This window comes from Colossoma macropomum, unplaced genomic scaffold, assembly GCF_904425465.1.
Source record: "Colossoma macropomum unplaced genomic scaffold, Colossoma_macropomum, whole genome shotgun sequence".
NCBI lineage: Eukaryota > Metazoa > Chordata > Actinopteri > Characiformes > Serrasalmidae > Colossoma > Colossoma macropomum.
In genome coordinates this window covers 37,155,143-37,280,505 of record NW_023494790.1, presented here as the reverse complement: position 1 = coordinate 37,280,505, position 125,363 = coordinate 37,155,143, and the positions used below count along the sequence as shown (strand labels likewise).

Below are 125,363 nucleotides of genomic sequence, written 5' to 3'. Positions count from 1 at the left end.
TTAGAATAAAATTAATATCTACAATAACATTCTAAAAGTTAATAACCTGAATTAGTAATAATAATTTAAATTATTAAAAAAAAAAATCAGTCTATAATATCTGCAAACCTGGACTTCTTGAATGGGTAAAAACAGTATAAACCAGTTTCAATTAATTAGTAAACAAAGTAAAATAGTGTGGGGAAAAACGAATAAAGTTATAAAGCAGTTAATATCCAAAATTTGATTACAATGATATTGCATGCAGAAAGAAAATATATTAAGGTGAATGGCTAAAATAAACTTATAATGAATGTAATATCCAGAAGGAATTTAAAATAAAATTAATAACCAGAAAGAAATAATAATAAAATTAATATTGTCGCAATAAAATGTATTTACAGAATGATGCTATAATAAAATTAATAGCAAATTAATATCTGGAATGAATTTATAATAAAATTCATTTCCAGAATAAGGGGAAAATAAAACTAATATCCTGAATTAGATTAAAATTAACATATTTTTTGGGATGAATTTATAATAAAATTCTTGTCCAGAAAAAAGTTAAATTAAAATTCATCTGCAGAAATAAGTTAAAATACATTTCATTTCCAGAATGAGTTTATAATGAAATTAATATCCTTAACAAAATTATACTAATGTTAGGAAAAAAGCTAAAATACATAAATATTCAAAATGAATTTATAATAAAACTAATATTCAGAAAGACTTCATAATACAACTAATGTTTAGAAAAACAATAAAGTTAATATCCAGAATAAATCCAGAATAAATGTATAATAAAATTAACTTCCAGAATGAAGTTAAACAATAAATGTTTAGAATGAATTTATAATAAATTTAATATCCAGAATGAATTTATAAGAAAAGTAATATCTGGAATAAATGTTTAATAAAGCTCATATCCAGAATGAATTCAGTATGAAATTGATATCTGCGATGAATTAATAATAAAATTAATATCTCAAATAATGTCATAACAATTTAATTGAATAGAATTACTATTAAATAAAATAATAATAATTCTGTCCATTATTATTACAAACCTGGGCTGATTGAATATTTGATACCAGCAGAGTCTTAAAATCTGGACAGAAGTAAACAGCAGAACTCAAACATGACGCTATAGTATTTGATTGGATCTCATTTCAAAGATCGATTGCTCTAGTCTTCAGTTCAGCTCCACACTTAGATTAGCCTGTATCATCTCCAGATTGATTAGTATGGCTGAGCTGTTCACCAGAAGAGTAGAAGATTGCTGTGGTTCACGTTCCGTGTCGGTCTTTGAGCTGTGCTGTACCTGAATGGAGGTAACTGGACCATGATTTAAACTTCTGTCTAGATGTTTGGAGCCTAATTTAGGGCTCATTGGTTTCATGTTAACAGCCTGAACTTCTGGAGTCCATAAACATCTTACCTTCATGCCTGGATTAGTCCTGGATTAGTCCTGGATTAGTCACACAGCAAAACTGTACAGCTAATACGGAAACACTGTCCACTTTATTAGAAACTACTCCTGTAGCTCAGTTAGACAGTTAGACACTGTAGCCCATCTGTCGATGCACATTTTGTGTTAGCCACCCTCCAGCCCTTCATCAGTGGTCAGTTTCTGACCACAGAGCCGCTCTTGGCTGGATATTTTTGAGTGGTGGCATTCTCTCAATTTAGCATGATGCTAACGTTAACCAACGCTGCCGTGTCTGATACACTCATACCAGCACCACACACACCACCATGTCAGAGTCACTGCTGTGAATGGTCCACAACCCAAAGAATGTCTGGGCAACATCAGCCCTGTGGTCAGAAACTGACCCGTGATGAGTGGGATATTATGTAGCATAAGATGGACTACAGTCTTTAGCTGGACGTATGTAGTAGACCTATTTTTCAGTTTGTGACATTATTTGAAAGTGTCTGTTGTCCTTTACATTGTGTGTAAATTTGGATGACAAGTCAGGAACACAGCCTCTGATTGGTTGACAAGTCAGGAAAACAGCCTCTGATTGGTCGACAAGTCAGGAAAACAGCCTCTGTTTGGCTGACAAGCTAGGAATACAGCCTCTGATTGGACAACAAGTCGGAAAAACACAGCCTCTGAAGGGTCGACAAGACAGGAGCAAAGCCTCTGATTGGTTGACAAGTCAGGAACACAGCCTCTGAAGAGTCGACAAGACAGGAGCGTAGCCTCTGTTTGGACTACAAGTCAGGAACACAGCCTCTGATTGGTTGACAAGTCAGGAACACAGCCACTGACTAGATGACAAGTCAGGAACACAGCTTCTGATTGGACGACAAGTCAGGAACACAGCTTCTGATTGGACGAACAGCCCCTGGTTAGTCTACAGACCCAACCGATGGTGTCAGTGGACAGCTAACAGCTGTGCTAACTAGAAAGAGAAATGGATGAATAATCACAGAAGACAATTTAGTTTTAGATTAATCATCATGGATGTCTCCAAAAAGACAGTGCAGTTAAAGGCCGATGAAAAGGGATACAATCGCACCAGAACCCTCCCTGGAACGGCACATCACTACCCTTCTGGGAAAAAAGTAAGTTTCTAGTACGCAGCGTTGCCGAGATTTATTCTTTTATGCATGGTGTCTCCTTTGATTTTGTACATGACAATGTTGACCTGTGGGGGTTAATGGAGCTAAAAACGGCAACATTAACCAGGTTTCTAGCCATTCATGGTAGAATGCTGGAATTTACTTTAATATTGGAAAAGAGAAGAATATATTCCATTAAAAATAAAAGACAACTTACTGGTATCTTTCTGTTTTTCTGCAGCACACCGGTTTTGGGCTGTAGGACACCAGCATTCCTGCATCTGAAAGCTCACTGGTTGGAGAGCTGAGCAGCTCACTGGTTTGCACTCACTGACCTCATGAACATACATGATGCACTCTTAGAAAGTCTTATAATTACAGGGCTGTCACAACTAATCATACAGTCACAGTCTGATTTCTGCCAGAAAATAAAATCTTAAATTGGTTATTATCAATTAGTAGGAAAATATCCAAAATTCCATAAAATGCACAATATTTAGCAAAATTTAAAATTGTCTGGCTTTTCCAGTGCAAAATTCTAAAAAAGTCTGGTGTATTGTTTTTAATGTTTATATTTCAATATCATGTGAAACGTCCCTCAAATTACTTTTGAGTCTGAAAATTCTGAATTGTACAAAATTCACTGTATCGAATTGAGTTGTGGTGCAATTTGACATTTTATGCAGAATAAAATCATTTTCAAAAGATTCAGAATATAAAAGAGATGACATAAATAGATCAATAATAATTAAGTTTGCACCCATATGCAATGGAAATATTTCCAAACATTTTTCAAAATATGTGTCAAGTTTGTAATATAGTTCCATTTATATGTTTGACAAATGTAAATGTGAAAAATGGACACTGACTACATAAATTTCATCTACATATGTGCATGAATTTTAATATATTGACGTGTGCATGTATTGGCATATGTAAAAATGGCACAATTACATATCGCTGTTGTCGGAAGAAAACCTTGTATTTCCATTTTTGATGTCTGTTTTTGACATAATTTGAAAATTACTCTGTGTGTAAACTTCCTGATTAATGGACTAAAAGAAATGGGCCAAAATGACTTGGAAAAAATTCTGGTTCCATTGATTTACATTAACAGTAAAGTCGATTTTTAATACGAGCAAATATGTGTCTATATAGTTTTCTTCCAAATGGTATGAATTGATTGATTCATTGATTGGCTGGTTTCCAGGCGTGTGGTGTTATTGCTCACCATAGATCACTACAAATCACTGTTCATAAATGTAGCTAAAGATCTAATAACTGCTAAAATGCTAGCAACCTTAAATGCACTGCTGGTCATAAATGGTCATCTATTGGTTACATAGATCTCATTGTTGGGATTTGTTCCCTCTTCAACAACCCCCCCACCACCACCACACCCACCACCCTACCGTTCGGCAATTAGACAGCTTCACCACAACAACCAGCGTTAGCGGTGAGCGTGCCACTGAACAGATGCTGTGGAATTTAAGATGCAGTCGCTCCTCCCCCCTCCCCCGCTCTACCCACCTCCATCACCCATCACATCTACCCCCCCCCCTCACAAAAAAAAAAACCCTCAATCCCCCTCAAACCCCCCAGCTGGCCTGGGCACGGGTGTGCCATGTGGCGGCTCGTTCCCCCCTGGCACTGTCGTGCCGCCCGTGCCAACCCTCCTCTGCCAGCCGACTGGAAACTATGGAAACGCGCCGTGCGCTAAATCATTGTTATCAAAGAAAGAAAAGAAGATAAAACCGAGAGAACTGCGCTAGAACACGCGGCCTTCGCTGACGAGCACGGTGGCTATTTTGCTAATGCAGTCTGAATGCAGCGTGACTGTAAGCCCTCCTGAGTGGAAATCAGCAGCGCCTACAGCGCTCGCGGACGAGATGAAGGCATAGCCGAAGCGTTTGTGGTGGGCTCTGCTCGTCTCGTGCCAAGGAACGGATGCAAAATTTAAAACCAGCACACTGAGCGCCGCAGTTTATTAGCATGGAATTGAAACAGTAAGCTAGCGATTAGCAGGCACAGCGAGCTGGAAAGAAAGCAGCAGTGTTTCCTACTGTTAGCTCCACCTTACCATGCTACAGCACACGGCCCGGTTATGTCATTATGTTTATGAATCCACTACAAAGAAAGGAATAATTATCACAATTATATGTCTTAATGCGGTGCTAATCCTCCAACACTGTGACCCACAATCATGACATTGGATTTCCAACTTTACAAGCCGTAATCACATAATTATGGAGCCGTTCAGCTAATGAAGGGTTCTGTAATGGGTTGAATTGAGTCCAAGGAAGATCTGTGCAAGACAGAAGCTGTGCTATGACAACCTATGTGGTGTTTTTATTAGTATTAATACCATTATTTATCATTTAATAGAGAACAACAGGGTCACTTCCATGGTTTTATACTTCAGTACAATTTTTTAGGGGTTTGTAATTTAAATGATTGAATGATTATGAACTGCATCATAATGTGAAGAAATGCATTTAGCACATTTATTTTCTAAAGTTGAGACACTTCAAAGCGACATTGGTAAACTTTCTGCAGGGTTTGTAGAGTCCTTACAGGGGGAGTTTTTTTTATTCAGAACTGTTGCGTAATTAAATGGTTCAGATGTGAAGTTATTCTGAGTTGTTTGCTGCTTTCCAGAGAGTCAGAGTTGTTCACAGTGGTGGTGATAGGAACCAGACATCCAAGTCAAGTCAAGTCAAGTCATGTCCAAGTCGTATAATTCCTCTAAAACTGCATTACGCAGAGTGTCGTGGTTATGAAAGCCCTGCCTGAGGCGTTGTTTTTTTTTTAGGTGATTTTGAACTGAAGCTGTCATATGCAAAAGTTTTGGCGCCCCTGGTCAAATGATATCTTTTGTTGATTTTCTAACTGAAAATAAGTTCACACTAATGCACACTGTAATAGACAATTACTGTTAATTTGCTGAATTTAACATACTGGACAAATACATGAAATGTGGCCTGATGAAAAGTTATGACACATTTTATATTTTGTTTTATTTTGTTTTATTTTATCTAGCAAATAAATAGAAATTGTGTGGAAAATTGTCAAAACTAAGGCTGACCCCTGAAAAGGTTCAACTGAAGAAGATGATTATGGAATCATCTACCGTTTAGTTCATCAAAGAAAGGTCTTAATTTGACAGCATCCTACAAATTGAAACCTATAGAATTTTGGCATCATATTAGAATAATTTTATATATATTTTAAATTTATCCACATGAGAATTGATTGAATATAGCAGTGATTCCAAACTTTTTACTGATAATGTGTAAAATCTGTACATGACGGTTTGTTTCGGAAAGTAAATGAAATGGCTACATCTGTGTTTGCGACCCCTGGTTCCATTCACCACCATTATAAGGAAATCTGAGTTGGTACGTTTCTCTACAATGAAGCGTTCCACATCAAATCGCTCTGAATGAGTGAATTACATCTCGACCACTGAACTTTGGAGAAATTATGAAGAGTCAGTGGATTTCCCCTTTAAGTGTATATTTTCTACATATACATTAACATTATTTTACAACGTCACAGCCCCAAAAGGGATGTCAGTGGAGTTAATTTATGTGTACAGTGATGTCGACCCTGCACAGTCTGTCACCATCAATAAGACAAATCTACCATTCATGAGCCGCCTTCACTGAGGTTTGAAAAACAGTGAAACTCATAAACTGCCTCAAAATGCACTCAATTTATCACATCAAAAACCTCCACAATGAGCTCAATGAAGATGAATCACTTAAACAAACATAACTCTGTCAAGTCTTCACCAACACTACTTTACTGTGCTTTTCACTTTAAGCTTGCTGCCAAGTACAGGAAGTACTGTCTTTCTAAAATTCAACTACATGTAAATGTATGTTCGTAAGTTGTGGTTAATTTTTAAAGGGACTATATTGTGCAAAATCAAACTTTACTAACTTTTTTGGGACACAAAATATTATAAACAGTGTCAAAGTTAGCACCGTGTTTTGAATTCAGCAGACATGGTTACATACGCTATGACTAACAGTATGTAGACACCTGACTATCACACCTATATGAGCCTGTTGGACATCCCATTCCAAATCCATGCACATTAATGTGGAGTTGCCTTCCTATGCGGCTATAAGAGCCTCCACTCTTCTGGGAAGCTTTCCACAAAATTTTGGAGGGTGTCTGTTGTGCCCATTCAGTCTAAAGAGGATTTATGAGGTCAAGATGAGAGGGCCTGGCTTCCCAGTAGATGTTTCAATTCATCCTAAAGACGTTCAGCGGGGTTGAGGTCAGGGTTCTGTGCAGGCCACTGGAGTTCCTCCACACCAAACTCATCAAACCATGTCTTTATGGAGCTCACTTTGTGCACAGGGGCTCAGTCATGCTGGAACAGAAAAGGCTCTTCCCCAAACTGCTGATATAATTGTGTAAAATGTCTCTGTGTGCTGTAACATTAACATCACCCTTCACTGGAACTAAGGGGCCCAAACCCTGAAAAACAGCCCCAGCCCATCATCCCTCCTCCACCAAACTCTACTGTTGGCACTGTGCATTCCGGTAGGTAATGTTCTCCTGGCATCCACCAAACCCAGATTCATCCATCAGACTGACAGATAGAGAAGCTGATTCATCACGCCAGAGAACACGTTTCTACTGCTCCAGAGTTCAGTGGCGGCGCTTTACACCACTCCAGCCGACGCTTGGCATTGCACAAAGTGATCTTAGGCTTGTGTGCAGCCGCTCAGCCATGGAAACCCAATTCATAAAGATCCCAATGCACAGTTCTCATGTTGATGTTGCTTCCAGAGGCAGTTTAGAACCCTGTAGTGAGTGACGTAACAGAAAATATGTGAATTTCATGCGCTCAGCAGCCTCGGGTGGTGAGTTTGCGCAGTCTATCGCTTCGTGGCTGAGCTGTTGTTGCTCCTAGATGATTCCATTTCACAGTGATAGCACTTACAGTTGGCCAGGGCAGATCTAGCAGGGTAGAAATTTCACAGACTGACATGTGGCAAATTTGTCTATGGAGATTGCAAGGCTATGTGCTTGACTCTATACTCCTGTTCACCAAAGGTGTGACTGAAACAGTTTAGCTCCTCCCATTCACACTTAAGTTATGAGGATATGACATACAGTGATACATAAGAAGGGACTGTAACGAGTGAGACCATAAACATCACTCTAGGCCTTTTTGGTTCTAGAACAATTAAAAAATGTCCATGTGCAGTAACGTTAGCTTAGTGCTATTAGAAATCCCATATTAAAGGTTAGCAGAAATTAACATAGATGCGAGATTTTGTTTCAACAGCAGTGATTTTATATATATATATATATATATATATATATATATGTATGTGAAATTATAAAAACTAATGCATTGGGTTGTTCATGTGAGGCCTTTTTTAAGTTTAAACTTTTTTGGCTAGTTAAAAAGTTTTATGATATGATGACATGTTACGCATTTTTTCTTTCTATTTTCCAACTGACCTTGCATTGACCTTTCATTAGTACAATGCCTGTCCAGTCCGGAGGACCTGCTACAGTACACGCTCATGTTTTTAGTACTCAAATATAACAGTTTCCAACTCATAAAGGCCTTGAAATGTGACTGATGACTTCGTGAGCACAGCAACTGCTAAACGTTTACAAAAAAAACACCTTTCCAGTTTATCACATCTGAAACTTTTGACTTAGCTGAATGGAAACCTCGCTTTGGGCTCTTTTAAGTAATTAATCTTCATTCTGTTCACTTAAAAGTTTCAGAAGTGATAAATTGAAGGCGTTATTTTGACACATTTTACAGGTTTTTTTTCAAAAGTACAGAGACGATGGCTTGATAATTAGCTGATGAGCTGAATTTTAGCACACGTTAGTGCGCAGTGAACACTCAGTACTGCAGAGACGTGGACGTCAGGCCTGGAGTTCACAACTGTAACTTTATGTCAAAGCTTCTACAATAAATGGCCACATCATTCATTCATTATAACTTCATTATTTTTCCATTTTTCTTTTTTTCCAGACCCCCAAAAAGTGCCAAGGGACCCCAAAAGGAGAGGCAAACCTGAACATACGAGGTCTGTGCTATTTTTTATAGTAAAATTAAGGAAGGCATAATAAACAGCATATGGAAACTATAAGCAGCATTTTTTAAAGATGTGATAAATACAATTTTTGAAAGTGGAATAAATCTTTTTTTGGGAAGCTGTAAAAGTGATGCTTTTCTTGAGAAGCTGAGATAAATAACATTCTAAAAATTGTGATACATTACAGTATTGAAAATGCAATGTGTCATTTTTTTAAAGGTACAATAAACAACATTCTAAGTTGTGTGATATGTATGACGTTTTTGGGAAGCTGTGTTAAGTAACATTTTTACGTTGCTTAGATTTACAGAATGCATAATTGGACAAGGGATGTCCATATGTTGCCAAAGAACTGTAAAAGGTTCAAGTAAATAGGGAGTGCCCCCCAAAGAGTGACAGGACCCCCCAGATAAAGAGAGACCAAATTGAACTTAGGGGTCCTGTGGTCATTTTTTGAGTAACATTTTTAAATGTAAATTTGTGGCATTTTTTAAAAGATGCAATAAATAATATTTTAAAAGATGGAAATAGTCACTTTTTTTATGTTAAGAAGCAATAAGTAACATTTTTGGAAAGCTATGATAAATAACATTTTAAAAGTTGTGATAGGTAGCATTTTTAAAGGTGCAATAAGTATTTTTTTTTGGGAAGCTCTGATGAATAACATTTTAAAAGTAGTGGTAGGTAACATTTTAAACGGTGCCATAAAAACACTTTTAAAGGTGCAATAAGTAACATTTTTTTTGGAAAACTGCAATAGGCAACATCTTTACAGGGGCACTAAGTGACATTTTTAAAGGTGAAATGAGTAGCTTTTTTAAAGGTGACATAAGGGAGGTGGGGGTGGGTCCGTATCCCCCCATAAGAGCGAAGGGACCCCCTAAAAGAGAGACAGAATTGCACTTGGGGGTCCTGTGCTATTTTCTTGAGGAAAGGAAGGTTCACCTTAATCTCTCTCATAAGGGTCCCTTTGTGGGGAGCCTGAGACCCCCTCAGTTTGAACCCTGCATTGATGTCGATTGATGTAGTGGCTCGTAATGCGATCAAGTAAAAGTATGAAATTATGATATGTGTAGTTACTTGAGGGAAAATGATTCATTTCCTTCTTCTAACAGTTGCTTGTCGTAAATGCTGCACATCTACATCACCAGCATGAGGTTTATGACTTTTATTGTGTTGCTTCAGCGTATAGGAACTACAGATGCATCATTATTTCAGCATCTGTCATCAATGTAGGCTATGTGTGTGTGTGTGTGTGTGTGTGTGTGTGTGTGTGCATGTGTGTGTGTGTGTTTGAGACGCCAGGGAACAGCAGTGCGATTCCTGTTGCCATGGTGATGTCCAGAACACATCGGCGATGAAATCTGCACATAAGAGAGATTTATTTACTGCGTCCTCCTGCTTATTTTTGGAATGCAGCTCGTTTGACTGGCTATTGCTTTGCCTTCTTTCTTTTCTGATATGGACCAGCGGTGGGTCAGTGCTGAAGACAGGAGACCCCTGACAACAACAACAACAACAAAAAGATTTTAGACGTTCTTCAGGTCACTGTATGGACTTTGTCCAATTCGAGCTGCGTCAATGTTTTATTCGATCACAAGCTCATTTATTAAGTTAATAATAAAGATTTCATTATGGAGAATTTTTTTTTTTTGTATGGCTTATTCAGTTTTTCACACTCACTCACACACACACGCACACTTACACACACACACACACACACTCACTCAGAGATGAGATTTCACAGGCTTAAAAGCTGTGACACGGTTTTCCTAGCCGGGGAGGTGAGATGTGTGTACAGCCAGTTTGAACATTTCACAGTCCACATGGCGCAAAACAAGTTTACAAGTTCAGCTCTGAATGACTGAACTTTCTCAATCACAACTGATGCAGACGAACCACCGCACATACAGACGGGACGTACAGATACGAAGAAAAAGCGCCACATGCGATAGTTGGTGTGTGAACGTGCTGGGCTACAGGTGTAATAAGTGACATATTTAATATTGCAATAAGCACATTTTAAAGAGGTGCCATAAATAACACTTTTAAAGGTGCAATAAATGACACTTTTAATAAAAGTGCAATAAGCAGCATTTTTGAAAGATGCCATAACATTTTTTGAGAAGCTGCATTAAGTTTTAAAGGTGCAATAAGTAACATTTTTAAAGGTGCAATAAGCAACATTTTTGGGAAGCTGTGATAAAGCTGTGAGAAGTAGCATTTTTTAAAAATTTAACAAAAGAACATTTGTGAAGTTGAAAGATTTTTTTTGGAAAGTGCAAGAAGTGTCATTTTAAAAAGTGCAATAAATAACAAATAACACAAGCACAAATTTTTTTTTGGGAACATGCATAAAGTAACATTTTAAAGGTGCAATAAGCAACATTTTTAAAGGTGCAATGAGCAACATTTTTGGGAAGTTGTAAGAAGTGGCATTTTTAAAAAGTTCAATAAAGAACATTTTCTGGGAAAGTGCAGTTAGTGTCATTCTAAAAAAGTGCAAAAAAACACTTTTAAGGTTTAACAAGTTAGTTGTTTGGAGGCTGCAATAAATAACTTAAAAATAACTTTTTAAAAGTTGTGATAAGAGGCATTTTGAAAGATGCAATAACATTTTTAAAATGCAATAATTTACATTAGAGGCTGCAAAAAATAACATTAGAAAAGTTGTGATAAGTGACAACATTTTTGAAATTGTGATAAGGTCCTATAAATAACATTTTTAAAGATGCAATAAGTAAAATTTTTGAAGCTGCAAGAAATAAATGTTTTAAAGATGCAGTATGTAACTTTTTTATTGGAAGATGCAAAAAATACTGTTTAAAGTTGTGACAAGTGGCATTTTTTAAAGGTGTGACAAACAACATTTTTAAAGGTGCAGTCAGTCACATTTTTAGAAGCTGCAATAAATAACATCTTTAAAGTCACAATAAGTGTCATTTTTAAAGGTGCAATAAAAGACATTTTAAAAGATGCAATAAGTCACTTTTTTGGAAGCTGCAATAAATAACAAGTGGTATTTCTTAAAAAAGTGTAATAAATAACATTTTAAAGGTGCAATAAGTAACCTTTTTAAAGGTGCAATGAGTAACATCTTTTGGAAAGTGGAATAAGTGGCACTTTTTAAAAGTGCAATGAATAACATTGTTAAGGTGCAACAAAACACATTTTTGGAAGTCGCAATAAGTAATATTTAAAAAAATAACATTTTTAAAGTTGTGATAAAAGGCATGTTTAAAAGACGTGATAACTGCAATAAGTTAAATTGCTTGGAAGTTTCAAAATTGTGATGAGATGCTATTTTAGAAACATTTTTAGAAGCTGCAGTCAATATTTTTTTTAAAGATGCAATAAGTAACTTTTTTGGAAGCTGCAATAAATAACATGTTTTGGGACAAGTGGCATGTTTAAAGGTATAATAACATTTTAAAGGTGCAAAAAGTCACATTTTGAAAGTTGTGATAAATGACTTTTAAAAAGTGCAATAAATAACTTTTTTTTTTTTAGTTTTTTAGTATCTACCTTAAATGGTAAATTTAAGGTAGACATTATGGATTCAATATTTTTATAACAAAAGTATGTGGACACTTCTGCTTCTTATTAGTGGGATTTGCTACTTTTGACACACTCACTGCTAACATGCATGAAGTATACAGCCACACAATCTCTATAGACAAGCAATGGCAGCAGAATGGGTCGTACTGAAGGGCTCAGTGATGTATAACATGGCACTGTTGTAGGATGTAACCTTTCTAACAGGTCAGTTTGGCAGATGTTTGCCCTGCTAGAAATGCCCCAGTCAACTGTAAGTGCTGTTATTGTGAAGTAGAAATGTCAACAGCTCAGTCGCGAAGCGTTAAGCCACATAAGCTCACTGAGAGCTGAATTTCATGGTTTATAAAAACTGCCTGTCTTCAGTTTCAAAATGAGCTTCATGGATTAGATTTAAATGGCTGAGCAGCCGCATACAAGCCTAAGATCACCATGCGCAGTGCTAAGAGTCTGCTGGAGGGGTGTCACTTCAACTGCATGTTTGCCCCCCTAAAAACTTTGCTTGCAGGTTTACCACGTTTTGTTGACTGGGGCAGATTTAGCAGGGCAGAAATTTCACACACTGACAAAGGTGGTGTCCCACAGTGCCATGTTTAAAATCACTGAGCTCTTCTTCAACATGATCCATTGTCCTGCTGCTGTTTTTCTATGGAGACTGCAGGGCTGTGTGCTTGATTTTATACACCTGTTAGCAAAGAGTGTGGCTGAAACACTCAGTAATTAGAAGGGTTGTCCACATACATTTGACCATATATATATGGAGGATGTAATGTAAGTCATGGAGGATATATATATATAGGCAGGCAGTGAAGAGGCACTGAAGTATTTTCTCTCTGCCTGCTGGACTGTCTACCAGCGCTGAATGGATCATGGAGGATTTGGTCAGATTCTCAGACTGAGCAGTGGAGCCGAGTGTGATTTTAACCTCCACCTGCTCCAGCCCACCTGCACACACACATACACACACACACACACATAGACACACGCGTGCATGCACACACATAGGCATGCATGAGTGAACGCACAGACACACGCCCACACACCTGTGAGTGGTGTCCCCTTAGAGTCAAACACACACATACACACATCGGAGCCCCACGAAAACATAAACACACACACACTGATGTGGCTTAAGCATTCAGTAGTAAAATGGCAGAGATTCAGATTCACACACACACACACACACACACACACACACACACACACACACATATATATATATATATATATGTATATACCAGTCAGCCACTTCATTAAAACCACCTCCTTGTATCCACACACATTGTCCATTTTATCAGCTCCACTTACTATATAGGAGCACTTTGTAGTTCTACAGTTAAAGACTGTAGTCCATCTGTTTCTCTGCACACTTTGTTACCCTGTTTTTCAATGGTCAGGACCCCCACAGGACCCCCACAGAGCAGGTATTATTTGGGTGGTGGGTCATTCTCAGCACTGCAACCATTTTTACAGTCTGTCTCTTTTTCTCATTAATGGCTTCTTGACAGCTACACATCCTTTCAGACCCACAGCGCTGATTTGTCTTCTCACAGTGGAAGGATGGACAGAAACACCTGTGGATGTTTTCAGATCTGAAGCAGCTTGATTTTCTCCTCTCTCTCAGAGATGAAAGCTTTAAGTGCTGTTTATCTGATGGGGGCAGTTTTGGTGGGTTTTGGCAGGAGGTGTTTGGTGTCTTCCAGGTGGTTGTTAGGAGCTCCATTGTGCTTTCTTGCTTATCTGAGGCTGGTGAAGGGAGCTGTAGTTTTCCACTGTGCTGCTGCTTTTGTTAGCCGGCTGCTCATTGATTTATCCACAGGGCTCCTGCGAGCTCTGTCCAGCGTGGTCACTTTAAACTCCATTTTAAAGTTGTATTTGATTGTAACGTCTTCAGTCTGGGATTCTACCATAGCAACATCCATCACACGAGCAGCTGGGCTTCAGCCTGGCCTGGCGGTTAAAAAAATGAGTGGCGTTAATAATTTACCCCTTTAACATGTTATTAACATGCTAACTTTGACAGCACTAAATATACTTGTTGTATTTTCATCATCAACACATGTGAACACGTATTAGTCACTTAACAATTTCAAATGTGCTTAATAATCGCGTTAAAGATACTATTAGCATCCCATTAAATATTGTATTAGCAAGTTTTTCATGCCAAATTAGATGTAAATAACCACGTTAAACCGGAGCACCAAAAGGTTCTGGGTGAAAGCCAAGACAGGCAGTGATGATACTATAATCTGAACATATCAAGTTGTCACGTATCACATTGAGATTTGAAAGAAAACGAGAGCGAGCGTGAGCACCATGAGGATTCACAAATATAGACGTTTGTAAACACCCCCACGTCGCTATGTTGGGTGATTGCGGCTCATTTTTGTGAGATGGGCTTTCTGTTGGACATATTGAGAGCCAGGAGCAAGATTTTTTCACCTTGAGTGAAATTCCAGAACAATCTCTCAGGGCAGTGAGCTCAAATATACGAATTACTGACGCACAGATGGTCAGCAGAGCGCTAATGATCGTTAGATGCGCGATTCGCACTCTTATTTGTACAGAAGTCATGTTTTGATGACATATCTGAGGGAAAGTTGTGTGTAAACTTGTCAAATTTGAAATCACTTTTGTCTGGTTCTATATTACAATTACACTGTTACAAATGCTTTATAAGTGTATACTGTAAACAATACTTATAAATGAGGTGAAAAGCAATTGAACTGGCTTAGTTCAACTCACATAAGTACTTGAATAACTAATGTGTCTGAACATCAGTACATAATTGGAGGTATGTTTTGTGAAAGTTGCTAATAATAGAGTTATTAACTGTAATAATGGACAATAAACACATTATAGTTATAAAAATGACTGAGAATGAATTAATCTATTTAAACCTACATTCACATTTTATAACCATATGATTTGCAACATTTATTCATGTTAGTTCTAGGTAGCGTCTATTAGGCTAAAAATACCTTAACTATAAATGTTTAAATGTTATTTGAATTTAAAAACTTGCCTTCAAAATTTAAGTAAAAAAATGTTCATTTATTTTTAATAAGACAGCATAAAAATCTTTCCTATTAACTTTTTCAAATTTAATGAACTAAAAATTGTAACTTTTTAATTTTTTTAAAGAAACAAATGTTTAATTATTACCAGACATAAATAAACACTTGTTTATTGTATCAAATATCAAATTTCACATTCATATCATGTCCACAGAAGCTCTTGGTTTGCAAAAGTGACCCACAGAAGAATTACTGTAAAGTTACCGTTAATTACTGACTACCACAGTTGCATTATTTTTAGCATAATTTACTGAATTATATATGTAAATAGCCAGTAATTGTATGAATAAATATATAAACAGCTAGTAATTCAATGTAAATGTAAATATAAAAAAGACTTTTAATTTATAAAATAAATTAAAATAAAAAACAATATCAAATACAGATATTTGTCATCATGTTTTGCACTGTATATGCTAATAAATAGGTAGCATCTATTGGGCTAAAAAATGCTGAAAGAACTTTTTCAAAGTTTAATGAACTAAAAATGGTAATTTTTTAATATGAACATTTTTTTTTAAATAATAACAAATGTTTAGTTATTACCAGACATAAATACACACTTGTTTATTGTATAACTGAAATACTACTTGAATATCAATATTCCCAGTCACATAATGTCCACAGGAGTTCTTGGTTTGCAAAAGTGACCCAAAGAAAAAATACTGTATTACTGGCTACTATAGTTACAATACTTTCATCATAAATTAATTAATTCTATATGTAAATAGCCAGTAATTATATAAAGAAATATATAAATAGCCAGTAATTCACTGTAAATGTAAATAGAAAAATTACTTTTAATTCTAGTAGACCTATTAAAATATGCTTTAGTAGAAAAAGTAATAAAAGATAAATTAAAATAAAAAACAATATCAAATAAAAATATTTATTCATAATGTTTTGGACTGTATATGCACTGAATATCTCAATATGCATTTTAGATGCAAATACACATTTTGCAGTTTAACTTTGCTTACAATTTTGCACTAATATGACCAAAAACTCTAACATGTTTATTAAAACTGTTTCATCTTTTTAACCCTCAGTTGCTGTCATGTCCCATAATGCTGTGCAGTACGGCTCAATGTCAACCTCATAGTAACATACAGTGTTATCACATACATACATACACAGATATCACAGATATAATAAAATAAGGTGATTTCACAATAAAATGACAAATATGGTATTTTACTGTAAAAATTAGGGTCAAATATTGTGAATTCCTGGCAGTAATTAGGAGTCAAAAATGTCAGATAATCATTTGAATGAATTGATTTTTAAGGCATATTGAGAATAGAATGTTGTATTTTTTACCATCTTCACATTAATATTTTTTTTTGAAGAAGAAGAAGTGATGATTCCATGATATTCCGAGCAGTGTTTTTCCTAATGGAATGCCGCCTGCACTGTGTCCGGCAGCAGCACTGCGGCTGTGCAGTAACTGGCAGGATGAATTAAGTCGAATGCCGCTGGTCTCCGCTGATGAACATCTGTTCATGAATTAACACACACACACACACACACACACACACACAGACACACACATTTAGCCTGGTTTACAAGCACCACACACACACACACACACACACACACATATGCATATAGAAATGTATCCACCACCTCATGCATTGGCATGAACACCTGCAATTAACAGACCCCCTTCAGCCTCACGCACCCACATATGTATATCCACACTCATCTACTCTCACTCTCTCTCCCTCTGTCTCTCTGTATGTCTCTCGTCCTCTCTGATGAGCTCTATGGACTCTTTATCTCTCTCCGAGTCCAGGCGCTCTGATTTATTTATTCTCCCTCTCAGGCTGAGCTGTAATGCGGATACAGCGGAGGAGGAGGAGCCGGGCTGATTTTCCTGGTGTGTTTTTGGCTGGGCAGACCGAAATTTGGCAGAGAGTCTTCTGTACTGTTTGAGAGAGAGAGAGAGAGGGGGAGAGAGGGATGATATAGATGGGTTGGGAAAAAGCTTTGCGAAGATCCGTTATCCAATAACGAGACGTTTAAAGGCCAAGGACATGAACGTCCACTACACAGCCTGTATTTGTGGCCTTGAATTTGCCAGAGTGGACAGTGACATAATGAATTGGAGGTGTATTCTACACACAGTGGGGTCCGGAAGTCTGAGAGCACTAGAGAAAATGCTTCTTGCATTCCGTTCTAGAATTGATCTAAATTAATAGAAAGGTTCTCATCACAAAGTCTTATCAGCGTAGCAGTGTGAGTGGAGTTTTCGCTCTTCATTGTCCTTGTCTTAACTTTTCTTTGTTTTAAAATTGCCACAATTTATAAGTTTAGTTGAAAAAAATTCCAAGTTTTCAGGATGGTCTCATGCTTTCGGATCCTACCCATATGGAGAAAAATAAACCCCAAATGTGTTTATCAAATATATGTTTGCAATGTGTGAAAATGGCCAAAAATGTGTTTCTTAAATATATATTTTAAAATGCATTTATTAGTATTTATTATTATATGTGTCCAGTTGTGTGTAATAAAGGCTACAGATGTAACTAAACGTACTGACTTCTGTGATCTGCACTGTGCTTTACATTAACCATGTATGTCTGCAGTCAGACTCTCACACACAATGTATTTCACATAAACAAGATATCAGATCATAACTGCGTTTTCACAGAGTATCAATACCCACAACACTCGCTTCTGTCCTGTCCTGGATCATTTGATCAGATTTAAAATGAAGATACTGGAAATTCATTTTAAAAGGTATCATGTTTTCACACATTTTCAAATGTGTTTGATAAATACATTTACATATATTTATTTTTGTATGGTACATTTCTATGTATAATATTTCCCCACACATTTTAAAATAAATGCATATTTAAATACAGTGTCACAGACATAATCTAGAACTGCAGTGGAGAGTGAGACGGTCTCATGTTGTTATGTGTGTGTGTGTGTGTGTGTGTGTGTGTGGGTGTCCTTCAGTTCAGTGTGTGGGAGTTTAATCCAATACTATGAATACGTTTCTGCATTTTTCTGCATTTATTAAAGTTGACTTTTGACCGTTTTCCTGAACTAAATTACAATTAAATATTTTGTCTCCTTTTCTTTTTCTTCTTCTATTACTTACTAGCTGATGATATCCTGCCTCAACTTCCTGTGCTTGGTCCAAAAGTCCAAACCATCCAAAAAAAAGTGTTTTTACACTGCAAACAAACCGAATTATGGTTCAGTTTGATCCACACCGAGACCACTGCTTTTGGTCACACCAAATTTTGGTCCCTTGGTCCAGACCACGGTCCGAGGCATCTTTTACACCTGCTGTTTTGGTTCGGACCAAACTGAAAAGTCTCACGGTCTGGTGAGGTAGGTGTGAAAGCACCCTTCACTGCGGCTGGACTAACCATAATAGCTGAAATTAGAAAGGATATTTCTCTGTTCCCAGTGTTAGCTTGACAAACCGTCATCCACTGAGAAGAAGATCTGATAACCGCAGAAAATCTGATTCTGTCAGAAAATTTGTCAGTTAAATGAGATAATGGGGAAACCTCCTGGTCCACACAAGAGAGATTTCTGCTTTGCGAGTAGCCAATAAACTCACAGAATAAGACGTGAGGTAAACAGAACGGAAAACTCAAACTTCATGCTGCAGCTTTAGTTTAAACACTGTGTCACTTTGCCTGAAAACATGAACATATATCATCTAGAAGATTAAGAATATTTAAGTTCTTTATTTCGTCAAGCATGTTTTTTTTTCAGCGTCGCTCCAAAAGTGTTTTGTTGCATCTCACAGGTTGTCACACATGCGCAGACTGAGGGACATGAAAGAAATCAGAGTAAGAGTTCACATGCACTGAAAAGCCCATTACTGAGCTCAAATCCAGCCTCTTTATCCAATTTCTTAATTGGATTTCTAGACCTTAATCCGATCTTAGAAATCAGATTGTGCTGTATGCACAGCCACTTTAATTATCAGATAACTGCTGAAATCTGATAATGATTGGATTATTAAGTGCGTGTAAATGTAAATGCACTGCCCACAGTGGCTAAAAGGTTTCCCTTTGCTTTTAAATGACTCAGACAAAATATATATATATATATATATATATATATATGCTCCTCTGTTTACTTCCTTTGCGATATTATACAGCCCTGCTGGACACATGACTGACAAAGTAATATTACAGCAGTTCTCAGACTAAAATGATTCTCATTGGTCGCCATTCAGAATGTAAGCAGTAAGAGTTCATCGAGTCGCCTGTTTTGTTCCATGTCTAGATTAAATTTCTTCCCATTGGATAACATCTTCATCTCCAGCCACAGTAGATTTAGCCACACTGCTAAAAAGACTGTCAGCTTTTAATGCAAGATTAAGTTGTACACACACAAAACCATCAGTGAACCTAAAAGTGTCTTCTGAGTTTATACATGTGACACTGATGATGGTAAAAAAAAGTGGTAAATCTGAAAAATAAGTTTTCTTTGGGGACTATTTCGCCTCACAACACCCTGCATGTATCCCTCCACCATGAATGGAGTAAAATAAATGTATTAATAAGACATTTTAGGCCAAATTTTTATCACAAAACTATCATAAATCAGTGTCTCAGTCATCAGGCAGTGAATCGGTAAGTTTCTCTAGAACAGAGCGTTTCACACCAAACCACTCTGAACGACTCTGTTCACATCTTAACCACTTAATTATGTTTTGAAAAAAAAATTTACTAAATGGAAAACATTCAGGACCTTATTTGAAGTGAATCACATCTCCAATGTAATGTTAATGAGATGTAGCTAGATATGTTTCAGTTATGTTGCTATGTCAGCCAAAAAAATCAAGCTAATTAGCAAGCTGGTGGCTAACTAGCCAAATTAGACACTTTAGAGTGGCACAGACTGGCCAATCAGACAATCAAATGATTAATCAGACTTTATTTGAAGTGAATCACACCTTGAATGCGATGTTACATACAGGCATTTATGAAGCTGTGCTTGAGTTGTGGCACTATGTGCTAGGTAGGCTAGTCTTGCTAGCAGCTAATCACAGTATAAGCACTATTGCAGCCAAGACTACAGCACTGAGGTTCGCACTGTCCCAGGCTGATTCATTTCACTGTGGTAGTGAGATGGGTAGATGGAGAGAGAGAGAAAAGAGAGAGAGAGAGAGAGAGAGAGAGAGAGAGGGAGAGAGAGAGAGAGGGAGAGAGAGAGAGAGAGACTGTTTACACATTGTCGTGTTGGACTTTTCTACATCAGCTTCAGCAGTAATGAGATGTGTCTGCACCACAGCTGGCGGAGTGAAGGAACGGGGGATGAAAGAGAGAGAGAGAGAGAGAGAGAGAGAGAGAGAGAGAGAGAGAGAGAGAGAGAGAGAGAGAGAGAAAGAGAGGGAAAGAGAAAGAGTGAGAGAGAGAGAGTGAGAAAAAGAAAGAGCGAGCAAGAGAGAAAGATGGAGGGTAGAGGGCAGTGATCTGGACGCGATGCCGTCTGACAGGTCCAGCTGGGATTCCGGCCGCCCCAAAAGCCCCAAAAACCGGGCAATATGGCGCCCAATTACTGATGCCCATGTGACCAGCGCATGGCATCAGCCCCCCTCGCCCCCCCAAACACACACACCATCTGTGCCGACCAGCAACAACCCCGCTGCACTCGCATGCACTCGCTGCGTAAACACACTCTGCCGCTACCGCACTGTGTAGTTGTTGAGGAAACACACACACACGTTTAACCCCTTAAACTCGGGGGGCTGATTACTTTCGGAACTGTGTCTCATCATGGAAAAACCTCATAACTCCACGGCTTCACTGTCCTTTACATCATGTGGACATTTTACGATGAATTGACCAACAGAAATGGACCAAAATTACTTCAAATAAAATCTTGTTATGGCCAAGAAGTACAGATGATTCATTTTCAGTGTCAGGAAAAAGCAGAATATTACCCAGAAGCCTTAACTACGAAATATAATTTCATTTTGTTAATGTTGTGTGTGTCCACTCTGTGTGTGTCCACTCTGTGTGTCCACTCTTTATCTTTATTACAGCTTCCATTCTTTTCAGTGTGGAACTTCAAGAATTGTCACTTCTGAAACACATATTCGCTGCTGTAAAGTAAATGTATTTTTGTGTTTTAATGAAAAATATAATGATTTTATGTGTGTATAGCTGTGTTTGCTAGTCATGTACTTTAAATTCTGCTCAAAATTTGCTAAAATTGTCACTACCGAAACAGTCACCACTGAAACATTCGGTAAAGTTACGTTTTGTTTTGGTGGTGACAAAATGGAATGTTCAATAAAACAGAAAACATAACAGAAAATTACCCAGAAGCCTAAACTAATACATATAATTTAATTTTGTTAGTGTTTATTGTGACCCCTCTTTACGTTTATTACAGCTTCCATTCTTTTCAGAGTGGAACATTCAAAATTGTCACTACCGAAACACATATTTGCTGCAGTCTTTTTTATAATATTTTAATGAGAAATATGATGATTTTATGTGTGTGCAGCTGTTTAAAGCTGTGTTTGCCAGTCAGGTACTTTGAGTTCTGCTTAAATTGTCACTACCGAAACAGTCACTACTGAAACATTTGGTAAAGTTGTGTTTTGGTTTGGTAGTGACAAAATGGAATGTTCAATAAAAGTTATTCCTTTTTAGTGTCATAAAAAGCAGAAATCATAACAGAGAATTACATGGAAGCCTCAAAAATAAATATAATATATAATTTTCTCAGTATTTAATGTGTCCACTCTTTATCTTTATTACAGCTTCCGTTCTTTTTAGTGTGGAACATTCAAAATTGTCACTACCGAAACAGATTCACTGAAGTTAAGTACATTTTTTGTGTTTTAATGAAAAATATGATGATTTTATGTGTGTACAGCTGTTCAAAGCTGTGCTTGCTAGTCATGTACTTTGAGTTCTGCTCAAAATGAGCTAAAATTGTCACCACCGAAACAGTCACTACTGAAACATTTGGTAAAGTTTTGCTTTGTTTTGGTGGTGACCCATAGCACTGAGTTGTCCTCTCACAGTGGAAGGATGGACTGTCCAAGATCCATGTTTGTTATATGTTATATCTAACATCCTCTTGATAATCTTAATTTATTTAATACCTAATAACTGGAATTATTTAATAACTGTAAATGAAATGAGTGAAAGGTGGTCTCTGAATTTTGCACGTTGCTGCATATTAAAGTAAAATCTTTTTTGCAAGTTTGGATAATTTACATCTTACTTCCAAACTGAATAATATGGTTAATAACTGAATAATAAGCCTGCTGTTTGGGGGGTTAAGGAACGGTCTTCAGTATTGCGGCTTCGTGGGTCACCGCAACATTGGAATAGCAAACGGTCAGCACGTTCGGCCTGACCACTGGGTGACCGTGAGCCATCTGCATGTAATATAAAATTGGTGCACACACACTTATGCATATTTTAAGGAATGCTAATCAGTATTGTGAGTTTATGTTATCGACTACAACTGCGGTCGGCACCATTCGGCCTGGGCGCTGGACATCACAAGCCTTTGCACTATTCAATTAGTTTAGCACATTTCTACTATAATCCCTCAAAATCCAGTTATTCTAATCTTATATACTTTAAGATTTACTCTTCACTAACCTGTAAACAGTATAAACCCTACAGTCTAAGGGCTTCAGCATGTTTTCCTCAAACGGGTAGAAGCGGCGCTTTTCTTTCTGCTGCAGCAAACAGATGCTGTGGAATTTTGATGGGTTTTGCCAGCCCTGTGCCAACCTACATGACTGGCACTGCCAGGGTGTGGCTGGCATGCAGACCGGGGGATGGTGGCGCATGAATAAAGCGGGGCCCTGCTGTACGTGCGCATATTCGTGTGCACGTAATCTGCAGCCAAGATTCCTATAATCCCTCAAACAGCAGGATTATAATTCAGTTATGAATCGTAAGACATGTTATCCGCTGACTAATATGAGTTGATTTAGTATAAAACACTGTTAGTAATAAAGGTACATTTTTTGTTCATCAAGGTACAAACAATGTAATGATCCCTCAAAGGTACATCAGTGGTTTTAGGGTCCAATTGTACACCTTAAATAAGTTTATCCCAGGGGAAAGGTGTGTTTTTGTACCTTTTCATAACTGAATGTTTTAAAACAGAACAGTAAAATAAAAGCCTGGAGGCGAGACGGGGTGTGTGGAGTCAGTACAGCTTAGAACATATCATTTCAGTGGATTATGGTTCAGCTATGTTCCCTGACTAAAGGTACTGAGATGGACCCTTGAGGGAACCACCCCAGTGACAAGAGTGACAGTTAAGTACCTTTATTTCTTAATATGTAAGCTATGTAGTCACTTATTGCAGAGAATGAACTGAATTGTGTTTCAAAGGTCAAAGATCAATAACCAAAAACGAGGCATATTAATATTTAAACGGGGCATTTGAATATTTAACGGCCTCGATGCTTCACGCTTCACATGATGCGGTCGGGTGCACCAACAGGCCATGAAAATGGAACACGCGATTAGCCATTTCTGGGATTTGGCCAAAAATCTTAATCCAAATTCGCCATTTCAGAAATTAATTTGATTACAGATGGAGATGCAGCCGGCCTTAATCTAATTTGACCATGTGCCGTTGGCAAACTGACCCTTTGACGTGACCCCAGCGCTTCTGTGGTCCCAGCGGAATGACCAATCACCTCAAATACCCCATGATAATCTAATCCAAATAATCTCTATAGCTGCAAATTTGCTTCATCTGCATGCATTTCATCAGTGATTAAATGAAGTTGTAGCTTTTTTTTAAATATGCACACTTGGTTTTTAATTTTGACCCACAATTAATTAGAATTAGTCCATTAATTAACTAAGTAATCACCATGCAATTGATTACTTTATTATATTATTATTGGAAAGCAATATTGTTGCTCTCAAATGTATTCGCCATATCACATTTACAGTGTTTTGGAATGTTGGAATAGGAATTATTTACATGTTTAAATAGGAATTATTTACATGTTTACAAGACTTTTTTTCTAATTGTTGCTTTTACATATATACGTATTGGAGGTAAACAAGCTCAACCTCAATGAAAACATGATAAACATGTGGACGTTTTGGATGGAAATGCAACCTTTACAAGGTCAAAAGTGACCGGCACAAATTCGGCCACTTCAGGTCCGATGTCATGCCTTTTGGTCTATATGCCGCTCCTAATGTTTTTATGTCCATAGAGCATCCCCTGAGTTCCGGACGCCCCGGACGCCCCTGTGTCTCAGCTATTCCGGCTCGCTCCCGCATGAAACATGAAGTGTAATGAACAGATGCTGCTGAATTAGGAAAGAAACACCGGCTCCACCCAGCAGTGCAGGCTTGGCCAGGCCACAGCGCTCTGCCTGCCGTTTGGCACCGCGGGCGGGCGCAGCTGGCACTGCCCGGGCCGGGACTGCCCCCGCTGGCCGCCGCTAGGGCGTTTAGCGGCTTGGCAACCGTAGTGCTCCTGAAGAGGTGAGCTGAAGCGGGGTCCGGGGAGGACAGAGGCTTTTGGCACGTAACCCAGAGGAGTGGCCCCCTATGGTTCCATCCCAAAAGCCTCGGGACATCAATCCAAAAGACGTCCGGTTAAGGTCAGGTTAAGGTCTTTTTCTTACAGCATAGGCTGCACTGTCTTCCAAGATGTCCGTACCTTGTTCTTGTTTTCAGAAAGTCCCAAAATAATGAAGCCTAAATACTTACATTTTCCTATAATGATGTGAAATATTGTAAATATGTAAATATGTAGGAGCACTTCACTCCTCCAGGTTCGATGCCAAAAGCCTCTGCCCTTCCCGCACTGCTTCAGCTCACCTCTACCGCAGGGGGCTTGAAAGGAGGAAGTGGCCCCCATTTCATCTCCCATTTGGCCTTTTTACCCTCCGGGTCCTGAACGCTTAATGTCCGCCATCGCTGGAGAAATCAAGGGGGGTCGTTCCGCGCCTCTGAACGGACAGTGCGCCAGTGCCGGGATGAGCTGAATGGAGCTCCGAGTCGAAGGCCCAGTCAGATGATTTAGATGTCAGCAGTGGCCTGGGAAATTGATTTGCTTGGTCATTCGCTGAGCTGGGAAAAGAGTCCGGGTCCAGCAGAAATCTTCGTCCAGATGCCTATAAAGGCTCCAATTGTTTGGGATAATAAGACCAGGCCATTTATGATAATCAGTGAATATTAAATGACAATAATCAAATTCTTAATACCTGGCGTAAAGCTGGGAACTGGGAATTTAATCTCTGTTAATTTACACTCTTAATTTGTGATGGTCAGACATCCACAGGAGGTTCAACTGCTCAGAGTGGTAAAAACAGGACATTCATAACAGTCAGTGAATATTAGATGATGGTGATCAAACTCCTGATATCTGGCAACATGTAAGTGTACAGTTTACAAGTAACTAGTATGTTTTTGTGAATGATCAGCAGATCAGTTTACATTATTAATACATACATGAATGTAGTGGGTTATTATTATGGGTGTAAGAGCTGCATGAAAAAGATGAAACAGCAGGAAAACAAAAACAGCAGAGTCTCAGTTTGGCAGACAGGCCGCCCTCTATGGCCAAACACACCTGTTCAGGTGGGAGCTGTGTGGGACTCGGACATCTCAGAGGGATCAGTGAGGTCAGTGCTTTTAGGTCAGGTCTTTGTTTTAGATAGAGAAATGAATAGACTCACAATGGCAAATAAATAAATAAATAAATAAGCAATTTTTTCTTTAACGTAAATAAACAAATAAATAAACCAATATGTTTATTTAAAATATATAAAAGAATAGACCTTCAATCCCTAAAATAATTAAATAGCCATTTTTCCTTAACATAAATAAATAAACAAATGGCAATATACGACTGTATAAATAAATAAATAAATAAACAAATAAATAAATAATCAATTTAACATTCGACACGACCTAAACAAATAAATAAATAAATAAATCTTTGTCCTTTTCAGATAGAATATACTCGAATAAATAAACCCACAATGCACGAAAAATGAGTAAAATGAAATAATAAATTACAAATGAACATAAATAAATAGTACTAAAAAGTGATAAAATGTAGATAAATAAATAAGCACATAAGTAAACAATTAGATCGACCAATAAAAACATTTTCAAATAAATGAACTGAGATCAGACGAAATAAAGGAGTCAGATTCGGACGGAGTGATTTGTCCTGTAACTGATCCGGATCTGCTGTGTGAACAGAGCGGCCTGAATCCGTTTTTAAACACCTTAATAAACGTGTTTGATCCTCTTTGTGTTCTGTGTGTGTTTGTGTGTGCGTGCGTGTGTGTGCGTGTTTGTGTGTGTGTGGGTGTATGCGTGTGTGTGTGTGAGTGCGTGTTTGTGTGTGTGTGGGTGTATGCGTGTGTGTGTGTGAGTGTGTGTGTGTATGTGTGTGTGTGTGTGTGTGTGTGTGTGTGTTCCGGCTCCGTGAATAGAATCACACAGCAATACTTTAATAATCATTAATAAACTCTAAAATAAAAATCTCGCGAGCTTATTTAACACCGGGGATCAGTGAAGCGCGCTCCAGGCATGGCAGCGCGAGCGCGGGAGAGCGCAGAGCGGAGCGCGGAGGAGTGTGTGAGTGTGTGTAGGTGTGTGTAGGTGTGTATGGGGGGGGGCAGATGGGGCAGACGGGTCCCGGGGCAGCTCTCCAAACCCCCCCCCAGCAGGAGGAGGACAGGGGGGCGCCGGCTGCACCTCTGGACCTGCGCGCGCCAAAGAACAGGACAATTTGTTCTTTCATTCTGTTATTCTGCGTCACTGCAACAGTTTTGTTTGTTTGTTTGTTTGTTTAGAGAAAAAGGAGAAACGTTGTTTGTATTTGCGGAAAGCCGAACAAACGAAATCCAGTAAATGAAAAAGGAGTTTTTATTAGATCTGCCGTCGCGCGCGTTCTTTTCTTTTCTTTTCTTTTCTTTTCTTTTCTTTTTTTCTTTTCTTTTCTTTTCTTTTCTTTTTCTCTCATGCGCGCGACATTCTGACGGAAATCATTTATATTTACAGCTCGTGAAATTCGTGTTTATGTTCTTTACATTATTGAAAAGTTTTCGTTTTGTTGAGCAAATTTGACAAGAATTAATAAAACATTTAGACAGACTCGCATTATTATTATTATTATTATTATTATTATTATTATCGTTCGTTTGAAAATTGAAAATACAATATAATGTAACATTTCGTTTTAATTCCATTTCATAGTTTATTTTTAGCTGTTATGTCCAAAGTAAATCAGTGTGAATTGTTCCTGTTATTAATCGTTGTAATGACATCACTGTGAAGGAGGATCATTTCGGGTCGCCCTGTTTAAAAGATAAAAACAGTGATAATATTTCAGTAATGAGTAATAATAAGTAATAATATTTCAGCGCTCCTATTTCTGCAGAATCCCGTGGTTTGGCTGTGAAGCGCGTTCTTCACCTAAACAGACCATAAAGGGCTGAACAGCAGCATCTCAGTCATTCACTACAGCGTTTACCGCAGATTCAACACAAACACAGTGAAACAGCGGAGACGGAAATTAATAGAATTAAGGAAAAGTCAATAGAAGTGAGTGAAGCCCTTCGTGTGGAGTTAGATTGGCTTTAATCACTGCATTGTGCTGAAGAATCAATCATACTGAATTACCTTATTACTGATTACTGATTGTAAACGCCTGTAATTTTGTTCAGCATCCGCCTTTAATATATTATGTATTATATATTGTATATAAAATATATGATTAATATTGTTATATTACATCCATTGCATTCATTTCGCCCCTTTGCAACAAAATACACGCAGATAAATACGTGATTATTTACACAACTACATAATCTACATATCTACATATATATATATATATATATATATATATATATATATATATATATATATATATATATATATAATGTATAGGGTTGTGATTTCTTAGAACAACTTAGTACACCCAGTAAACGAACCTCACACACACACACACACACACATACACACACACTTTGGAAAGACAGGCACAGATAATAGACTAAATAAATTAATAAAATAAACAAACCATAAGCCCTGTTACACCAATGCTGAGTTATTAAAATGAAAAATTAAAAGAATTAAAAACAGGCTGAAAAACAGAGAAAAGAACTGTAGTAGAAATGACTGAGGCTGTAATTCATTTTCCTCTAATTTGATCCATAATTTAACATTTTCCCATTCTATTCTAATGTGTTCATTGTTTTATTTTATTTGTTATTCACTTAGTTTTATTTTGTAATATTTCATTTATTTTCGCTTTCCTTTTAATATCCATATCATACTCATATTCTGAATAAAGGATTAATAAAAATAAATAAATAAATAAATAAGAATGAATTTATGGTAAACCATTAGCTTGTTTGAATCCATTTATTAATTTTTTCCACATTTTGGTCCATTATAGTTCCGTGACGACGATTAACAAAAAAGCAAGATAAAAGTCCATTCTTTTTGTAGAAAAGCAGTTTTTTTCTGCCACTGACACACGAGCATTATGGGAATTTAAAGTTTTTGGGATGAAAAAAAAACATATATTTTTTTTTATTTAGTAACTTTCCCACCCAGTCTGAGAAGCTTCAATTGTGAAAAAAGGAGTTCAGCTCCTCATAAGGTGGCCCGTGCACGTCGTGAAAGGGCGGGGCATTTTCCGAAGCTCCGCCGCGAGCTCCCGAGGCGCCTCCATACGGGACAGCGGTGCGCTGGTAGTGCATAGAGTAGTGATGATGGTGGTGATGGTGATGGAAGGGCCGCTCTGCATCCGGCGATACCGCGGCGGCATCCTGTCGAAAGGCGAAGTTGCCGTTGACACAGAGCGTCGGGCTGTGGGGTGCGCCATCATACTCAGGGCTGGCATAGTCCGGCGAGGCGGCGTAGTCATACGGTGGGCAGTAGGAGTGGCCCCGGAGGGCGTGGGCAGCTGAGCATGGCGTAGTCGGCAGGGTTGGACCTTGGGTACCCAGCCGAGCGCACTGGTATGGGTACTGGAAGGGCGTCTCTGCATGAAACGCGCGAACACCATCCTGGCTGCCCGGCTCAGTCAGGAAGTTGCGGGCACTCAGCTGCAGGCAGCCTGCCACCAGGTTGGTGGTGGGCTGCGACAGGCCCTTGCACAATGTCTGGACGTAGGAGACCACATCGGGCCGCTTGCCATTGCGCAGGATCTCAGACAGAGCCCAGATGTAGTTCTTGGCCAGGCGCAGTGTTTCAATCTTGGACAGCTTCTGGGTCTTGGAGTAGCATGGGACGACCTTGCGCAGGTTGTCCAGCGCGGAGTTCAAGTCATGCATGCGTGTTCGCTCCCGAGCGTTTGCCTTCTGCCGTCGCAGCTTGGAGCGCTCAAGCCGTGCCGGAGTCATCTTGCGCTTCTTCGGGCCGCGCTTCTTGGGCCGATCTGTACCACCGTCCTCGTCGTCGTCGTTGCCGCCTTCGTCCTCGTCGTCGTCCTCGTCGTCCTCATCAACTGCTGCTGACCGCCCAACTCTGACGCCCTTGTCATCGCCCTCCTCATCCAGGTCCTCGTCCAGTCCCAGACGGCAGGGGTCCTGCTCGTCCTTGTCGTTGGTCTTGGAGTCCTCACTGCCGCTGTCGTCCACCCAGCCCGGAAACTTGCGTGCATCCGCCAGCAGCGACGGCTCGTTGAACAGTCGCGTCAGCATGGCGCCACCAGCACTGGAATGCAAGACAAGAGCAGGTTAAGAGACAAGAAAATGATTGTTGCTGTAAACTAGTGGTTCCCAACGCTGATCCCGGAGTTTCCTTGCCCTGCATTGCAGAATCCCTTTGTCTTCACAGAGCTAGTATTTCCCTTGTTTTAACACACCCAGTTCAACTTAGGAAAGGGTAGTTGTTTGCTGATTAGTTGTATCGGGTGGGTTGAAGCAGGGAAAAGGTCAAAATATGCAGGGCAGGGATACTCCAAGACCAAGATTGGGAACCACTGTTGTAAGCAATTCTGAGCCAGGTTGCATTTCTCAGTACTGACATCTTATTCAATAAGAACACCTGACCAAATGGGAACAACCTAGACCCCCAGTATTCAACGTCAACAATAAAACCATGATATATAAATCGGAAATTCATCAGTGCATCTTCAATGGAAGTCAGGGATGCTGCTGGCACGGACAGACGACCGCCAGACGGCCTCGCTCCCCAATTCCCCACACGCGCGGCCCTCCGTGGCCCCTGCCGGCCCCTCCGCGCACGGGCCCTATTACGGGGTCCCGAGGGGCGTTTTGAGCACTGGGTCCCCCCCTTACCCCCCTTCATCCACCCTCCACCCTCTCTTCCCCCTCTCCTGCATCCTGGCGGCATTCCAGCACAGCTAATGCCCTGATGGGCCAGAAAAAAAAGAACAAGATAAAAAGATCCGTCTTCTTTTTTCTTTTCAGTCATGCTGGCAAATAGACACAACTAATGTAAAATGAAAAAAATGGCTACAATTGCTGCAAGTTCATGACATCACAACACCACAAAAAACAATGCAATTGGTGCAAAAATATCACATTACATATCAACATGTAACCATATTCATATTTTGACATTCAGATGAATGATAAAGTATCATTTAAATCAAGATAAAAGAGTAACAATTAAAAACATGCCTTATGATTGAGATTTCTCAGTATGAATTCAAATTTGCGCACTTGCCAATAAATAAAAACAATTTCATCCACAAGCCTGGATTCGTACTTGACACGTGAGGAAACGTCCAAATGAGCCGTTAAGTTTGACCTTGCTGGTGAAAAAACCTTATCCATTAGACGTGAAGTGAGGCAAAACTGTCTAAAAACATTCGCAGCCCCCTGCGGTCCCTACGTCTTGCTTCTCCTTCTTTGAGCAGTTCACCGTTAGAACAATGAGAGCCGCCTGCCTTATCGAAGCCGGATCGAATCAGGCTGAATGAACTACATGCGTCCCAGAGAGTGTGAAAAACACCATGGTGGCTGTCGATTCTCGTCCGCTTCGAGGCGGACAGGTTGCCGGGATTAGGTGCCTCGCCTTGATTAGATCCCACGGCAGCGTGCAGATTAATGGGATTGCTTGGGGACGAGGGAGCCTCCCAGTAAACACGACAACAACCAGGGACGGGAGATGCCGTATCGCTGCTAAATCGGATGGAAGGAAGTGTTGATGTATCCCAAAACTCACCTTGTTGGTAGTGCACTTGCTTGGGCGAAGGTACCTCCTCCGTCTACATCATCTTCGGGGACCAAGAACCCAATAGGATGTTCCGGCAGGAGTCGAGGCGAGGGTCTATGGGTGTGCGTATGTGTGGGTTCGCGCGTGTGTGTGTGATCCGACGTGAGCGCTACTCTTTCCCCGGCCGCGCAGAGAGACGGTGTGGCATGGCTGGCAGGCAGGGTTACATACCCGCTCTGATGCCAGGCCATATGGTGGGCACGTCACTGGCAGGAGCCATCACATGAGAGCGGGTGATTGACACGCAGCCGCATTCGCCGAGATTCTGCCTTCCCCGGGGAAGAGAGGCCCGCCATCTGTCGCCGCCGCACACACACACACACACTTACTCGCAAACACACACACAATCACACGAACGGACACACATGAACATCCTCTACACACAGGCTCAGGGAGAGAGAGAGAGAGACAGAAAGACAGAGAGAGAGAGAGAGGGAGAGAGAGGGAGTCTATCTACATGAATAAATAAAACAATTTCCCACTCCTTAGCACAAAAGGTTTAGCAGAACAAGCTGGAAAAATACATACTGGAATAGAAAAAAGGGCCTTGTCCACTTTTACGTCCATTTTTTCCAGTTCAGCGTCTATTATCAAGCTATTCTGGGGTGACTGATATCGACGCTTAGGTGATGAAAGAGTGAACGAGCATGTGTGGCCTTGCATTTATGTCTTTGTATGCACAACAAACTGGACAAATACATACGGGAACAGAAAAAGGTGTCTTGTCCATGTTTACATCTTTTTCCCATTCAGCATGACATTGAACATCAAACAACCTCAGTGCAATTGATACCCACTCTAACAACAAGCTGGACAATACATACTGGAACAGAAAAAGGGGCTTGTCCATTTCATGTCCCTTGTTCAATTCAGCGTGACATTGATTATGAAACCCCCCTGGGGCATTTGATATCCGCCCTTAGGTGAAGACAGACTGGAGCGACGTAGTGAACGAGCATGTACGGCGTGGTATTTATGTCTTTGTATGCAGAACTAGCTGGGAAAATACATACTGGAACCGAAAAAGGAGGCTTGTCCATGTTTGCATCTTTTTTTCCCATTCAACGTCACATTGATTATCACCCTGGGACAACTGGTTTCCACTCTTACAACAAGCTGGAAAACAAGTTGGGAAATGCATACTGGATGGGGCTTGTCCATTTTCATGTCCCTTTTTGAATTCAGCGTGACATTGATTATGAAACCCTGGGGCGTTCGATATCCACCCTTAGGTGATGACTGGAGGGAGTGAATGAGCATGTATGGCCTTGTATGGTATTTGTGTCTCTGTATGCACAACCAGCTAAAAAAAATACATACTGGAACTGAAAAAGGGGGCTTGTCCATGTTTTTGCATCATTTTTTCATTCAGCATGACACTAATTATCAAACAACCCTGGTACAGTTGGTTTCCAGTCTAACAACAAGCTGGAAAACAAGCTGGAAAATACATACTGGATCAGAAAATGGGGCTTGTCCATTTTCATGTCCCTTTTTGAACTCAGCGTGACATTGATTATGAACCCCCCCCAGGGTGTTTGATATCCACCCTTAGGTGATGAAAGACTGTAGGGAGTGAATGATCATGTTTGGCCTTGTATTTATGTCTTTATATAACAAGCTGGAAAAATACGTACTGAAATGGAAAAATGGGGCTTGTTCATTTTTTATGTCTCTTTTTGATTCAGTGTGAAATTGATTATGAAACCACCCTGGGGCGATTGATATCCACCCTTACAAAAACCTGAAAAAAATAGCTGGGAAATACATACTGGAATAGAAAAAGGAGTTCCGGTTTACTTCTCTTTTTTATTCAGCAAAACATTGATTGTGAAACATCACTGATGCAATTGATATCCACCCTAACAACAAGCTGGAACACAAGCTGGAAAATACATGCTGGAACACTGTAAAAAGAGGCCTTGTCCACTTTTATGTCCAGCTTTTTTCCCATATGGCATGACACAAATTTTGAAACCACCTTAGATGATTGATATCCATTTATAGAGTAATAATGTTAGTTTGGCCTTGTGTTTATTTATTTGTTGGTACAGCCAGCTGGAAAATACATACTGGAATATAAAAAGGGGCTTGTCCATTTTTACATCCTTACAGTGTCAAGGACATAAATTGCTGTTGTTGGAAGAAAACCTTTAATCTCCATTTTCATCGTTTTTCAGTTTTAGACATATTTTGAAAATGCCTGTTACCCTTTACATTGTTGGAAATTTCATGATGAATGGACTCAAAGAAATGACCCAAAATGACTTGGAAAAAGTTCTGGTTCCATTGACTTACATTAAAAGTAAAGTAGTTTTTTTCCTTCTCCTGTAAAGTTACCATTTTGGAGATTTTGGAGGTTTTGTTCCGACAACAGCGAAACACAAACTGTGGCTTTTATTAAAGGCTAAAGCTGATCTTTTGGTTGCTGAGGTCAAGGTTAAGGTTGGGATTGGTGGAGCACAGCAGAATTCACAGCACAGTGCAAAAGTCAGAGACCCTTTGTTTATTGAATTTTTACTCAAAATGGACATTTAATACAAGTCATTCATTTTAAAGGAAGTTTCCAAAACTGCAGTTCAAAAACTGATTAAAGTCTACAGAGAAAATGTGGCTCCTAACAACCACCTGGAAGACCTGGTAGACCGCAAAACTGCCCCCATCAGATAAACAGCACTTAAAGCTTTCATCTCTGAGAGAGAGGAGGAAATCAAGCTGCTTCAGATCTGAAAACATCCACAGGTGTTTCTGTCCATCCTTCCACTGTGAGAAGACGACTCAGCGCTGTGGGTCTGAAAGGATGTGTAGCTGATCAAGAAGAACCTCACTGAGAAAAGGAGACGGACACATCAAACAAAGAAGCTGAACGATGGACTGACCACCCCAGAGTCCAGACCTCAACACCACTGAATGTGTTTGATTACTTCAGAAAATGATCAACCAGCTTCTAAGACTGAACTTTGGAGGTGTGTCTGCAGATTCTTTGAGGAACTGAAAGTGAGTCTCCTGAAAAGAATGGAGGCTGGAATAAAGGTAAAGAGTGACTCACTGAACACTGAAAATTTTGTTTAATATTCTTCTTTCCTGACAATGAAAAACGAATAACTTGCACCTCAAGGCCGTTTTGAGTGTAAGTTAAATACATGAAGGGTCTCTGGCTTCACTGTGCACACACTCACCACATCACCAGTACACCCTCGAGTGTGTGTGTGTGTTGGAAGCGTATCTGTTTGCAGTTGCGCAGAAAGGTGTCTGTGGTCAAGGGCGGGAAATGAGAGAGATTATGAATTGGCATGTTGCAGAACTGAAACGGCGCCAAGCCTGGAAAGTGGGAGGGATTTTTCCCCCTTTTTTCTTCCAGGCTTTTTTCTAAATGAAGTCATCTTTTCTTCACGTAAAAAACTGCAGTAACACAAATGCACTGCATTACTTATCTCTCATATTTATGCTGTATATTTTTTCATTTCGCTACAACAGGTGAAAAAAGCAAACTGCATGTTTATACAAACACAGACTGTCTCTTAGGATAAAACCTGTATTTAGAAAACAGTCAGAATTTCTCTCTAAACAAAGCTCCCTTTTCTTATCCAACATCAGCATCATATATATACTGTATTGCAATAACATCACGCTATTTCTTCTGTGCTAATATCTGTATTGATATTTATCCCTCTGTTACTTCAAGTAAATAAATTGTCCACAAAAATACACATAAATATATGTTTCTAGATTTTTTGGCATGGTGGGAAAATATGTATGGTACCACCATCATTTATAGGTTGCGATAAATACAGGTTCCAGGATTTCCAGGTTACCAATATTTTACCAAACAAACAAATAAACTCTCACTAAAAAATCATTTAAGCTTAGAAAGAGCTTATAGGCTCACTGACATTACTGAAGAAAAACAACATTGGTACACAGTACTAGAAAGTATTTGGACATTGATGAAATTTAACTGTTGGACTGGAATTAAAACTATGACTATGAGGTTAAAGGATGGTTAAACACAGGATTTCATTTTAGGATGTTTACTTATTTGTGCTGTATTGTATTGTTTTGTGTATTGTATTGTATTGTACAATACAGTACAATACACAAAACAATACCACATATATATATATATATATATATATATATATAAATATATATATATATATATATATATATGTGTGTGTGTGTGTGTGTGTGTGTGTGTCTGTGTGTGTGTAAATGTATATATAATGCTTAGATATATGTTTTTCAGACTTAGTTTAAAAATGATGAATGGGCCAAAAGAAACGGGCCAAAATGACTTGGAAAAAATTATGGTTCCATTGACTTACATTAATATGAAAGTATGTTTTTTTTTCTTCTCCTGTAAAGTTACCATTTTGGAGATACAAGGTTTTCTTCTGACACCAGATTATATTATAAATATATAGATATATAGATAGATAGAGATATGATAGTATACTCTGACATAAATGGATTGATTTGGATGGTCCTTGGCCCTGAAAATTTCCATGTTATGGATTTTGGATCATTATCTTGCTCCTAGTTACTGTAATTAAAATAGTATTACTATTATTATTAAATATGAGTAATTAAAATTTTGCACAAGCCACTTATTTTCTTTTTTCCCTCCAATATGTTAAATTCAGCAAATAAACAGTAAATGTAATTAAAATGTGCAGAAGCTTCTTTGTATTTTCACTTAGAAAACGTAATTTGACTAGTGTGCCTAAACTTTTGCACATGACAAAAATGTATCAACATGGGGAAACCCAGCCTAGATCAGTCCCATTAAATCATTACACAGTATTTTACTAATTATCAACAAGGGTGCCAATATTTCTGCACCAGACTGTCTGTCAGAGCATTTTACCATTCACATTTAAAATATACATCAAACAGAGAGCAGGATGATATTAGAGACACTGGATATAATGATTAAGCAAAGAATTAAAGAATGATACAAATACACACATAAATTGTAGTGACATTGAAGTATATAACATAGTAATAACTGTATAATGACTGACGTATACAGCAAAAATGTATTTGAATATACCTTGAATGTATAGTAACACTGCGATGGACTGGCGACCTGTCCAGAGTGTATCCTGCCTTCTGCCCAGTGACAGCTGGGATAGGCTCCAGCACCCCACCGCGACCCAGAAGGATAAGCGGTTTAGATGATGTATGTATATGTATGTATGTATAGTAACATGCTTAGCTTAAAATATAGCATATAATTAAGTATAAGTTTACAAATATAAAAATACATGCAATAGGCTTGAAGCATATAGTAATATAGGAGTAATTGTATTAATAATAATGTGTATAACATATTGATAATATAGTAATAACTATGTAACAATTAAAGTAATTGTATACAGCTTATTTTCATCCAGGTCTCCAATAATTTGGGGCTGATTGCACTTTATCTATTATCTAATCTGTTAACACAGAATGCAGCAACACAGTTTTCCCATGAAAATGTATCCTGATTTTTAGCACAGTTTATTCAGGCTGATATACAGAAACATGTTACAGATTTTACTCTCCAGCAGGATGTCCAGCAGGCTCGTCCTCAAAGCACCCCATGAGTCATTGTGTCCTGGCCAGATGAACAGCTGCCACGAAATGCTGCTGCTCATGCCTGTTTCTCGGGGTTGTTGGATCAGAGAAAAGTGATTCTAGTGCCCCATCTGGTGGCAGAGCTGTTACATTACATCAAAGATAATAGTAAAGCATCATTCCTAATGCACAAAAATAAACATCAACAATATTCAGAAAGTACTGGCTGCAAAGCCTATGCACTAATAATGTCAGCAATTATATTTTTTAGTACTTATACTGGTCAGCAAGGCCTAATTCACCAGCTCTGTGTAACAAAGCTGTCATAACCATGTAATAACTATGTTCTAATAACTAGAAATGACATTGATTAGCTGGCATAGAATCTAAGGCCATATATGATGTGAATATGATGCTGTGTGTATGTTTAGTAAAGGAGGGAAACCTCTGCATAATTCAATTGTTGCGATCATCACAGTTTTGACATTGTAAAGGAACTTTTTTACAGTGGTGGTGAAATGAACTAGGGTTACTGATGTCTACAGTACAAATGCAGCCATTTTGTTTACTATCCAAAGTCACCAGTGAACCTACATGTGTCTTCTGAGTTTTATATGGAATGTTGATGATGGTCAAATAGTGAAAAACCTGGGACTGACAACTGGTCAACCAAATTCAATTGACTATTGGGTTCAGTTTCTCTAGCCACACCCAAGCATGATCAGTGCCAGACCTGTTGAATCTAAACATCACTTAAATAGAACCTGTCTGGCAATGTGAAGCAGGCTAGAAGGTCAGCACATGATCCCACATTGTAAAGAGATTCAAATAAAAACCCTTTTTAAAGAACATCTGGGTCTTAGGTGGTCATCCCTGACTTCCATGACATCCATGAGGAACATGAGGATCATCTGAAGACACCAATCTGAGTGAGTGATAAATAAGATAATAAGAATTTATTTGACTGGAATGGTGTTAAACCTACTTGAAAGTGGTGGTTTGCACATTTTTTCAGAGGCAAAAATTCCTGCAAGGATAACAGTTGAGCAGTTTCAGGAATTAGCTTCATTGTGGGGTCAACAAGGCTTTCATACCGCAGTTTGACACCACTTCCGTGCCAACAAACTGTTTGGAAGGCGTGCCAGGAGAAAGACTCTGCTGTCGTCAAACCACAAACATACAATCTTGGTGCCACAAAGGGTTCTTTAAGTGATGCCATACAAGAACCACTTTTGGTAGGGAGACCATATTATGGTTCTTTGGTTTGAGGGCAATAGGACAGCACAGGGCACACTGTAGAAAGCAAATCACTGTTGTCAGAACAAAACCTTGTATCTCCAAAATGGTAACTTTACAAAGAAGGAAAAACATACTTTGTTTTTAATGTAAGTCAATGGAACCAGACTTTTTTCCAAGTAATTCTGAGCTGCTGTTTTTGGTTCATTCATCATAAATTTACACACAATGTAAAGAGCAAAAGTCATTTTCACAAATTATGTCAGACAAAAATGGAGATACAAAGTTTTCTTCCATCAGCGGCGAAATGTCAATATGAAAGCAATGCCAAAGCCTGGACATTTTAGGCAATTTAAAGACTCTTGACGGCTGTGTTTTTAGGCCCCAAAAAGAGGACATGTCCTGGAAAAAGAGGAGGTATGGTCACTCTACTTTTGGTACCTAAAGAACCATGCTGGAAAAGAGATCTGTGAGCATGAAGAAACTTTCAAAGGCTGAAAGAACCTTCACACGATGACAAGGTTCTTTAACAATGTCAGGGAACCATTACACTATGAGGAGGTTCCTGAAATTTTATAACGGTTCTTTACACTCACATTTAGTACAATTAAAATGGTTCTTTGAAGAACCATTCACTGAAAGGTTTTTGTAGAGAAACTAAAGAACATGTGGCATCATGGAGATCTTCAAATACCAGGACATTTTAGAGCAAAATCTGGGTCTTTGGTTGGATCAGAAGGACAATACTACAAAGCATGTGCACAAAAAGTGGTTCACTGACCACAGAGTCAAGCTTTTGCAGTGACCATCCCAGTTCCCCGACCTCAGCCCAGCTGAAAACCTGCAGAGGAGAGTCCACAAGTGAGGACTAAAGGAGATATTTTGTATGGACGAATGGTCTGAGATGCTTTGGGATGTGTTCTCCCACCTCATCCAGCATCACATTAGAAGATTAAGTGCTGCTATCTTCACAAAAATGGAAAAACAGTAAACAGTACAGTATGAAACGCCGCCTTGGTAGCGTCATGTTTGTGTTTTGAGCTTACTAAAAGGATGATTTTTATGCAGGTGAAATGTTTAGTTATGTTAAAGGATAAAAAGGTAAAAGTGATGTTCTCGTGTCTTTCCTTGTTCGTCATGGAACAGATATCAAGTGTCACCCATAGCAAAAACATATCAGCAGAAACTTCTTTCCCAGGCTCAGGAGCAGCTGTGTTCTCATGATAATCATATTACTTACTTGTCACTTGTATCTGTTACTTAGATGTACATAAGGCGCTCTTTTAATCCCTTATACAGCACCAAAGAGGTTCTTCTATTGTATACAAGCTTGACATCATAATAATAGTAGAACCCTTTTTGGTGCTACACCAACATTAAAAAAAAAATTTAATAGAACTATATGCAACACGGGCGGCACGGTGGCGCAGTGGGTAGCGCTGTCGCCTCACAGCAAAAAGGGCCTGGGTTCGATTCCCGGCCAGGTGACCACGGTCATTTCTGTGTGGAGTTTGCCTGTTCTCCCCGTGTCTGCGTGGGTTTCCTCCGGGTACTCCGGTTTCCTCCCACAGTCCAAAAACATGCAGTCAGGCCAATCACCCCTAGATGTGAATGTGTATGTCTGTCTGCCCTGCGATGGACTGGCGACCTGTCCAGGGTGTATCCTGCGTTCCGCCCAATGACAGCTGGGATAGGCTCCAGCACCCCACCGCAACCCAGAAGGATAAGCGGTTTAGATGATGGATGGATGGATATATGCAACACAGAGCCCTGCAATGGACTGGCGACCTGTCCAGGGTGTATCCTGCCTTCCGCCCGATGACAGCTGGGATAGGCTCCAGCACCCCACCAGAAGGATAAGCGGTTTAGATGATGGATGGATATACGCAACACAGATATGCAAAGAACCATTTAAGCATGCAAACGATTTTTTTGAGTGCTCATGGTTCTATATAGATGCATTGGGCCTCGTTCTCCAATATCTTCCTAAGTTTGTTCTTAAATGTGTTCCTGATAAAGATCCAAAGAAAAAGTCTGCATCAGATTCATGACGTGTTCTTAAAGCGCAGAACTGTTCTCACCTTTGTGCTCTTGAGTGTGTGTAGATTCTGTTCTTACTTAAGGACAAATCCCAAATAAGAGAACATTGGACGAAAACATTGGACGAAAACATTGGATGAATCTTCGTAAAAAACTGCGTAAGTGGGTTTAAAGAAGAAATTTCTTTTTAAGAACAGTTGGTGAATGAGGCCCATTGTCCTTACTAAAGAACCCTTAAAGAACCATCTTTTTAAAGAGTGTTTGGCTTGTTTTTAAAGTCTGGTGAACATAAATAGAGAAAATAGAATTCATTGGAATTGGTTGGAAGATGAAGCTTAGCTGCACTGTTGATTTGTCAGAAGTGTTTTCATGTAAGCAGTACAGTCAGAAATCCTAACTCAGGCTGATTCTGACCACTGGGGTGATTGGAAATCATTTTGCATTTTGTAGAGGTGGAGGTAAAATATGAAACTATTATTTGTTTATTTATTTTTTCCTGACCACTGGTGCGTGATAATACACTCTAAAGTCATTAGACTTTGACAAAAGATTAAAGAAAATTTTGAATTTTGTCTTTTTTTTTTTGGATTCCTACTTCAGCCATGTCCAATTCCCACCCGCTAGCTAGGTCTCCACTATCCACAATGATACCAAGCTAGGGTAGTAAAGGCTAGCACCCATGATAGCACTGTGATGTAGAGCCAGTGCTAGAATTGTGGGCCCCACTTTATTTAGATAGCCCCCAATAGATTATCTACACTGAAAAAAAAGTATTTCCACTGTCAAAGATTTAATGTTTTTCATTTAATGGTCAATGAAAATGTCAAATTGTAATGGTTAGTGGAAAAAAAGGTTAAATACTTGTAAATAAACCATGAATTTTATTTTATTATAGGAATATATCACTGCTGTCGGAAGGAAACCAAACTCTCCAATCTCCATTTTTGTCATTTTTCAGTTTTTTTCAGTTCATGTTGCCCTTGACATTGTGTGTCAATTTCACGATGAATGGACCGAAAGAAACGGCCCAAAATGACTTGGAAAAAAGTCTGGTTCCATTGACTTACATTAAAAGTAAAGTATGTTTTTTCTTTCTCCTGTAAAGTTACCATTTTGGAGATACGAGGTTTTCTTCCAACAACAGCGATATGCTAACTAAGCTCTTGTTAGCTTAGCCAAAATGCTACATTCCCAAACACCACAGAACACGTTAGATTTCAGCTTTCGCTCTAACACCAGTCACTCGACTGTGCGCTCTCACATACTCTCTAAATGGATGTCATTTTAGTATCAGTTAGCTGGAATCAAGCCAGAGCTGTGGTTTGAGGCATGTTTGGCCTGCTAACTAAGCTCTCGTTAGCTTAGCTCAAATGCTACATTCCCAAACACCGCAGAACAGTTTTCACTCCAACATCACTCTCACGACTTTTACTCTGTCAGATATTTCTTTTATCATCTACACTTGTGTCAGCAGAGCAGCAGTTGGCCAGAATCAACCCTGTACTGTGGTGTGTGGCACTGTTTGGGTCTGTCTAGTAATGTGAAGTTAGCCAATCAGGCTACAGATTCAAACACAAGAGAACAGGTTCATTTCTGCCTTTCAGTTCCTTCAGCATCAGTTGCTCAACTTCACTCCCTCAGATTTGAATCCTCATCATCTAAACCTGTGTTGGTGCTTTAGTTAGCCAGTGAGCAGAGCTGTTATTATGCTAGCTAAGCTAATGCTAACCAGCTCCTCTCTCCTGTTTAGCTCCACTGTTTAACATTTCTCTGCTAGAAAAACCAGCATAGATCAGCATGGCTGGTCACCAGCAAAGCCAGCATATGTTGTGTTTTGGGTGCTGGTCAGCAGCAGTGAAAGTTGATATGCTGATCATCACCAAAACATATGTTGTGTTTTTGATGCTGATGTACCGGTCAGCCGGCATGACCATGTCATACTATGCCAGGTATCAGCAATTCCACAAAATTACACTGATAATAAGTACTATTAGTGTATTGTTGATGTGTACATCAGCAGTTTATCCAGACATCGCATTTTTTGTCGCTCAACTCAAGCGCTTAATAACAAAGCTAAGCTCTGTAAAACCATGTCTGCAGTAATCCATCTGTGTGAGTGGGTTTAGGTTGTGTTTAAGTTTCAAATTTAGGCCCAATCCCATTTCTTCTTTTCACCCCTACCCCTGGTTCTCGAGTGTCAAAATCTTGCCCTACAAAATGGGACCCTCAAATAAAAAAAAATGCTGCTCTGTAGGCGACCCTGCCAGTCTGCAGTGATAGCAGAGGAGAGTAAAGTTCAGCTTCTCACTGCTTTTATTATTTATTATAATTATTTATTATTATCAATTATTTATTATCCCCCACCTCTAATTCTTTGGTGACACGAAGCTGAAGTCAGATATTCACCAGCTTCTTGTTCAAATTTTCCCGTTCCACCTTAAATGGTGCAGCAGTTACATTCTGGTGCTTCAGGCGTCAGAACTGCTGGACTATTTAAGGTGGAACGGGAAAGTTAGCTTGCTAGCTACCGAGATCAGCATGCTATTAGCGATTTTTTATGCTTGTTATGATGAAAAGGAGCATAATAAATAAAATAAGATAATACAGTGGTTATCGTAATTTTTTAACGGAGAAAATTATCACATTTGTGGGTTTCTTTGGTCTCTTGTTCAGCCATCTTGCTGGTTTTTCTTCTTTTGAATGTGCAAAACAGAGGGCTAAGGGCTCAGTGGCAGGGGTGAGGGGTGAAATGGGATTGGGCCTTAGTCTCACAAGTCGGGCCTGGTCGGGTCCAGGCTGAAAACGTGGGGATGAGAACTTGTGTTTCGTAAATTTAATAAAAGCTAAGGAAAACATGATTAAACAATAAGACCGTTTTCCACTGATGATTCAAAGACAAGAGCAGATCCAAACAGGAACCACCAGAATGAAAGCATCTAAGGGCTAATTAGCTATCTTGCTTGCTAGTTAGCTTAATTTACTAGCTGATACAAGCTTGACATCGTAACAATAGCAGAACCCTTTTTGGTGCTACAGCAACATTTAAAAAAAATTTGAATAGAACTTTATGCAACACGTTCTCCATCAACCTGAAGAACCATTTCACTAGCATGTTGATTTTAAGCATGCTAATGGTTCTTTGATCACTTATGGTTCTATATAGATGCATTGGGCAATTAATATTGTATTGTGAGATGCCCTGCGATTCCCACCCCTATTCCTGATCAGGCCGAACCTTCCTGAGCTGGAAAGGTGGCGATTTCTCAAAAACTGTGGGAGTTGGTGGACAAAAATCTGGCAGGAAAATAAGAAAAAGAAGAAGATGAAAATCACTAATAAGCATCTCCAGAGCATCTACAGTGGGCAATCCAAATAAAGTGTTACTGAATTTAGTCTCATGACTTGTGCTTAATACTCGCGAACCAGAACAAAAGGTAAAAAAAAAAGTCAACTATAATTTCAGGTTGACTTTAAATGATATTTTTTTGAAACAAGCAAAAATATTTTGCTTTTTGGCGCCAGATCCGCCAGGTTTTTACATTGTGTCCTCTTGTTTGCGCAAACTACACAACTTCTCCACAGTGTGTTCTGAACGTGATATGCTGACATTTCGTTTAAATGTCAGTATAGATCCCCCCCTTTTTTTGTCCTAGATGAAAGACGAGTAACGTCAGTAGAGCAGTGCTGGACGGGTCTGCAGAACATTGTGTTGATCTGCTCATCTAAAATGTTCATGCAATCACAATCCACGCCACACCTCTCACTTCTCCTCACCTCATTCATTCCTTTTTTCATCCTGTGTGGAGACCTTTAGAACATTCTGAGCACAGCAAGGTCCTCAAACAGAGCACACTTACACAAACAGCAGAGCGCCAGCACTGGACAAGATTACACTTCATTTCGAGAGCCAGTGACCATCAGCTTAATGTGGCACACTCTCTCTCTCTCTCTCTCTCTCTCTCTCTGTCTCTCTCCCTCCACCTCCCCACCCCCTCCCTCCTCTGATCCCTCCTCTCACAGCGTGCTCTCTTCACTCAGGGAGAAGCAGCTCCCCTGGATTACTCCGAGACCCCGCGGCTACAAGGACAAAAAAACGAGAAGACGTGACTAAGTGGCAGTCAGACAGTGAGTGAGTGAGTGAGTGAGAGAGAGAGAGAGAGAGAAAGCACTCTTCCACTCGCCCGAAACTGGAGCACAAGAGCTGTTGCATGTAAAATAAACCCACCAGGCTGGAAGGAGAGATAGAGGACAAGACTTGACGCGTCTCTGCCAGCCGTCTGCTCTCTGGCGCTTCCCGTTTCTACCAGCCGAGATGGAGGGAGAGGTGAAGGAGAGGAGGAAGATCCAGTTCTCCGTGCCCTCGGCCGTGCCCACCCAGCTGGACCCCAAACAAGTGGAGATGGTAAGAGGATGGGAGTGGAAGTTGTGTCTGGCAAATAAGGCAAAGTGAAACTTGAGTGTTTTGCTGAAGACACTACTTTGCTGAAAGTAGAGTAAAGAAAAACGACATTAATAATAGAGAAAACAAGCCAGAAAATGTTTTCGCAAACTGCTTAAAACCGAATTGACCCACTGTCGTTTCTTAGCTGTGAATTGGGTGGATCGGTGAAAACATGCAGCAGTTTCTTTACATTCAAAAATTTGACAGATCTTTGCTGTGAAATTGGGATTTGTGTGGTTTTCTTGAAGAATTTGTGTTAAAAACTGCACGTGCAAAAAATTTGTGAGTGTAACACAGACATTTTTATTTCTATGTGTTTTAATGTTTGTTGGGGTAGGCATGTAACATCTTTATTTTTCTGTAAAAATTTTTTCTTGATCTTGCTTTTTTCTTAAATTCTAATATTCGATAGATTTGCGATTCCTTTTACAAGCAGAGATAGTGACTAAAGTCATCGACTCAAATTCACCACTGAATGACTCGTGAACTCCATGGCCAACGTTCATGTTGTACGTTAATGAAACCTTTCGTTTCCAACCCTACGTGTAACTTTACTAGTTCAATTCGGCTTCAAATAATGAGCTTACAGAAAAACCTTCAGTTGAGGACAGAACTGAAGTACCACACAGAGCTAAAGCGGTGTTTAAAGGAAAGAGCTAGCATGTAGTTTGCACAACAGCAGCTTTTGTACCTAAAGTTGTCAGCTAATCTTAAGTATTAATAATTTAAAGATCACATTCTTTGAGAAAACTCACTAAAACTTGGCTGAATTAGTTATTGTGCTAACTAGCATACATGGAATTTAAACTACAGACTCAACAGATGTTTCAAGTTGTTTTGTTGGGGTTTTTCCTTGAAACACTGTAATTACTGCATGTTGTGGTTCGTTCTGTCCTTCAGATTGTAGGTTTTGCTATAATGAAAAGCTTGTTTTTCAAAGCCGTGTCAAATCTGACAAGTTTTTATTGAGGATTTGCTTTTGTACAAGGCCTGCAGCTCATAAACAGACTAAACCAAAAAGACTCGACTTGGACTCGCATCCTAGAGACTAGACTCGGACTCTCCGGAGACTTGAGACTCAACTCGGATTTGCACCCCAGAGACTCAAGACTCAACTCACATTCGTATCCCAGAGACTCAAGACTCGACTCAGACTCACACCTCAGAGACTTGAGACTCGCATCCTAGAGACTAGACTCGGACTCCCCAGAGACTCGAGATTTGACTTGGATTTGCACACTAGAAACTCAAAAGTCAGACTTGCACTCTAGAGGCTCAAGACTTGACTTACTCTCCGGAGACTTGAGACTCAACTCGGATTTGCACCCCAGAGACTCAAGACTCAACTCACATTCGTATCTCAGAGAGTTGAGACTCGACTCAGACTCATACCTCAGAGACTCAACTTGCACCTGCATCCCAGAGACTCAAGACTCGACTCGGACTCACACCTCAGAGACTTGAGACTTGACTTAGGCTCATATCTCAGAGACTTGAGGTTCAATTCCGAATCACACCTCAGAGACTCAAAACTCAACCTGCACTTGTATCCCAGAGATTCGAGACTCAACTCGTACTCACACTTCAGGGGCTGAAGACTCAAGTCACATTCATACCTCAGAGACTTGAGGCTAGACTAACAGTCATATCTCAGAGGTTCGAGACTTGACTCACACTCATACCTATGAGACTCAAGACTCAACTTGCACTTGTATCCCAGAGACTCAAGCCTCGACTTGGACTCATACCTCAGAGATTCAAAACTTGACTCACACTTATACCTCTGACAGTCAAGACTCAACTCATACTCAGCTCAGAGACTTGAGATTCAATTCTGACTCCTACCTCAGAGACTTGACTTGCACTCATATCCCAGAGATATGAGACATGACTTGGACTCACACATCAGAGACTCAAGACTCAACTCAGACTCACATCTCAGAGACCTGAGATTCATTGCTGACTCAGACCTCAGAGACTCAAAACTCAACTTGCACTTGTATCCTAAACACTCAAGACTCAACTCGAACTCACACTTCAGAGACTTGAGACCCAACTCAGACTTGAAGTTCAGAGGCTTGAGACTCAACTTTGACTTGCAGCCCAGAGACTCGAGACTTGACTCAGACTTGCACCATAGAGACTCTAAACTTTTCTCACCCTCACACCCTTGATTCAGACTTGAGACTCAATTCAGACTCAGACCCCAGAGACTCGAGACTTGACTCAAACTCCTACCTCAGAGACTTGAGACTCAACTTGGACTTGAACTCACACCTCAGAGGCTCACGATTTGGACTCGCAACTTACAGACTTGAGATTCTGACTCCTACCTCAGAGACTTGCGCTCATTCTGAGCTTCCTAACCTAGATAAGAACTGTTATATAAGGGGGCCATATTTTAGTTCTCAAAAAAGAAGTCACTGGAGGCAGGAGGGCAGCATGGGGCAGACTGGAGAAAGCAAATGCCAACATGTAAGCAGAGCCAAATCCTGGACATTTAAAGTGAATTTAGAAATCCCAAGGTCAAGTCCTGGAAAAAGTGGACGACTGACCACTGCACTGGTTAAATGATCTAAAATTCAGTGGTTATAGGTTGGCTACATGACTCAGATGTCCTCGACTGGTGAGCTAGTGGCAAGAGGCAAACTGTCCTTTCTGGAAGGAACACAAAGCTGACGCAGTTTGTTTTGTCTCAGGTCAGAAACCTTCAGACCACATTTCATTTCTGACCCATAGTGTATTCTGTCATTTGTGGTCAGGGCGTCTGCATCCTGCATCAATCTGCCTGACAACAGATTATGTAATGCTGTGTCGAGCCACTCTCGGCGTGTGAGCGTCGCAGACAGGGAGACGGTGAGAAAGTAGTTCAGCTGCAGCGAGCAGGTGCCATGTCACGTTATGACCCAATTAGAGTAAAGATGGAGAGAGGAGAGGGAATGGAGAGATGAGGAGATGATAGAGAAGGTTACACACACACACAAACACGTTTTGGCCACTCTCCAGCCGAAAAGGACATGAAGTGAGAAGAAAATAAGGTCAGATTTCCCTTATGGGGGGTTTGTGTATGTGTGTGTTTGTTTATCTCATCCCCTCAGGATGATGAAAATGTGAAAACATGAACACTTTGTCATTTTGGGGACATTTGGCTGCTCCCCACACATAAAAGAAGCCAAAACTCATCTTTTGGTTGTTTAAGTTTACAGTAGAAAATCAAATTCACACAATTTGTACCTCAGATGTAGAAGATCAGACAAGTCACTTACTGTGAATGATTAAAATGAACAAACCTTCACTGCTAAGGTAGCCATTTCAGACAACATTGGGGCTGGTCTTCATAAAGGAGGACCAGATTCCTCCATATTTATGACAGTCATTGTCACAAAAAGTGATTCGAGATCAGCACCTTAAGTCCTGAGGTGGTTTGTGAAGACAGACCCTGATGTCTACCCACAGTGTTCGGCTATACAACAAGATTTTGTCCATTTTTATAGATCACAAGTCTGCAAAAGCTTAATGAAGACGTGTGTGCAGTTTGAGCAGTTTTGAGGCTGTATTCATGGAAAAGATTTGGGTGACTATTGACTTATACTATTTGTTAGCAACGTTAGCCTCACATCTCCTGATCTAAACTAAAGAAGCAAATTTGGACTCCAAACATGTCTTGGCTGATCGACTACATCTGAGGAAAGTTGAACATTTTTAAATTTTAGATTTTTCTCCAAACTATTCCTTTAAGGTTGGGACTATGCTAGGTCAAGCACAGCTGCATTTCACTGTTGTTGGAACAAAACCTCAGATCTCCAAAATGGTGACTTTACAGGAGAAGGAAAAAACCTACTTTCCTTTTAATGTAAGTCAATGGAACCAGACTTTTTTCCAAGTCATTTTGGGTCGTTTCTTTCGGTCCATTCATCATGAAATTTACAAACAATGTAAAGGACAACAGGCATTTGGAAATTATGTCAAAAATGGAAAAACGACAAAAATAAAGATACAAGGTTTTCTTCCGACAGCAGCGATTTACACAAACTCATACTCTGGCCCACAGCTCGCTGTGACTAAACAGGCATGACAGTGAAAAGTGTGGAAATAGCAAACAGTGTAAGAATATTTTAAATGACTCCCTTAATTCCCTCACAGCTGTTGTTTATGGAGAACAGCAGGGTAGCAACGGTGCCACACGTCCAGATGTGGCAGGGCAAAACTTATTATTTAAAAAAAAACTAAAGAGTGCTAGTGGAACTACAACTAAGTCACTGACAAAAGACTCTGTCCTGGAATCCAAAAGTTTCCATATGTTTGCATTTTTAAAGCAAGTTTAAAACCGCCTCTTTTTATCCAATAAGCAGTTGGTAATAAAATATACCGCAGTATTTAAAAATGATACTAATATTTGAAATTTTTGATGGTGTTTCAAAATCATGGCATGTCAAATTTCTATTTCTCATCTGAACAGCTAAATAAACACATTTCACCCCTTGATATTTTAGAGGGGTCACTTATAAGTGGTGTGGGAGCTCACCAATAGGTGGTGCTAAAAGAAAGAGGGGGAAAATCAGAGCCAGAAAAAAACTTCAGAAAAACTAAGCATGATAGCAGCTCAGGCTAAGAGCTACACTCAACACAGAACACAGTCGGTTTCAGCTTTCGCTCTAACACCAGTCACTCGACTGTGCGCTCTCAGATATTCTCTAAATGGCTGTCATGTGGTGTGTGGCATGTTTGGCCTGCTAACTAAGCTCTCGTTAGCTTAGCTCAAATGCTACATTCCCAAACACCGCAGAACAGTTTTGACTTTAGCTTTCAGTCACCCCAACATCACTTACTCAACTTTTACTCTCTCAGATATTTGTTTTATCATCGTCAGTTGTGTCAGCAGAGCAGCAGTTAGTCAAACTCAGGCGTGTACAGTTGTGTGTGGCACTGTTTGGGTCTGTAGCTGCTCGCTAAGCTAATGTGAAGTTAGCTGATCAGGCTACAGATTCAAACACCACAGAACAGGCTTAATTTCAGCCTTTCAGTTCCTTCAGCATCAGTTGCTCGACTTCACTCCCTCAGATTTGAATCCTCATCATCTAAACCTGTGTTGGTGCTTTAGTTAGCCAGTGAGCAGAGCTGTTATTGTGCTAGCTAACCTAATGCTAATCAGCTCCTCTCTCCTGTTTAGCTCCACTGTTTAATATTTCCCTGCTAGAAGAAACAGCATAGACCAGCATGGCTGGTCAACAGCAAAGCCAGCATATGTTGTGCTTTGGATGCTGGTATGGCTGACCAGCTAAACCAGCACTGGACCAACATAAACCAGCTTAGATCAGCATGGAATGGAATTTACTGACTGGCTTGAAATTCATGCCCTGCGTTTACTTATTTGGTGAACATTTGCTGAACTTATAAAGCGAAAATCAATTTATGATTATTTTCAGTTATTTTTCTCATGGCAAAAAGCAACATAAATGACTTTACCTCACAATGCTTCTATACTTGAACCCCTCAATTTCTAATGTACGTTGGGCTCGACTTTTATGTAGTGGTTGTGTTTATATTTGCAGAAATGTGCCTACGTAAATTTTGCACTCTCTCTTTTTAGTTTGATCATTTTACACAGAGAGGTGAAGGTAGTGTTGGGAGTCTTGCCCAAGGACTCTTATTGGTACAGTGTAGGGTGCTGCCCAGACAGGGGATTGAACCCCAGTCTGTGACGCAGAAGGCAGAGGTGTTACCCACTACATTATACAGAGTCTTAGTCTTAAGTTTCAAATTTAGTCTCACTGGTCGGGCCTGGTTGGGTCTAGGTTGAAAATGTGGAGATGGGTGCAGATCCAAAACCACCAGAATGAAAGCATCTAATGGCTAATTAGCTAGCTTGCTTGCTAGGTAGCTTAATTTGCTGGCCCATATAAACAACATACTGCACTGAACGTACACTCACAAAAATGTCAACAGTTCCACTGAATCGTGTGTGAAATCAAGCACAGCTACAGTTTTTGTGAACTGATGCATGTTTTGCTTATTAGTTAGCTTAGCTTAACACTATTTATACTAACAAAAAATGATATAGTGTACGCTTTTGCACTCACGCATTCACATAAATGTCTACAGGTACACAGAATCATGCAGAATCAAGCAAAGCTTATATTTTTCCCTAATGAAAGTGAAAATATGAGGCTAGCTTAAATGCTAATAGTGTTACGGCTGTCTTTACTAATTAGCTTACCTTAGCAATCTCTTTACAAAATAATAATTCTAAAAATAGCACTTGACCAAGAACACATCCTTCTAGTTTACATTCTCCTGCTCTTACTGTTGTAATAGTGGTTCCTGACTTTAGCTTCACCTGGAATAGTATAGAACCCGCTAAATTGTCACCTGCTGCACGTGTTACAAGGGTCATTTTCCTTCTGGAGTGGGAATTCAGATGGATACATTTAAAAAAAAATCAAATTCTTTCATCCCAACACAAAATAATCTTAATATGTCCATTAACATCTCCTATTATTATATATGCCAAAAGCAGAGCTTAATTCAAACATATTTTACAGTCACTGGTGTTGTATGAATATGGTGTAACACCAGTGATGGTGACTCCAGTGACATTCTGGTGAAAACTGAGGATTCTGTAAATTAGCTGACTCACTGCCGGTCAGGTGACCTTGTGAAAATGATAATGTGGCATTATTTTGACAAAATTTTAATTACCCCGCCATTAAAGCACAAAACACTGGTGACACAGAGAAGTTATGAGCTGCCTGATAAACAAAATTATTAATAAATTAATGAAATATAATAAGCGAGTGTGACTCGACTTCTCACGCCTTGAGATGCTTCTTCTCAGATGACCTCTGTCCAGAGGAAACTGTTTAACAGAGCTGAAAATACTGTGTTAAAATGTAGAATAAGAGTCCTGACACTAGTGACCAAAATCTCTGTGACAAATGAAATTTTTCAAATAGAATACATATTTATTGAAAGTAGTGTAACGTTAATGATATAAAAAGTAAACATTTATCTGTTTTATACAACTTCCTAAGTTAAACCTCTTAAAAATGTTGTTTTATATTGAAAATGGTTTCTCAAATGTTGAAAATTGCTCTTATGACGAGTTTTATATGTTTTATATATTCAGACTATGAAACAGAATAAAAAAAGAAAAACTGAGAAATCATGATTGAAAACTGTTATTTAATCTCAGCTCAACTGTGTAAATGTACATACCGACTTTTGGAGCTGCGTCTGATATTTTAAGCATCTTTTTAAGTCCTGCAACCTGCAACCTACTGCATATACCACTTATATGAAGAAATGGCTCTGGAGTTTTTCTGTCTTTTATCCACTATTTGCTCATGTTTCTGACCAACCCTCTCCACAAGATGCTAATTTCTTTAGCAACGGCGCATCGCTGCTCAATTTCCACATGAATAGGCCCCCCTGTTGAGGTTGCAGGGTTGAAGTGGGGTCTCCTGAAGGAATAAAGCAGGCTGATTGGTGGGAGAAACGGGGGCCGTGTCTGTGTTTTTGTTTGGAGTGGATGTTCGCTGAATGCTAATGGCTTTGTAAAGCTGCTAAGTGACCCTCACCTCTTTATGGGAACACTGTGTGTGCGCGTGGGTGTGTGTATGTGTGTGTATTTAAGCGGCTGCTTAACATTACCATACAAATAGGCCCTAGTTAAAAGAGAACAGGGTGAAGGAGGTATTTATAGAGAGGAGTGTACTTGTGCTGTCCTTTCATGCGTATACACAGATATCATGTTATACAGGTGATGACCTAAGACATATTTGGTGTCTATAGCTGGCTTCCTCAGCTTTGCACTGGAGCTACTTTATATGTCCAAAAGTATCCAGACACCCGCTCTAGTTTAGAGTTGAACTTGTTAGCTCATGTACTCTCCATAGAGAAGCATCGGCAATAGAATAGGAGGCTATGGAGCAGACATACATGAGCCTAAGGTGACCATGTCCAGCGCCATTCATCAGCTAGAGGGGCATAAAGCCACCCCATTGGGGTGTGGAGGAATGGAACTGCATTCTTTGGAGTGATTGTGCTCCAATACCTTTGGGATCTGTTTGTGGTCCAGAACTAATCATCCAACATTAGTACCTGACCTCACTGAAGGCAATCAAATCCTCACAGCAATGTTCCAACATCTAAAAGCCTTCTCAGGAGACCAGAGGCTTTAACTGCAGCAAATAGTATTAATACTCCCTATTAATACCCTTAATTTGGAAACATTGGAAAAGCAGCTGTTTGGGCATATAGTGTAAGATGCTAATGTAGCTAACAAGTTAGCGTTGTGCAAACTGCACGTCTAAATCATCGTATACCCACCTCGAACCTCAGTAAGTAAACTTTTTAAGTAATCTCTAATAGGCTTATGTGGTTTCAAGAAAACCTTTTATCTCCATTTTTGTCATTTTTCAGGTTTTGACATTATTTGAAAATGCCTGTTGTTCTTTACATTGTGTGTAAATTTCATGATGAATGGACCAAAAGAAACAGGCCAAAATTACTTGGTAAAAAGTCTGGTTCCATTGACTTACATTAAAAAATAAGTATAGTTTTTTCCTTCTCCTGTAAAGTCACCATTTTGGAGATACAAGGTTTTGTTCCGGCAGCAGCGACATGTATGATGATTTAGCTATGCAGTTTTTATGATGCTACTTGCTAGCTACATTAAGCTGAGCCCACGCTATATGCTTTTTTGTCTGATTTTAACCCTGATTTGCCCCTTGTGACAAATTTTCACAATCTAAAGCGATCTTCCAGGGTGGGAGCTCGATCGGAAGTGACTGACGGTGCGGATGATCTGTAGTGTGAGAGGGGCAACGACTGAATCTTTAGCCCTCCAGTCGAACTCTGAAGTGATCAGAGACCCTCCGATATTATCAAACATGTTTGATATTTACGACTCAAAACATTCACGTGTCCTGCAGTGTGAGACGGTCAGAGATTTACTCAACAAGTGATTCAAACAGCCAATCAGAGAGCTAGAAGAGCAGAGAAACAGGCTAAGAGATGCGCCTGAACAGCAAAAACAGAGGAGCTGCGTGTAAAACACAGGCAGATAAGAGCCGATATCATGTTTATAATGTTGATCCAGATGTCAAAACACTTTCTTCACAGTTTCAGCTCAGCTGCTAGTTTGTAGTGAAATGTTTCTCCAGCTCTCACTGTAATATCAGATTTTAATGCCCAGTTTACGCTTTCGCTGCGCATAAAAGCACAAACAGGTCCAGTAGGTTCGGCTCTGTTTGTGTCGTGTGATCTGAGAAGATCTGGGAGTTTGAGTTCTTATTCAGGAGCAGGCTGCTAGGCCACCTCCGGCCGCTAGGTGGGGCTGGAGAGCCAGGACTGAGTAATTAGGGCCAAGTGGTAGCAGCTGTGGGCACCCTACTTAAGGGGTGCTCACACAATGCTCGGTGCTCAGTCTTGAGTTCATGCTGTTATGAGCGTGTTGCTCTGACTCAGCCGGTAATCTCGGTATCTGTCTTGAGTTTCGAGTCTTTGCTTTCCTCTAGTTGTTCTCCAGCATAAATATTTAAAGAAAAAGAAAAAAGAAATCTCTTGAGTGTGTCTCTCTCTCTGTGTTTAGGTCGAGTGTGAGGTAAAAGAAGAGAAATTTTATTGGTTTCAGTTTCAGGGAGCTCTGAGATTGAGTCATCCTTTAAGTCTTTGGTTAGCATGGCCGTTAATCCCCTTTAATGGCACATTGTGTAGCATGTTAGTCTGGCAACCTGGTGACCAGTTGCTTTCCTTGTTTACAGCAATACCTATTTATTTCATTCTTTGTCTAGTTTGTTTTCCCAGCTCTTAGCCCCCTTTGTTTCTTTTCCGATTTGCACCTTTCTCCCTATTCTCAGTTGCTCTGTACTTGAGGCCATCCTCTCCTGTTCGCCATGTGGTTTGTCTCATAGAGGTCCCAACTACTAAAATAAGTGTGAGTTTGAGTTCGTTACAGTTTCAGAAATGTGTTAAGATTTAAGTTGTGTAGAGTACACCCAGCCTTAGGCCTTGAAGCTGTAGTGCGGAAGCAAACTTCAGACACCAAATACGTTTTGGCTGATTACATCTGGGTTTTTGGTGGAATCGTTGGTTAAACCAGGGTTCCAATTGGGAAAGAGGTCTTTGGTGCCCCCTGTTGGGAGGTCTATAACAGGGTCTGTAAAAATGCACATTTTTAGTGTTTTCATCAAATCCTGTTATGCGTATTCCTGAAGATGACATGCTTGTGCCATATTGCTTTAGATAAGAGTCTCATTCGCCTTATGTGGGCAGGGATTTGACCTTTATTAGCTCTCAGTAAAGTAGTTTTGACAGCCCTCTGTCAACTCTACATGGCTAGCAGTTCAGAGATGCGGAGCGGACAGTGGCCCGTTTTAATGAGGGCTGAGGTCACTTTCTCGCTTCGTTATCACCAACCAAACCCCTGAGAATGCCAGCATGGCAAAGTGCCAAACACGTGACCTTAGTTCCAGTTATGTCAATGCTCTTCAGAAAAATCTGTTTCCATCACTGTTTTTCACATTTTTCCTTCATCCATAAACTTTCCCTCTCATCTGAGCATAAATATTTGCACGTATGCACATTTTATATATACATTTAAAAAATGGGCCTAAAAGAAGTCAATGGAAAACCCTCATATGAGGTCACCTATATGGATTATTCTACCAAACTGGTTCAAAGTCAAGGTTCAAAACATTTCAGACTTTTAACTGACTTGACTTTGAATGGCTCTATACCTTAATTATGCTTATTTTATAAAACAAATGACTGAACATTCCATTTTGTCACTACCAAAACAATCATAACACTATTGAAACTCCACCAAATGTTTCAGCAGTGACTGTTTCGGTACTGACAATTTTAGCTCATTTTGAGCAGAACTCTAACAAACACAACTTTAAACTCACATAAAATACTTTTAAAACACAAGAAAAGTTGACCTAATTGTAGAAGAACTGTGTTTCAGTAATGTTCCAAACTGAAAATAAGGCTCCCGCCTACATACTAAAACTCTGTGTTTCAGTAATGACATGAAAAAACACAGAAAAAGACAGTTTTTTTGAATGTTTTTAATTTAAAAATTAAACTGATATGACATCTACATCTTTCAACAACAACTTTAAAAATAAATCAAAAACATCTTAAAGAAAGAAAGAAAGAAAGAAACAAACAAAGTATTATTTTCACAAGTGTAAATTTAGAGGTTCGGGTTTGGGACGATACATCTCCCAATAGAACACACCCTATAAATGCTGATTTTGTATATATTTAGCTTATTACTATCTGAATTAATGCCTTGGGTTTAAATAGATCATAACATAATCCTTGTAAATAATTTAGGTCTGAATAATATATATATATATATATATTTATTTATTTTTTTTTTACTGTTGGATCGCAATTTGAACTAATTCTAGAGAATGGTAAATATATAATGAGTGCCTTTAAAGCTAAAATGTTATTTCCTTTTACTTTCATGGTGGATTGGAGACCCCCTATACCCCCCCCCCCCCCATTTGAACTCTGTATTGTATTACATCACATCCAATAGTAGCTCTAAGCTGCAGCAGGCAGGCTACACTGACACACACATGGACTCATCATTAAATAATGAGTTGTTTTACTGACTGATGCACCTGGCATAGCTGGGGTTTGAATCTACAGCGCTCACCTTCGACCTCTGTTGAGGTGTACACTTGTTGAGTCTGCACTTGGGGGAGGGATGTGAGGTTTTATTGCACAGTGAGTAACGTTAGAGACCACAAGAGCTACTCTACACTGACAGCCGCCCACTACTATCGCCTACTGGGTGGGAAATAATTGGCTGGGAGTAGTGTTTGTGCCTGTTAGTTACACACACACACACACACACACACACACACACACACACACACACACAGTATCACCCTATGGAAAACATATTTTGTATTTGTAGTTAAACATATGTGATCATGTTTCGTGTATTTTCTGGGCTTTTTTCCACTTCAGCTGCACTTTACAAGCTGTTTTCACACACACACACACACACACACACACACACACACACACACACACACACAGGTTTTCTTGCTTGCCTCATCAAACTGTTCACCGCGACCGCAAAGGTGATGAGTCAGTAGGACGAGCGAGTGTTGTCATTTCTCAGCTTCAGCATTTGAGGATCACTGTTGTTGCTGAAATCACTGTTTGAGTCCTCTGTACACGCCCTGGCCACTTTATTAGAAACCCTTTCTGGAGCCTTGATATGGTGGCCCTGAAAGACGAAACACAACAGACAAGATCTTAAAAGGCAAGAACACAATAACATTAAGAGAGAACACAGCAGCAGTGTTAAGAGAGAACCACAACAACAACATTTAGAGAGAACACAACAACATTTAGAGAGAACACAACAACATTAAGAGAGAACACAACATTAAGAGAGAACACAACGTTAACAGAGAACACAACAACATTAAGAGAGAACACAACATTAAGAGAGAACACAACAACATTGGGAATAACAACAATGTTAAGAGAAAACACAACATTTAAAGAGAACACAACATTAAGAGAGAACAACAGCAAAGAGAACACAACAACATTGGGAACAACAACAACGTTAACAGAGAACACAACATTAAGAGAGAACACAACATTAAGAGAGAACATTGTTTTGTTTTCTCTGAATATGGTTGTTGTTCTCTTACCATTGTTGTGTTCTGAGCCTCACTGAACCGCTAACCCTAAGCACAGCTGAACTGGAGAGCCAGGTGTTCTTATCTGCCATCAGTGCCTGACCTCACGAATTTGACTGAATGGACACAAATTCCCACAAACATACTCAAAAATGTTGTGGAAATCTTTTCCAGAAGATCCTATACACTATATGGACAAAAGTATTGGGACACCTCCACATCACACCTACAGGAGCTTTTATGAATCCCATTCTAAATCCATAGGCATTAATATGGAGTCGGTTCCCCTTTGCAGCTCTAACAGCTTCCACTCTTCTGGGAAGCTTCTACAAGACGTTGGAGAGTCTGTGGGAATTTTTGCCCATTCATCCAGAAGAGCATTTGTGAGGTCAGACACTGATGTTGGACGAGAGGGCCTGGCTCACAATCTCCGTTCTAGTTCATCCCAAAGGTGTCTGATGGGGTTGAGGTCAGGGCTCTGTGAGGGTCAGTCAAGTTCTTCAACATCAAACTCACCCAGTCAGGCCTTTATGGACCTGCTTTGTGCTCTGGGGCTCAGTCATGCTGGAACAGAAACGGTTCTTCCCCAAATGGTTCCCACAAACTTGGAAGCGTACAATTGTCCAAAATGTCTTGGTGCTGAGTCATGAAGATTTCCCTTCACTGGAACTAAGGGTTCTAGACCAACCCCTGAAAAACAGCCCCATATCATCATCCCTCCTCCACCAAACTTTACAGCTGGCACAGTGCAGTCAGGCAGGTAACGTTCTCCTGGCATTCACCAAACCCAGACTCGTCCATCAGACTGACAGACAGAGAAGCGTGATTGGTCACTCCACAGAATGTGTTCCCACAACTCCAGAGTCCAGTCGTGGTGTGCTTTACACCACTCCATCTCATGCTTGGCATTGTACTTGGTGATGTAAGGCTTGCATGCAGGAGCTCGGCCTTGGAAACTCATGCCATGAAGCTCCTGGTGCAGTTTCTGTGCTGGTGTTGATGCAAGAGGAGGTTTGAACTCTGCAGTTATTGATCAGCAGAGTGTTGGTGACTTCTATGCTCTATGCTCCTCAGAACTCGGTGACCCACTCTTTAACTTTATGTGGTCTGACACTTCATGGCTGAGTTGCTGTGATGCCTAAACACTTCCACTTTTCAATAATACCACTCACAGTTGATCGTGGAAAATCTAGGAGGGAAGATATTCTATGAACTGACTCGTTGCAATGGTGGCATCCTATTACAGCGCCATGCTCGAATTCAGTGAGCTCTTCAGAACGACCCATTCTTTCACTGATGTGTGTAAAGTCAGGCTGCATGGCTAGGTGCTTGATTTTATACCCCTGTAGCAATGGGACTGATTGAAACACCTGAATTCAATGATTAAGAGGTGTTTCCCAATAATTTTGTCCATATAGTGTTTAATGGAATATGAGGGCAAAATGGCACATGCCATACACCATACATGAATACCTGGGGACGATCTGGCCACCGGCCTTCCCTATAAGCTAGGTGGAACTCAGTGGGCAGTGAGTGGAAACATAATGCAGGATGGCTGTTTAGGTTCGCATGACCACCTTCGCATAACCTTTTTGTTTTACGTTTTTTGGTCACTAAAGTCCATTTAATATATTTTTTTCATTGTACATCTTCGGTTGTGACCTCTCTTTAACTGGGTCAGATGTTTAATCTGAATCCATAATCCACTCAGCTAATCACAGCCCAGTCTACGCTCTGAATCAAGAAGCTGTCCACCACTCAGTCCGATTGGACCACACTTTCCCTCCTCGTTCTCACTGTGATTAAAGTATCTTCCATGCATGAATTAATATCCATAATGGCATGATTCTAGCATACTTTTAGCCCATCAGTGGCCCAATGGGAGCACCATGTCCCTGGCAAATTTAACATGTGTGTGTGTGCTGAGGGAGACATCACCGCCTTTCATTCGCTATGTTCTCTTCATAGTGCTGTTATGGATCACTGCGTCCATCCTGATGGGATTATACTGAAATCTTAAGCAACGTGTGAATAGAGAGTGTGACTAATAATAGATGTGAGTGGACGTGTGCATGAGGGGCAGTGTGGGAATAAGTGTTGGCGTGTGCTGAGGTTTTATATAAAGCAGTATATTTCACACTCGATACAAAAAAAAGAGAGAAAAATGGTTGCCTTGACAATGAAAGAGTGCATTTTTACAGATGCAAAGGAATATCGCTGAACAAGGGGCTGATGGACAAATGGCCCTTCCAAGAAGGATAAATATAGATACAATTACAATCAGTAAAGGACCCCACACCCCGCTATCTTATGCCAGGTTAGGGGTCGCAACCCAAATGTGAAGAAGAGCCATTTTGTCCCTTCACCAAAAATCAAACCACTTTGGCTGTAAATATGTCTCAGTGTGTGCTGATGAACTAGTAAAGGCCAAATAATTTAATATAAACGAAAACGCAGACTCACTTTGCTCTGCTTTAAGCTTTAGCTCAGCTGTAGCCGATTTTCTCGCATCTCCGGCAGGAAACTTTTTTCTTCAAAAGTAGAACAGTTTCTTGTAAAATGTCTCTCAATGTTCCATTTTTTACGAGGTTGAGTCGCTTCTCATTCACCAGCTTCTTGTTTGAATTTTCCCGTTCCACCTTAAATGGTGCCTGAGACGCCAGAATGTAGCTACTGCACAATTTAAGGTGGAACGGGAAAAATCAAACAAGAAGCTGGCGAATGAGAAACTGATCAGCTTTGTGACTTTTTAATGTTTGTGAGTTTCTTGTTGCAGATTAAACGTATCAGGAAACCAGCTGGAGTGATTATAAACACAAATAAGTCCATTCGTCTCCAAATTATCGATGTTCATCTTAAATCTTTCTCTTTGCTGTTTCGTTTGCTACTAGCTAGGTGAGATTTTTGTCTGTGTTGCTTTTTTGACCAGCAGTCTGCGCTGATCTTCAGGGTTAAAGGGTGAATCAGCAGTTCTACATTAACTCCAGAGTTTAAGACCATTTATTGTTAAACTGTGTTGAACGATCAGCAGAGCTTTATTTTACTGTAAAGGAGGATTATTTTATTTTTACCTACAAATCTGATTCTGCTGTGGAGCCACAACAGGGCAGTAAAAGAGCCGCATGCAGCTCCAGAGCGACATGTTGCCGACCCCTGATTTAGGAGATCTGGTATTTGTACACTTACATAAAGATGAAAACTGAACAGTGTGTATAAACACTTGTACATCTGCTACCATGTCCCTGTTTTGCCAAGGATGGTCCATGACCCAAATAATGTCCAGTCAACAGCAGAAACTGACCAATGATGAACAGGGGCCTGATACACAAAGCAGTTTATCTTGTACAATGTAATTCTTTGTTTGCACATAATTTCTAGTCAAGATGAACATGAATTACAAGTGTTTCATTTTCTGGAGATATTTCTGAGGAGATTAGATGTAGATAATCCACTTGCAGAAGGAAGAAAATAAAAGTCAAAAGAAAAAGTGTAAGCAGCTCTTTCGTCAACCACTGACCGCGAATTCACTTTCACCTTAAAGGCAAAGAATTAAAGAAGAGGAATACTCGTGATGATAAAGTGTGAGGGGGAGCCAAATTTGACATCCTTCACTGTTCGCCAATTTCACCCCGTCGCCAATCGCGTTTGGGGGTCAAGTGGGTAGAGTGGGTGGTGGTTATGGACAGATTTATTCCCCCTCTCCTCTTAAAGGTTCAAACACCCAACCCACAGCAAGGTGGAAGCCAATGATGTGGCAGAAAGTTTGGGGTGGCACCTTGGGTGGCCAATCAGATTTCAGGTGAGGGCCCTGGCCACCCTATACATGGTGCTTTGGGTCTGGAAGAATGCTGTTAAAAAGCCCTTACTGAGAAAAGAAAAGTAAAGTTTGCAAATTAAGCAAAGAAGCTGCCAGAACAGTGGACTGACCACACCAGAACATCAATGAGTGTGTTTGGGATTACTTGGATTAAGAGATGAAGAAAACTTCTAAGACTGAACTTTGGAGCTGTTGAAATTAGAATATATAAAATTAGAACATCCATTTGTTATTGGCAGTGCTAACCTGTGGCTTCTGAAGGTTATCCAGGCCTAACGGCTATTCTTGAGTTTTGGACAGCCAGTCATATCCAAGTCAAGATAATACTGGCTGTTTGTTGAAGAGATTTGGTGGATCTGGGCTATTTTGGAATTGGAACTCTGGTTTTCGAGGATGTTTATTGTCTGTGCACAATGTCTATATAATAGGACAATTCTGTTGCCATGTCCATTGCCCCTTTTGCTGGATTACAGTGTTTACCAGGGGGCAAAATCTGCCAAGCGAAATTTGGCCAGGACTGGAAATGCAACACAGATTACGCCCGAGAGACATAACAGAGCACGATTAGGGGACGGGAGCAAAATAGCAGCCAGGCTAATCCCTCTATCTCTGCTCTATTTCGCCCTGAAACAGGAAGTCATCACGGATTTATGTAACCCCGGGTGCCACAAACTCCTCACTGTTCAAATGCGTCACTCCGTTTTCCATATTTCCTGTCTGCTTTGTTACCTTGGCGACTAGGCTATACGATGGATGGACATGTCGATTAGATTCCACCCACACACTGCTGAGGATTATGGTCCGGTGCTTATGGATATGTGACGATAATCCGTGAGCCTGATTTGGCAACTGTGGCTTAATGCATGACTGCTGTCCTTTCAATCTTGATCAGTTATTCATACGGTGATGGATCATTTGATGGCAAGAGCATATTGAAGTTTTCAATAGAGTGATCTAATCATTACATAAGCTCAATCAAACTGGAGTAGAACAGATGGAACCATTTTATATTCTTTTGTTCTGGGCTTTAATGAAGTTTTACATACACTCATGTCCACTTCATTAGAAACATCGACCTTGTACTTCCACTAACTGTCCACTTCATAAGCTCCACTTACTTTAGAGACCCACTATATATCTTTGGGGCATCACTGCTAGGTTGAGAGTTGTCCATCAAACAAAAGTATCCAGACAAGAGCAGCTGTTTCATTAAAAACTGACCAATATTGATGGGCCAGAGAATGGGTAACACAAACTGTACATCAACAGACAAGCTACAGTCTCTATGCCAGCAAGGTGGAAGATACCACTCCCATCAAGATAGAGATGTTTCATCATAGGATGAAGGTGATTTGTCTTAATAACTCTTTAATAATATGCAGGGACCCTCCTGAGGTGGGGTCTGGCAGTGCTGTTTCTAAGAGAACATTTTTGTGTTTTTAGCATGAACATTCTTGTGCATTCTGAGACTAAAATACAGGAGTAACTGCTGTGTAATTGTTTAGATTATTTAGTGTAATGACTCTGAAAATATGTTATGCCCATAAAATGCAGTTTTCTAGGCATGTTGTCTTATTTGTTAAAAAAATTGAGGCCTTTCATACAAAAACAAAATTTGGTAAACATATTTTGAGGCACCACATCTATTATAAATTGAGGTCATTCTAAAAACTTTGTCCATCATTTGCATTCTACTGGCTCCATTGTGGCATATAGTGCTTGGACCCCGATGATCGCCACTTGCAATGTAATTTGTAGACAGTAAATTGGCTCCCATAGAGGTTATGACAGTCCACATTGTTTTACATCAATTTCAGATAAAAACTAAATGAAAACTGTCTTGATTGCTAACAAGGTGCCTCATTCTCCAACTGTTCTTAAGAAGAAATTTTGGTAACACTTCCTATGAATACCACATCTATGAGCATTCATAAACACATTCATAACATGTTATGATGCATTAGTAAGGCATTATAAACATGGCTATAAATATGTATAAAAAATCAGTTACACTTTATAGCCATGTATTGTTTATTGTGCATTATGAATTGTTAATGCTTAATTGCTTTATAGTGTTAATAATAATAATTAACATTATATTGTCAGTTCCAAAGAAGTTATTTATAGCCTGCTGAGTGTAAATTAAGATTTTTAGAAGTTTATTTACACCATGGAATTTTTAATATTTAATTTCTCACCACGAGTGTTTGGGCTGCACCTTTGGGGCTAAAATCCTAAATATTCAGATGCCCCAAACAAGCAGTCCAGCCCAGAGTTATTAATATAATGTGCTTACATTAACCAGCACTCTCACATTACATTACAGCAACCCATGTGAAGGCATGGAGAGTGAGAGGTGAGTTATTCGGGGTGAAATTGTAACATCACTACACTGCACTACAGTAATGCTAATTTCTGCTAGCATTCTATTGGATATGCAGTGTTAAGTTAGCACCAAGCTAACAGTGGTGAACAGTGACTTTCCCACATCGGGTTAAACACCATTGATGACACCACTAGTTTAAAATCAGACATTTGAAGCTTGTAATGTGCTTTACTTTGTATGTTGTAGATCCTTCAGCAAATACTTCAACTTGAAGCCTCACTCTTTACTTAGAGCTGACAAATACAACTTACAAGTTCTTATAACATGTTATTAACACTACTTATAATGCATTATGTTAACAATTATTAAGAAAATTCTTAGCAAGATATTAGTTAATGAGGCCCAATGATACTTACACACATTAAACATTTTACATTCACCATTTAAAAGCTACTGAGGAAAGAAATCCGAATATGCAACACTGACAATGAATTCAGGAAACTCTTTTCATGTTTTGGTAATCTCAGAATTAAAGGTACTAAACTGTCACTGGGTCAGTGCCCCTCTTGTCACTGGTGTGGAACCCTCAAGGGTTCATCTCAGTACCTTTAGTCAGGGAACATAACAACCATAATCCACTGAAATGATATGTTCTAAGCTGTACTGACTCCACACACCCCGTCTCGACTCCAGGCTTTTATTTTACTGTTCTGTTTTAAAACATTCGGTTATGAAAAGGTACAAATACGAACTTTTCACCTGGAAAACCTTATTTAAGGTTCACAATCAGACCTTAAAACCACTGTTGGAGCTTTGAGGGAACATTTACACTGTTTGTACCTTGATAAGCAAAAAAATGTACCTGCACAGAACCTTTATTTCTAACAGTGTATCTCTTATTGGCCTGATAAAAACCTCCAGTTTGTCTGAAAAGTGACGGTGAACGTCATTCTCAGTCCCTTAAGGAACAGTTGCTGTTCTGTTTTTCCTTTTGCGCTACTGCACAAGCATCATCATCATTGAGTGTTCTCTTTCGAACATAGATCTAAATGCAGATCACTTTAATCTCTGTTCCTTTTGGACCACTAGCCTTTTGAGCAATGACTGAAGCACCTGCCATCCAAGCCCTAATAACGGATACTTTCAACAGCACTTAGATCTTTTCTTCTTGATATAAAGTCAAAGTCAGCTGGGCTCGCTCAGCTTTTATATACATGCCGCAATCACGGTAGGATGTTGTGTAATTGTGTCATTCAGGAACCTGTCTGGAAACATCTGCACTCATTATGTTTCTCCACTTATTTTTTCAGCTTTTTCTTTTGTCACCCATCTGTAGTTTGTCATGCAAAGATTAAGTGAGCCAGGAGCATGTCGATGTTTTTACATTGCTGGAAACAAAGGATACAAGAAGCATTTTTCTCAGGCCAGAAAGATGGTTATCACAAGGCAATAGCTGATTACATTACCGCTAGCATGTAATACATTTACTTGCGCAATAAAGGATTATTTCTGTTCCCAAATTAGATTCGGCGACGGAGACCAACGCCGGCCACCCTCTTCCGACTGACTGACCATCCGTCTCCAGAGGAAGAGAATCCAAGTCATCAGGTTAGACCGTCCATCAGCTGTATTATGTAATACATAAGGCTGAAGTCCAAGTTGGGCTTTGGCGGAAATGCCACACCGAGGATTACTGAGTGCTTTCTGAAGCTTCTGAGAGCACATTTCAGATCTGAAAGTGGATATTTGTCATCATTTCTTACCATTTTGCAAAAGCAACTTCTCTAACTCTCTAACTTCTCCTTTTTTAAGAGTTTTCAATGAACAGACTTTTCTGTATTTTCACATATTTCACATATTTTCCAACTTCCATTCTTTGTTGTCTATTTTCTTGCAGGATTCCTCATTAGTTTCACATAGTTTGCATTATAAACAAATACATATCAAATTCATTGGATCCTTTTTATTCTGCATGTGACTCTTCATTGTGATGCATGATGTTTTATATTTTAGATTCATTATGCTGTTATTATAGCACCACATGTGACATTTATCTAAAGGGACTGAAGGGTGGAATCTGATTCTTTTGCAGTTGGCTGTTTGTGAAAACGGACTTCTGAAGGCTAAACGAGTCAACACAGCCGTCTATCAGCCCCCATCACTCAAAGGTAAAGAACTTTACAGAAAAAAACCTTCAGTTTACCAAGTTATACCAACGTCTCTGAACGTTACTGTACATTTGCAATAACTTACTGGGAGTAGAGTTGACAAGTAGTTATGCAATTCATATTTACAGCACTCATACTGAAATGGTCGTTTACAGTTAAGACCAAGGTGCGATATACAGGGGGGTCTTGGGGGGTCTGGGACTCCCTAATTAACCTCTTGGACCCTCTGAATGTCCCAAAATCAAAATTCACGTTTTCATGTCACTACTGAAACACAGGGTTTTAGTCTGTAGGCAGAGCCTTATTTTAGCCACACCCCAGCATTTTAGAACAGGAAGTGAGGCTGCATCCCTGTCCCTCATGGCCACATGGTGAGCAGTTAGATCCCATTGTTTTGTAGTAAATATGTCCCAAAGTCTGACAATCATTGTGGAATATTGAAAATTGTCATTACCGAAACACATGTTCTGCAATTAAGTAAACTTTTTTTGTGTTTTAATGAAAAATATTTTATGTGTGTACAGCTGTTCTAAGCTGTGTTTGCTGGCTGTCGTTTTGAGTTCTGTTCCAAATGAGCTAAAATCATCACTACTGAAACATTTGGTGAAGATTTGGTAGTGTTATCATTGTTTTGTCAGTGACAAATTAGAATGTTTATTCGTTCATTTTATTAAAAGAAGTCATAGGGTGACTCAAAATAATAGGATTTTAGTCTAAGTTCTAAATCAGTTAAAAGTCCAAAATGTCTTTTCAATTCTGACTTCGAGCCATTTCAGTAGAATGAGCCACATACAAAGAAAACATACGTTACATGAATGTATTATATAAGCTCCAAAAGTCACTGTTTAAGCTCAGGCTGGATGGAATTGATGTCAGGGTGGGAAAGTGAATGTACACCACTGTTAGCTTGGTGCTAAAATGACACTGAAAATCCCATAGAGCCTGAGAGTCAGCTAGCTGAGATTAGCATTAGTAGTAGTGGTAATCAGATATGCAAAAAGGAAAAGGATACTTGTGAAGTAAAGGTTTCTACATTTAATTCTACTTTATGATGACATATGACAAAAATAGCTAGTTAAGCTAGCATGCTTTTAGACAGCAAACAAGCAAAAGACATGATGGTCCTGCTGCTTCGGAAAAGTACTTTTGATTCCTACTTTTACAATAAAGCATGTTAACACTGTTGTTTTGATGTATTATTACAATATTGTTATGATAATTACAGTAGACATACAATGAAGAAGTTTAATACAATGTAATCAACCTAGGCTGTAAATGTTTTCCCGAAATTCAACACAGAATGCTGTATAAAAGTGTAAAGCACATATAAAATGTCCTACTGGCTTGAACACAGTGCATCACTAAAGTAAGGGAATTCTTTACAGTGTTTTTATGAAATTTAAATTAATAAACTGAAGCTCCAAATTGGTAAAACATTAATTTGGGGTAAAAAATGCATTTAATGTTAAAGCTTTCCACAAAGTATGTCTATCTATTCTGTCTGTGTGCCACACTATGTTGTAAAATGGTAGGTTGGTGTGGGCATTTGTGTGTGTGTGTGTGTGTGTGTGTGTGTGTGTGTGTGTGTGTGTGTGTGTGAGGGGATTAGGAGGGTACAGCCAGCTGTGGAGCTGAAGTGTGAGTTCATGCAACTCTGGATGATCTGGGATTACTGCAGCGCACACACAGCTGACAGCTGGTTATAACAACCCAGACAGGCACACACACACGCGCATGCGCACACACACACACACACACACACACACACACACACACACACACACACACACATTGGCTTTACTTGGTGAAACTTTCATGCAACTTTAGTTGCTTGAAACCTACATGAAACTAAATTTCACATGGGTTGCATATTGCAAAGCATCCTGCAACTTACAGGAAACTCGACAGTTGCAAACATCTCAACTTTGTGAAACAAGTTTCATGAAACAGCCCATCAAAATGACAATTACACATCACATGATCATGCTGAACAACATTGTTTCAAATGGTTGTTTTTTTCCGGTTCAGTGGACAAGAAAATTGAACAGAAGATGGTTTATTGAATGGTTAAAAAATGAGATCATCTTGATCAGAATTATGCAAGGTTGGTAGTTTTTCACTGAGTCAGTGTCCTGAGCCATGACCACCAAACAAGTTTCCTGAAACTAAAGTTTCTGTAAATGTCTGATTGAACTAGCTAGGCAACACTAACTGCTTCTTTATTAGCCAGCTGTTATCATGATCTGTGTAGCTAGATTCATTTTCTCCTCCTTTGATACATTTTGAAATGTACAACACGATTTCCAAAAAAGTTGGGATGCTGTGCAGAATGTAAATAAAAATAGAATGCAATGATTTGCAAATCATATAAACCATATTTTTAAAGGAAAATACTACAAAGACAACATATCAAATGTTGAAACTGAGAGATTTTATTGTTTTTGGAAACATATATGCCCTTTTTGAATTTTATGCCAACAAAATGTTCTAAAAAAGTTGGGACGGGGGCCTGTTTACCACTGTGTTTCATCACCTCTTCTTTAACAACACTCTGTAAGTGTTTGGGAACTGAGGAGACACTGCTGTAGTTTTGAAAGTGAAATGTTTTCCCGTTCTTGTTTGATACAGGATTTCAGCTGCTTAACAGTTCAGGGGCTCCTTTCTTATTTTTCGTTTCATAATGTGCCAAATGTTATCAGTTGTGACAGGTGTGGACTGCAGGCAGGTCAGTTTAGCACCCAGACTCTTCTAAAAGTTGTAATACAAGCAGAATGTGGTTTGGCATCGTCTTGCTGAAATAAGCAAGGCCTTCCCTGAAAAAGACGTCGTCGTCGTCTGGACGGCAGCATATGTTGCCAAAACATGTATATATCGTTCAGCGTTAATGGTGCCTTCACAAATGTCACCCATACCATGTGCACTAATGCCCCCCATACCATCATGAACTTTTGAACTGTGCACTGATAACAAGCTGAGTGGTCTTCAGCCCGGAGGACACAGTGTCCATGATTTCCAAAAGGAATTTCAAATTTTGATTTGTTGGACCACATGATAAATGAGCTCTGGCCCAGAGAAGGTGGCAGCGTTTCTGGATCCTGTTTATATTTGGTTTCCTCTTTGCATTTTAGAGTTTTAACTTGCATTTGTGGATGCAGTGATGAACTGTTTTCACAGACAGTGGTTTTCAGAAGTGTTTCTGAGCCCATGCAGTGATTTCCTCTACAGAATCATGTCTGTTTTTAATGCAGTGCTGTCTGAGGGCCCAAAGATCACGGCCAGCAAATACTGGTTTTCAGCCTTGTCCCTTACATACAGAGATTTCTCCAGATTCTCTGAATCTTTTAATGATATTAAAAGCAAAAGTTCTTTGCTATTTTATGTTGAGAAACATTATTCTTTGTTTGCCTACACAGTCTTTCACAGAGTGGTGAACCCCTCCTCATCTTTATTTCTGAAAGACTCCGCCTCTCTGGGATTGTTTCTATTCTCAATCATGTTACTGACCTGTTGCCAATTAACCACCAGGTGTTTTTTTTAGCATTACACAACTTTACCAGTCTTTTGTCGCCCCCGTCCCAATTTTTTTTGGAACGTGTTGTTGGCATCAAATCCAAAATGGGCAATGTTTTTAAAAAAATAAATATATATAAAATTTCTCAGTTTCAACATTTGATATGTTGTCTTTGTACCATTTTCAATGAAAGACAGGGTTTAAATGATTTGTACATCATTGCATTTAGTTTTTATTTACATTTTGCACAGCATCCCAACTTTTTTGGAAATGGGGTTCTATAACACACTCCAAATTTAGGTATTTTGCATGCTACAGTTTCTCATTAGGTTGTATGGGGCCAACATTCTGTCCAACTTAGCAACAGTAGCTACAAAAGAATGCATTTGTGGTCGGCGCATGGGCAGGTCAGTTAGTTTCAGTGCTGAGACTTTTATTCCAGTAATTACGTGGAAAAACAATGGGGTGATATAATCGTCCAGGCCTAGCAACAATACAAATAAGTTAGGACAGTGTGTGCAGGTAGCATTTGCACAATAAAAAAGTTTTTCAGTTCCAAACCATGTCTTGCTCTGACACACTGATGTCTCTGTTCTTTCTTGATCACCCGAGCCAATCTCCAAGGTGACTTTCGCCAGGCTCCGGCCTCGGAGTAATGAAAAGAAGGAGAAAAAGAAGGAGGAGGGGAAGATAAAGCTGATCTGGTAGAGTGAGTTAATGTCTTGGAGGCTGAGAGCAGCTCCATTGAGGGCTGATGAATGAAAGTGATGACAGTCCAGGTATGAGGCGGTGATTAATAAGGAACTGAAGCTGCTCAGTTTTTTCCTGTTGGCCTGTACTCTGCTGACCGGGTTCTGCTCTTCTGCTGACATGCTCTCTCTCCCTGCATGTCCACTATAGACAGTGTAGTTTTAGTAGCCCCTAGGCACAAGACGGTTAGCGGTTTCATTGATATACTGCAGTATAAACCCAGCGATAACCAGGCCTGGGTTCAATTCCCTGGCCGGGTAACCAGGGTCCTGTGTCTGCCTGGGTTTCCTTCCACAGTCCCAAAGACATGCATTCAGGCCAAACAGAGATACTAAATTACCCCTAGGAGCGAATGTGTCTGCTTTGTGATGGACTGGCATCCTGTCCAGGGTATTTTCCTGCCTTCCACCCAATGACCGCTGGGATAGGTTCTGGCAACCCAGGAGGATCAGCGGCTTAAAAAACCTTCTTCTCCAAAATGCATGACTCTGTCTAGTTTATTCTCAATAACTTCAGTTCCAACTTCACAAGTCAACAATTCTGATGATCAATCTAACACATTAGGACTTCTGTTCAGCTCCTGAAGTCCTAACCAATAGGTGCAGCTCACTTAGCTATATCTACACTCTTGAAAATGATAGTTCTTCAAGGGCTCTTTAGTAAAGAGTATGATTCTATATGGAACCATGAACACTCAAAAATCGTCATGAAAGGGTTCTTCAGATGGATGGAGAATGTGCTGTAGATGGTTCTATATAGCACCTCTTTGAAAAGGGTTCTATATAATACCAAAAAGTATTAAAAAAGGGTTCTGCTATTGTTACGATGTCAAGCTTATACCAACATAAGACCTAATAACCTTTTTGGTGCTACAAAAGTTAAGAATTCAAAAGTTCAATACATATAGAGTATCTAGAACCCTCTATAGCACGTTCTCCATCAATCTGAAGAACGCTTTCACCAAGCAAAGAACACTTTAATCATGCAAGTGGTTCTTTGAGTGTTCATGGTTCTATGCAGAACCATTTTCTTTACTAAAGAACCCTTGAAGAACCATCATTTTTAAGTGTGTACCTAAAAACCACAGAGAAAAACAATTCCTGATTGGCCAATTTTCCACTGGCTGTTTAAAAAATTTAACCCTTTAGTTTCCACTGAAAACTTAATGAAACGAGTAATACTGTAATATTTACAGAGTTTAAATTTATTCAGAGTTTATGATTCTATTGAATAACAATTAACTTAAAAATTACAGAGTTGCAGTTTTTAGCTCCTGGAAATCATCAGGCTTTCTCTGAAGACCTAGAAGGCTTTGAGGGTCCCTCAATGACATAATATGTACTTTTTATGGAATGTTTTGCTTTAGTTTAGCTGATGATGACATAATTTCATAGTTTATCTGTTTGATAGTATATTTAGTGGCTGATCAGATAGACTTGGGCTTTTTTGAAAGAGCAATCCGGTTTAAACTGATGTGCAGCTGTGGGTTAAACCCCTGAAGTTACTGGTTTAGACAAACTTGAGACAGAATTATGCTGGAATTTTGAAAACTGGAATGATAGAATTCCTCTTTAACAGATAACTGGAACTAATGACTGTGTCTGGGCCTTTTCTACTCTCATTTTAAGGCTGTGCAAGCGAGGGTGGAAATATTAGTTCATGCCAAGAGGCAACATTAATTAGGTCAAAAATACACTTTTAGCAGCATTTATGAATAATGAACAGCGGCATGAAAAGGAGTGAGTGTATTTAGTCATGATTCATTCTGAGAGTTAAGGCAGCACGTGGATACATCAGTCTTCATTCACCACATATCAGTGTTTAATGACGTTTGCTGACATCGTGGCGCAGATGAAGAATTAATTCACATTAATAATTAACAGTGACCTGCTCCGCATTCACAAAAGATTCATTGTTTCAGGGCTTGGACTGCAGCGCGTGTAATATATGACTATATCATAGTGCACCTTGTTCTTCTTACATGGGCATCAAATGGCTGCTTAAACCCCAATATTAACAGTGTGAACTATTTCTTATTGTTATGACTGGGATTAATACTGGTGTACCGATAATAAACAGTAATAAAAGCCATGAAAAATAATGATCATAACTTCTTTTTCCATTTTGAACACGTGATCATTGTGTGTGCCCCACTGCCTGAAACTCCAGTCCACATTTTACTACTTTACACATCCAGCAGTTGACATTTAGTTATCATGTTTTTTTTTTACTGTCAATTTTTTCTCTGAATTTAATGTACTGAAACCTTCACATCACCACTGTGCTATTTTATTTAACACTGAGAAATCAAGAAGAAGATGCTGAGGAAGAAGAAATGGATCCATTTAGTAGTAATAATGGTGAAGTTAGCATTTTTCAGTTGCACTTCAGTTTACAGATTGGTAATAAATGGGTAATAACATGGTAATATTAGGGTAATAAGCTGTACTTACCAAAAACACGCAAATTTGTGGCAATTAAGTTAGCATTGAAAATAACCGGTATTTGCTAAATTTGCATACTGGTGTTAAAATGCTAGCAGGCTTTGTTGCCCCTCTGGCACAAACTGAATTTGCAACTGCAATTATATCTGTCTATCTATCTATATATGTATATATATGTCACTGTCTACTGTATTAAGTACATCCCCTTATATCTACATTTTGTCAGGCCTATTTGGTGAACTCCATCTGTTTCTCTGCATACTTTGTTACCCTGTTCTTCAGTGGTCAGGACTCCCACAGAGCAGGTACTATTTGGGTGGTGGATCATTCTCAGTAACACTGATGTGGTGGTGGGTGGTGTGTTAGTGTGTGTTGTGCTGGTGCGAGTGGATCAGGCACAGCAGTGCTGCTGGAGTTTCAAACACTGTGTCCACTCACTGTCCACTCTATTAGACACTCCTACCTTGTCAGTCCACCTTGTAGATGTAAAGTCAGAGACGATAGCTCATCTGCTGCTGCACAGTTTGTGTTGGTCATCCTCTAGTCCTTCATCAGTGGTCACAGGACGCTGCCCACAGGACGCTGTTGGATGTTTTTGGTTCTCAGTCCAGCAGCCACACTGAGGTGTTTAAAAACTCCAGCAGCACTGCTGTGTCTGATCCACTCAGACCAGCGCAACACACACTAACACACCACCACCACGTCAGTGTTACTGCAGTGCTGAGAATGATCCACCACCCAAATAGTGCCTGCTCTGTGGGGGTCCATGAGGGTCTTGACCACTGAAGAACAGGGTGACAAAGTATCAGAGAAACAGATGGACTACAGTCTGTAACTGTAGAGTGCAGAAACAGTGAGTGTAGAAACAAGGAGGTCTATTTGATGAGCGCGTATGTGGTGTGTGTGTGTGTGTGTGTTAGTGTGTGTGTGTGTGTGTGTGTGTGTGTAGTGTGTCCGTGTGTGTGTGTGTGTGTGTGTGTGTGTGTGTCTATACTCAAAAAATCAGGCTCTTAAATCAATTGTAGCTGATTTTAAATAAATAAATAAAGTGGTATTTTATTGTTATGTTTGTTTGTGAGCCCCTGATTTATTGATGTAATTGTTAAATTTATAGGTCTTGTTAATGAGTGGTGCTTGAAATGAATTGAGCACCTGTTTTCAACTTGATATTTAGCGATGTGCTGAGTCAGCTTTATTAGCACAGGTGTAAACACTACAGCAGGCTGTGCAGAGGCAATTCAGAACAGGACTGGACCAGCAGGCACTGAGTTACATCACTTCTCTTTGTCTCTTTGTGTCTTTCTGTGTCACTGTGCTGCTCAGAGCTGAGGGATGTTTCACACTAACCTGCTTCTGCTTCTGTAGCTGTTCAGAAGATGGTGGAGGCTCATCTGCAGTCTTCAGAAACAGGCCGAGACAGTCCGTCCCCAGAGTCCTCAGACAACGAAGAGACTTCTGCAGACGCCGACAGAGGTGAGGCTCTATCTATCTATCTATCTATCTATCTATCTATCTATGTCTATCCATGCATCCCCATAACAATCTGTCCATCCATCTATGATCAGTCCATCCTTACATACATCCTTCTATCCACCCACTCATCCATCCATTCATCCATCCATCCATTTATCTTTCCACCTATCATCAATCTGTCACTCTACCCACTTCATCCATCCATCCATTCATCAATCCATCCATCCATCCATCCATTTGTCTTTTCACTCATTATCAATCCATCTATCTATTCCTTCATCCATCCATCCATCCATCTATCCATCCATCCATCCAACATTCTTCTGAAAATCTGTCCATCCATCATCAATCCATCCATCCTTCCATCCATCATTATTTCATTTATCCATCCATCCATCTTCCCAACAATACATCCATCCTTTATCTTTCTACTCATTTCCACCCATCATCAATTTGTCAGTCTATCCCAATCTGTCCATCCATCTATGATCAATCCATACATACATACATCCTTCTAACCACCCACCCATCCATCCACTCATCCATCCATCCATTTATCTTGCCACCCATCATCAATCTGTCACTCTACCCCTTCATCCATCCATTCATCCATATATCATCAATCCATCTGTCCATCCCTCCATCCATCTATTCTCCTATCATCCATCCATCCATTTATCTTTCCACCCATTATCAATCTGTCCATCTGTCCCTTCATCTATCCATCCATCTATCCATCCATCCATCCAACCATCCTTCCAAAAATCTGTCCATCCATCTATCATCAATCCATAAATCCATCCATCCTTCCATCAATTCATCCATCAATCCATCCATCCATCCATTTATCTTTCAACCCATTATCAATCTATCCATCTATCCCTTCATCCATCCATCCATCTATCCAAACATCCTTCTGGAAATCTGTCCATCCATCTATCATCAATCCATCAATCCATCCATCCTTCCATTCATTCATCCATCCATCAATTAATCTAAATATTCATCCATCCATCCAATTCATCTATCCATCATTATTTCAACTATCCATCCATCCATCCTTCTAATAATACAGTCATCCATCCATCTTTTCATCTATCCATCTTTTTATCCACCCATCCACCCAGTCAATCAGTCATTCAGTCAGCTATCCAGCCACACTGTAAAGACATCTGAATATGTAAATTTCTCCACAATGAACTATTTCACATCAAACCATCTGAATGATTTTTTTACATCTCAGTGATTGAATTATCCATATAATTTAAAATATGAGTGGAATTCCTCTGAATTCACTGGGAATCAATAGAAATGGACATTTTCTATAGGACTTATATTGATCCAACAATGTTTTTTCAAAGATCTGCCAGACGACACCAGATCTGACCAATCAGAGCATCACTCAGCACCCGAGGTCACAGATGAGGATACAGGCTCCACCCTGCTGCATGACGCTCCAGGGGAAGATGATGAGGCACCTGCTGAATCAAGCGATGGAATGAACAAGAGTGCAGAAAATGCAGATAGCGGACAGAGTAAGGACAAATTTCGTCACATGTTGATCAGCATGACCTGCTTTCTTTTTAATGTCTGTGTCTTTAGTTCTACACTGGAGCTACGAGGTTAATCTATCTAACAACAATGAAATCAAGTAGACTGCATGCCTAAAGTATCACATATTTCCTTTAAACCTTGTCAAGTTGTTGAATAATATTAAATAGTCTTGGTTAGGTTGTTTCTGGTGTTGTGTGACAAATTGTGTTGTGGTGTTTGAGGACAAATGGCTATTAGAGATAGGCTTTCAGTTTGGGCCATAAATGTGAAAACATGAGAACCAACAAAACACCACTATGATAAAGCTAACTCCTACTAGCTCCTCTACAGGATTTCTAATGCTATGTTGCACAATGTTAACGTTTTTTGGCCGTTCTAGATTCAACACAGACATTTGATGCTTGCGATTCCATATTCTAGACGTTCCATCTGTTTAATTTGAAGCTTGTAATAGACATAAACATATTCTACTTTGCATTTATAATAACTGAAAACCTAGTTACAGCTCATATTCACAGTCAATGACGTGTCTAGGACTTACAGAAGACCTAGAGTGACTTTTTCACACAAAATTGGTTCCAAAAATACACACATGTATTATTTAGTTACTGGAAATCATTAAACCTTCTCTGAAAGCTTTCAAAGCTCTGAGGGTTCTCTACTCCATGTACTGTTATCTATAAAAATGAGCACAAATTGTGGTGGCTGGTTTGTGATATTAAACTGATCTCTCTCTCTCTCTCTCTCTCTCTTTCTCACTCTCTCTCTCTCTCTCTCTCTCTCTCTCTCTCTCTCTTCTCCCTCTTTAACTGTGGATTTTGCCTCAGTTCAAAAGAGGCAAGCTGAAATGCGATCACCAATGGCTGGCGCTGACAGCCCCCGTTCAGAATCCTCAGAAAATGAAGACAAAGCCCACAACTCTGTCAGAGGTAAGATACAGTGTTGGGGTAATGCGGCACAAAGTAACCCGTTACAGTAATGTTATGACATTTTCCTGATGCAAAGTAGTCATATTACAGTTAAAACTCTTGTAATTAAGTTACACATTATACCACTGTAATCTCTGAACAAGCTGTCAAAGCATCTAATCACTCTATTGTGAAACTGATGGATAAAGATCTCTGTGCTTCATAAACGTTTTATTTCAAGCCGTTTTTGAGCTGTTTCTAGTGACTAGTTTCAAGGTTTTCATCCATTTTGGCTATTCATCAGTTTAATTGGCATCACTGGCTGTGTCTTGTTCAATGGCAGTGATACTGACATCTTATAATAATGGTAATGATGTTTACTGTAACTGACTCAGGAGCACATACAGGCCCTGTTCTGTGTTCAGCAAAATTAGACACTTCTAAAAGGTTTAATCACTATGCATTCAGCTTTATTCATTAGGATTTGTGTTAGTACATAATTGGCCTGCTCTTTGAAAAATTCATTCTAACAATGTATAATAAATACTTTAACACATCGTTTTGCAAATTAGAGGTTTGCACTCCCACTGGACTTGCAGGACCTGCCACAATATCTGATGAAGCGTGCATGAAAAGACATCCTGCAAATTAATGAACAGCCTAAATAAAGTAGAACAATCACTAAATCAAACAATATAACATGATAACAGTGAAAGTCATTCAAAAGAGTTTGGCAGCAGCCAATCACGTGAGCAACACACACATTCTTAAAGAGACGCTGAGCCTTCAGTCCGACGGCCACAGCTGCCCAGCAAAACACCAAAATAGCCACTCTGTGGTTTAATTCCTGCTTTGTGTTTATTGGGAATAAATGGCATTAGGTGAAGTTACTTCACAGGGAGCCTGATAACCATGATTGCTGTGTTATTTTAGCAGAGGATAATGTATTTGTGAATAGGCTGTCAGATATTGGATCTCAGTTCACCTGATGAAATAGCACGGGCGGGGAGCGGGACAAAACCTTTCGGGTGCAGGCAGGAGTGGGATGAAATCATGCGCGAGCAGATGGGAGCGGGACTGAAAAAAAAAAATCCAGTGCAGACCTCTATTGCATATTATTGAGGATACACAGCCTCACCCCTACCTGTAATGCATTACATTACACTTGCACTATTGAATGAACTGTAAGCCAAATGGAAAAATAAAAGGAAGAAGACAGGAGAAAATGATAGTCCATAAAAGGTGTGGTGGTGGTAGTTTATTTCTTTTGAGTGACTATCCCAGCACTGTTCACCTATACATCTGTCCATCCACCGACCCACCCACATTGCTGCCCATACAGTAGTCTACAGGTGTCTACAATTTTCTTGAAGGGGCACAGTGTCCATGCCATGCAGAACATTGACATAAGCTAAGCAAAGATAGCTAAATTAGACCAGATAAAACCCCAACGTTCACATAATGCAAGGTAAATGCAGGTCTTTTCTAGCCAAGAACCATTTTCAGCTTCTGAAGTTCAACCATTTTAGGTTTATACGTCGTCTTTTTTAAGCTCCAGGTCCTTAAGCTCGAGCACTTGAGCAGCAAAAGCAGGTTTATGCTAATCAAAGACCTTCTGAACTTTTGAACTCTTTGTCCATCCTCAGATATGCCAGACGACACCAAATCAGACCAGCTGGAGCAACAGTCAACGTCTGAGGTCACAGGTGAGGTTACAGGCTCCCACTGTGCCACGTGACCTTCCAGGGGAGGATGATGAGGAGAGGGCTGAATCAAAGGAAGAGCCGGACAAGAGTGCAAAAGACAAAGATAAAGGAGAGTGTAAGGAAAAAGGGGAAGTCTGATACTAGTTGATGAAGTACAAACAGAATCAGATGGCGACTCATACCATGTAAAAATTAAACTTAAGTGAATTTTTAAGAGATGTATTTTAAAATGAGGATATGTATCTTGGAGAGAGAGCGAGCAGGGTCACACTGAAGGTCAGCATATGAACAAGTGAAGAAAGAGAAGCTATTAACACGGCCGCAGTCGTAACGACAGAATGAAGCTTGAGGGTCTCGTGACTGCAGGGAACCTCAAGGATGTTGTAAGACATGCACATCTTACCAAACTCCATCTGAAATTAGCAATTCTGTCAAAGCCAAACCCTGTTAGCATATAGACCATAAAGAAAGTATTCACACCTTTCAACCTTTTAACACTTTATTGCATCAGTCTCCCAAGTGCCTTGATCATAAATGAAGACATGCCCACCTAATCCCACACCCACACAAGTGGACCGTCACAACCAACATGTGCTGTCCAGCCAAACACAAAAAATGTATGAACCAAAGTGTTTCAGAAACATTCACCCTCCGAAGTTATGACTTGACGTTCTGTTTTTAAGGAACAGCTTCAAGTCCTGTCGGAATGTGTCCATGAACTTGCCAAAATGGGTTCTTTGGAGCAGTATCATTAATTAACCACTTTGGATGCCCTAAAGAACCTTATAATGGATGGTTCTTTTGAAGAACCACTTTTGTAAATGAGATGTGAGCATGAAGAGCCTTTAAAGCTTAAAGAACCTTAGTCTCACAAGCTGGACTTCTAGTCTGGTATATTTTGTCGCTCCATGTGGTAAAAAAGGCCTACTTTGACAGGAAGGGGCCGTTTGACTGATATTTAAAATAAACAACCACAGATCACTTTTTTCAATGGCGCTACAACAAAAACAAACCTATTGGAAACAAACTGGTATGTGTCAGTAAACATGTGAGGATATCCCGCTTGCTAGGCTTCAAAGGAAAATGATCAAATACCTAGTAAAGATATTAATATTGCATATTTCTCTAAAAAGACTCAGGACTGTTTTCAAAACCGTTTCTCATCAGCAGATTAGAACCAGTGCATAGAAATACATATTCACAGACATGCCAGGCAGAATGCACCTGACAAAATCCCGATGTGGACAACTTAGTGTGCCACAGATTACATAGTTCATAGCTGAACAGAGTGTCTAAGGCTGCTATGAAAAGAACCGCAACCTTATATAAAGGTTCTATGCCAATTACAGTTTTTTCCTAGGATCATACATCCAACCTATGAACCCCTTAGGAGCATTTATTTTTACAAACCTGACTAGCCACTGTTTTGGTATATAAATATTCATAAAGAACATCACTCTTTAGATCTTTCAGGTCATGCTTCTGTTCTCAAGAGGATTTTTGCCCTGGCCTTTACTAAGAACCAAGGTCCATTACTTTTCTGTTGAGGCGTAGTTTTGGTTCCATGTCATCAAATCAATCTTCAATACAATGCTAAGTCTGTCACCCTTAATTCGAACTAGAACATGATGACTTAAGTAAAATGACAGAAATCTCATATTGTAAGGCTACCACCACCATGCTTCACCGCAGTTATTTCTTGGCTTTTTTTAAGAGATGATCTTTGTTTAAACAAAATTTAACTTGCTGCATGTCATTTAGATCAAATGTTATGGTTTCTGAACGACAGTCACAACACAACCCAGATTAATGGATAACCAGGGACTATTTTAGGCCTGTTGTATACAATATGCCCCTTTGCTTGTATAATAGTAGCAAGGCAACTGATCTAGTGGTATAATCTTTAAGATATTTTGCCTTCCTCAATAAGCTTAAGCTTCAGGATTACACCACATGTCCTGTAGCCCACCTTTCATTTATTTTATTTCCAGCAAAACAGACATTAAGTTCAATAAATGTTTCTCTGAAGATTAGGCGCATATATTAGGCGCTTTCAATTAGGCAATCATCAAAAAGGAATTTACCCTATTATAATCTAAACAAAGTGATATAAGTGGTTTGAATCCGTGTCAAATCCCTCAACTGGTGTCCAGTGTTCTGAGAAGAGCAAACTCAAGTCTGCACTATAGTTTGCTAACGTGGAGGTTATGTGGTTGGATGTTGACCAATGTAAAAAAAATTGACTTACAAAAAGTGAAATTTTTGAAGGGATGTGAAAACTTTCTATGCATAGTCTACAACAAATATGTCAAAGAGCATTCCCGAAGGGCCACGGCGCTGCCAGCTTTAGCATCCAGTTATAACCCACTAAAACTAATTTATTTTTGAGCCAATCTTGAGTTGAATTAGAATAGCTAAATGCTTGGCGTTGCCACGGTCACCCAGTAATGCAGTTTGACATCTAAAGTATAGGCTACATTTAGAACTGAATTTGTGAAATGCTAATTTTTGAATAACAGTGCATTGCTAGTTCCAGTTGTGCTATGATATGTTTAATTTTACCAATAAAGTAGAAGAAATGGTTTAAGAAATATGCTTGGGGAGTTTAAAGGAACAGTTTGGCACCAATTTATACATTTTTCCACTTACCCTCGATGTGGTTGATTGGTTGATACATGGCTAATGTTGCTAACAAACACTGGAACTCAATAGTCACCCAAACAGCCCAAATCATTGCTGTAAAAATAACCGAAACTTCTTTCAACCCACTCAAACTGTGTCTCCATTAAGCTTGTGAAGAATTGCTTATGTAGTTTAGGAAACTGTTTGAGAGAAATGTTGGGGATTTTCACAGAAACTATTTGGGTGACTATTGAATTCTAGTGTTTGTTAGCAACATTAGCTTTGTAGCTTCAGTTCTAAATGAAAAAAAAAAACAAAACAAAATTGGTACTCACAACAGTCTTGGCTAATCGTGTACATCTGGGGTAAGTAAAAAATTGGGTTTCTTGCCAAACTGTACCTTTAATAGATTCTATATTCAGGGCAATCAGATTCGTATGTATACATATGTACATTGTGATTTTAAATAAAAAAAAAAATCTAAATCCATTTTGAGTCAGTTCTTTGCATGGAACTTGATTCCTGAGCACTGTATGTCAATTTGTGCCTTTTTGCTGGCCTTTCTGACTCTGCAGCCCGCTGAGATTTTCCCTCTGGATTTGAAAGCAGGTCTGCTCACTCGTTCGGCCTGCTCCAAATAGAGCTGCCCTCATTCGTCTCACACCAAACTGCTGTCAGCTGTGCTTGGCCTCCCGAGGATTGTGGGGAGGGCCTGTGTAGATCCAAGGCAGGATGCTGGAACATCCACAAACTCTTCTTCTCACGGTTATTTCTCTTATCTGGAGATTTAGGAGCAGAAATACATTCAAAAACACACAGAGAGCCCCAGAACTTAAAATGTACCCATGCCTTGTGTCACTTGGTATAGTAAAGCTGATCTTCAGTCTTTGCAGGCAAATTGTGACTATTGGAGGTTTTTAGTTGAGGGGATAAATGTCAATACAAGGAAAAAAGCATCTCTACAATAAGGCTGATTTCTGCTAGCACCCCTATGGAATTCTAGCAGTATGTTAGCACTAAGCTAATGCTGATTCTTATGAACTTTTTGGCTGTTCTAGATTGAACGCTGATGTTATTAGAGATAGTTTGGGCCATAATGTCAAACACCTCTGCAATAAAGCTAATTTCCGCTAGCACCCCTATGGGATTCTAGTAGTATGTTAGCGCTAAGCTAATGCTAATTCATATGAACATTTTGCCTGTTTTAGATTAAATGTTGACATTTAAAGAGCTAGGCCTTCAGTTCGGGCCATAAATGTCAAACCTCAGTCAAAAACGAGGAAAGAAACACCTCTAAAATAATGCTAATTTCTGCTAGCACCGTTATGGGTTTCTAGTAGTATGTTAGCACTAAGCTAATGCTGAATCATATGAAAATTTTTGCCTGTTCTAGATTAAATGTTGACATTAAAAGAGCTAGGCCTTCAGTTCGGGCCATAAATGTCAACCCTCAGCCAAAAACGAGGAAAGAAACATTTCTATAATAATGCTGATTTCTGCTATCACCCTAATAGGATTCTAGTAGTATATTAGCTCTAAGCTAATGCTAATTCATATGAAATTTTTGCCTGTTCTAGATTGAACACTGACATTATTAGAGATAGGACTTCAGGTCGGGCCATAAATATCAAAACTCAGTCAAAAATGAGGAAATAAACACCTCTGTGATAATGCTTGTTTCTGCTAGCACCCCTGTGGGATTCTAGTAGTATGTTAGCACTAAGCTAATGCCGATTCATGAACACTTTTTTGGCCATTCTAGTTTAAACATGGACATTTGAAGCTTGTAAAAGACATTTCATGTTTCATTTGAAGTAGCAGACATATTAACAGACTTTACCTTGTACCAGTTTCACAGTGATTCCTTCAGAGCTCTGCTGCTGTTTTGGCTGATCTGACTGAAACACATTGGTCTGTGCAGTCAGCCAAGAGATCCCGCACAATGGAAATTAAAATGTAATCAGGTGAATCCAGAAGTTCCTAATTATGTTGGTGGCTAATCTGAAATGTTAGCCTTTCAGTGCAGCTCCTGAAGTCCTAACCAATGGGAAAGCTCATTTGGCTGTATCCACCTAGACAGTGAAAAAAACCCTGATTGGATCATTTTCTGTCAAGCATTTAACCCTTTAGTTTCCAACCTAAACTTAAGATTACTACAACACTATTTGCAGAGTTTAAATATGGCGATTATATTTAACAAAAATGTATTTTTTTATTTCACCGAAACCTTTGAAGACTTGGAGGACGCTGAGGGTTCCCCACTGTCAGTTTTACACTCCTATAGTTACAGTTATCCACTCATTGTCCCAATCCCTTGTAGCTCCACCTTGCTGGTGTTATGGCTGTAGCCCATCTGTTGATGCAATTGCATTAGCAGTGCCATCCTAGCATAGCATAGGGACTAGGTTAAAAGATTGACACTAGATTTTTGTCCAGATGTTCCTCCCACAATCATACAGCTAAGGTAACTGTTTTTCCCAGCTAGCTAAAGAGATGAATAGTAAGCAAATTAGCTATGTAAACAAAATCATTCATAGTGGTTTGATGTTACATGGTTCATCATAGAGACACCTACCAACTCTGAGGTCTTTACAGTGGTGGTGACAGGAACCAGGGGTCCTGATGTCACAAACAGCACAAATATAGCCATTTTATTCACTGCCTAAAAAGACCAGTGAACCTCCACGTGTCTTCTGAGCTGTTGTGTATATAATGTTGATGATGGTAAATCAGCTGTAAATACAAAAAAAGGCCTGCATGTACCTCTTCGCAAGGAACAGATTTAAAAAACAGGTTATGATTCATAACCATATCTCAGTGCTGTCATAAAACAATGTCTCACCCATCAGGCAGTGATTCCATAACCATTTCATGCAATAACTTTCTGTGAGGGAGTTTTTAGAGGCATTAAATGCTTCAGACGTCTGACCACTAAAGTAAATCAGACCAATGATAAATGGGGCTGATTAACTATGTAGCAATAGATCAGCTACAGTCTACACTCTTAAAAAAGGTTTTTCAGGAGTTCTTTAGTAAAGAAAATGGTTCTATATAGAACCATGAACACTCAAAGAACCCTTTGCGTGACTAAAGGGGTTCTTTGCATTGTGAAAGTGGTCTTCAGATTGATAGAGAATATGTTTTATATGGCTCTGTAAAGAACCTTTTTGAAAAGGGTTCTATATAGCACCAAAAGGGTACTTCTATAGTTACTGGCTTGACATCGTAACAATAGAAGAAGCCTTTTTGGTGCTATATAGAACCCTTTTCAAAAAGGTTCTTTAAGTGTTCATGGTTTCTATATAGAACCATGTTCTTCACTGTATCTTTTTTAAGTGTGTATTCAGTGGACCTATAAGGTAAGTGGAGCTCAAAGTGGACAGTGAGTGGAAGCATAAGTGGATGGCGAGTGTAGCAGATGAAATTTAGCTTATGTTTATTTTAGTTATTTTTTATTCTATTAAAGGAGGCCTCTATGGATAAAGTGCAACAGAGCACTTCACTTCATCTGGCTGCTCTTTTAAATGTACTACCAAAATAAAAGTCTCATTCTCAATGTATCACGGCAAAACGTCACATTACCAGGTTTCCACACCACTAGATGGCAGCATTGTTGCAGCTTGCAGTGATACTGGGTGACTTCTGTACCAACAAATGAGGAAGGCTGATAAAACAATTTCTAGACAAAATGCATCATAACCATATACAAGCTTAGAAAGACAAAAACACTTACTGAATCTGTAATCTAGGCAACTGAACATGCCATATTTTTGTATTGGTTATAGATAAATCTATTAAATAGTGTAAAGCTAAACTACATCAGTGTATGAATTCAGAACAGGGTGATAGTATATATATATATGTGTGTATATATATATATATATATATATATATATGTATGTATGTATGTATGTATATATATATATATATATATATATATATATATATATATATATATATATATATATATATATATATATGGCTGTTGTCAGAACAAAACCTCATATCTCCAAAATGGTAATTTTACAGGAGAAAGAAAAAACCTACTTTACTTTTAATGTAAGTCAATGAAACCAGCCTTTTTTCCAAGTAATTTTGGGCCGTTTCTTTTAGTCCATTCATCTTGAAATTTATACACAGTATAAAGGACAACAGGCATTTTCAAATTATGTCAAAAACTGAAAAACGTCAAAAACGGACATATGAGGTTTTGTTCCGACAGCAGCGATTGTCATTCCTCAATATAACTTGCATACATTGAATTGATATGTCAGTCTTCAGGCCCCAATATACAACAGCAGCACTATATAAAGTGCGCATACACGACAGTGTGAAATGAGTGCAGAATATACAGTAAACACACCAGAAAATAAATGTACAAAACAATAAATACATAAGACAATAAATACTAGACAGAACAACAAAACTGTGTATATGAACAGGCATCATATTTATGTATATACACATACATATTTACGCATAGATTGGCTTCAAATCAGCATGCGAGTATGAAGGAACTAATGCAAACACTGTCACTGCAAACTGCGCAGAAAAATTGAGGTCTCATAGGTGTGCAGGTGTGCAGTGGTGCTAAAGTGGTGTGGTGGACGGTGGAAAGGGCCTAGATTAGTGGATGTTGGGGGCATCAGTGCATTCAATAATCGTACCACGTCAGGGAAGAAGCTGTTACAGAGTCCGGAGGCAGAAGAACGGATGATCTGGTACTTTCTGCCAGATGAGTTTAGGGTGGGGATGGGAGGGGTTGTCTACAATGCTGGCGGCCTTGCAGATGCAGTGTTTGTAGTAGGAGGTGTTGATGGTGGGTAAAGACACCAGAATGATCTTCTCAGCTCTCCTCACAATCCACTTTAGGGTCCTCCAGTCTGAGATGGTAGGATGTAGTGGGGATGGAAGGTGGGGAGGTTTGCTCTCTTCATCCTTTGCAGGATCTGAAGTTGCTGCAGGGCTTGCTCTTGGCGAGGCAGGTGGTGCTGAGGGTCCAGGTGAGGTCATCTGTGATGTGCACACCAAGGAACTTGGAACTTGTGACTCTTTCAACAGTTAAACCACTGATGTGCAGTGGAGAGTGACCACCGCGAATCCCCCTGAGGTCAACAATCATTTCTTTGGTCTTATCAGTGTTAACAGAGTGTTGTCTCTGCACCAGACTGCAAGCCACTCCACCTCCTCCCTTTATGCTGACTCATCATTATTATTGCTGATAAGGCCCACTGTGGTTTGAGCTATGCTGAGCTGTACTGTTTATTTCCTGAATGTAACATATTGGGAACATAAAATGTGGCATGTGCAAAACAGTACATACACACTACACAGACAAAAGTATTAGGTCTCCTAATGACTGAGTTCAGGTGTTTCAGCCACAATCATTGTTAACATGTGGGTAAAATTAAGCACATAGCCTTGCAGTCTCCAACACTGGCAGTAGAGGGTCGCACTGAAGAGCTCAGTGTGTTGTGCTGGTATGAGTGGATCAGACACAGCAGTGCTGCTGGAGTTTTTAAACACTGTGTCCACTCACTGTCCACTCTATTAGACACTCCTACCTTGTCAGTCCCACCTTGTAGATGTAAAGTTAGAGACGATAGCTCATCTGCTGCTGCACAGTTTGTGTTGGTCATCCTCTAGTCCTTCATCAGTGGTCACAGGACGCTGTTGGCTGGATATTTTTGGTTGGTGGACTATTCTCAGTCCAGCAGTGACACTGAGGTGTTTAAAAACTCCAGCAGCACTGCTGTGTCTGATCCACTCAGACCAGTACAACACACACTAACACACCACCACCACGTCAGTGTTACTGCAGTGCTGAGAATGATCCCACCACCCAAATAGTACCTGCTCTGTGAGGGTCCATGGGGGTCCTGACCACTGAAGAACAGGGTAAAAGGGGGCTAACAAAGTATCAGAGAAACAGATGGACTACAGTCTGTAACTGTAGAACTACAAAGTGCACCTATATAGTAAGTGGAACTGATAAAATGGACAATGAGCATAGAAACAAGGAGGTGGTCATAATGTTATGCCTGATCAGTGTGAGTGTTGCTTAAAGTGACTTACAAGTAGCTGGTTGGTTATCATATTTCTAAGCTACAGTCAAAAGTTAAGGCAAAACTCATTTTTTATATATATATAAATTCACCCCAGCAGCCAAACTTATGCTTATTCAAATGACTGTACTTCCTCTGTTTGATTATGGTGACATCACTTATAGATTTGCATCTAAAATTTTGCTTCAAAAGCTTGACCCTCTCTATCATTCTGCTATATGGTTTGCTACAAATGCCCTTTTCAAAAAGCATCACTGTGCTCTTTATTCAGAGGGTAAATGGCCTTCTTTGACTGCTCAACGCAAAATCAACTGGTTTACACTCATCTATAAAACTCCACTTGGACTTTCACCCCCTTATTTATGTGAGCTACTGCAACCTAAAGCTGCCACATATAACAGCAGTTCATCTATGTATATTAAATATGCCTAAACCCAGCACTGTCCTCAGCTCTTCATCATTTCAGTTTGCTGCTGCTAAGGCCTGGAACAAGCTACACAAAACACTAAAACAATGGAAGAACCCTTTTGGGTGCTATATAGAACCCTTTTCAAGACTTTTCTACATAGAACCATCTACAGCACATTCTTAAGTGCCCTTTCATGATGCAAAGAACCCTTTAATCATGCAAAGGGTTCTTTGAATGTTCATGGTTGTTTATAGAACCATTTTCTGTACTAAAGAACCCTTGAAGAACCATCAGTAAAATGTTATTGGAATTACAAAAGAGTTTGTGTGATGTGGTCAGAGGAGAAAAAACTGAACTTTTTGATCGTGCACATTATTGTCATGTTTGGCGTAAAAACGGACAGCACACAATGAAAAGCACCTGTCAAACACGCTGGTGGATCATTGATGCTTTGGGGCTGTTTTGATGTTGGTGGTTCGGGGGCTCTTGTGAAAATGAATAGTGTAAAGAATTCCACTAAGCTTGATGGTGTAACCCAAAATCTCTCTGCCTTTGCCAGAAACCTGAAACTTGGCCATGGATGGACCTTTCAGCAAGATAATGACCCCAAACACACATCAAAATCCAAATGGAAATGGTTGCAGGAACACAAAATCAAAGTTTTGTGATGGCCCTCTCAGTCTCCAGATTTGAAAGCAATTGAAAACCCCACCCCCTGCGATGGACTGGTGACCTGTCCAGGGTGTTTCTTGTCTTCTGCTCAGTGACCACTGGGATAGGTTCTGGAAATGTTCTGCATGGAGGAGTGGTCCAAGATCCCTCAACAAGAATTCTCCAACCTTAAGCATTACAGAAAGTGTCTCAATGCTGTTATTCTCACAAGAAAAGCCTTCACCAAATATTAATAATGTGGTGCTAACATATGATTTTTATTATGATTTATGAGTTTTCAAAGTTTTTTTGTCCAAAACATAGCAGGAAAAAAACATGCAGCTTACCCATTAGATTAAGCTCAAAATGTCACTTATCGCATGTGTGGTTTATGAAATGTATTGATTTTAGCTCATTTTCAATAAGTCTGGAGTTGACTGTAGGTAGCATAGTGGGTTACACTTCACTGTCATTGGGTCAGTCCCCCCTCTTGTCACTGGGGTGGGACCCTCAAGGCTCCAACTCAGTACCTTTAGTCAGGGAACATAACTGAACCATAATCCACTGAAATGATATGTTCTAAGCTACAAATACGAACTTTTCACCTGGAAAAATTTATTTAAGATTCACAATCAGACCTTAAAACCACTGTTGTACCTTTGAGGGAACATTTACATTGTTTGTATCTTGATGAACGAAAAATGTACCTGAACAGAACCTTTATTTCTAACAGTGTATGAACTTGTAAACTGGTGTTTGGGGTTCAAGTCCCTGCTTAGGTAGTAAGGCTAGTATTTTGGCTGACTTGGGAAAAAACTCTGAACGCTACATTTGGTTTCCTCTTACACTTTTGAATTCACGTTCATGTTTTTCCGTTTGAGTCCCTGTCCACAAATGTCTGTGCACAGGCCTGTTTAGCATTATTGACACTCAACGATTGAAGCTGACAGCCCCTTAAAGTTGTCACAAAACGGTTGTTTCCACCTGCGTCTGAGCCATTGTCGAGTAGCTAGACGGTTCAGGTAAAGTGCATTTCCCCCTTTGTAATGGACTCAATGTTCCCTTTGTGTGCAGCTCTGGTGCATTAGTTTTGTCTTGAGGCACTCTCAGTCCAGCCTCTCTCTAATAACTTGGGTGGAAAATGCAAAGCTAATGGCCAGCGACGACTCCTTTTTGTGTGCCTGAATTGAGGGAAGCCTGTGGTCAGATGGGACAGATACAGATCAGGAGTCGCAGCGGTTTTGCCGACCGCAGTAAAAAGCCCGAGCACGATGCCATCAGTGCCTGAGGTCGGAGAAACTTGAGTGCTCTCAGGTGGGCTGCCGTTCAGGCAGAAGACCACTATCTCCATCTGTGGAGATAAGGCTAAGAGACAGGGAGGCTGCAGCTGGCCTTGGGCAGACGCATAAAGGCTAATTTGGCCAACCCCGCTAATTCGGCTAAACCTGCGCAGGTATAAATGCCGTCTCGGTGTCCAGACAAAGGAGAGCGAGATGGAAGGAGAGGACAGAGGAGAGAAAGCGATTTCCGCCATGGAGGCCTGCTACCAAGGCTTCGACCCAGCAGCGTACTTGCAGTATAACTACACTCCGCCGCGAGCTGACTTCACCAGGAGCGACAGCATCGTGCCGTGGAAGCTCAAGTGCCTTCACGAAGCTCTCTCTGAGGGTGAGCGCCTTTTTTCTGCTTCTTCTCTTTGTACTGGTCAGATTCAGAGCTGTAACCAGGATCATACTGCAATATATTTTCTACAGCAGGTGCTAATTTCTCCTTTATGTTTTTCACCACAATATTCCGTTTTTTAACAGTAATGTATATGTACTGATTTCAGTAGTTAATTTCCCTGCATTCTTCCATAAATTTAAAATATGACAGTAGTTTCATATTTACTGAATTTAACTTATTCAGTTTTTTTTTTACAATTTTTTTCCCTATTTATTTCAAGGTGAAAATATATGTTAAAGCCCATCTATTCAATTCTATACTATTCTATTACTGTGTTAGCATTAACATGCACTAATAAACACTCACATTTACACCAACCGGCCACTTTTTACAGACTGTAGTCCATCCATTTCTCTGCATACTTTGTTACCCTGTTCTTCAGTGGTCAGGATCCCCATTGACCCTCACAGAACAGGTATTATTTGGGTCATAACACTGACGTGGTGGTGGTGGTTAGTGTGTGTTGTGCTGGTGCAAGTGGATCAGACACAGCAGTGCTGCTGGAGTTTTTAAACACCTCAGTGTCGCTGCTGGACTGAGAACCAAAAACATCCAGCCAACAGCGTCCTGTGGGCAGCGTCCTGTGACCACTGATGAAGGACTAGAGGATGACCGACACAAACTGTGCAGCAGCAGATGAGCTATCGTCTCTGACTTTACATCTACAAGTTGGACTGACAAGGTAGGAGTGTTTAATAGAGTGGACAGTGAGTGGACACAGTGTTTAAAAACTCCAGCAGCTCTTCTGTGTCTGTTCCACTCAGCGTGAGGCTAGTAGCAGGTCTGGTGATTAGTGTTCTCCTCCGAGCGTGTTTGGCTGTCCAATGACGCTGCATTTGAGGCAGTTTGAAAAGATGTGGTGGCGCTTCACAGCCTGTGCTAGCCTTCACCCACTTAGTCCTGGTGGTATTGTGTGACTGGGGGAGTCCCCAACTAGTGGGTGGATTTAGATGCAACTAAATTGAGGAGAAATTGGGAAAAATAAAATAATAAAAATATTCCCACTTTGTGCCTTCACTCCAGATGGGATGAAAGGAGAGGTTCTGGTGGACGTGGGTTCCGGTCCGACTCTCTACCAGGTGATGAGCGGCTGCGAGCACTTCGATCAGGGTCATTCTGTCTGACTTCCTGGAGGTGAACCGAAAGGAGCTCCGGGGTTGGCTGCAGGATGGCAAGAGCAGCCTGGACTGGACACCTTACTTGAAGTTTGTGTGCGAGCTGGAGGGACGAAGGTGTGACGCTTGAACTACCTTTTTTTTAAGATTTGCTAAATTCAACACATTCAACAAAATAACTTTACAAGTGTTTGAGATCAACATGCTTCAGTTATTCTTTGTTTATGCTGTGTTTGTGTTAATTTTAATTAGTTGTTTGCTTTAACAGCGGTTGCTGTACACTCTTTAAAAAGTGTACAGCAACTTAAGAGTTCTTTAGTAAAGAAAATGGCTCTGTAAAGAATATGCTGTAGAAGGTTCTATATAGAACCTTTTTGAAAAGGGTTCTATATTTCATCCATAAGAATTCTTCTATTGTTACAAGCTTAATATCGTAACAATAGAAGGACCTTTTGGGTGCTTTTCAAAACCTTTTCAAAAAGGTTCTATATAGAACCATCTACTGTGCATTCTCCATGAATCTGAAGAACCGTTTCATGATGCAAACAACTGTTTAATAATGCAAAGAGTTCTTTGAGAGTTCATTGATCTTTGTAGTTCATTTTCTGGACTAAAGAACCTTTAAAGAACCATTGTTTTTGAAAGTGTAGTATTCCAGGTTTATGCAAGGATGTTGTTCGTTAGTTTCTATGGTATTTTGAATGTTTGCAAGGTTGCAATGCAGTTGCTATGGTATTGCAAGTGGTTGCTATGGTGCTGCCAGGTGATTACTAGGGTGTTGCTAGGTGGTTGCTAAGGTGTTCCAGGCAGTTGCTATGTTGTTGCTATGCTATTACTATGATATTCCAGCTGGTTGCTAGGTTGTTGCCAGATGGTTGTTAGATGGTTGCTAAGTCATTGTTATGGTATTTACAAGTGGTCACCGTTGTATTGTAGGTGGTTGCTAGGGTGTTTGGAAAGCAGTTGCTAGGATACAGTTGGGTGGTTTCTAGGATATTGTTAGATGATTTTTATGGTATTCCAGGTGATTACTAGGGTGTTGCTAGGCAGTTGCTTTGGTGTTCTAGGCAGTTGCTATGATGTCACTATGCAGTTGCTATTACATTCCAACTGGTTGCTAGGTTGTTTCTAGATGGCTGTCAGGACGGCTGCTAAGTTGTTGTCATGGTACTGACAAGTGGTTGCTGTTGTATTTTAGGTTGTTGCTAGAGTGTTGGAAAGCAGTTGCTAGGGTACTGTTAGGTGGTTGCTAGGGTATTCCAGGTGATTGCTAAGGTGTTACTAGGTAGTTGCAATAATGTCTGGCTGTAGTTAGGATGTTGTTAGGTGGTTACTATAATATCTCTCATGGTTGCAACAGCCATAATTTAATAGATAAGGAGGGGGTGAATTGTGACTTATTTAATTGTGAATTTTTTTCAGTACATAAAAAATGAAATGCAAGGAAAAAACAATAAGAATGAGCCTTTTAAGTGTCTTATTCTACTTGTTTTAAGTCCTTCAGCCTGGACAGAAAAAGCGAAGAGGCTTCGCTCAGTGGTGACCGATGTGCTGCCCATCAACGTCCACCAGCCCTGCCCCCTGCCATCTGGATCGCTGCCTAGCTCAGGTGCCGACTGTCTGGTGTCATCCTTCTGCCTGGAGAGCGTGAGCCCGGACCTGTCCTCCTTCACCCAGGCGCTGGGTCACCTGTCCAGTCTCCTCCGCTCGGGCGGTCACCTGCTGCTGATCGGAGCGCTGGGGGAAAGCTTTTATCTCGGGGCTCCGGGTCTGCGCATCCCGGTGGTGCCACTGGACGAGGCTCAGGTGTGCTCCAGTCTGAGAGTCAGTGGCTTCCATCTGCTGCAGCTCAGCATCTACCACCTACCACCAGACATGAGGGTCGGGGTGGACGACGTCACCGGAGTGTTTTTCGCCAAAGCCAGGAAACCGTAGTCACGATGAAAAGGGGCGGGGGGGGGTGGAGCAAACAAGGATCTTGGCATTTTTGACTTGTCTTTTATACAACAGTTATTTCTGACTGCACAATCTGATTGGCTGAAAAGCATTCTGATTACTTGTTATCTGATAACTGAGGAATGTAAGGTATCTAACTAGGATATAATAAGGTATTTTGTTAGGTATCAACAATGGCTACTTTAAGCTGCTGGAACTAGTTTTCTTCAGGGCTTGTTTGATCGACTTTTTCTTCACTTTGCAAAACTCTTATATAAAAGAAATAAAACACTTAACGTGCCAAGTGGTTCCTTCCAGCTGAAGCTCTTTCTGTGAAATGCTTTGAAAATTAATAAAGTAACTTTTATGTAAGTGTAAGATCTTCTCTGAATGTGCATCACACTTTACCTCACTGGTACAGCTTAGCTGGTAAAATACAGTTGAAATTTTAGGATGTGAGGAAAACACACATTATAGTAGCTAGTAAAATAAAAATGTAATTAAATTAGCAAATAACTAAGTAAATAAAATAAAGGTAATAGATAAATAACCAGGGTAAAGTATTTAAGCAGCTCTTTGTACACTGTTAGAAATAAAGGTTCTGTGCAGGTATATTTTTCATTCATCAAGGTACAAACAGTGTAAATGTTCCCTCAAAGGTCCAACAGTGGTTTTTAGGTCTGATTGTGAACCTTAAATAAGTTTTTCCTGGTGAAAAGTTCGTATTTGTACCTTTTCATAACTGAATGTTTTAAAACAGAACAGTAAAATAAAAGCCTGGAGACGAGACGGGGTGTGTGGAGTCAGTACAGCTTAGAACATATCATTTCAGTGGATTATGGTTCAGTTATGTTCCCTGACTAAAGGTACTGAGATGGACCTTTGAGGGTTCCACCCCAGTGACAGTTTAGTACCTTTTTTTCTGAGAGTGTATATTGTAAAGTTCATCACCACTTTTCTTTCTCTAGGTGTTATGTGTGAGCTGGTGGGGTCTATATGTTTGTTCATAAGAATGTTTACAGCAGCTTTGGACTTGTGGGTAATATGTGGCACCTTGTAGGAAGGTTGCTGAATTATGACTTCTCTCAGAAAAAGAAAATCGCTCGTTTATTCACCAACCACAACACTGTCAATTGCTTGTCTTAACAAGGACACAGAGTGTCACTGATGCAAAGCACTGCTCATATGAAGAATCAAAGCTACCAATGGCGCCCCCTTATGGAGAATTTCTAGACTGCTACACATGAGTGAATGAGTGAGAGGGATTTTTTAAAATTCTGTCGGTGTAGGTGGCGGTTAAAAAGAACAAAATGGTAACTTTAAAGGACTTTACTTTTAATGTAAGTCAATGGAACCAGACTTTTTTCAGAGTAATTTTGGGTTATTACTTTTAGTCCATTCAAACAAACTGTATGATAAAGCTAACTTCTGTTAGCACACCTATGTCATTCTAATAGTATGTTAGTGCGAACACCAATTCACGTGAAACATTTTTTGGCTGTTCTACATTAAACATGGACATTTGAAGCTTTTGAAAGACATTCCAACAGCCATTAACATATATTTCACCCAGGATTGGTTTTACAGTGACTCTTTCTGTAAAGTACCCTGACATGGAGCCGCTGCTGTTTTCCATTTCTAACTATCCAGAAGTTTATCGGTCCCTCCTGTTCAAATATAACTAATACTGGTTGATCCCAATGTAAATTCCTATTTAGTTTAATGGCTATTCTAACATGTAAGGTCTTCAGTTGAGCTTCTGAAGTCCTAACCAATGAGAGAGCTCTACCTTGTTTAAGCCAAAGTCAAAGTCATTGTCATTACTTCTCGTCACAGCTGTGGAAAACAATGTTGTTTTCTCCAGAACACAGTGCTACATTTAACACAGAACAGCAGCAGACAGACAATAAACACAATACTATAAATTATACAAACACTATACGATAAATTCTTCAAGTATCTCCACAATGATAACTTTACAGGAGAGGGCAAAAACGTTCTTTACTTTCAATGTAAGTTAATGTAAGGAGATTTCATTCAAAGCACTTTTAGAGCATTTCTACTGGTTCAATCATGACATTTTCACATAAAGCAAAGAACAGCTGCTGAGCTCAAATTATGCAGAAAACAAAAACTCGCAAAACATGGAGTTTTTTTTTAGGACAGCTACGATATATAATAACTATAGCTGTACAACCATTTACCACAGGTCAGTAGAGAAAACAGACCATCTGTTGGTCCATGGCTGCAATGACAGATCTGTGTGTATTGTTTAACAATAGTTTGTAATGCAATCAAAACTGCAGGCAATGTGCAGATTAAAGTGACTGTTCATACAAACTGAATGAAATTAAAGCTTCACTCTGAAGTGACTGAGTGTGGGACGTTAAAGTGCAGCAGATAAAGTTGTTTGGGAAATTTTTTTCATTATTTTGGGGGATGATTCGTCAGAACAGTGAGAATTAGATATAGCTGCGAGTTTAAGGTTTACAGTAGTGGAAGGAACATCCAGTTCTACTTTAGTGAGACAGCCACAGCCCGAAAATGATATGTGCTTAATCTTGAACAAAACCATTCTTAAAATGTCCATTGTGACTGTTTACGTGCTCCATGTTGAAATATTTATTGCAATTATTAATGCAGAGTTATGCAAGTGTAAAAATATGTTACAATTCAGTGACAAGAAGTCAGTAGAAATATACTCTAACCGGCCACTTCATTAAGTCCTTCTACTTGTTTCTACACTCATCGTTCATTTTATCAGCCTCACTTTTAATATAGTGTCACTCTGTAGTTCTACAATTACAGACTGTAGTTCATCTGTTTCTCTGCATACTTTGTTACCCTGTTCTTCAATGGTCAAGACCCCCACAGGACCCCCACAGAGCAGGTACTATTTGGGTGGTGGAACATTCTCAGCACTGCAGTAACACTGACGTGGTGGTGGTGTGTGTTAGGGTGTGTTGTGCTGGTGTGAGTGGATCAGACACATCAGTGCCGCTGGAGTTTTTGAAACACTGTGTCCACTCACTGTCCACTCTATTAGACACTCCTACCTTGTTGGTTCAACTTGTAGATGTAAAGTCAGAGACGATAGCTCATCTCCTGCTGCACAGTTTGTGTTGGTCACACACTAAAAAAATAAAAAATTGCAGGATTTTCTGGGTTTTCTGTAATTTTCTGTTAAAAATGTTTTACTTCTTTTTCCTGATGCAGAAAATTAACAGCTTTCGCTTTACTGGGAATTATAACAATGACAGGTATGTTTGCACTGCATATAAACTCTTAAAGCTCCCCAGCATTTTTATTCATATGCTTAAAGGAAAGATTTGAAGCATTACATGACATTTATTACACAAAGAAGATGAAAATAGACAATGCAGTATTTTGATTTGGCATCTGAGGCTGGAGATTTTCCTCTGCCAGTAGGGCTTCTTCATTAAGGACTAGAGGCTCTTGTAGAAGTAGTAGTGGTGTTCAAGGTGCTGCCACCTGCAAGTGAAGTATTAGAAGCGTAAGTGATTATAGTGGAAATGGATGATCTTGTTCATAAATTAACAGGTTTACTTCACCATGGAATAACAAGACAATTAATACTGTAGAAAAGGCATAAAAACGATTCAACTCCAAAAATCTCTATGAGAAAAGTACATATATGTAAAACTGTTCAGTGAATTTTTGAATATACTTTGAGGACTGTTGCTGTGTATTACGTAACACACTAGATGGCCAAAAGTATGTGGACACCCCTCCTAATGATTAACTTCAGGTGTTTCAGGCACACCCATTGCTAACAGGTGTATAAAATTTAGCACATAGTCTTGCAATTTTCATAGTTGGCTAGATCTGCCCTGGTCAACTGTAAGTGCTATTGTTGTGAAATAGAAGCATCTTGGAGCAACAACAGATCAGCCATGAAGCAGTAGACCACACAAACTCACAGGGCGGGATACCAAGTGCTGAAATGTGTGAAAGAGCAATGAATCAGCTTCTCTATCTGTCAGTCTGATGGATGAATCTGGGTTTGGTGGACGCCAGGAGAACATTACCTACCGGAATGCACAGTGCCAACAGTAAAGTTTGGTGGAGGAGGGATGATGGGCTGGGGCTGTTTTCCAGGATTTGGGCGCCTTAGTTCCAGTGAAGGGTGGTGTTGATGCCACAGCTCACAAAGACAATTTACACAATTATATGCTTCCAGCTTTGTGGCAGCAGTTTGGGGAAGAGCCTTTCCTGTTCCAGCATTACTGAGCCCCTGTGCACACAGCAAAGCCCATAAAGATGTGGTTTAACAAGTTTGGTGTGAAGGAACTCCAGTGGCCTGCAGAGCCCATATTAATGCCCATGGTTTTGGAATGGGATATCCAACAATCTCCAATAGGTGTGCTGGTCAGATGTCCACATACCTTTGGCCAAATATTGTGCATATGACAAAAACTATACTTGACCGGAAATGAAACATTCCAATGCTGTTGCAATTCATATTTAGCAACTTAGGAAAGCTGTTTTCTTACTGATCTTGCTTCTTGGTGTTGTAGCGGTTGTCCTACTTGTAGTAGTTGTGGTTGCAGTGCTTCCACCTGAGAATACAGTATTACTAGCATAAGTAAGGCTGCGAAGATGGATCAACTTAAGAATCACATAATTACAGTACTGTGATCTTAGACCACCCATTTATTTATTCAGTTTCCAGTAATGAACATTAATATGTATAAACATATGTTATTACATCTTGCAGGACCCTCTAGATATATAGATATATACAGTCGTTGGCTTTGTCACAATATATATATATATATATATATATATATATATATATATATATGTATTAGTGACAAAGCCAACAACTGTTGAAATAGAAATAGAAATATGAAATAAACATTTCATATTTACAAACGTTTGCTGAAGGTCTTTTCTTACCAGCAGTGCTTCTTGATGTAGTGGTGGAGGTGGTACTCGTAGGAACAGTAGTTGTGGTTCTTGTAGTAGTTGTAGTTGTGCTGACACCTGTAAACAAAGTAATGCTTGCATAAGCTGATCATCAGACAGATACAGGATGTGATCTCTGGATCATCAAGGCTTGTTCCCAGAGGTTTAACAATTTCAACTGGGGATGCATCAGTACCGATACTGGTGTTGGGTATTGGACCAATATCATGCTTAATTACTTGTACTCACACTCATAAAAATGCACCGATACCAACATCCAATACCAGATAGTGTGTGATGTAAGCCGAGTGTGCGCTGGCATGCTACTGAACAAACAACTGAAGCTGGCAGTGAAGGAGATTCACACCGAGAAGCGTTACTGTGTTACTGACACAGTGGAGGTCGGACACAAGCATCACTTTAAACATTCTTCCTTGGCAAATTCCCACCGGATCTATACTGTACGATTTTCTGATCTTCGCCTGTTTTTAAAGGTGCCATAGAATAGAAAACTGTATTTACACTGGCATAGTTGAATAAGGAGATCTCAGTATATGAAACTGACATACTGTGAACCTCAGACACTGTCGTCTCCTTCTTCTAATACAAATCCTGCATTTGCAAAAAGAGGCCAGTAAAATGGGCCAATTCCAAAATCCGCTACGTAACAGTCTCGACTCATTAATATTTACGCCCTTAAAATTCACATACAACAGCAGACAATGCCAAGAAAATGGCCGACTGTGTGCAGAAATGTACCATTCCAGGCTGTGAAGGGGATGTCGCCACTTTCTATACTCTTTCAAAGGAACCTACAACTTTCTTTCTGAAGGCTCAACCAGGTCAACGGGCATGGCTGATGTTCATCTTTAAACAAGGCTCAAGTCGGCTTCCTATTCACCAGCTTCTTAATCGAACGTTCCGTTCCACCTTAAATGCCGCAGCTTATACATGTGCCAGAATGTAACTGCGGCACCATTTAAGGTGGAACTGAAAATTCTCAAAACAGGCTGGCAAAAAGGAAGCCGACATCAGCTCCCACATCTCTAACAGGATCCAAGTTTCTGCACATTTCACTCTGGTCAGTTTCTCAAAGCTTGGACAGTATCGAGCAGCTTCGTTCAGTGTTTTGACTCTGAAGAGACGGAGACACAGTTCCACCTTTATTAGCATCACAACCCCAACAACTGCCTGTGAGCAGCCATGCTGTGAGATTTTATCCACTTTTAGACAGTTGAAGCAGATCATCTTAAACCGAAAGTTTCGTAGTGATAACAGCTTTCATTTACTTTCTGTTGTTGTCCAGATTAAACGTGAGTAGCAAGTGAGTAGCTAGTATAGGTAGCATTAGCTACTAGCAAGCTCCAAGTAACTAGCACAGCTAACTAAACAGTATGAGGACCAGCTTATTTACGCAGAGGTTCATTTTATGTTCCTGCCTGTGTTTATTTCCACATGTTGCTTCTGTGTGAGCCATCGCGGTGCCTAGCTGTAAACCAGCCAATCAGAGCAGAGCTCATCAGATTATTCATGAGCCCCATTTCATTCTAGGCCCAAATCATAGGGTTGGAAATGGGCAAGTACAACCGCATCTGGACATTTTTCACCCTGACTACATTCACATACCTTCTATGTAGACGTTGACATTAAAACATAAGATTTAATACAATATTTACAATATAACATACGACATACAAAGTCAGCAGATTTGAAATGAAGAGTAAAAGTGTGTAGTTTCTTTGTAATAAGCAACATATTCTATTCGGTGTCAAGCCTTGACAAGACTCACAACTCCTTAACTATTTCTTTTTGTTTATTTCTTTCGAAGGCCTGCTATCGAGTATCCCATGACATCAGTGACACGGCCAACATTTGAGTGGAAATTAAAATATTGCTGCTATCAGAAGGAAACCTTGTATCTCCATTGTATCTCCTTGTATCTCAATGCCTGTTGTCCTTTACACTGTGTGTAAATTTCATGATGAATGGACCAAAAGAAACAGCCCAAAATGACTTGGAAAGACGTCTGGTTCCATTGACTTACATTAAAATTAAAGTGCGTTGTCTTCTTCTGCTGTAAAGTTACCATTTTGGTGATACAAGATTTTCTTTCGACAACAATAATATACAGATACATGACACATACACAGACATGACATGATGACCTGGGGTAAGAAGCCCCGCGGTGAAAAGCCTCAATCTGCCATTGAAGTTTCTCAGCATGTGTAAGTTAGTCGATAATTATTGAAAAATTGTGTTATAATGAAACTACAACACATTTTATATGTATGTGTGTTTGAAATGATGTCTATGACATCAGTGACATCTGAGTAGAAAGAAAAATAAATATCTAGAACTTTAGCTGGAGTTCTTTTCTTACCAGGAGGGCTTCTTGATGAAGTGGGGGAGGATGTAGGAACTGTAGTGATTGTGGTGCTGATACCTGAAAATAATAAAAAGTTATCTTGAACTTCATTCGTGATAAGAGGTTTCATGTTCTTGTTGGTGGATCACCTCATTGAAAAGATTGAACGGTGAGTTTTATTGCATATCAATAAAATAAATGGATACACTTTTCTTCAATGGTTCTTTAGTACAGAGAATGGTCCTTTATAGAACCATGAGTTCTATATACAACCATTTCATGCTTGAATGTGATGTCAAGTTTGCAACAATAGAAAAACCATTTTTGGTGGTATATAAAAGCACTTTATACCATTTTATAGAACCATATTCAACACATTCTCCATCAATCTGAAGAACAATTTCACCTGGCAAAGAACTATTTAAGCATACAAGTGGTTCTACACTCTTAAAAAAGATGGTTCCTAAAGGGTTCTTTAGTAAAGAGAATGGTTCTATGTAGAACTATGAATGCTTTGTATGATTAAAGGGTTCTTTGCATCATGAAAGGGTTCTTCAGATTGATGGAGAATGTGCTGTAGATGGTGCTATATAGAACTTCTTTGAAAATGGTTCTACATAGCACCAAAAAGGGTTCTTCTATTGTTACAAGCTTGACATCGTCACAATAGTAGAATCCTTTTTGGTGCTATATAGAACCCTTGTAAAAAACCTCAGATCTTACTGTCTTACTGTCTTACTTTGTTTTTTCCATCAGTCAGCTTCATCAGATATAACAGCTCCCTTTTGCCCATTTTATTAACATGTTATAACTGTCTATTAATGATTTTAGGGGGTTTACAACCAAATTATTAACCATTAATAAACTAAGACAAGTATAGTGATATAGTAGAGGACCGCACAGGCTTGATTATTAATGTCTGCACCCGCACACTTCAACTACATATCATGTCTGCCTGCACCCACAAAATCTAATGTCATTCTTTATGGAGCTGCTTTGTGCGCAGGGGCTCAATCAAGCTGGAACAGGAAAGGCTCTTCCCCAAACTTTTTGCTGCAAAATATCTTTATAAACGGTAGCATTAACATCACCCTTCACTGGAACTGAGGGGCCCAAATCCTGAAAAACAGCCCCAGCCTATTATCCCTCCTCCACCAAACTTTACTGTTGGGACTATGTATTCCGGTAGGTAACGTTATCCTGGCATCCACCCAACCCAGACTCATCCATCAGACTGATAGATAGTGAAGTGTGATTCATCACTCCAGAGAACATGTTTCCACTGCTCCAGAGTCCAGTGGCGGCTATCAGAAGTACACAATGAGATTTTTTTTTTTGAGTCTTGATAAGTGCTTGTTGCACTGTTGTGTTACATCGCTGACGTTGACATCATTTTACTGGAAATTGAAACACGCAATGCAACATTTTATGTATAAAAAACTGAAGTTTCTGTCTTACCAGTAGTGCTCCTTGAATTAGCAGTGGAGATTGTACTTGTAGGAACCATGGTTGATGTTACGGGGCTGACACCTGAACAAAGTATTAGGAACGTAATTGAAAAAATATTCTATAATTCACAGATTAAAAGTGGTTTCTTGTGTAAAATTAATAACACGTGTGATCTCAAAAGTCATTCTATATTATGAAAAAATCAGCACTTATTTTAAACAAGCCAGCTATGAAGTGAAGTTTCACTGTAATGAGGAATCTGTTTTATTTGTTTATCAAGCATTGATAAATAAGTCCGTAAAGACTCACAGCTCCTCAGCTACAGTCTTAATATGTGTACAGCACTGTTCCTGTGCATGTCATGACATTATGAAATAAAAATATCCATTGCAAAAGCATTATATATTTGCTAATTGAAGGTCCTACCAGTAGTGCTTCTTGATATAATGGCGAAGGCCGTACTTGTAGAAGCAGTGGTCGATGTTACAGTGCTGACACCTGAAAAAATTATATTACTGTTAATATTAGTGTTATTATTCCACTGATGTCGGCTATCAGAAGTAAGCAAACTGTTTTATTTAATGTAAAGTTTAAATAAATGTGTTTCTAATGGCTCAAAAGTTATTTTTTAATGCTTGATGGACCGTTACCTGACGTCAATGAAAATGATATAATTTTCCTGGAAATTGGAATAAACAGTGCAATAAGATTTCTTGTTTTGGAAATTGAAGTTGGAGTTTCTGTCTTACCAGTGGTGCTTCTTGATCCAGTGGTGGAGGTTGTGCTTGTAGGAACAGTGGTTACGGAGCTGACACCTAAAAAATCATGGAATCATGAAAGATGTGTAGTTCGCTCAGAAGTTGATTTTTATATGTTTGATGGACTTTTACTTGACAACAATGAAAATTTTATAATTTTACTGGAAATTGAAATATACATTGCAATAATAATTCAAGTTTGGAAATTGAAGTTGGAGTTTCTCTCCTACCTGTGGTGCTTCTTGATCCAGTGGTGGAGGTTGTGCTTGTTGGAACAGTGGTGGATGGTACGGAGCTGACACCTGAGTAAATTATCAGAAGCGTATTGATCATTAGAGCACTTTATTATAAGGACAGTTATAATAACGGAGGTGTCAAAACAGGACAGATAGGAGTGTTTATGGACTAAAATCTCCTGTTCTAGTGTTTTGGAGTGTTTATTGATGTTGTTTGTGGACTAATATCTCCTGTTAGAGACAATTAGAGAGATGTGTATGTTATTATGCCATTGATGTCAGTTATTAGAAGTAAAGTTTTGAGAAGAAACTTTCTAAAAACCGAAAACTTTTAATTAAAAATATCATCTTTTAATATGTTTGATGGATTATTATATGACATCAATGACATAACAATTTCTGCCCTACCAGTAGTGCTCCTTGATCCAGTGGTGGAGGTCATGCTTGTGCGAACATTAGTTGAGGTTATGGAGCTGACACCTAAAAAAAAAATCAACAAAAAGCGTAAGAAAAAAAAATGTGTAGTTAACTTAAAAGCTGAATTTTTAATATGTTTGAATGACTTTTGCATGACGTCAACGAAAACTATATCATTTTACTGGATGTTCAAAAATACATTGCAATAATATTTCGTATTTGGAAACTGAAGTTGATTTTCTGTCCTACCAGTGGTGCTTCTTGATCCAGCTGGGGAGGTTGTACTTGTAGGCGCAGTAGTTGATGTTACGGTGCTGACACCTGACAATAAAAAATATTCATGAGAATATTATATATTGTTGACAGATGACAACACTTTATTTAGAAAACTGTAGCTTTGTACTGAAGATTGAGTTTCATTGCATACAACAAATTAACAGATGTTTAATGGTTTAATGAGGGTTACTGAACATTACATGACAGAACTTAGAAAGATACGACTTCACTGTACCAGAAAATATACAAAGCAAAAACATTTGATAATCAATAACGTATATGAGAGCTGTTTTCCTACCAGCAGTGCTCCTTGAATTAGCCCTGGAGGTCGTGCTTGTAGGAACCGTAGTTGAGGTTACGGAGCTGATACCTAAAACCATCACCAAAAGCATTTTTGAATATGTTTGATGGACTATTTCCTGACAACATAGAAAATTATATAATCACAAGGGAAAATGAAATACACATTGCAATAAAAATTTATGTTTGGAAACTGGAGTTTCTGTTCTACCAGTGGTGCTTCTTGATCCAGCCATGGAGGCTGTGCTTCTAGGAACAGTGGTCGATGTTACGGTGCTGACACCTAAAAATTTATTAGGAACATATTGGCCATAAGAGCATTTGCCAAACTTTATTATAAAGATAGTTTGACATGTATTTGCTGAGCATCATAACATAAATGTTTCAAAGGGAGGCATCAATACAGGATGGACAGGGGTGTTTATGGACTAATATCTCCTCTTTTAGTGTTTAGGAGTGTTCAGTGAGGTTGTCCTACCAGTAGTGCTTCTTGAACCAGTGGTGGAGGTTGTAGGAGCCATAGTTGAGGTTACGGTGCTGACACCTAAGAAAAAACTGTATTATTATCATAAAGATAATGAGACAGATGACTAGTGTTATTATTCCGCTAATGACAGAGATCAGAAGTAAGAAATGTGTTGCATTCAGTATGAAGTTTTTAGAAGAATATTTCTATAGAATTTAAAACTCCTCGATTAATTTCTCATGGATTGTTAGATAATGTCAACATACATTACATTCCTACCTGCCGTGCTTTTCGATCCAGTGGTGGAGGTTGTGCTTGTAGGAACAGCGGTCGATGTTACGGTGCTGACACCTAAATAATTCATTAGGAACATATTTGCCATTAGACTATTTGCTGACACTTTATTATAAAGATAGTTTGACATCTATTCACTGGACTTTATAACTGACTAATCATTAACCTCTGTTTCAAACTGAGGCATCGAAACAGGATGGACAGGAGTGTTTATGGACTAATATCTCCTATTCTAGTGTATATCAGTGTATATTGATATTGTTTATAGATTAATTTCTCCTAGTGTTTAGGAGTGTTTGTTGATGTTGTCCTACCAGTAGTGCTTCTTGATCCAGCGATGGAGGTTGTGCTTGGAGGAGCTGTTGCAGCCCTGACACCTGACAATAGAAAGCATTTATGGGAATATTATACATTACTGAAAGATATTAACATTTTGCTCAGAAATTTGTAGCTTTGCCTGAAGCTGAAATGTACTGAACATTGAGTTTCATTGCATATAACAAATAACAGATGTTTAATGGTTTAATGAGGATTACTGAACATTACATTACAGAACTTATTAAGATACGACTTCACTGCACCTGAAAATATACAAAGCAAAAACATTCGATATTCGACAACAAATGTGAGGCCATTTTCCTACCAGCAGTGCTCCTTGAACTAGCGGTGGCAGTTGCGCCTGTAGGAGCAGTAGTTGAAGTTACGGAGCTGACACCTAAAAAAATAATCAAGGGGAATTATACATTGTAATAATTCATGTTTAGAAACTGAAGTTGGAGTTTCTGTCCTACCGGTGGTGCTTCTTGATCCAGCTGTGGAGGTTGTGCTTGTAAGAACAGTGGTTGAAGTTATGGAGCTGACACCTGGAAAAATTATTGGGAACATATTGGCTATTAGGGCATTTACTGACACTTTATTACAACAATAGTTAGATATCTATTCAATGAACCTCATAACTGACTAACCATGAACTTCCGTCCTAAATGGAGGCATTAAGACAGGATGGACAGGAGTGTTTATGGACTAATATCTCATATTCTCGTGTATATCAGTGTTTACTGATGTTGTTTATAGATTAACATCTCCTTTTCTAGTGTTTAGGAGTGTTCAGTGAGGTTGTCCTACCAGTAGTGCTTCTTGATCCAGTGGTGGAGATTGTAGGAGCTGTAGTTGAGGTTACGGTGCTGACACCTAGGAAAAAACAGTATTTTTAGCATAAGGATAATGAGACACATGAGTAGTGTTATAATTCTACTGATGAAAGCAATCAGAAGTAAGTGTTTTGCATTCAGTATAAAATTTTAGAAGAAGTTTTCTAAAGACTCAAAACTCCTCAATGAATTTTTCATGGATTGTTACATGATATAAATGACACAGGTTTACTGGAAATTGATGTGTATTGTGCAGTAAGATTGTCATGTTTTTAAACTGCAGTTGAGTTTCTGTCCTACCAGTAGTGCTTCTCGAATTAACGGTGGGGGTCGTGCTTTTAGGAGCAGTAGTTGAGATTACGGAGCTGACACCTAAAAAGCCATTGCCAAAAAGCATAACTGATCATGGGAGACACATGTAGATTACTCAGAAGTTGATTTTTAATATGTTTAAGGAAGTATTACATGACGGCAATTAAAATTATATAATTTTACTGAAAATTGACAAATATACTAGAATAATAATTAAAGTTTGGAAATTGAAGTTGGAGTTTCTGTCCTACCAGTGGTGCTTCTTGATCCAGCGGTGGAGGTTGTCCTTGTAGGAACAGTGGTTGATGGTACGGAGCTGACACCTGTATAAAATATTAGGAGCAAATTAGCCATTAGAGCATTTGCTGACACTTTATTATAACTATAGTTTAACATCTATTCACTGAACTTCATAACTGAATAATAATGAACTTCTGTTGCAAATCGTACCAGTAGGAGCAGTAGTATACATTGACATTACGGTGCTGACAACTTACAGTAGAAAGCATTCATTAGAGTGTTATATATTGTTGACAGATGACAACATTTTACTCAGAAAATTGTAGCTTTGCCATGAAGCTGAAATATACTGAAGATTGAGTTTCATTGCATATAAAAAATAAACGGATATTTAATGGTTTAATGAGGGTTACTGAACATTACATGACAGAACTTAGAAAGATACGACTTCACTGTACCTAAAATATACAAAGCAAAAACATTTGATAATCAATAACGTATATGAGAGCTGTTTTCCTACCAGTAGTGCTCCTTGAATTAGCCCTGGAGGTCGTGCTTGTAGGAACAATAGTTGAGGTTACGGAGCTGATACCTAAAACCATCACCAAAAGCATTTTTGAATATGTTTGATGGACTATTTCCTGACAACATAGAAAATTATATAATCACAAGGGAAAACTGAAATACACATTGCAATAAAAATTTATGTTTGGAAACTGGAGTTTCTGTTCTACCAGTGGTGCTTCTTGATCCAGCCATGGAGGTTGTGCTTCTAGGAACAGTGGTCGATGTTACGCTGCTGACACCTAAAAATTTATTAGGAACATATTGGCCATAAGAGCATTTGCCAAAACTTTATTATAAAGATAGTTTGACATGTATTTGCTGAGCATCATAACATAAATGTTTCAAAGGGAGGCATCAATACAGGATGGACAGGGGTGTTTATGGACTAATATCTCCTCTTTTAGTGTATAGGAGTGTTCAGTGAGGTTGTCCTACCAGTAGTGCTTCTTGAACCAGTGGTGGAGGTTGTAGGAGCCATAGTTGAGGTTACGGTGCTGACACCTAAGAAAAAACTGTATTATTATCGTAAAGATAATGAGACAGATGAGTAGTGTTATTATTCCTCTGATGGCAGAGATCAGAAGTAAGAAATGTTTTGCATTCAGTATGAAGTTTTTATATTCTATGTAATTATATTCATATATAATATTTTATATTATATATGTTTTGCATTCAGTATGAAGTTTTTATAATTGTACCGGAAATTGATGTATATTGTGCAGTAACTTTTTCATGTTTGGAAAACTGAAGTTGAGTTTCTTTCCTACCAGTAGTGCTTCTCGAATTAACGGTGGGGGTCATGCTTGTAGGAGCAGTAATTGAGGTTACGGAGCTGACACCTGAAAAAGCAATTAAAAAGCATTTTTAATATGTTTGATGGACCATTTCATTACAATAATTAAAATGATATAATTACAATGGAAAGTGAAATACACATTGCAATAAAAATTAATGTTTGAAAATTGAAGTTTTTTTCCTACCTGTCGTGCTTTTTGATCCAGTGGTGGAGGTTGTGCTTGTACGAACAGTGGTCGATGTTACGGGGCTGACACCTGAATAAAATAATATTACTAGCATAAAAGATCATGGGAGAGATGTGCAGTGTTATTATTCCACTTACGTCAGCTATCAGAAGTAAACTATGTGTTTTATTTAGTATAAAGTTTATTTCTAAAGGCTCAAAAGCACATTTCTAATGTTTGATCGACATGACGTCAATGAAAATCAACTTTACTGGAAATTGAAATACACATTGCAATAATTCTTGTTTAGAAACTGAAGTTGGAAGTTGGAGTTTCTGTCCTACCAGTAGTGCTTCTTGATCCAGTGGTTAAGGTTGTGCTTGTAGGAGCAGTAGTTGAGGTTACGGAGCTGACACCTGAATAAATTATTAGGAGCATATTAGCCTTTAGAACATTTGCTGACACTAATATATCTTATTATAGTGTAACAGAGCATCTATTGAGGTTGTTTATGGGCTAATATCTCCTTTTCTAGTGTATAGGAGTGTTCAGTGAGGTTGTCCTACCAGTAGTGCTTCTCGATCCAGTGGTGGAGGTTGTAGGAGCCATAGTTGAGGTTACGGTGCTGACACCTGAAAAAAAAAACAGTATTATTATAATGAGGATAATGAGACAGAGATGACTAGTGTTATTATTCCTCTGATGACAGAGATCAGAAGTAAAAAATGTGTTGCATTCAGTATGAAATTTTTAGAAGAACATTTCTAAAGAATTTAAAACTCCTCAATTAATTTTTCATGGATTGTTAGATCATATCAATGACATCATTTTACTGGAAATTGACGTTTATTGTGCAGTAACATTTTCATGTTTGGAAAACTGAAGTTGGAGTTTCTGTCCTACCAGTGGTGCTTCTTGATCCAGCGGTGGAGGTTGTCCTTGTAGGAACAGTGGTTGAAGTTACGGAGCTGACACCTGTATAAAATATTAGAAGCATATTGACCATTAGAGCATTTGCTGACACTTTATTATAACTATAGTTTAACATCGGTTCACTGAACTTCATAACTACATAACCATGAACTTCCTTCCCAAATGGAGGCAGCAAGACAGGACAGATAGGAGTGTTTATGGACTAATATCTCCTATTGTGGTGTATTGGAGTGCTTATCGAGGTTGTTTGTGGATTAATATCTCCTGTTTAAGATGAGGAGAGAGAGATGTGTAGTGCTTTTATGACATTGATTTCAGTTATTAGAAGTAAATTATATTAGTCAGTATTCAATAACATCTTGTATTTGGAAATTAAAGGTGATTTTCTGTCCTACCAGTAGTGCTTCTTGAGCCAGCTGTGGAGGCTTTACTTGTAGGAGTAGTTGATGTTACAGTGCTGACACCTGACAATAGAAAGCATTCATGAGAATATTAAATATTGTTGACAGATGACAACATTTTACTCAGAAAATTGTAGCTTTGCCTGAATGTGAAATGTACTGAAGATTGAGTTTCATTGCATATAACAAATAATGGATGTTTAATGGTTTAATGAGGATTACTGAACATTACATGACAGAACTTAGAAAGATACGACTTCACTGCACCTGAAAATATACAAAGCAAAAACATTTGATAATCAATAACGTATATGAGAGCTGTTTTCCTACCAGCAGTGCTCCTTGAATTAGTGGTCGGGGTCGTGCTTGTAGGAACAGTAGTTGAGGTTACAGAGCTGATACCTAAAAAGAAATAATCAATTGGAAATACACTTTGCAATAATTCATGTTTTGAAACTGAAGTTGGAGTTTCTGTCCTACCGGTGGTGCTTCTTGATCCAGCTGAGGAGGTTGTGCTTGTAGGAACAGTGGTTGATGTTACGGTGCTGACACCTGAAAAAATTATTAGGAGCAGATTGGCCATTAAAGCATTTGCTGACACTTTACTATAACTATAGTTTAACATCTATTCACTGAACTTCACAACTGACTAACCATGAACTTCTGTCCTAAATGGAGGCATCAAGACAGGATGGACAGGAGTGTTTATGGACTAATATCTCCTATTCTCGTGTATATCAGTGTTTATTGATGTTGTTTATAAAACAACATCTCATTTTATAGTGTATCAGAGTGTTTATTGATGTTGTTTATAGATTAATATCTCCTTTTCTAGTGTTTAGGAGTGTTCAGTGAGGTTGTCCTACCAGTAGTGCTCCTTGAACCAGTGGTGGAGATTGTAGGAGCCGTAGTGGAGGTTACAGTGCTGACGCCTAAAAAAATCAGTATGATTAGCATAAGGATAATCAGACAGATGAGTATTGATATTATTCCACGGATGACAGCAATCAGCAGAGACATGTTTTGTATTCAGTATAAGGTTTACAAAGAAGTTTTCTAAAGACTCAAAACACCTCAATGAATTTTTCATGGATTGTTACATGATATAAATGACACAGTTTTACTGGAAATTGACGTATATAGTGCAGTAACATTTTCATGTTTGGAAGCTGAAGTTGAGTTTCTGTCCTACCAGTAGTGCTTCTTGACCCAGCGGTGGAGGTTGTGCTTTTAGGAGCGGTAGTTAAGGTTACGGAGCTGACACCTAAAAAAACATCACCAAAAAGCATAAGGGATTGTGAGAGAGGCATGTAGATTACTCAGAAGTTGATTTTTAAAATGTTTAATGCACTATTACATGACGCCAGTTTTCAGAAGACGTTTTCTAAAGACTCAAAACTCCTCAATTAATTTTTCATGGATTGTTACATGATATAAATGACACAGTTTTACTGGAAATTTGTAAGATTTTGTTTAACGGGCTTTTACATGTCGTCAATGAACATATAGAATTTTACTGAAAATTGAAATATACATTGGAATGATAATAAAGTCTTTGGAAATTGAAGTTGGAGTTTCTGTCCTACCAGTGGTGCTTCTTGATCCAGCGGTGGAGGTTGGGCTTGTAGGAGCAGTGGTTGATGGTGCAGGGCTGACACCTGACAATACAAAGTATTCATGAGAATAATATACATTATTGTTAGATGATAATACTTTTATTTAGAGAATTGAAGCTTTGCAAAGAAGATGAAATATACTGAAGATTGAGTTTCATTGAATATAACAATTATTTACAGATATTTAATGGTTTATTATTATTACATTATATGACAGAATTTATAAAGACACAACTTGACTGTTCCTGAAAATATACAAAGCAAAAACATTTGATATTCAACAACGTATGTGGGACTGTTTTCCTACCAGTAGTGCTTCTTGACCCAGCGGTGGAGGTCTTGTTTGTAGGAGCAGTAGTTGAGGTTACGGAGCTGACACCTAAAAAAACCATTGCCAAAAAGCATAACTGATCATGGGAGACACATGTAGATTACTCAGAAGTTGATTTTTAATATGTTTGATGGACTGTTACATGACAGCAATGAAAATCATATAATTTTACTGAACATTGAAATATACATTGCAATAATAATTAAGTTTCTGTCCTACCAGTGGTGCTTCTTAATCCTGCAGTGGAGGTCGTGCTTGTAGGAACAGTGGTTGAGGTTATGGAGCTGACACCTGGAAAAGCACCACCGTAAAACACAAGAAAAATGTGTACATAACTCAAAAGTTTGAATATGTTTGATGGACTTTTACAGAACAAAAATGAAAATTATATAATTTACTGGACATTCAAAAATACATTGCAATAACATTTCATGTTTGGAAATTGAAGTTGAGTTTCTATCCTACTAGTAGTGCTTCTTGCTCCAGCAGTGGAGGTTGTGCCTGTAAGAGACGTAGTTGAGGTTATGGTGCTGACACCTGAAAATATAAAGTATTCATGAGAATATTATATATTGTTGATAGATGATAACACTTTAGTCCGAAAATTGTATCTTTGCTGTGAAGCTGAAATGTACCGAAGGCCGAGTTTCATTGCATCTAAAAAATGAACGGATATTTAATGGTTTAACTCTTTGTTGGAATGTATGAAGGCTAAAAGCAGAGTAATAATGTCATAATTTATGGTGTGCTGATGTCACAGCTCATTGACGTCATGCTACTTTTTAGATCTTTGGCTTCGTTCAGCTCTCTGTGCCTGTGGCGTACCCTGGGATTCCCATTTAGTAGATCGTGATACTTGAGCATCTGAATAACTTTAACTCAACTCTAGGACTGGTTTCATATTCATATGACTTGTTTATTAAAAGTAAAAACCACACTGCAGGGTTAGTTTCTGTTTGGAACAGGGAGCTTAGCACTCCCAATGTGATTCCGGATTGGGATGTGATATTGCATAATATCTTCACTTCATCCAAAAACGTGACTCATCATTTAGTTAGTTCACAGGGTCTATGTAACATCATGCTGTGCCTTTTTGATGAAACTGTCCAGTGAAAAATGCTGTAATAGGTGTAATTCAGGCTCTGTTGGGGATTATATTCATAAGTTCTGGCAATATCCACGTATATGTCTTTTTTGACATGTATGTAAAATAAGAAAAACTTCATACAACCCCAATTCTAAAAAAGTTGGGATGCTGTGTAAAATGTAAATAAATGTAAATAAAAACAGAATGCAATGATTTGCAAATCTCATAGACCCATATTTTATTCACAATAGAACATAGAACACATATCAGATGTTGAAAGAGAGACATTTTACCATTTCATGAAAAACATGAAACACATGAAAAACTCATTTAGAACTTGATGGCAGCAACACATCTCAAAAAAGTTGGGACGGGGCAACAAAAGGCTGGAAAAGTAAGGTGTACTAAAAAAAACAGCTGGAGGAGCAATTTGCAACTAACTCACATGACTGAGTATAAAAAGAGCATTATGGAGAGGCAGAGAAGCAAAGATGGGCAGAGTTTCACCAATCTGCAAAAAACTGCATCTAAAAATTGTGGATCAATTTCAGAAAAATGTTCCTCAACATAAAATTGCGAAGACTTTGGATATCCCACCATCTACAGTACATAGTACCATCAAAAGATTCAGAGATTCTGGAGAAACCCCTGCACGCAAGGGACAAAGCCGACGGTCAAGATTGGATGCTCATGATCTTCAGGCCCTCAGGCAGCACTGCATTAAAAACAGGCATGATTCTCTAGTGGAAATCACAACATGGGCTCAGGACACTTCCAGAAACCGTTGTCTGTGAACACAGTTTGCCGTGCAATCCACAAATGCAAGCTAAAGCTGTATCATGCAAAGAAGAAGCCATATGTCAACACGATCCAGAAACGCCGCCGTCTTCTCTGGGCCAAAGCTCATTTAAGATGGACTGAGGCGAAGTGGAAAAGTGTCCTGTGGTCCAGTGAATCAAAATTTGAAATTCTTTTTGGAAATCATGGACACTGCAGCATCCAGGCTAAAGACCAGCTTGTTATTAGCACATAGTTCAAAAGCCAGCGTCCATGATGGTATAGGGGGGCATTAGTGCACATGGCATGGGTAATTTGCACATCTGTGAAAGGGCCATTAATGCTGAATGAAAAATACAGGTTTTGGCAACATATGCTGCCATCCAGATGACGTCTCTTTCAGGGAAGGCCTTGATTATTTCAGCAATTGGTCTCTTCACTTCCCAGACGTTTACAGACTATTGTTAAAAGAAGACGGGATACTACACAATGATAGACACGACCCTGTCCCAACTTTTTTGAGATGCGTTGCTGCCATCAAGTTCTAAATGAGTTAATGTTTTTCAAAAAATGGTAAAATGTCTCACTTTCAACATCTGATTTGTGTTCTATGTTCTATTGTGAATAAAATATGGGTCTATGAGATTTGCACATCATTGCATTCTGTTTTGATTTACATTTATTTACATTTTGCACAGCATCCCAACGTTTTGGGAATTAGAGTTTAAATTAACTAAAAAAAAATAAAATTAAGTTAAAAAGTAATGTAGTGGTGGAGATCATACTTGGAGGAGCAGTAGTGGTTGTGGAGCTCATACCTGAAAATAAAATATTACAAGCAGAATGATGAATCTGGTTGGGGCCACAAAAAACAGCTAACTTGTAAAAATAAAAAAGTTCAATGAACTCAAAAGTTTAAGGCAGCCATGTTGCTAACTTTTTAAACTTGCGAATCTTTTTAATATTTCATGATATCAATCACAAATGTGTGGAAATTAAAGTATCCATTGCAATAATATTTCATAGTTTTAAGCTTTAAGCTTTATCTGAAGTTCTTTTCCTACCAGTCTTGCTTCTTGATGTAGTGGTGGAGGTTGTACTTGGAGGAACAGTGGTCGTGGTTAAAGTGCTGACACCTGATAAATGAGTGTTAGAAGGTTTATTGGTGGATGTTGGTGGTTCTAAGTGCTGAGCATTCCATGACATCAGTGACAAACTGAACGTTTGAGTGGAAATGAAAACATACATATCAATTTACTATTTGAAAACTGGAGTTCTTTTCCTACCAGCAGTGCTTCTTGATGTAGTGGTGGAGGGCATACTTGGAGGAACCGTAGCCGACGTTACGATGCTGACACCTGAAAATAAGATACAAGGAGCATCATGAGAGAAATCATTTTGAATATTTTCACCACATTTAATTCAGAGAATCACAGCTAATCAAATCGCCAATGGACCACATTCCAGAGAAGTTATATTATGTGTCCAAAAGTTTGTAGTCACTTCTTCTAATTAGTTAATGTACCTCTCGCCTCAATTTTGTCTGAAATGTAACAGAGGCTAGAATGGAGGAGTTTACTTAGATCTGACTCACAGACCTATAAACTGATCTCTGACTCTTGCCGTGTTATCAGACCACGTGTTGTGGATTATGGTGTTTTTGTGAAGAGCGGTGAGGCTTTGAAGGTGAGGACACACAGATTTGCAAGCATTTGCTCATTCGGTGCTCATGCTGCAAATGATACCACCATAACTGCTGGGAGTAACGGATCATAAAATCATTCACGGCAATTAAATCCTGAGATTTCAAGCTTTCTAACAGTATATTGCATCATTGTATTGCATTGCTGGACGATTTGATGCATAAAAATGAAGTATAAGAACTGGAAGTGAATGGTATTTGTACAGTGATCTAGGTAAGGTTAAGGTGCACACATTGCCAACGCAGGCGTTCACTTGCACACAGTTTCCATAAACTCATAGAAAAGCATTGCTGATAGAAGATAGAAGCAAGAAAAGAGAGAATACATTTGCTGTAAATTACTTTTTTCATCTGTAGAAGTAATATATTACATCGGTCAAGGTGGCGATACCCTGCCCTCTCACTGCTCTAGCATCTCTAATGCAAACTCAACTCTTATTTCAAAAGAATAAAATACTTTGTTTGTCTAGGTGAGCATCGCTGTAGCAAACGTGATATCTTTTAGGGTGTACTGCAGGGTTCTGTATTAGGCCTACTTTTTTTTTCAAAATACATGTTACTATTAGGTCACATTATTAAAAAGCATGCAGTCAGTTTTCATAATAGATGATACGCAATCATGTTGAGAGCCGGATGATATTTAAAGATTTAAGTGCTTTAAATAAACGAAGAATCTGTCTGTCCAGTATCATTAACAGAATGAATAGTATTTTTTAATTAATTGAAGAAAAAACTTAATTGGTAATGAAGCAAAGAGAATATACATTTCAAGTGGTCTAGGAAATATAGTCTGGGAAATCAAAAAGAGGAAAGCTTTGGCATCTTTTTTTTTCTATGCTTCATGATTTCTAGTGACGCTAGCAACTGGGGGCGTGTCTACAGGAGAGATAAGCCTTGCCCACCCAGAGGAATCATCTACCCATCCAATGAAAACTCTTTTTTGAGTGTTCGTAGTTTTTTCGTCATAGAAAATTGTGTTATTGCTCATCTAAAATGCACTGCTTTCCTATTGGCCGTTCTGAAGGTGTGGCACTTCTTCACATGTTCAGTACAGACATGAAGTGAACTGCTAAGCCGGTTTGTAGCTGCTCTCAGCAATCCAAGTAAAACTGTTAATACCTTACGTTTATTCTTTTCTCTGGTTCTTTCAAGTCAGTAGTCTTGTATAGTTTCTCACTTGAGTTTGCACATCTTGCAACTGCATGTTTCTTTTAAGTTACCAGCTGATTTGGTGGCGATTGGTCAGTAAATGAAGTTGCAGGTCTAGTCAGAGAAGAAAGGCTCCTAAACTTTAGCTAACTTCGTTACCCCAGTTTGGCGCATTACACTGTAATTTTACAGTTTTGTTGCCACCATCAGGTGAAAGGAAGAACTGCTATATATTGGCTGGCGGGCCGCTTACAACACACTCTTAAACAGAAGATACAGGCCAGTTAAAATCTGTCTGTGGGCCGCATTTGGCCCTGAGGTCGGACTTGGACACCCCTGATGTAGTAGAAGAACTTACCATTGATTAGCAGCAGTGCTGACACACACAGCAGGATGTGGAACCCCATTGCAATAAACTGAAGCCTAGGAATTCAAATCAGCCTGAAAGACAAGAAAATATGACAACATATATTGTAAACGCTCATGTGTACATATCTCGGCTCTGACCATTATAAATAGAAAAAAAAAAAATAACCGAAACACAAGTTCCTGCATTGTTTGTCTACTGTTTCTATTGCAACCACAAATAAACCATCCCTGATCCTGATGCTTCAGTGATGCTTAACAAAACAGTCTTGGTAACACTTTCTATGAAGGCCATGCCAGTGAGCATCTATAAACATATTCATGAACATGCAGATTTAATAACACGTTCGTAACATGTTATAATGCACTCATTAGTCATAATGCATTCTACAAGCTGGGAGTTCCTTCAGCACAATATAACATGTTATGAACGCTGCTTATATTGTGTTTGTAGGTTAGCAATTCATAATAAATAATAAACATGGCTATAAAGTGTAATGCAATAAGTATTTATAGCCATGTTTACAGTGCTGTTTGTATGAATTGTAGCGTGTTATGAATGTGTTCATAGTTTCTTATAGACATATTCAAATAAAGGTAGTAAACTGCCTCTGGGGCAGTAGAACCCTCAAGGGTCCATCTCAGTACCTTCAGTCAGGGAACATAATTGTACCATAATCCACTGAAATGATATGTTCTAAGCTGTACTGACTCCACACACCCCGTCTCGACTCCAGGCTTTTATTTTACTGTTCTGTTTAAAACATTCGGTTATGAAAAGGTACAAATACGAACTTTTCACCTGGAAAAACTTATTTAAGGTTCAAAATCAGACCTAAAAACCACTGTTGAACCTTTGAGGGAACATTTACACTGTTTGTACCTTGATGAACTAAAAATGTACCTGAACAGAACCTTTATTTCTAACAGTGTAGTAATGCCTAAACACTGTCCTGAGCCACTGACTGAAGTAGAAAAAAAAGCAGAAATTATATATTTAACAGAAAATGACACAGTAGCCTCAGCAACCAATAATTTTTCCTGTTTTTACTTTATATACAGGTCATTACAGGTATAGGGCAGTATTGATAGACATATGGTAGTATAAACAAATTATGATGACTTAGTTTAAGACTAAGGGAAAGCTTATTTAAGCCTAAATGTCATGGTTTATATAGGCAGGTCATACTGCGCTGTGCAAGCTGGATAAGTCTCTTGGTAACAGTTTACTTGAAGGATGTCTACATAACACATTTATAACATCTGATATAAACAGTCCATAACATGTTCTTGAATGTTTAAATCAATGTTTATGACAGGGACTACTATGTCATTTTACTGAGATACATTTAGATACATACCTTATGACCCCAATATAGGTTGTGTCCTTAATATATTCATTTGTGGCCTCAATATAGTAATTTGTGGCCTCAATATAGTAATTTGTGGTCTTAATATAGTAATTTGTGGCCTCAGTATATTACTCTGTGGCCTTAATAATTAATTCATGGGCACAATATAGTAATTTGTGGCCTCAGTGGCCTCATAGTAATTCTTCATATCAATGAATTAATTATTGGCTACAATATATTAATTTGTGACCTCAGTATGTTAATTTGTAACCTCAATATATTAATTTGTGGTCTTAATATAGTAATCTGTAGCCTCAATGTATCAATTTGTATCCTCAACATACACTCATGGTCCTGGTATAGTAATTTGTGGCCTCAATGTATTAATTCATGGCCTCAATATAGTAATTTGTGGCCTCAATTTATTAATTTGTGGCCTCACTATATTAATTCTTGGCCTCAATGTATAATTTATGGCCTCAATATATTTTTTGTGGCCTCAATATAGTAATTTGTGACCACCTTAATGTATTTTTTTGTGGCCTGAATATAGAATTTCATTTTCACTTTTCCATGAAACGCCTTACCTAGACATGCTCATCTGCCTGAGACTCTCCAGTTCTTGTACAACATTTTTCAAAACAAAAGACCTGGACAGCCAAGCTAAAAATGACCTGGCCTTGGCCCTTTCGAGAGGTAGTGCTTCGACACTTAGCAATTTTTGCCTAGATTTTTAATTAAAAAAATAATTGGAAAGGATTTTTAATGATATTTTTTTCTTAAGCATAGGTTGTCTCCTGCTGATTAATAAACACTTCCTGAGCTGTTATGTTTACCTGCGCTTTATATTTAAGTGCTCAGATGATCTAAAATGAAGTCATAAAATTAAACTAAACATCAACAAGAAGCAGCTCAACATCATGTTTTTTTTCTATAAATGTACTCCATATTTCTCAGAGTGTGACAGAGGCTTTTATTCTCTTGTACAGAGTTGACATTTGCTGACATTTCTCATTCACTTGAATTCTATTCACCAACAGGCTGAAAGCAGGTTATTGACTGTGTGCTATGGATTTATTTATTTATTTATTCATTTTCTTGCTTGAACGTACATTTTAAAAAGTCAACATTCCATAAAGTTAAAAAGATGTCAAACTAATTCAGAGCGCACGAATATATTACTGCAACATAAAACAGACAAATTTAAAAGAGGTTTAAAAGGCTTTACCTGTGCTGGTGAGAGCGGGGAGAGTTACTAGAAGCAGCAGTCTAGGAATGATGCCTCATCATCTGCATTTGTGAAACTATATACAAACACACAAACACGAATAACCGGTTCTTCATTTCTAATAAGAACCGCGTTTGGTATGTCGTCAGGGCACCAGCGTATCACAGAGGCTACATCACTCGAGACTTTTATACATTATTTCTATTAAAACAGATGCCGGATTTCAGATAATGAGCTCATTTAGGGAGAAATGAGGTTTATAAAAGAGGAGATTTTACAGCTGATAAAGGCGGGCAGGTCTTTGCATCACATATCCTGGAAATGTGAAACTGAAATATGAATCTTTATGCTTCAGTGAATGGACTTGTGTCCTCCCTTCCTTTTGTGCTTTTCACTTCTTTTGTCTTCACTGTCTGCTGCCTTTTTTTTTAAGAAGATGGCCAGAGGAAAAGGATCTAAGCGGCTTTGAAAACATACTGACAGCAGGAGCTTCAGTCACTGCTCAAAGATGGACCAGTTTCTCCCAGAATGCACCATTTATTACATCAGTCCGCTGTATTTAGGGAATACAGTACATTACTGCAGTGTTTTTGCTGTAAATTTTATGGAGCTCCTACGGTGACATGGTGATTACTCTTCTAATAAGGTGTGGCCACGAATTAATATATTGAGGCCACGAGTTAAGTTTCTCTTAACTCATGACCTCAATATATGTTGTGTCCTCAATATATTAATTTGTGGCCTCAATAAATTCATCTGTGTCCTCATCATATATTCATTGTCACAATATGGTAATTTGTATCCTCAATATATTAATTCATGGCCTCAATATAGTAATTTGTGGCCACAATATATTTATTCTTGGCCTCGAATACAGAATGATTTCATTTTGACTTGTCCATGAAATGGAAACCTAGACATGCTGATCTGACTGAGACTCTCCGGTTCTTGTTCAACCTCTAGCATTTGGCAGAACTGAAAGAACACTTTGAAAGTTTCGTTTCAGTTCAAACAATAGAGGTTGCACAAAAACTGGAGGCCTGTCACAGTACTGTTTCACAGGCAACCGGGAATGTTATGAAATGTATTGTTTGATAAATAAAAATGTAAGAAATTGGATCAGGATGATGGAAATGGCCAGGTTTACCTCTTTCTTTTGTGTATGTGTGTGTGTGTGTGTGTGTGTGTGTGTGTGTGGGAGGGGGGGGGGTGATCACATAATTGAAATATATCTTAAGATTTTTGAATCACCCAATAAATACAGGGTGTCCCAAAAAAATTTACATAATTTGAGATGTGAATATCTGAGTAACTACATGTCCTGGCAAAGATTTTATAACCAATTTCACAGCTTCACAAATGTAATACCTTCCATTACTGGTGGTCATCCAGATCCCTTTGTCCTTCACAGACAGCCTTCCTCTTTGAATTGTTTGTGTCGTGTCCAAATCTGCTTTCCAGTTGGTGCATTTTTATTGAATTTTCTGGAAAATGCTCGCTGCACTCTCGTTTGACTGTGTTCGAGCTTATTCTAACACACAAAATGCCTTTTCATTTCTAGTGAACGCCGTTCTTCACCCTGAAAAAACACATTAAAAATTAAACTTGGTTAGTTTTTACACATTTTGTTAAAATTTGAGATCATTTGAGGGAGAATTGGCTGTTATTAGACCACAAAATGATCAATCAGGCCAATGTGAGATGCTAAATTAGCCCTAAGTGTGAGTGTGTATTTAGATGTATATGTCTGTCTGTCTGCCCTGTGATGGACTGATGGACTGGCGACCTGTCCAGGGTGTTTCCTGCCTTCGGCTCAAAGAGTGCTGGGATAGGCTCCAGCTCCCCCCAAAACCAGGAGGATAACTGGCTTAGAAAATGTGAGGTAATTGTAAGGAATTTTTGTCCATATAAACTAAAACATGTTATTGTTTGTTAATGCCTGTTAATATATCGCTGCTGGCGGAGGAAAACCTTGTATCTCCATTTTTTACGTTTTTTAGTTTTTGACATAATTTGAAAGTACCTGTTACCCTTTGTACTGTATGTAAATTTCATTATAAATGGGTTACAAGAAATGACCCAAAATTACTTTGAAAAACGTTTGGTTGCACTGACTTACATTAACAGTAAAGTATGCTTTTTCCCTCTCAGGTAAAGTTACCGAGTTTTTTTTCTGACAACAGCGAAATATATATTCATACAGTGAGGTCCAAAAATCTGAAAACAAAGAAAAGTTATGAGAAGTATAATAAAGAAGAAATATTCAAGATCCTGCACTATTTCTAAGTCTCTTTCAAATGTAGGCAAATTTGTGACATTGACCATGTTAAGGCCTTCATACAAAAAGGCTGGGTTTTTTTAATCATTTCTGCTGAAGCTCGTGTTCGGACCACTTTAAGGTGGACTTGATCTGCTCATCAGAGGCTTTTGCACAAACTTGAATCCAGTGCATGCTGTCAATAAAGCAAAAGATTTGTGGCTTCAATATATTAATTTGTGGCCTCAATATGTTAAATTGTGGCTTCAGTATATTAATTTGTGGCCTCAGTATATTAATTTGTGGCTTCAGTATATTAATTTTTGGCCTCAATATATTAATTTGTGGCCTCAATATGTTGAATTGTGGCTTCAGTATATTAATTTGTGGCTTCAGTATATTAAATTGTGGCTTCAGTATATTAATTTGTGGCCTCCGTATATTCATTTTTGGCCCCAATATATTAATTTGTGGCCTCAATATATTAATTTGTGGCCTCAATATAGTAATTTGTAGCCTTATTATATTAATTTGTGCTCGCAATTTATTAATTTATGGCCTCATTGTATTGAGATCCTGAGATTCATGTTCAAGATTCTACCTTTTATGCAAATTATATAACAGTATGTTATGCTGATAATATCATTTGTAATGAAAAACATTGTATGGAATTAGAAAGGAAGAAGCACTTTATAGAAGCACTTTCACTAGTGGTCTCAGTATTACTTAAATCTTTCTTCTTCATACAACAGAGGAAAGTGTAGCTACATTTATTAGGAACAGTTTGGAAAAGGTTTGGAAGTATGGCTATTTCCTAAAAGATAAACAAACAGCACAATAAAAAACATTAATAATAATGTTAATAGTAATAATATAGTAACATTTTAATGTAGGTCAGTGTTTCTAAACCTAAATGACACCTGCATAATCCTTTCATGACAACTGACATAAACCTATACAGACCTTCATAAGGGCTTAATAAGCAGCAGTTATCATAAAAGCTGCTTTTGTCAACTTCAGTGTCAGGTTGGTGTAACACCTGTGTCAAGGGCAGGTTTAGTCCACATTAGGGCGAGTCATAACATTTTCCGGTGTGAAATGATGCGGCACATTATGACAGCTGCCTTTGTAGCTCTGTGTTTTTGTGGTTTGTCAAACACAAAATGTAATTATGTTACACAACTTGACAAGCGAGGCTGGTTGGTATTCATGCAAGCATTTAGTCCTAGGTTGAATGACCAAGGCAGTTTGCTTTACAAACAATGACCGACAAAGGAATGTTATGGCATTTCTCAGGCTGGAATGATCCTCAGTGATCACCAAATGAAATTAGAAGTTTCTTTTGGGTTTTTTTGGGGGGGATTTCTTGCATTCTGGCTAAATTCTTTCAATAAAATAACATCTTAATCTTAAACGTGTCAACTTTTGGCAGCGTCAACTATTTTTGCTTTGTTTCCTCGTCTTTGCGTATCTCAGCTGTCTGATTTTATCTCAGTCGTGTTCATTCATTCAGTTGTATTTTTTATATATTTAGATATCCAACATGCAGGGAGTGATCTCATGCACATGCTTTTCAAACAGTGTAATATGTCGATGTGCGGTTTTCCCTATAAGAAACAATTTCCTAGATTTTGAAATCCGTGTGTACACATAATAAGTAATGCTACTGGGCCTGAGAAACCTGGTAGCAATATGGTTCATGTGTTCAGAGCTGTTTGAGGCACCAAACAGAATTCCAAAGTAGTCAGCGCCCTAATGCCAAATGCATTTGTCATAAAAAACTGCACACTTATTCATATCATGGTTGACAGTCTTGAAAATACAGCCTACAGTTGTTGTTCTGGTCATTGTCTCCTCCCTGGTGCTGCCTTCTTGTCATCTGTCTCACCTGTCTGTTGTCTATAGCCCTGCCCTCTTCTTAGTCCCATGTGTTTCTGGTTTGTTCCATGTGTATTTATACCCCCTGTTTTGTGTTCTCAGGCCCTGTTTTCATTATCTCCCAGTTCGTGTTCTTTAGTCTGGTTTCCTTTCTGTTGTAGCATTTTGTTACTGAGTGTTCTTATTGTTTTGTTACCTTGTGGATTCTTTCGCCATGGCATTCCATAAAAACAAGGACTAGCTTGTATCCTGCTTCTTTGTCTCCCTCTAAGTCACACAGAGTTGTTTGTGTTGCTTGGGTGGCATTAAAAATCAGTGAAAAAAATGTGAGTTGGAAAAAAAACAGTTCTCTTGTTGTCGGTATTGCAGCCTTTTGTACATTGTGGAAAAGCTTCCCATGGATCAAATACAGGAAGACCTACACAGCCTGCTCTCCACAAATCAAACTTAAATACAAAATCAAACTTTATCTGCTAATTTTATTGCACAATTTTTGCTTATTTGCTGATTTTATCATATTGGGGAAAAAACTATTTTGGGCACACAAAGCAGAAGAAGTGGAACTTTGACTTGGTAACACTCTTTTACACTGCAGGGTCTGTACATTTAGCCTTGTGAGCTCAGACTCCAGTTCTTTTTCCCCTGGGTTCTTGTTTCCTCCAGGTCTGTCCACTCCTGAAATATGTGACGTGTATCAGTGGACATAAAATATTGACAGAATGGTAGCATTTTAAGTGGAGTATTGTTGTGAGTGGACATCTGAGACACTGGGCGGGTGTGAAAAACTGGCGAAGCTCTTGTGCGTCATTTTTTTGCAGGCCATGTATTAAAGCTGTTCACTGTTTGAAAACATTTTATATTTCTTTTTTATTCTTATGTCGGTTCTTCACTGATTTTATGACAAAGTGCCATCGCAGGCCCAGTACTGATCACTGCCCCCCCTTAGTACTGGCCTGAGGACCACCAGAGTGTGTTTTGAGGCCCAGTTGTGAGCGACGACCAAATGGTTCAGAAACCCTGCTTTACACAAGTATAATTAAAATTGAGTACTGAGTACTTCAGGTGCATTTTAATTGATTGTTTTTATTAAAACTTCCATGCTAATGTAAAACACTCACAGGTATGATCATTTATTTTTGTGCAGTTTTCAGTACCAACAGTTATTCGCATCACACATCACCAAAAAAGCTAACTTTTAATTCATTTATTAAAACATTTACCTTTATATACTTGAAAATGTTTTTGACTTTCACTCAAGTATAGTTTTTCACTCATACGTTCACTTGTAATTTTTACAAAGTACCCACATGTGACGAGGCGACGGAATTCAGATGCTCACAGATGAAAAATGCAAACAGGGTTTTATTAACGTGTGCCAAAGGCGTGGTCGAAAACGTGGGTCTTAACCAAAAGGCAGCAAAAGATCACCGAAGTAAACATAACACTGGGCAGACAAAAAACCAGGGGGTGAACCGAAATCCTCGTCAAAAGGCAGGCAAAAGGTCAAAGCACAAATCCAAATAACGATCAGCAGAGGTACAAAAGGCTTAGGCTCAGCTCAACAAAACTGGGTCATAACAGGCAAACATAGACAGATCAGGAAAACGCTCAGTATGTTCAAAAGAAGCAATACTTCGCAACGACTCTAACTAAAGCCCAAGCTAAAATACTATTCTAAATGAGTCATATGACTACAAACACAGGTGCTCTCTTAATACTCTGGTGACTGTGAGCGCTGACAGGTGTGTGAACGATTGTCCAAAGTCATGTGATCTCCTGAGGTATTGTGGGCAATGGAGTCCGCTCTGGACTCTGAGTCCGAGAGAAGTTGCTCATCCACGTGATCTCCCAAGGCATTCTGGGAAACGTAGTCTGAATCCGCCCGAGGCGTGACACCACAGTTTTGCTTAAGTTTATTTTTCTGTACTTTTTTCACACCAGATGCCGAAACACAATTCTAAAATGATTCTTTTTGCATCTTGATTTTCGTGCATTTTGATTTTTATAGCCTACATTACGCTTTTGTCCTATGTTTATCTATCTTCAGTAGTACCATTAGCTTAGCTGAATTTGAATGTAGCCTGCAGACAGAGCATATTTGTATGCCATGCACAGGAATGTGTATTTTTTTACCTTCCAATAACTTTGAACATAAAAATAAAATCAAACTTTTATTTGATAACTATATAACCAATACTGTTTTAAAAAAAAAAGTTTGGTACAGTTGGCATTAAAAAAACACGCCTTTGTAAACATCCAATTTTGGCCTTTTGTGCATTGATGGAGAACCTTTTAAACAGAATAAAAAAGCAGCTAAGAACAGCTTAATTTCTCCCCCCTATTTCATTAATTTGTCTTTTTTTTATTGTTTGCTGCACAATCTACACTAACAGCACCATCTAGTGGTGTCACAACATCATGGCGCATTGCCATGCAGATCTCAATATACACACACACATCATGTAAACCGCTTATCCTTCTGGGTCACGGTGGGGTGCTGGAGCCTATCCCAGCTGTCATTGGGCGCAAGGCAGGATACACCCTGGACGGGTCGCCAGTCCATCGCAGGGATCTCAATATACAGTCATATACAAATTTTTGTACACCTCCTGGTCAAATGATATGTTTTGGTGGTTTTCTAAGTGAACGTAAGTTAATACACATTCTCTACAGAAAATGACATATTTCTATTCATTTTAATACACAGTTCATCAGTTTGCTGAGTTAATCATAGTGGAAAAAAATAAAATGTGCCATAACTTTTGCACAGGTCAAATTTTTTATGTTTTTTCCCCATCATGTGAATTATTACATATTAGGATTCATCAAGCAGCTACAATAAAAAGCTGGATTCATTTTTAACATTATTTATTGTCATTCATTAGTATGCAAGTGTACTGACAAGATTATAAGAGAATTATTATAAATAAATATAAAATGTACATGAAAAGTG

General features: G+C 39.0%; 5 protein-coding genes and 1 long non-coding RNA gene across 6 annotated transcripts; 2 read left to right on the top strand and 4 right to left on the bottom strand.

The window, feature by feature from the left end:
- Positions 1–28,799: 28,799 nt before the first annotated feature.
- neurod2 (neuronal differentiation 2) lies at positions 28,800–31,783 on the bottom strand. Its single transcript, XM_036573288.1, has 2 exons — positions 31,423–31,783; positions 28,800–29,943 (listed from the first exon to the last, which is right to left on the bottom strand). Exons 1-2 carry the CDS (start codon positions 31,662–31,664, stop codon positions 28,851–28,853), a joined length of 1,335 nt encoding a protein of 444 aa, XP_036429181.1. The 5' UTR covers positions 31,665–31,783; the 3' UTR covers positions 28,800–28,850.
- Positions 31,784–44,345: 12,562 nt separating this feature from the next.
- Positions 44,346–78,634, top strand: LOC118809740 (protein phosphatase 1 regulatory subunit 1B-like). The gene is made up of 7 exons (XM_036573287.1): positions 44,346–44,713; positions 65,100–65,183; positions 65,668–65,743; positions 73,814–73,921; positions 75,283–75,456; positions 76,303–76,404; positions 78,030–78,634. Exons 1-7 carry the CDS (start codon positions 44,624–44,626, stop codon positions 78,119–78,121), a joined length of 726 nt encoding a protein of 241 aa, XP_036429180.1. The 5' UTR covers positions 44,346–44,623; the 3' UTR covers positions 78,122–78,634.
- A 10,695-nt stretch (positions 78,635–89,329) lies between these two features.
- On the top strand, positions 89,330–92,926 carry LOC118808907 (phenylethanolamine N-methyltransferase). Its single transcript, XM_036571787.1, is given in 4 exon segments — positions 89,330–89,504; positions 90,585–90,667; positions 90,669–90,793; positions 92,173–92,926. Coding segments are annotated over 4 exon segments (822 nt in total). The 3' UTR covers positions 92,612–92,926.
- Positions 92,927–95,973: 3,047 nt separating this feature from the next.
- Positions 95,974–97,611, bottom strand: LOC118808906. The gene is made up of 3 exons (XR_005007321.1): positions 97,532–97,611; positions 97,126–97,191; positions 95,974–96,103 (listed from the first exon to the last, which is right to left on the bottom strand). It is a non-coding gene; the product is annotated as an uncharacterized LOC118808906 (long non-coding RNA).
- Positions 97,612–101,975: 4,364 nt separating this feature from the next.
- On the bottom strand, positions 101,976–109,047 carry LOC118808779 (cell wall protein DAN4-like). The gene is made up of 23 exons (XM_036571655.1): positions 108,998–109,047; positions 108,662–108,730; positions 108,237–108,308; positions 107,352–107,423; positions 107,139–107,210; positions 106,807–106,872; positions 106,539–106,610; positions 106,325–106,396; positions 105,816–105,887; positions 105,553–105,624; positions 105,227–105,292; positions 104,893–104,964; positions 104,745–104,816; positions 104,416–104,478; positions 104,087–104,158; positions 103,820–103,885; positions 103,553–103,624; positions 103,340–103,411; positions 103,015–103,086; positions 102,757–102,828; positions 102,343–102,414; positions 102,104–102,169; positions 101,976–102,004 (listed from the first exon to the last, which is right to left on the bottom strand). The coding sequence occupies exons 5-23, from the start codon at positions 107,170–107,172 to the stop codon at positions 101,976–101,978; spliced, it is 1,254 nt and encodes a 417-aa protein (XP_036427548.1). The 5' UTR covers positions 107,173–107,210; positions 107,352–107,423; positions 108,237–108,308; positions 108,662–108,730; positions 108,998–109,047.
- Positions 109,048–109,054: 7 nt separating this feature from the next.
- Positions 109,055–118,316, bottom strand: LOC118808778 (cell wall protein DAN4-like). Its single transcript, XM_036571654.1, has 13 exons — positions 118,276–118,316; positions 115,688–115,770; positions 113,765–113,836; positions 113,543–113,614; positions 113,264–113,296; positions 111,080–111,151; positions 110,834–110,905; positions 110,591–110,662; positions 110,254–110,325; positions 109,860–109,931; positions 109,534–109,599; positions 109,148–109,219; positions 109,055–109,062 (listed from the first exon to the last, which is right to left on the bottom strand). The coding sequence occupies exons 2-13, from the start codon at positions 115,734–115,736 to the stop codon at positions 109,055–109,057; spliced, it is 732 nt and encodes a 243-aa protein (XP_036427547.1). The 5' UTR covers positions 115,737–115,770; positions 118,276–118,316.
- Between the last annotated feature and the right edge of the window lie 7,047 nt (positions 118,317–125,363).

Bases quoted from the DNA above. Each gene is read 5' to 3' on its own strand.
- neurod2 (XM_036573288.1), bottom strand. From the start codon at position 31,664: ATGGCCTGGCATCAGAGCGGGTATGTAACCCTGCCTGCCAGCCATGCC. The intron at 29,944-31,422 runs GTGAGTTTTGGG...CTTGCATTCCAG, and splicing joins GCAAGTGCACTACCAACAAG to TGCTGGTGGCGCCATGCTGA.
- LOC118809740 (XM_036573287.1), top strand. From the start codon at position 44,624: ATGGAGGGAGAGGTGAAGGAGAGGAGGAAGATCCAGTTCTCCGTGCCC. The intron at 65,184-65,667 runs GTTAGACCGTCC...ATTCTTTTGCAG, and splicing joins AAGAGAATCCAAGTCATCAG to TTGGCTGTTTGTGAAAACGG. The intron at 73,922-75,282 runs GTGAGGCTCTAT...GTTTTTTCAAAG, and splicing joins TTCTGCAGACGCCGACAGAG to ATCTGCCAGACGACACCAGA.
- LOC118808779 (XM_036571655.1), bottom strand. From the start codon at position 107,172: ATGACCCCCACCGTTAATTCGAGAAGCACTACTG. The intron at 106,397-106,538 runs GTAGAACAGAAA...TGATGGTTTTAG, and splicing joins TGGATCAAGAAGCACCACTG to GTATCAGCTCCGTAACCTCA. The intron at 103,412-103,552 runs GTAGAACAGAAA...TGATGGTTTTAG, and splicing joins TGGATCAAGAAGCACCACTG to GTATCAGCTCCGTAACCTCA.
- LOC118808778 (XM_036571654.1), bottom strand. From the start codon at position 115,736: ATGGGGTTCCACATCCTGCTGTGTGTGTCAGCACTGCTGCTAATCAAT. The intron at 109,932-110,253 runs GTAGGACAGAAA...ATGTTTTTTTAG, and splicing joins TGGATCAAGAAGCACCACTG to GTGTCAGCTCCGTAACCTTA. The intron at 109,600-109,859 runs GTAGGACAGAAA...TGATTTTTTTAG, and splicing joins TGGGTCAAGAAGCACTACTG to GCGTCAGCACTGTAACCTCC.